General features: G+C 46.8%; 7 protein-coding genes and 2 long non-coding RNA genes across 10 annotated transcripts; 6 read left to right on the plus strand and 3 right to left on the minus strand.

Moving 5' to 3' along the window:
* The first annotated feature begins 1,306 nt into the window (after positions 1 to 1,306).
* LOC144329035 (uncharacterized) lies at positions 1,307 to 33,356 on the plus strand. The gene is given in 4 exon segments (XM_077935477.1): positions 1,307 to 1,547; positions 1,715 to 2,727; positions 2,729 to 2,892; positions 28,599 to 33,356. Coding segments are annotated over 4 exon segments (2,649 nt in total). The 5' UTR covers positions 1,307 to 1,433; the 3' UTR covers positions 29,957 to 33,356.
* On the minus strand, positions 8,778 to 19,536 carry LOC114604845 (uncharacterized). Its single transcript, XM_077935458.1, is given in 5 exon segments — positions 8,778 to 12,236; positions 12,239 to 13,042; positions 17,485 to 17,571; positions 18,597 to 18,678; positions 18,880 to 19,536. Coding segments are annotated over 5 exon segments (1,608 nt in total). The 5' UTR covers positions 19,045 to 19,536; the 3' UTR covers positions 8,778 to 11,766.
* A 1,985-nt stretch (positions 33,357 to 35,341) lies between the features above and the next one.
* On the plus strand, positions 35,342 to 70,076 carry LOC144329040 (uncharacterized). 2 transcript variants are annotated; one of them, XR_013394477.1, is made up of 4 exons: positions 35,342 to 35,610; positions 36,568 to 36,740; positions 48,061 to 48,205; positions 70,055 to 70,076. It is a non-coding gene; the product is annotated as an uncharacterized LOC144329040 (long non-coding RNA). The 2 variants fall into 2 exon arrangements; XR_013394478.1 differs by lacking the exon at positions 70,055 to 70,076 and having other exon boundaries at positions 35,349 to 35,610; positions 48,061 to 48,206.
* LOC144329039 (uncharacterized) lies at positions 49,738 to 63,334 on the plus strand. The gene is made up of 3 exons (XM_077935482.1): positions 49,738 to 50,378; positions 54,931 to 54,946; positions 59,908 to 63,334. Exons 1-3 carry the CDS (start codon positions 49,880 to 49,882, stop codon positions 61,958 to 61,960), a joined length of 2,568 nt encoding a protein of 855 aa, XP_077791608.1. The 5' UTR covers positions 49,738 to 49,879; the 3' UTR covers positions 61,961 to 63,334.
* LOC114605973 (uncharacterized) lies at positions 57,233 to 59,797 on the plus strand. The gene is made up of 3 exons (XR_013394481.1): positions 57,233 to 57,532; positions 59,248 to 59,392; positions 59,655 to 59,797. It is a non-coding gene; the product is annotated as an uncharacterized LOC114605973 (long non-coding RNA).
* Positions 70,077 to 82,530: 12,454 nt separating the features above from the next.
* On the plus strand, positions 82,531 to 99,682 carry LOC114605654 (Golgi-associated RAB2 interactor protein 1A-like). Its single transcript, XM_028747119.2, has 7 exons — positions 82,531 to 82,812; positions 85,747 to 88,039; positions 88,577 to 88,755; positions 90,100 to 90,355; positions 92,607 to 92,719; positions 95,620 to 95,678; positions 99,315 to 99,682. The coding sequence occupies exons 2-7, from the start codon at positions 87,899 to 87,901 to the stop codon at positions 99,536 to 99,538; spliced, it is 972 nt and encodes a 323-aa protein (XP_028602952.2). The 5' UTR covers positions 82,531 to 82,812; positions 85,747 to 87,898; the 3' UTR covers positions 99,539 to 99,682.
* Positions 99,683 to 104,161: 4,479 nt separating this feature from the next.
* On the plus strand, positions 104,162 to 115,128 carry LOC114604847 (C-type lectin BpLec-like). Its single transcript, XM_077935616.1, has 6 exons — positions 104,162 to 104,174; positions 108,660 to 108,673; positions 109,170 to 109,418; positions 110,699 to 110,830; positions 113,905 to 114,031; positions 114,946 to 115,128. The coding sequence occupies exons 1-6, from the start codon at positions 104,162 to 104,164 to the stop codon at positions 115,041 to 115,043; spliced, it is 633 nt and encodes a 210-aa protein (XP_077791742.1). The 3' UTR covers positions 115,044 to 115,128.
* Positions 115,129 to 115,634: 506 nt separating this feature from the next.
* On the minus strand, positions 115,635 to 119,598 carry LOC144329022 (uncharacterized). Its single transcript, XM_077935407.1, has 2 exons — positions 119,278 to 119,598; positions 115,635 to 119,071 (listed from the first exon to the last, which is right to left on the minus strand). The coding sequence occupies exons 1-2, from the start codon at positions 119,371 to 119,373 to the stop codon at positions 117,542 to 117,544; spliced, it is 1,626 nt and encodes a 541-aa protein (XP_077791533.1). The 5' UTR covers positions 119,374 to 119,598; the 3' UTR covers positions 115,635 to 117,541.
* Positions 119,599 to 119,799: 201 nt separating this feature from the next.
* Positions 119,800 to 124,264, minus strand: LOC114604848 (acrosin-like). Its single transcript, XM_077935408.1, has 2 exons — positions 122,490 to 124,264; positions 119,800 to 120,764 (listed from the first exon to the last, which is right to left on the minus strand). Exons 1-2 carry the CDS (start codon positions 122,714 to 122,716, stop codon positions 120,425 to 120,427), a joined length of 567 nt encoding a protein of 188 aa, XP_077791534.1. The 5' UTR covers positions 122,717 to 124,264; the 3' UTR covers positions 119,800 to 120,424.
* Between the last annotated feature and the right edge of the window lie 9,960 nt (positions 124,265 to 134,224).

The following is a 134,224-nucleotide window of genomic DNA, read 5'->3' on the forward strand; positions in this document are numbered from 1 at the left end:
TTGAATGAAGAAGGTGTGCAGGACACCATCCAACCATCTTAGAGACTCCACTCTGGATTTGTGTGGGTTTTCCTCCATAGCCTTTTCTTCTCCTGAACATAACTCACAAGGCAGTGAAGGTTTAGGACCAGAGTTTTCCTTCTCGATGGGCTTCCTTCCCCAGTTGACGATCCCATCTGCCCTTCACTTTCCTCTTCCGCACGGGCAGAATCTGCCTTCTAGACTGTGGGATTCACTGTTCTTCTCATCCTCTCCATCCACCAGGGCTTGACTTCAGGTGCAGCAGAATTGCCCAGCCCCCCAAGGATTTGAGACCCGTCAGCTATCCTCACCTGGTTTTGCCAGCCGGTTGAAGCCATTCCTGGGATTGTGGCCCCTGATTCATCCTGACAGCTTCTGGAAGGCACAGGTGAGAGCTGAGTGCAGGGTGGGGACCACCAAAGGTACTACCGCTCCCATGACACCTCATGACATCATATAATAGCTATATTTGAGACAGAAGCGGAATGAATTCATGTCTCTAGAAATAACACAACTTCAGGCCATCAATAATTCAACACTACATATTCAAGGTTGAAGTTTTCACTAGTACAGTTATCCATTTGCCTTTAATATGCAGCTTTTTCAGTGTCACTTTAGGATGGGCTCGAGATCAGGCAGCCCATCATTATTATAAGGAACAGTGGGGGTCTGGGATTCCGATGTGCCAGCTGCTTTCCTTCTGCTTCTCCTGCTGTCACCTTGCAATGTGAGGCATGTAGATGGAGGTCCATCTCCAAGAACAGGAGCTTCCCTGAGCACCCATTCAGCTGACCCCAAGCACCAAGCCTTGTCACTAGTTCTCTGACTGACCCAGACCACAGTCCCTGGAGAAGATGTAGACCTGGGCCTCCCGAAATGGTCCACATGGACCTCTTGTGGCCAATGAGACTGTGCAGGTGATTCATAAAGATCTAGAGGTGGATGCAGGATTATGATGCAGAAGATGGGGAATGTCCAAAGGAAAGATGAACCATGGAAAGAGAGGGCCTGTTCACGGACAGAGAGCAGCTGCCTTTCCTGTGAGGAAACAATTGATTTGAAAAGGCTGTATTCCAAGATCATGCTGCTTTATTAACAATGATTGAGGATTATGAAAGGTTGCTGCTGCATTACTATCATTTGATGACATTGCTTTTTCATTTCCAAAAAATTGGGAACATGGGTAGGAGGCAGGGGAATGTAGGAGATGTTGATATAAGAGAAGGGGCTAATGGCGCTTGATGTGCTCTCTTTCCCTTTGTTCTCTTCCTTGAAACCCAAACAGGATTTCCTTTCCTCCCACTCTGAAGAAGGTGATGGAGAAGACATTCAGAATTCCAAGGAATGGGGCACCTTTCGTTTCATTAGGAATAGAAATTAAAATGTGTGAAATGTGGGATATGCTTCATTGAATGAGGACACATAGCTCACATCAATGACTCCGAGAGGAGAAACCATTTAAAAGTGTGGAGTGTGGGAAAAGTTTTGATGATAGTGGAAAACTTAGAACACATCAGCGGATTTACATGGACAAGAAAGGATTACAATGCAGGGAGTGTGGAAGAACTTCAGTCAGAGAGGATTCCGCAATATACATCAGCGGACTCACACAGGGGAAAAACCATTTAAATGCATGGAGTGCGGGAAAAGCTTCCATCAGAGTGGACACTTAAGTTCACATCTACGGACTCACACAGGGGAGAAACCATATAAATGTATAGAGTGCGGAAAGAGCTTTAGTGATAATAGAGACCTTAGAAAACATCAACGGATTCACACAGGGGAGAAACCATATAAATGTATAGAGTGCGGAAAGAGCTTCAGGCTGAGTGGAGACCTTAGAAATCATCAACGGATTCACACAGGGGAGAAACCATTTCAATGTATGGAGTGTGGAAAAAGCTTCTGTCGGAGTGGACAGTTAAGTTCACACCTACGGATTCACACGGGTGAAAAACCTTTTAAATGCATGGAGTGTGGGAAGAGCTTCAGGCGGAATGCAGAACTTAAATTACACCAGCGAAGTCACACTGGTGAAAAACCATATAAATGTATGGAGTGTGGAAAGAGCTTCATTCAGAGTGGGCAGTGCAATATGCATCAACGGACTCACACAGGGGAGAAACCATATAAATGTATAGAGTGCGGAAAGAGCTTCAGTGATAGTGGAGACCTTAGAAAACATCAACGGATTCACACAGGGGAGAAACCATATAAATGTATAGAGTGCGGAAAGAGCTTCAGTCAGAGTGGAGACCTTAGAAAACATCAACGGATTCACACAGGGGAGAAACCATTTCAATGTATGGAGTGTGGAAAAAGCTTCTGTCGGAGTGGACACTTAAGTTCACATCAACGGACTCACACGGGTGAAAAACCATTTCAATGTATGGAGTGTGGAAAGAGCTTCAGTCGGAGTGGACACCTCAATAAACATCACCAGACTCACACAGGGGAGAAACCATATAAATGTATGGAGTGTGGAAAGAGCTTCCGTCGGAGTGGACACCTCAATAAACATCACCAGACTCACACAGGGGAGAAACCATATAAATGTATGGAGTGTGGAAAGAGCTTCAGTCAGAGTGACAGACTTAGAATACATCAACGGTCTCACATGGGTGAAAAACCATATAAATGTATGGAGTGTGGAAAGAGCTTCAGTCAGATTGGAAACCGCAATATGCATCAACGGACGCATACGGGAGAAACCTTTTAAATGTAGGGAGTGCGGAAAGAGCTTTAGTGATAGTGGAAACCTTAGAAAGCATCAACAGATTCACACAGGGGAGAAACCATATAAATGTATGGAGTGTGGAAAGAGCTTCAGTTTCGATGCAGGCCTTAGATCACATCAACGGACTCACACAGGCAGGGGAAAACCATATGAATGTATGGCATGCGGCAAGAGCTTCAGTCAAAAAGGAGACCTTAAATTACACCAGCAGACTCACAAAGGGGAGAATCCATTTAATGCATGGAATGTGGAAAGAGCTTCCGTTTCAATGCAAGCCTTAGAAGACATCAACTGGCTCACACAGGGGGAAAACCATTTAAATGCCATTGACCATTTGAGTGTGGAAAGAGCTTCATTCAGATTGGAAACCTTAGAAAACATCAACAGACTCATAAAGGGTGAAACCATTTAAATGCATTGAGTGCGGAAAGAGCTTCAGTCGAAGTGGAAACCTTAAAACACATCAACGGATTCACACAGGGGAGAAAACATTTAAATGTATGGAATGTGGAAAGAGCTTCAGTAAGAGTGGACACCGCAATATACATCAACGGACACACACAGGGGAGAAACCATAAGAATGCATGGAATGCGGAAAGAGCTTCAGTTTCTTTTCTTTATATATATATATAATATTTATTAAGATTTTTGAAATATTACCGTAAAAATGAAAAAGAAAAAGAAAAATACAAAATAAAAACAGTTTAAAACACACCTATTTTCTATTACTTATTTTCCTTTAGCTTATTTCCCGGACCTCCTCATACCTCCCTTTTTTGTATTCCGCTTCAATTCATTGGTTCAGCAAATCCTTATCATTAGATTTTAACCCAATTATAACCCTTTTTTCATATTCTCTTAAAGCATTACAGCTGGGAACCCTTAATTGCTATCCAACATCATTCTATCATTCATTAATTTTACAATATTTCTGTAGATAGTCTTTAAATTTCTTCCAATCTCCTTCCACCGACTCTTCTCCCTGGTCTCGGATTCTGCTAGTCATTTCTGCCAGTTCCATATAGTCCATCACCTTCATCTGCCATTCTTCCAAAGTGGGTAGTTCTTGTGTCTTCCAATACTTTGCAATGAGTATTCTTGCTGCTGTTGTAGCGTACATAAAAAAAGTTCTGTCCTTCTTTGACACCAATTGGCTGACAATGCCCAGAAGAAAGGCCTCTGGTTTCTTCAAGAAGGTATATTTAAATACCTTTTTCAGTTCATTATATATCATTTCCCAGAAGGCCTTAATCCTTGGGCACGTCCACCAAAGGTGAAAGAATGTACCTTCAGTTTCTTTACATTTCCAGCATTTATTATCGGGCAAATGATAGATTTTTGCAAGCTTGACTGGGGTCATGTACCACCTGTATATCATTTTCATAATATTCTCTCTTAGGGAATTACATGCCGTAAACGTCATACCTGTGGTCCATAACTGTTCCCAGTCAGCAAACATAATATTATGTCCAACATCTTGTGCCCATTTAATCATAGCAGATTTCACAGTTTCATCCTGAGTATTCCATTTCAACAGCAAGTTATACATCTTTGACAAAATCTTAGTTTTGGGTTCTAACAGTTCTGTTTCTAATTTTGATTTTTCTACCTGGAAGCCAATTTTCTTATCCAAATTATATGCCTCCATTATCTGATAATAACGAAGCCAGTCTCGCACTTTGTTTTTTAATTTCTCAAAACTCTGCAGTTTCAGTCTATCTCCTTCTTGTTCCAAAATTTCCCAATATTTCGGCCATTTGGCCTCCATATTGAGCCTTTTCAGAGCTTTCGCTTCCATCGGTGACAACCACCTTGGGGTTTTATTTTCCAATAAATCCTTGTATCTTATCCAAACATTAAACAATGCTTTCCTGACAATATGATTTTTGAATGCTTTATGTGCTTTGACCTTATCATACCATAAATATGCATGCCATCCAAATACGTTGTTAAAGCCTTCTAGATCCAAAATGTCTGTATTTTCAAGAAGTAGCCATTCTTTCAACCAGCAAAAAGCTGCTGATTCATAGTAAAGTTTAAAGTCTGGCAGGGCAAATCCACCTCTTTCCTTTGCATCAGTTAATATCTTAAATTTTATTCTGGGCTTCTTGCCCTGCCAGACAAATCTAGAGATATCTCTCTGCCACTTCTTGAAACAGTCCATCTTGTCCACAATTTGCAATGTCTGAAACAAAAACAACATTCTAGGCAATACATTCATTTTTATCACAGCAATACGACGCAACAGTGAAAGCTTCAAATTTGACCAAATTTCTAAATCTTTTTTCACTTCTGTCCAACATGTTTCATAATTATCTTTAAATAAGTTCCCATTTTTGGCTGTCATATTAATCCCCAAGTATTTCACTTTCTTAACCACAGTCAGGCCTGTCTCTTTCTGAAACCTCTCTCTTTCAATCGGTGTTAAATTTTTCTCTAAAACCTTAGTTTTTAGCTTGTTCAGTTTAAATCCTGCCACTTGACCAAATTCTTGAATTAATTCTAAAACCCTTTTAGTACTAGATTCTGGCTCCTGTAACGTCAATACTAAGTCATCTGCAAATGCTCTCAGTTTGTACTGTTTGGCTCCGACCTGTATACCTTTAACCAACCGGTCCCTTCTAATCATATTCAGCAGAACCTCCAGGACCGATATGAAAAGCAATGGAGAGATTGGGCACCCCTGTCGTGTCCCTTTTTCTATCTTAAATTCTTCCGTCACCACATTATTTACAATTAATTTAGCCTTTTGTTCTGAGTATATTGCACCTATACCATTTTCAAAACCTTGGCCTACCCCCATCCCCTGTAGGTTCTTCTTCATGACACTCCAAGAGATATTGTCAAAAGCTTTCTCTGCATCCACAAATATCAGAACTGCTTTAGTGTTTATATTCACTTCTAGTTTTTCCAAAATATCAATTATGTTCCTCAAATTATCAGACAAGTGTCTTCCCGGGAGAAAGCCGGCTTGGTCTTTATGAATCTTTTCCATCAATACAAAGAGCTTCAGTTTCAATGCAAGCCTTAGAAGACACCATGTGACTCTCACAGGGGAGAAACCATTGAAATGAATGAAGTGCGGAAAAAGCTTCAGTCAAAGGGGAAACCTTAGAAAACCTCAGCAGACACACAGGGGAGAAACCATTTAAATGTATGGAGTTTGGAAGGAGCTTCAGTCCAAGTGGAACCCTTGATTTACATCAACAAACTCCCACATGAGAGAAACCCTATAAATGTCAAGTAGACAGAGGTTCAGTCCTAGTGGAAGTCCTACATCTACAGACTCATGGACAGGAAGAACTTTAACAGTTGACACCCTACAAACCCATCAACCCTCAAAGAGGAGAAGCTGTTTAAAGGGAAAGATTGCAGAAAGTGCTTTAGTTATAATGGAGTGTTTAAGGAACATCTAAGGACTCAGAGGGGAGAACCCATTTAGATGTATGGAGTGTGGGACATGTTCCTTTCAGAGTCCACTCTTTTGTTCACAGCAATGAACTCAACTCAGCAGGAAATCCATCTTAAAAGCATGTCATGTATTTGAGGTTCTGCTGTTTATATGTAAAATTGTATAGTAATGAAATAATGAAGGTAACGTCTCACTCTAGTGAGTATAATTTTAGATGTAAGGTACCTTTTGATAGTGAGGTGGAGTTGGTGAATCTGGATTTCTGGTGGTGAGTGAGGATTAGGGCTGGGCGATCTATTAATCTCATCCTATACCGGTTTCTAGACCACATTGTGATAACTTTTCAAAAACAATTGATATGGCAACACACCACAGATCACAGTGTGTTTTTCTCGGATGCTCATTTGCCTGGAAGCAGCCGGCAGAAAGCTTTGCTTCATGAAGCCTCTGCAGATGCTGAATTGCTGACTTCCCTCCCAGAAGACAGGAAGCGAAAGACACACCTCCATTGCCCTGTGTCCTTCCAGCCTCTTTCCTCCCTTGCTCCCTTCTGCCGGTTTGTGTGCCTGACTTAGATATCCTGCATGCTGTATTTTTTTACTGCTGAAACTGGATTTGCTCTCAGGAGCTACGTTTTGTGCCTCACTGGGGACCCAGTGAGAACTGTATGCTTTGAAAACTCAGTAAACTATTACTGAAGAACTCCTGCTGCCTCTGTGTGTGTTTTTTACCTCAGTGTGGGACTTGCTCTGCACGTGGCCCCTACCCTGCTACTACTTGGCCCATGCCCTGGAGTTGCTCTACTCAAGCATGCAAGACGGTTTTTGCACCAAACTCTGTCATCCCCCCACCGCATGATCTCCAAGCACTGCTTCTTCACCAGAAATTCATCCCTGCCTCCTAAGCATTCTGAAGAAAACTGATAATCCTGTAAGTTAATGGGTGATTTACCCCCAAGCCTAATTGCAAGAGGGGAACGGAGGGACTGCAGGGACCAGGGAAGTCTCCTGGGGGGCCCATCTTCACTCTTGAACCCCATGGGGCAACCCCAGAGCTCCTCCTTATTCTGGGGTTTGGGGAAGGTAGTATTTTTCCATAGTCCCAGAAGTTTTTATTCAGTCATGCTGCTAGGGAGTTTTCCTACCAGAGGCCCACAGTTTATACTGCTATCATACTGATTTTACTGTTGTTTCTGCTTTTGCTGTCATGGAACAGCTGGGTGTGTGGGGGGAGGCACCAGTTGGGGGACCTACAAGGGAAGAAGGCTTAGATCCTGGGGACTGGTGGGGGGATGGCGATGAGCAGATAGAGGGAGAAAGGGGAGCAGACCGGAAGGGGAGGTGTTGCAAGCTGAGGAGGAAACAGGGTTTGGTGAGCAGGAAGAGGCTGGGGCAGAGAGCAGTTCAGGCTCAGAGGGAGGAGATGAGGGGGCCAGGAGACCCAGAGGAGGCTGGCTGCTGAAGCATCCAGGGAGACTCCCCCTCCTGCGACCAGCTCCCCTCTCCCCTGGTCTCCCAGAGCACACAGAGAAATCCAGTTCAGATCCATGAGCCTGTACATTATATTATTGGGCGTAGGGTTTTTTTGTCCCAACATGCATCACTTTAATCTCATTGACAATGAATTGTATTTTCTGCCCATTCACCCCGTTTGGAGAGGTCCTTTTGGAGCTCCTTGCAATCTCTCTTTGTTTGAACAACCCTGGACAATTTGCTGCCATGAGCAAACTTTGCCCCCTCCCTGCTCCCTCCTAAGTCTAGATCATTTATGAACAAGTTGAAAAGCCACAGGTCCCAATACTGATCTTGAGGGGACTCCACTTTCTGCTCCTCTCCATTCAGAGAACTGACCCTTTATTAATACGTGTTCCCCCCTCCCTCCTTCCTTCTGCGCAGTGAAGGGAACCCTGCAGAAAAGTTCTGGGGTGAATTTTGCTTCCCCACACATCCAACACTGCTCAGCATTCAGGGAAATGGACGAGGAAAGCTGGCCACAATCCAAGAGACTGAGGTCAGCAGAAAGCGAAGCAAAGCCTACTCAAAGGGAAACCTCTTCAGCTTCTAGCCTTTCTGCTCCCACCATGGCTGAAGAATTGCCATTTCAGAACGGCACAGCTGAATGGAATCCCCACAATCGCTCCTGCTGGAGGAATAGGGGCATTGACCCCTATACTCAAAGGGGATGGCCAGTGATAAGGAAAATCCCGGGTTGAGAGGGCCCAGCTCGTCCCCCATGAGTCTGTGAGGTCAGTGAAAGAAGGAAGTTCCAGCCAAGTACAGTGGTACCTCGAATTACAAACAGCTCATGTTACAAACGCTTCAAGTTACAAACTCCGCTAACCTTGAAGAGTTACAGACCTCCAGAACAAATTAAGTTCGTAACTAGAGGTACCACTGTAATCTGGAGCAAACCAGCGATCAGTAGACCACGATCTTTATTGTTGCGCAACAGATTCCCACATAGAGCAAGAACCCCGAGCCTGAGGTGACATCAACCTTTTTAACTCCCCCCCCCCTCACCCAGAATACATTTCAAGTAGCATCTTCACTATGTTAAAGGAAAATTCGAGGGTTCTCTTGGGCAAAGGAAGACACCGACCAGAGCAAGTTAGAGCAAAACAGCAGCCAGTAGGCCCGGTCTTTATTTAGAAAAGACTGTCGCGACAGGACTCCCACCGCCCACAAGGTGAAGCAAAATGGAAGCCCCGAACAATGGGAGACCCCAACTTTTATTAACCACTAATCCCCTTAACTACACCCCCAGAATTACATCATATTTACATCATGATTTTATTAAAGGACAGGAGGAGTCGAGGAGGAGCTACCCAGGTAATCCGAGTATCTTGACACCTGGCAGAGACCTCCTCTCTCCCCCCCACATGAGTCATTTCCAGGAGCAAAAGAAAGGGCAAAGTCTTCCTGCCCCCTGAGGGGAATCCGGTCAGGGTCCTTTGTTAGAGTCTGTATGGAATACACTACCGTATGCAGTTTATTGTTTTTCTGATAGCATTTCGTCTGAGTCCTTCCCGATGGTTATCAAGGTTGCCCCGCCATCCGGAGAAGGGCCGTTGTGTACGTGACCGCGCGGTTCCAGGATTATGGCCGATCAATCCCAGCTCACCCCCCTTTGATAGTCCTTGTAATATGCAGTGTAATAAAAGTGGTCCGGTGAAAAACCATGGTACGGCTGATTTTTGGTGAATTTGTGAAGAATATGGTCACTGAAGTTCAAAGTACTTTCCCTTTTCGGAAGCAACTTGCAACATTTTGATTAGATCAGTCACGGTCCATTGAACTCGGAAATAATGAATTGAGAACTGTCAAAAGGTGAGGGAGCAGGCGCTCGCAGCCTGCAGTACCAGCGTGGCCGCCACAAGGGGCGCTGTTCGACAATGCTGATTGGTTGAGGCGGTCGCCGTTTGACCTAGAGTTTGGTCGTCCGGTCTACTCTTAATAAGGATAGGGCGGCGCGGAGCGCTAAAACAGAGAGCGGTCAAGCCAGCGCTTCCTTATTTACGGAAGGCTTTTAAGAGATGGCCCTCTAAAGGGACATCTCTAGGGTTAGGAAGGGGAGATACGTGTACGTGTGGATGCAGTGCTTGTGCAGTACATGTTACTGAAAGGGGGGGTGATTTCCGGCGACAACTAGTATGTCATAAGTGGGGAGGGGTATCAAAGGGTTACACAAGTTCAGCAGTTCGTCCTTCTATCAGATACATCTCCGGACACCTCTCAAGTACCCACCACCCAGAGAACAATTAAACTATCGACATACATCCTTGCGCTCAGGGCTTCTCCTGAGATGGGCTTTCAGAAGACCTGGCTTGGTCAGCTGCTTCTATGGAAGTCTGTTGTTGCCCCTTGGTCACTCCCTAGGTGGGGCGAAGTGTACGTGCTCTCACGCTCAGGGGATTATGGCAGGAGGCCCTGTTCTCACTGCCTACGTGACTATCCACTTCCAGGGTCATGGAGGAGGGTGAAGCCTAAATTCACCTTAAAATGGCGTTGGAATGGGAAGAATTGGTTAAAGAATGGCTATTATATGAATTTGCAAAGTTAGGTATCTTTCCCTGAGCTGTCAAGCTGAAAGGATACATTCAGACACAATCTTTGTAACATTCTAGCAACTTTAGGCAATCGAAACCAAAATGGATACATTTCATATACGTTGCCCATAGTCTAAGCAGCAAGAGGGTGCTGAGACAACCGCGCAAAGGCTGAGCTGAATGGCTGGTTTGCAGAGAGTTTCAGCTGTCTACGGATTCCCCCATTGGCTAGGTGTCAAAACATAGCACTCTTGATTGGTGAGCTTCAGTTATTCATAAATCCCATTCATAAAACACAGAGTCCATAAATTCCATTCATAAAATGCAGAGACCGTGTTTTCCTGTATTTATACGATGTGTGTGTTGTTCTTGTGCGACTGAGGGGAGAGGGGTTTTGGACCCAGGGGATAATGTCAGATGGTAAACACACGCACCCTTGTAATTTCTGTGACACCAGGACGGAATTCCCCCACTCTGGTCACACGCAGCTGGGCTCACTTGCCAGAGCCACCTGGAGATCTTGATGGCAATAGCCATCATCCCTGACCACTGGTCTTGCTAGCTCAGGGTGATGGGAGCTGTAGTCCAAAAGCAGCTGGAGACCCATGTTTGGGAAACCCTGTTCTCCCTGAAGGACAAAGGGGGTTCACTTGCATCAGAGCGTCAGGTGAGCCCTGCAGGATCAGGCCCAAGGGGCCCCTGTCCTCCCAGGGGCCAAGCAGGGGCCTCTTCTGATACATGTGTACCCAATTTAAAATACAAACACCAAGACATTGCACTGAAACTTTAAGTAAATGCGCATGCATGCACTTTCCAAGAGTCTCATTCGAGTAGAGTGCTTAAGAGTTTTGGACTAGGACCTGGGAGATCTGGGTTCAAATCTCCACTCAGTCATGAAGCTCACTGAGTGATGACTTCACAGCCCAACCTACCTCACAGGGTTGTTGTCAGGATTAAACGATGAGGGGGAGAACGACTTAAGACCACACTGAGCTTCTTGAAGAAACAGGTGGTATATCAAGGCATCCAATAAATTTCACTAAGCAGAAAGGTAAGATTCTGTACTTAGGCAAGAAGAATTTGCTGCAGAAATATAAGATGGGGGATACCGGGCTTGCCAGTAGTACATGTGGAAAAGGGGTCTTAGACTAACATGAGTCAACAGTATGATTCAGCAGCAAAAAAGGCTGTTATTCTAGGCTGCGTCCAAAGAAGTCAAGTGTCCAGATCAAGAGAAGTAACAGCCCCACTTTCTTCTGCCTTCTTCAGACCACACCTGGAGTCCTGTGTCCAGTTCTGGGTGCCCCAATTTAAGAAGGATTTTGACAAGCTGGAAGGTGTGCAGAGGGGGTTGACCAAGACAATTAAGCATTGGGCAACCAAGCCTTCTGAGGAACAGGAAGGGCTGTCAGGTGGAAGGTTGAACAAGCTTGTTTTCACCGGCTCTGGAGGCTGGGACCCAAACCAATGGCTTCAAATTATACACGCCCTTGGAAGGTTGTGGACTCTCCTTACTTGGAGGTTTGTAAGGAGAAGTTTGAAGGCAATGTGTCATGGAAGCTTTAGTTGATACGACCACAGGGTCTCCTGCAGGTCTAAAATTCTATGATTCTCCCCTGTATGAATTCTTTGATGGGCCATGAGCTTGGTCCTCTTACTGAAGCTCTTTTCACATTCCAAGCACTGATATGGTTTCTCACCACTGTGAATTATTTGATGGGAAATGAGACCAGAGCTCACAGTGAAGCTCTTCCCACATTGGGAGCACTGATATGGTTTCTCACCACTGTGAATTCTTGGGTGTGCCATGAGATTGGCATGGTGACTAAAGGTCTTTCCACATTCCAAGCACTGATATGGTTTTCCCCCTGTGTGAATTCTTTGGTGGGAAGTGAGATCGGCTCTCTGGAGGAAACTCTTTCCACAATCCAAGCATTGATAGGATTTCTCCCTGGTATGAATGCTTTGATGGGTAGCGAGATGGGCGCTTTTACAGAAGCTCTTTCCACGTTCCAAGCACTGTGAATTCTTTGGTGGGAAGTGAGATTGGCTCTATGGCAGTAACTCTTTCCACATTCCGAGCACTGATAGGGGTTCTCACCACTGTGAATTCTTTGATGGGAAATGAGACTTGCCTTCTGACTGAAGCTGTTTCCACAATTCACGCATTGATAGGGTTTCTCCCCAGTATGAATTCTTTGGTGGGAAGCGACACCGGAGCTCACAGTGAAACTCTTCCCACATTCTGAGCACTGAAAGGGTTTCTCACCACTGTGAATCCTTTGATGGGCCGTGAGATTCGCCCTGTGATTAAAGCTCTTCCCACATTCCGAGCACTGATAGGGTTTCTCACCTGTATGAATTATTTGATGGGCTGTGAGATGGGTGCTCTGACTGAAGCTCTTTCCACACACTCGGCATTGAAATGGCTTCTCCCCCCTGTGAATTCTCTGTTGTTTATGGAAGGTTGTGCTTGTATTAAAGCTTTCCCTACAATCCAAGCCCTGATAGGGTTTCTCCCTGCTGTGAGTTATTTGATGTGAAATGAGATGTGCACTGTTACTGAAGCTCTTTCCACATTCCAAGTATTTCAGTGGGTCCTCCCCTGTGGGAATTATTTCCTGTGAAGTGAGGCTTTCATTCCAACAGAAAGTTTCCCCCCATTCAGAGAACTGAGAGGGTTTCTTCCCAATAGCATTTCTTTGGTGGGTAGTCGAATGGGAGCTGTGACTGAAGCTCTCTCCACACTCCAAGAGTGGCAATGGCTTCTCCACTGTGTGGATTCTGTCATGGGCGTCCTCGCTCTCAATTTCCAAATCATCACCACCTGCAATGAAGAAAGAAATGGATTAGAGCTGCAGGAAGAAATGGAGTGCCACTGTATTTAATATTGATCTCTAACCCTTGTGATAGAGGAAGAATTCCATGCATCAACATTGCTGACCACACACTAGAGGTGGTCAGTGTTAGAAACAGAGATAGGACAGCTAGGACATAAAGAGGACCTTAAACCTAGGTTATGGGCTCAAAAATTGAATGTCCATATGCACTCTCTTATGACAAAAATACAAAGCCGAAAAGGAATGAACAGCAGCTAAAATAATATGCTCATTTTTCACATGGTCTAGTCCTTCCCCTGCCCACCCCCCTGATTTTTAAAGAAGGTCTCTCCTTCAGTCTTCAAAGAGTAGCTGGAAGTGGAGAGGAAGAAAAAGGTCCTCCTTTCCTTCCACTCTGCAGTTTTAATCCGCAATCTTAGGTTCTGCCAGCAGAGCTCGGAAACTGCTCGTGTCTATGACATTCCCTGTTGCAAAATGTGCCTAGAACCATGCGAGTTTCAGACAGTGGAGGTGGTGGATGATTGTGTCTACCTAAGAAACCAACAACCTGACAAATACCCCTTCCTCTTGGTTCATGTGGGAACCAATGACACTGCAAGCAATAGCCTCCAGAAGATCAAAAGAGATTATGAGGCTCTGGGCAGGAAATTGAAGCAATTAAATGCACAAATTGTCATCTCATCTGTCCTCCCAGTTGAACGACGTGGCCCAGGGAGAGAGGGAAAAATAGTGGAAGTGAACAGCTGGCTTCGCAAATGGTGTAAACAGGAACGGTTTAGATTCTTAGATCACAGACTGCAGTTTCTTGAAGATGGACTTCTGGCAAGCGATGGGCTGCACCTCACAATGGTTGGGAGGAATGTTTTTGCAAAAAATCTCAGAAACCTCATCAGCAGGGCTTTAAACTGACTAATGTGGGGGAGGGAGACAGTGCTCCTGAAGGTAGGAGTCTATCAATTGATGAAGATGATCATCCAAATGTCATAGACCGAATGGAGCAAACAGCACGCAGACCTAGTGGTGGGAGGAAAAAATCCTTAAATAAGAGACACGGGGGAATGATTAATGTACTTCAATGTCTGTACACTAATGCGCAAAGCATGGGAAATAAACAAGATGAGCTTGAGCTCTTGGTACAGCAAACTAAATATGACATAATAGGCATCACTGAAACCTGGTGGGATAAGTCCCATGATTGGAATGTAAAAATGGAGGGATACAATCTATTTCAGAGAAACAGACCAGACAAGAAAGGAGGAGGAGTGGCGTTATATGTCAGGGATGTGTATACCTGTGAAGAGATCCAAGATTTAGAACCTCAAAGCCAAAGTGAGAGCATTTGGGTCAAAATTTAAGGAGAGAAGAATAAAAGGGACCTCATTGTGGGAGTTTACTATAGATCCCCAAGCCAATCGGAGGACATAGATGATGCCTTCCTGGAACAGATGGCCAAGCATGCAAAAGGAAGGGAGATAGTAGTAATGAGGGACTTCAATTACCCAGATATTTGTTGGATGTCAAACTCAGCCAAGAGCATAAGGTCAAACAGATTCCTCACTGGCCTTGCAGTCAACTTCATTGTCCAGAAAGTGGGAGAAGCAACAAGAGGAACAGCCATTTTAGATCTGGTCCTAACCAATGTTGATGACCTGGTTAGTGGGGTAGAAGTGGAAGGATCATTAGGCACGAGTGATCATGCTCTTCTGAAGTTTACTATACAGCGGAAAGGAGCAGCCAAGCATACTAGGACTCAATTTCTTGACTTTAAGAAAGCCGACTTCATAAAACTTAGGGAAGTGCTGGGTGAGATCCCATGGACAGTAATACTAAAAGGAAAGGGAGTTCATGATGGCTGGGAGTTTGTTAAGAGGGAGATAGTAAAAGCACAACTTCAGGCAATACCAATGAGACGGAAACATGGAAGGTGCCTAAAGAAGCCAGGGTGGCTATCTAAAGAACTTTTAACTGAGTTAAGATTAAAAAAGGATGTGTACAAAAAATGGAAAAGGGGGGAAACCACCAAAGAAGAATTCAAACAAATAGCCAGCACGTGTAGACACAAAGTCAGAAAAGCTAAAGCACAGAATGAACTCAGGCTTGCTAGAGAGGTTAAAAGCAACAAAAAAGGCTTTTATGGGTATGTTCGTAGCAAAAGGAAGAACAAAGAAAGAGTGGGGTCACTCAGAGGAGAAGATGGTGAAATGCAAACAGGGGACACAGAAAGGGCTGAACTCCTCAATGCTTTCTTTGCCTCAGTCTTCTCCGATAAAGAAAACAATGCCCGACCTGAAGAATTTGGAGCAAATGATTCAGCAGAGGAAACACAGCCCAGAATAACTAAGGAGATAGTACAAGAATACTTGGCTAGTTTAGATGTATTCAAGTCTCCAGGGCCAGATGAACTGCATCCAAGAGTATTAAAAGAACTGGCAGATGTGATCTCAGAACCACTGGCAGTCATCTTTGAGAATTCCTGGAGAACAGGCGAAGTCCCAGCAGACTGGAGGAGGGCAAATGTTGTACCTATTTTCAAAAAGGGGGAAAGAGAGGACCCAAATAATTATGACCCAGTGAGTCTGACATCAATACCAGGGAAGATTCTGGAGCAGATAATTAAGCAAACAGTCTGTGAGCACCTAGAAAGGAATGCTGTGATCACCAATAGTCAGCATGGATTTCTGAAAAATAAGTCATGTCAGACTAACCTGATCTCATTTTTTGACAGAATTACAAGCCTGGTAGATGAAGGGAACGCAGTGGATGTAGCCTACCTTGATTTCAGCAAGGCATTTGGCAAGGTGCCCCATGATATTCTTGTAAAGAAGCTGGTAAAATGCGGTCTTGACTATGCTACCACTCAGTGGATTTGTAACTGGCTGACTGACCGAACCCAAAGGGTGCTCATCAATGGTTCCTCTTCATCCTGGAGAAGAGTGACTAGTGGGGTGCCACAGGGTTCTGTCTTGGGCCCGGTCTTATTCAACATCTTATCAACGACTTGGATGATGGACTCAAGGGCATCCTGATCAAATTTGCAGATGACACCAAACTGGGGGGTGGGCGGTGGCTAACACCCCAGAGGACAGGATCACACTTCAAAACGACCTTGACAGATTAGAGAACTGGGCCAAAACAAACAAGATGAATTTTAACAGGGAGAAATGTAAAGTATTGCACTTGGGCAAAAAAAAAATGAGAGGCACAAATACAAGATGGGTGACACCTGGCTTGACAGCAGTACATGTGAAAAGGATCTAGGAGTCTTGGTTGACCACAAACTTGACATGAGCCAACAGTGTGACGCGGCAGCTAAAAAAGCCAATGCAATTCTGGGCTGCATCAATAGGAGTACAGCATCTAGATCAAGGGAAGTAATAGTGCCACTGTATTCTGCTCTGGTCAGACCTCACCTGGAGTACTGTGGCCAGTTCTGGGCACCACAGTTCAAGAAGGACACTGACAAACTGGAACGTGTCCAGAGGAGGGCAACCAAAATGGTCAAAGGCCTGGAAACGATGCCTTATGAGGAACGGCTAAGGGAGCTGGGCATGTTTAGCCTGGAGAAGAGGAGGTTAAGGGGTGATATGATAGCCATGTTCAAATATATAAAAGGATGTCACATAGAGGAGGGAGAAAGGTTGTTTTCTGCTGCTCCAGAGAAGCGGACACGGAGCAATGGATCCAAACTACAAGAAAGAAGATTCCACCTAAACATTAGGAAGAACTTCCTGACAGTAAGAGCTGTTCGACAGTGGAATTTGCTGCCAAGGAGTGTGGTGGAGTCTCCTTCTTTGGAGGTCTTTAAGCAGAGGCTTGACAGTCATATGTCAGGAGTGCTCTGATGGTGTTTCCTGCTTGGCAGGGGGTTGGACTCGATGGCCCTTGTGGTCTCTTCCAACTCTATGATTCTATGATTCTAACCTCTTCGTTGATGCTGACCTGGACAAGTGTACTGGTGAGGCAGTTACGGCAATGGCTCACCTCTCCAAAAGAGTATGGGCGAATGGGATGCTAACCGTTCAATACCAAGATGAAGGTCTATCAGGATTGTGTGTTGAGCAAGCTGCTTTGTGAAGTGAGTCATGGACAATTACAACCATCAGAAACAACCCCTCAATGCCTTCCACAAGCTATGTGTCAGGAAGATTTTGGGCAATACAAGGCAGGACAGTGTCAAACAAAGATGTGCTTTCTTAACCTCAAATTCCCAGCATGTTCCCATTCCATTCTCAGCAAGGTCTATGCTGGCTTGATCATGTCCATGGTCAAAACAGTTGATAGCCCTCCATTTAAGGTGAGTTTAAGGGGTATTAGAATCCCAAATGCTGCAAGTGGCCCTGTAGAGCCCCCTCAAAACCAGGGAGGCTTATCACAGAGAGAGATGCATGGAATTTCCAAAGAGAGATTAGGATCCACAAGGGAGCCTTACTGAGAGAGGCCACGATCCCATGATTCTCCTCCATGACTTCCTTATGCAGAGCTCTCTGGTCTGGATCCAGCAACGCCCATTCCTCATCTGTGAAATGAACAGCAACATCTTCAAAGCACACTGGACCCTAAGAGAGAAATGATGAGGTCCTGCTGCACGTTTTAATTGTGGGTGCTGCTTTTAATGTCTTAGTGGAATTCTTTTCTTGTGTGATTTAGTGATGGACATTAATCTCTGTGTAAATGGGTAGAACTCTACATTGTGTTCTGAAAATCCTTCTGTCTGTGCCAGATGGAAGGATCCCCTCTCTGCTCCCCATGTGCTGTTCTTGGGGGGGGGGGAGACCCTTCTGATGCCCTAAAGACAACTTCAAGAAGTGCACTGGGGGAATGGAGGGAGGAGAAGGTGGGGAAACCCCATTGTGCAACTGATGCGACAAGATAGGTGATTCCTGGGAACTATTTTTGAGGCTTGATGAACTGCTTAGAAGCCTATCATAGCATTCAATGATAACTCTAGAAATAAAACGACAATGACTTATGAATGATCTTATTGACCTTCAGAAGGTGAGTTAAGGCAAGGTGGCTGTTCCTTATTCTCAGCACATTAAGCTTCTCGAATGGCATTCCCAGCCTCTTGGCTTCTGTCTAGGCTGCCCTTGACAAAGATGCCTTCAGAGAAGCTTGGACAGAAGCCAAGAGGAGGAGAGACATTCCTTGGGGGCCAGAGGCACCCTGGCTGCCCCACCCCTCAGCCCCCTTCCCCACAGGGCTCCCTCCCTCTACCTGGGCTGCTTCCACAGCCATTTTTTCTCCTTAACCACCAGGAATAGATGGAAGAGGAGGTCTTGCTGGCATCATCTGGTCACCTGCAAGAGACAGAGGTAATTGGGAAACCAGGAGTGCAGCTGCTCCCAAAAAGGTCTCACCTTCTGAGTGCATCTGGACATTTGGACCCATTTTATAATTTATTTGGGTTAAAAAATACATCTCCCTCCTTGGTGCTCTTGGTGTCTTCCTCCCCCCCCCCAAAAAAAATATATATCAAGAACCCATGGATTTGTTTTGATATCCACAGAAAGGGACCAAACGGAGAACGGACTCCTTCCTTACCCAGCAGCCTCTCTCTGGTGTCCAATGGAGTCCTTTTGGTCTCAGAGGAATCTGGGCCCATTTCTGCAAACAGATCCTGTCTCTAAAATAGCAACAAAGATTCAAAACAGAGAATATGAAGAAGAGTTAGAAAAGGAATGACAGAGGCAAAAACTGAAGGGCAATCTGATAATATTCAATGGCTGCTTTCCAAAAAAAGGATGGTATATTAATAGTGATTTTTCAGATATTGTTACTCAAGTTCGGAGCCCCTTTGGAGTATCCATAGGAAAGTCTCTCTCACCTGCTTTCTCTCTGCCTGCTTTCTCTCCTCTGCCTGACTCAGGAGGAAACCTTCGGCCAGCGCCACTGCCTGGGTACTGGTCTCTGCTCCGCATTCCCTCACCCAGTTCTCCATCTCCAGTGGAAGGACAGCCAGGAACTGCTCCAAGATCACCAGGTCCAGCATCTCAGCTTTTGTGTGCCTTTCTGGCTTCAGCCATTGATGGTAAAGGTTGTAGAGTCGGCTGCAAACCTCTCGAGGTCCTTTGGCCTCCTGGAAGCAGAACTACCTGAACTGCTGGCTCTGCACCTCTGAGCAAAGGGTGTCCTCCTCACCCAGGATCTTCTGCACAGTTTTTTCCCAGAATCCCCCACTGCTCCCAGTTCTGATGGCATGGTCTCTTCCTGCTTCAGGGCCAGCTGAGTTTTCCTCATCCATCTGTGCTCTCAGGAAGCCTCCAAGAGAGATGAAGGAATCCCTTGATCTTCTGCCAAGTTCTGTCTGTCGGAATCAGAGGTGCTAGGAAATTCTACAAACCGAATACATCGTTCTGTTACAAAACTGACATATTGCCTGGAAGAGAAAAATGTTCCGTGAGGAAGCATGTATGAGTCTTGAAAGAGCCAGCTCTGGACTGCACCACAACCCAGACTCTTGAGGTTTCTTTAGAAAGGAGAAGGAAAACGTATTTTTCGCTCCATAAAATGCACCTGAGCATAAGGCGCACCTAGTTTTTAGAAGGGGATGCAAGGAAAAAAACATTTTTAAAGGGAGTACTGAGCAGAGCCTGTATGGATCCCAGGCTCTGCTCAGCGCTCCCTTTCACGAGCCGCGTGGAGTGTGTGTGTGGTGCTTGCAGGCTTTTCCCCAGGAGGGAGAAGCCCCCAAGAGCCCCGCACACATGCTCCACGCGGCTAGTGAAAGGGAGTGTGGCTCTTGGGAGCTTCTCCAGGAGGTGGGGGAAGGGACTGAGGGGCAGCCCCTCAGTCCCTTCCCCCACCTCCCACAAAAGCCAGCAAGAGCCGCACGCTCTTTAAAGGGTGCACGGCTCCTGCGGGCTTTTCTACGAGGAGGGAGAAGGGACTGACTGGCCGCGTCAGTTCCTCCTCCCTCCTCTGGGAAAAGCTTGCAAGAGCCGCGCGGAGCGTATGTGCAGCTCTTGGGGGTGTTTTCTGCCTGCCTCCCGCCTGCATTCCCTCCATAAGACGCACACACATTTCCCCTTTTTAGGAGGGAAAAAGTGTGTCTTATGGAGAGACAAATACAGTAAGTCTCCAACCTTCCTAGAGGGAAAGTGACCATGCAAAATGTGCAGGGAACTGCTGGTCTTTCTGAGAGATGAATCAGCCTGGTTGCTCCTGCCTTTCAGAGTTTTCAGTCAAGGAATGAAGTCAGAACTGTGATTGACAAGTGACTCATTTGTACTGAGTGTTATCTGAGCATTGGGTTATAGTGGGGGTCCTAACTCAGGGTTCCTCAAGAGTTGCTCTCCTGCTCAGCCCCATTCAGTGCACATTTATTCCCTTATCTGGCTAACTCCTGAGGGCCAAATGACATGTGGGTGGGGTCAAAGGACAACAACACTCAAAAGCAAATGAAGTGGGACTCGCCTTTCTATGTGTGTAATGTGTTTTCAACTGTTCTTATTGCTGTTTTTTAAATTTTGTAATCTGCTCTTGGAAATTCGGGTGATGGGCAGGGAGCAAGCAATAAGGATGATGATGTTACATTGCTTAACATGCCCCCTCCCCAGTCATGAATACTTGAGGACACTCCTGGGTCCATCATGGTCGCTTGAGGCCCATGTCCAGCTCAGGCTAGTTCCCCACGCCACAGACCTTTTGGGTCAGAGAAGACATGGCCCTGGTCCTCTCTGCACCAGATGGGATGGTGGCAACGCTCTCTGTGTGGAACTGCCTTGAAGGCGACTTGGGAACTGGTCCAAAATGCAGCAGCCAGATGATTGGCTGGGCTGCCTCTCTTTATGAATGGCATTTCTCTCCCACCTCTTTCCCCAAGATCAAGGCGGCATCCATGGGTCTACCCCTCTCCACTGAGTCCCCCCACAACAAACACATTGGATTCCTTTTTTTAAAACAGTTGCACTGGTTGGTTCCTTTCCAGCAGGACCTCTCCTGCTCTCAGTGCCTTGGCTTGTGAGACCTCCAGTGGTGCTTTCATAGAACTATAGAGGTGGAAGGCACCCCAAGGATCATCTAGCTCAACCCCAAGCAATCTCAGAGGACACACTTGCATCTGGAGGAACTAAGCACTGGAGGAGAAAATGAGCCCTGCAGGATCAGGCCATAGGGCTGCCCCATAGAGCAGAGGAACCCCCCCCCCATCGCCCTCTCCTCCTCCTCCACGGATTGGTCTCCTCCTCTTTTAACGCCACCTTGATTGGTGGCCTCCCTGGCTCTTGTGGGAGGCAGTTCCACAGGTTTTACTCTGCCCTGCAAGAGGAAGCGCTTTCTCTTCTCTGCCGCCCTTCCTTCCTTCCTTCCTTCCTTCCTTCCTTCCTTCCTTCCTTCCTTCCTTCCTTGCACAGGTGAGGTTTTAGGGACCAGGGTATATTTCATGTCTGAATGTTTCCATCCGCGGCCAACCTCTGTCATAAAAGGGGACTGATCCATACATCTGAATGGACCCAAGGGGCCAGCAGCGCATCCATGCAAAGGAAGAGCAGAGCTGCCGCCCTCCTGCGACCCTGACTTGCCCCCCTTTCGCCATGCAGCGCTGGGACCCCCCGCTCTCCCCATGGGCCCTATCCTGGGAGAGAGGAGACTCACCGGATCCCAGCAGGCGCCCCCCCCCCCCAGGCAGCCTCTGCAGAGCCGAACCAACGGGACCCCCACACGCCCGACTTCTTGCAGGAAAGGGAGGGGTTGGGCTTTTGCTCTGGAGGACCCTGCCCCCCCCCCCCCGGTCTTACTTTCCTGTCTAGGAATCTAGCTCGTTTCTGTTTAGCCCTTGGCAAGCTGAGCGCACCCAACTCACGACTCTCCCTCTCCCGAGAGCAGGAGCATCGCGTACCAATGGCATCCCGAGAAGGCAGAGTAGGAGAGGTTTATGGATTATTTCCGGCAACGGATACATTCAGTTTTGGACAGCAGCTGAACAGCTGGCCCCAGAACACGGGTCCTAAGAAATCTTCACTGGCTCCCGGTCCATTTCCGAGCACCATTCAAAGTGCTGGCGCTGACCTTGAAAGCCCCAAATGGTCTCAGCCCAGTAGAAGGGGAGGAGCGTCTCCACATCCATCGCTCAGCCCGGACACTGAGGTCCAGCTCCGAGGGTCTTCTGGCAGGTCCCTCATTGCGAGAAGTGAGGTTACAGAGGGCCTTCTCGGTTGTCGTGACTGCCCTGTGGAACACCCTCCCACCAGATGTCAAGGAGACAAACCTCCGTAGATGCCTAAAAGCAGCTCCGTATCGGGAAGCTTTTAATACAGTATTTCATGTTGGGTCATGTTTTCTTCTATTCTTTTGGAAGCTGCCCAGAGACAATGTTCTTGTTCTTGTTGTACATGTTGTTGTCGTTGGACATACAGCTTTTCATAGCCAACAACACAGAGATAAAGGGCTGCTTCGTGTGGGCTTATGGTTCTGGTGCTTGTGGATTTCATGGGATTTACAGTAATGTCATGCCATTATAAATGCATGGGGATAAGTGCATTTACACAGACACATTTCCGCAAAAAGACCCAAACTCCAGCATGTAGCCACAGGTGATACAATAGGAGCCGTTCTGCAAATGGCCTTTGCAACACAACTCACTGGGTGGTAACAAAGTATACACACTTGCCTCTTTACAACGTAGCCCCGTTTCCTCAATGAATCCACCCATTTCTTGATGAAATGTAACTTCTGCCAGGAAAAGCTGAGCTGAAATAGTAAGGAGAGCAAAACAGCAGCCCTGTCTGACCCCCGTCACGTGGCAGGAGATTCTTCCTGAGGGCCCCCCCCCACGTGAGATGGGTATGACATCATGGATGATCCATATGATCCATTGATGATCCCCACTGATACGGAATGGGGGGGCATGTCTTCTTCACCTTCTTCTTCGCTACAATATATCCATTTATTTCCAATTGTCAATGTCAAAAGGGACTAAAATCTATAAAATTCATAGAAAATCAACTTGCCAATTTGCTCAATTTCTCTAGGACTCCATGACACCTCCCCTGTCCTCCATAATCCCTCAAGCAAGGTGTCAAGACCCTAATCCTGTCAAATCACTCTGACAAGCCTTTCCTCCGGGCAATGCCAGTACATGGACCATTGTCTTCTCATCACCAGTACTCAGGATGTGCTTATCTGCGCATATCTCCAGCTCTGCATATTCCCCCCTCCCTCCTCCATATGTTAATCCTGTGTAACCCAACCTCTTCTTAAAGTATTCATGATGTAATCTGTGTAACCCAGCCTCTTCTTAATGTATTCATGATGTAACTGGGATGTATTTTGCACTGTATTCTGGGACATGGAGGGAAATTTCAAAAGTTCATGTCACCCCTTTCTCGCTGTTCAATCTCGCCTTGAACCTGTTGCGCAATAAACTTGGATCTTCTGCAGTTTGCTCCTGTCTCCGGCTGAGCTCATTTTCCTCCGCAGGGACCCGCGGATTTAGTCCGACGAGCTGGGTGGCAGAGCAGCCTCGCACCCAGATTTTACCATAACACCATGATGCAAGCAGACTGGTCCAAAGAGCAGATCTCTATGCCTGAATGAAACGGGTCTGCGGTGATGGATTCTGGAGTCAAGAAATCCGCCCTTTCCAATGATCTCTCAGGCTGGCCAGGGAGCAGGAATCGCCAGGCATCCCGGATGACAGACTTGTCATGTTGCCAAAACACGAACTCGGAGTCTGATCTGATTTCCATGCAGAACTCATTTTGTGACTTCGCTGTTGGATTGTCGGGATCAGCCCCTCCCCCGCTCTCCTGATCCCAGAAGGAAGACGGGGGGGGGGGTTCCTCCCCTCCTTCCCCCCCACCCGCTCAAAACTTTCCCTCCCCTCCCGGCACATCCTCCTCTCACCCCACCCCCACCATCCCAAATCCCTCCCCCAATACATTCCTCCTCCTCCTCCTCCTCCTCCAATCCGGCTTCTGCTCCAGGAATGTGTGTGGGGGGGGGTGAGCCCCCTCCAACTCTGCCTGCTTCTCCCGGAAGTGGAACTTCCACTCCGGATTGCTGCTCTGCCCCGTAGCTCGGGGGGGGGGGCTTTCGGAAAGGGGAGGGAGGAGGCAGGGGACCCCCCCCACCTCATGGATGTTGCAGGAAAGGAGAATCGGGAGCGAGGACAAAGAGGTAAAGGGGTCGGGGGGGGAGGAGAAGGAGAGGGGAGAAGAGGATCGCGGGATGGGGAAGGGGGGAGATAAGGACCCAGAGACCCCTCCAGCTCCCCCAAGCGCCTTCCGTGGGGCCTGGATCCCGGCACGCGTGCTGCGAAGGGGGCTTTCCTCGCAGGGCGGACCCCTCACCCGTTTCCCAAGGCTCCGCGCGGCCCATGAAAAGGTTAAGGGGCGCGAGAGACGCCTGGATAGAGACCCCCCCTGTCCCTCCCTTGCTCCTGTTGGGGGGCCCTGTGGATGGAGAGATGGGGCGCGCACGGCGATGGGTCAGTCGCGCCGGAGTGCAGGGGAAGCTCCGGGAGAGAGGGAGGGGGGAGGGAAGTGCAGCACTTGGGGGGGGGAGAGATAGGAAGACCAGTCTTTGGGGAGAAGTCTCCATCGTGGCGCCCGCTGGGAATATCCGGAGCGCTGGGGGCTCAGCGCAGAGAGAGGTGGGCCACGAAAGGGTTAACGGGCACGAGGGATAGAGACCCCCCTGTCCCTCCCAGGCTCGTCTTGGGGGGCCCCTCCGGCTGGAGAGATGGGGGCGCAGGACGTGGGGGGAGTGGTGCCAAGGAAGCCTCCGGATGCAGGGAGACTCCGGGAGAGAGGGAGGGGGTCGAGGAAGTGGGGGGAGGAGGGAAGGCAGCATTGGCAGGGGGGGGAGATAGGAAGACCACTCTTGGGGGGGGCGTCTCCATCATGCCTTCCTCGGGGAATCTCCGGAGGGGCCGCCTTGGCTTCTCTCTCCCGCCCAGCAATCAACCCCCCCTTCAAGGCGACCAGAGAGGGATCCCTGGAAAGTGGGGGTTCTGTCTCCCCACCCCTTCCTTCCTGCAACCTCCATCCTCCTTCCACCCCATAAGCCCCTGCCCTGTCCAGACACAGCAGTTCTGCCCAGTCCAACCATTGGTCCCCCTGGAGAGGAGAGGAAATCCCGAGACAAGGGGGGAGGGGGGAGGCCTTCTCAGAAGCGGCTCTTGGTTTCCGCAATCCCACCCAGGAAGCAGCCAGAAACCTTTTCCTCTCTCTCAGGCTTCCATCTTTATTGTCTTTTCCGCTGAGGGTGAGGATAATGTACACCTGTCATCAGAAACAGGGGTGCAGAGTCCATGGAATGGCTCTCAGGATTGATACAGAAGTTGCACCTCAAAAGCATTTCTGTTCCCCTTATTCTTTGTAGGCAATGTCAGAGTGACTGACAAGCTGAGATACAATCCTTCAGCATCCGATGACAGTGACTGCCTGAATCTTCCCAGTCAAAGGACCCATTTTCATGCTATACAGTGCCTGGGGCTGGAGGCTCTACACACCGGGTGTGCCTGTGCAGGCCAAAGACTGCCAGTGTTAGCACAGGTGAGGTGTGTGACCCCCCCCCCCCAAATTTCCAGACTGTATGTGAATGGGATTATCTTTTACGGCAACCCTGTGATTTTCTCCACCCATAATATTTCATAAGCTAATATTGCAGTAAAAATTCCAAAATAAATACAAAAAATCACACGATAATAATAATAATAGTACAGTGGTACCTTGGATTAAGAACTGAATTCGTTCTGGAGGTCCGTTCTTAACCTGAAACTGTTCTTAACCTGAAGCACCACTTTAGCTAATGGGGCCTCCTGCTGCCGCCGTGCGATTTCTCTTCTTATCCTGATGCAAAGTTCTTAACCGAAGGTACTATTTCTGGGTTAGCAGAGTCTGTAACCTGAAGCGCCTGTAACCCGAGGTAGCTTACAGTACATATAGGTAAAGGTAAAGGGACCCCTGACCATTAGGTCCAGTCGTAGACGACTCTGGGGTTGCGGGGCTCATCTCGCTTCACTGGCCGGCCCCCCTGCACCCCCCACGCTACGCCACTGGCTCCTCCATAATGATCGATGTATAGTTAGCAGAGTAGGAAAAAACACATGGTCAGGAAAAAAGTAATTCAGCTGAGAAATTTATTACTGAAGACACATAAGCATAACAGGACCCAAAAAATAGCAAAAATGTAACTCACAGTAAAACCCTGACTTAGCATTCCAAAACAGCACTCAAGTAAGAAACAGACAAGCAGAGTAGAGTAATATCAGAATAGGAAGTGGGAGCAGGCGCATTTCAATACTGTAATTCATATATAATTCAACGTCAGAATAACCCTGGGACTAGATAACAAGCCTCCAGGTGGACGTGCCCCACCTGCCCTTCACGTTCCTCTTCCACACAGGCAGAATCTGCCTTCTGGACTGTGGGATTCACGGTTGTTCTCCTCCTCTCCATCCACCAGGGCTTGACTTCAGGTGCAGCAGAAATCCCCAGCCCCCCAAGGATTTGAGACCCATCAGCTTTCCTCACCTGGTTTAGCCGGCTGGTTGAAGCCGTTGCTTGAACCCCTGTTGCATGCTGACAGCTTCTGGAAGCCACAGGTGAGAGCTGAGTGCAGGGTGGGGACCAAGGGTGGAAAAATGACCCCAGAAGGTGCAGGACATGACCACCACCAAAGGAACTGCTGCTCCCCATGACATCTAGATGCAGGTAGTGAGCCTTGTTGGTTTGACGCAGTTGAAATAAAAATTAATCCAGTAGCACCTATGATTTTTCTAGATATAAGCTTTTGTGTGCATGCACACCTCTTCAGATACACTGACACAGATGTCACCAGACCCTTGTATATCGTGGGAGGGTGGGCTGGGGTTTTTCCTCAGAAGGGTACTCCTACTACCATCTACTACTCTTCACTATATGAAGAAGTGTGCATGCACACAAAAGCTTATACCTCGAACAAACTTAGTTGGTCCCTAAGGTGCTGCTGCTGCTGTTGTTGTTGTTAATTCATTTAGTCTTGTCCGACTCTTCATGACCCCCTGGACCAGAGCACGCCAGGCACTCCTGTCTTCCACTTCCTCCCGCAGTTTGTTCAAACTTATGCTGGTAGCTTCGAGAACACTGCCCAACCATCTCATCCTCTGTCTTTCCCTTCTCCTTGTGCCCTCCATCTTTCTCAACACCAGGATCTTTCCTGGGGAGTCTTCTCTTGAGGTGGCCAAAGTCTTGGAGCCTCAGCTTCAGGATCTGTCCTTCCAGTGAGCACTCAGGGCTGATTTCCTTCAGAATCTAGAGGTTTGATCTTCTTGCAGTCCATGGGACTCTCAAGAGTCTTCTCCAGCACCATAATTCAAAAGCATCAATTCTTCGGCGTTCAGCCTTCTTTATGGTCCAGCTCTCACTTCCATACATCACGACTGGAAAAACCATGGCTTTAACTATACGGACCTTTGTTGGCAGAGACCTTAAAATGTCTCTGCATTTTAAGATGCTGTCTAGGTTTGTCATTGCTTTTCTCCCAAGACCCTAAGGTGCTACTGGACTATTTTTGTTAATTTTTTTACTTCAACTGTGTCAGACCAATATGGCTACCTACCATTAAGTACAGTTATCTCCTTGCCTTGAATATCCTGCTTTTCAGTGCCAGATTAGGATAGTCCTCTGTCAGAAGACAAGCACAGGATCAGGCAGCACATCATCATTATAAAGGACCATTGGGGTGGGTGTTTCCGCCTGGGATTCCCATGTGCCAGCTGCTTTCCTTCTGCTTCTCCTGCTCTCTCCATGCAATGTGAGGCATGTAGACAGAGGTCCATCTCCAAGAACAGGAGCTTCCCTGAGCACCCATTCAGCTGACCCCAAGCACCAAGCCTTGTCACTAGTTCTCTGATTGAGCCAGACCACAATCCCTGGAAGAGATGAAGGCCTGGGTCTCCCAAAATAGTCCATATGGACCTCCTGAGGTCAGTGGGACTATGCAGGTGATTCATTAAGTTCTAGATGTGGAAACGGGGGCAACCACTTGATTTGAAAGGCAGTCCCACAGGACAACAGTATTCCAAGATCATGCTGTTATTAAAGCTGATTGAGGATTATGAAAGGTTGCTGATGCATTACTACCATTTGACATCATAGCATTTTCATTTCCTAAAAATTGGGAACATGGGAAGGACATGGGAGAATGTAGGAGATGTTGAAAAAAGAGAAGATGCTAATGGCGGTTGAGGTATCCTTTTTTTTGTGTGTTTTCTTTTTCCTGAAGCCCAAACAGGATTTCCTTTCTGCTCACTCTGAAAAAGGTGATGGAGAAGACAGAATTGCAGGGGACAAGGCACCTTTTGTTTCATTAGGAATAGCCATTAAAATGTGTGAAATGAGTAATATGCTTCAATGAATGAGCACACATAGTTCACATCAACAAACACAAAAAGGAAAGAACCCATTTAAAAGGTATCGAGTGTGGAAACAGCTTCTCTTTCAATGCAAAACTTAGAACACACCAGCGGACTCACAAAGAGAGAAAACATTTTAAGTGCAGGGAGTGTGGGAAGAACTTCAGTCAGACTGGAAACCTTAAATTGCACAAACGGGGACACAGGGGAGAAACCATTTGAATGCATGGAGTGCAGAAAGAGAGTTAGTGAAAAAGGAATACTTAGAAGACATCAACGGACTCACACAGGGGAGAAACCATTTAAATGCATGGAGTGTGGAAAGGACTTCAGTAGAAGTTCACACCTTAGATCACATCAACGGACTCACACAGGGGAGAAACCATTTCAATGTATGGAGTGTGGAAAGAGCTTTAGTGATAATGGAAACCTTAGAACACATCAACGGTTTCACACAGGGGAGAAACCATATAAATGCATGGAGTGTGGAAAGAGCTTTAGTGATAATGGAAACCTTAGAACACATCAACGGACTCACACAGGGAATAAACCATATAAATGTATCGAGTGTGGAAAGAGCTTTAGTAATAGTGGAAACCTTAGAACACATCAACGGATTCACACGGGGGATAAACCATTTAAATGTATCGAGTGTGGAAAGAGCTTCAATCAGAGTGGAAACCTTAGAACACATCAACGGACTCACACAGGGGAGAAACCATTTAAATGCATGGAGTGTGGAAAGAGCTTCAGTCAGAGTGGACAACTTAGACAACATCAACGGACTCACACAGGGGAGAAACCATTTCAATGTATGGAGTGTGAAAAGAGCTTCAGTCAGAGTGGAGACCTTAAAAATCATCAACGGGCTCACACAGGGGAGAAACCATATAAATGTATCGAGTGTGGAAAGAGCTTCAGTCAGAGTGCACACCTTAGACAACATCAACGGTCTCACAAAGGGATGAAACCCTTTAAATGTATGGAGTGTGGAAAGAGCTTCCGTTTTAGTGGAAACCTGAGAAGACATCAACAGGCTCACATCGGTATGAAACGATTTAAATGTATGGATTGTGGAAAGAGCTTCAGTCAGAGTGGAAACCTAAGAAATCATCAACAGACACACACAGGGGAGAAACCATATAAATGTATCGAGTGTGGAAAGAGCTTCAGTCAGAGTGCATACCTTAGACAACATCAACGGACTCACACAGGGTCGAAACCCTTTAAATGTATGGAGTGTGGAAAGAGCTTCCGTTTTAGTGGAAACCTGAGAAGACATCAACAGGCTCACATCGGTATGAAACGATTTAAATGTATGGATTGTGGAAAGAGCTTCAATCGGAGTGGAAACCTTAGAAATCATCAACGGACTCACACAGGGGAGAAACCATTTAAATGTATGGAGTGTGGAAAGAGCTTTAGTGAAAATGGAAGCCTTAGAAAACATCAACGGACTCACTCAGGGGAGAAACCATTTCATTGTATGGAGTACAGTAAATGCTTCGCTCAGAGTGGAAATCTTAGAAAACATCAGCAGACACGTGGGGTAGAAACCATTTAAAGGTATGGACTGAAGAAGGAGCTTCAGTCAGAGTGGAATCCTTGATTTATGTCAACAAACTCACACAAAGGAGAAACCATCTAAATATCAGGAAAGTAGAAAGAGGTTCACTCTTAGTGGAAGTTCAAAATCAACAGACTAATGAACAGGAAGAACTCAGAGTTGAAACCCTTCAAACCATCAACAAACTCAGAGAGGAGAAGCAGTTTAAATCAAAAGACTGCAAAAAGTGCTTTCTTTATAATGGAGTATTTAAGGAACAGGAACGCGGGTGGCGTTGTGGGTTAAACCACAAAGCCTAGGACTTGCCGATCAGAAGGTCAGTGGTTTGAATCCCCGCAACAGGTTGAGCTCCTTTTGCTCGGTCCCTTCTCCTGCCAACCTAGCAGTTCGAAAGCATGTTAAGTGCAAATAGATAAATAGGTACTACTACGGCGGGAAGGTAAACGGCGTTTCTGTGCGCTGCTTTGGTTTGCCAGAAGCGGCTTAGTCATGCTGGCCACAGGACCCAGAAGCTGTACGCCGGCTCCCTCAGCCAAAAAAGTGAGATGAGCGCCACAACCCCAGAGTCGGCCATGACTGGACCTAATGGTCAGAGGTCCCTTTACCTTTACCTTTATTTAAGGAACATCTAGGGACTCTCACATGGGAGAACCCATTTAGATGTATCGAGTGTGGGATGTTGTCCACTCTGAGCAATGAACTCAGCAGGAAATCATTCCTAAAAGCATCAGGTATATGTGAAGTTCTGATGTTTATATGTAAAACTGTATAATAATGAAATAATGAAGGCAGCATCTCACAATGGTGAGTATAATTTTAGATGAAAGTACCTTTGGTTTTTGCACCAAACTCTGTCACCCCCCCCCCACCGCATGATCTCCAAGTACTGCTTCTTCACCAGAATTTCATCGCTGCTTCCTGCCCTGCACGTTCTGAAGAAAACTTGAAATACTGAAATTGAATGGGAGATTCCCCCCCAAGCCTAATTTCAAGAGGGGGAAGGAGGGTCTGCAGGTACCAGGGAAGTCTCCTGGGGGGCCCACCTTCACTCATGAACCCCATGGGGCAACCCCAGAGCTCCTGCTCATTCTGGGGTTTGAGGAAGATAGCATTTTTCCATAGTCCCAGAAGGTTTGCTTCAATCATGCTACTCGGGAGTTTTCCTACCAGAGGACCACAGTGCTGTGGCTGCTGTTGTTGTCATGGACTGGCTGGTGAGGGGCGGGAGGCACAAGCTGGGGGACCCACAAGGGAAGAAGGCTCAGATCCTGTTGACTGATGATGGGATGAGCCGAAAGAGGGAGAAAGGGGAGCAGACCGGAAGGGGAGATATTGAAAGCTGAGGAGGAAACAGGGTTTGGTGAACTGGAAGAGTCTGTGGCAGAGAGCAGTTCAGACTCAGAGGGAGGAGGGGGGGCAGGAGACCCAGAGGAGGCCAACTGCTAAAGCATCCAGGGAAACCCCCCTCCTGCTGCAACCAGCACATTCCTTTGAGTCTGGTGGTTAGAACTCCTAGAATGTGGGGATCCCATTTTTCAACCAGAACAAAAACCCGCTAGCCTTTTCCCAGGTCTTTCCTGACCTGACGGTCGTTCGTCTTCTCTACGAAGAACGCTACAAAGTCCTTCTCCTTCTTTTTCCCATGGGCTCCCAGCAACCTTTTCTGCCTCTAGGGAAAAGAATCCCTTTCCATTGGACGCCTGGCAGCCCAGTGCCAAATCCGGCTGCTCCAGAGAGAACGGAAAGGAGCTGTAAACGCCCTTGCGCTCTGACGCGCACCAGTCACTTCCTCCCGGATCTTGGTGCTGCCGGTGCAGCTGCATTTAGGAGAAAAAGAGAAATTGGAAACCGAGCCCAAGTCCCTTGCTATCCAAACTGGCCACTGGGACCAGCCTTGGGGCGTCTTCCTTGGGAAAAAGGAAAAGTTTCAGATCTCAGGTTCCCCGACAGGGAATGAGAGCTTTGATTGGCGTTCTCCCCTTGCAGTTAATTGCCTCTCTAATTGCAGAACCCCAATTCTCCCCTTCTCCCCTCCCCCTCCTCGCTACCTCTTGTCAGGAAGGCTGGGAGTGAAGACCGTAAGCAAAAGAGACAGCAAAGGATGAGAATCTGGGTTGCTGGGTGTTTCAGAGAATCCTGCCCACAATCTTCTCCATTCTGAGACTCACGTCCACATGCGCTGCTCCTGGCCATCCCGGGGTCTTTTGCTAGATTAATTTATGGCCAGCCTGGGGCTGAAAATAAACTACCAAAAAACTAAATTACTGACAAAAAGCCTCACAATGGAAGAAAAAAAAAAGAACTTCAAGAAAAAACAGGCCTGGAAGTTAAAAATAAGGTTAAATACTTAGGAATCTGCATTTCAAATAAAAGTTTAAATTTATATGAGGATAATTATAGTAAGTATGGAAAGATTTTTTTAAAAAAATATGGAAACCTGAACCAAACTCCATCTCTCACTCTGGGGAAGAGTCTCGGTTGTGAAAATGAATATCCTCCCCAAAATGATTTTCTTATTCCAAACAATACCCATTTTAGGAGGAATGAATTGTTTTAAGGAGTGGAAAAGGGAAATATCTAGATTTATATGGAGTGGAAAGAAACCGAGAATTAAACACCAGTTATTAACAAATCAAAAGGAGAGAGGAGGTTTTGCATTGCCAGATTTGGAATTCTACCATGCGGCGGCAGGATTGGTTTGGATAAAAGACTGGATTACACTAAAAGATACAGACCTATTAGACTTGGAAGGCCACGAGAATCTGTCTGGATGGCACGCTTCTTTAATATACGAAAAAGTGAAGGTCCACAGTGGATTTTTGAGCCATGTGAAATAAAATCTGGAATAAATATAAAGGAATACTTGAGCCCAAAATACCCTTGTGGACATCACCAAGAGAAGCCATATACTCATGTTAGAATATTTACAACTAGCAAAACTGACGGGAAGAGTTAGAGGAGTATTGAACCAGAAAAGATTTGGAGAATGGAGAATATTTGAGGATTATAGAAGATCATATAATCATATAAGACCAACCACACCATATTAGCAGAACTTGAGTGATACTTGTAAACACAACAAATGCTGTTTGTGAAGTATACTGGAACAATATTAAAGAATATAAAACTGTGGGGGGGGGGGGGGGGACAACAATGGCAGTATAAATAGTACCATGAGAATGATTGAAAGACTCATTTTGTCAGAAGTCTTTTTTATTTAATTAGGAAGATTAAATTTTTTATGCACATAAATCTGCTTTTTCTTCTTTCCTTTTTCTGTATTTTCTTTCCTTTTTTCTTCATTGTTTTTTCTTTAATTTTCTTTTTGCAGTATGAGATTCCAAATTCTTTGTATATGTGTGCAGTTTAAATCAATAAAGATTATTTTAAAAATAAATCATTTTGTGGCTGGCCTGATCAAGCGTTGCTTCCTCTGGTTAGCCCCACTGGAACTCCAGTTCTTTCCAGACCCTGGGGTCACTAGAGGACTGGTGGCTCCTCCTGGCAAATGGCCTGGTGCGCGCTGGATCACCGGTCCTTCCTTGCCCCCCCCCCTTGAATCCGGGCAACCGAAGGTCCCAACTGGGGTGCCATCTGTTGTAAACAAAAGCTGCCCTTCTTCCCTTATGGGGGACACAGGAGCCCTTTATAGAGTCCCTTGTAGGTTCTCCATCGGTAGGAGAAAACAACTGAGGCCAACCAGAGAATATTGAGAAGCAAAGCAGCTAGCAAGCTTGATCTTTATTGATCTGCTGCAACAGGGTGCTCCCCTCACACACAGGAAAGGAGGAGGACCCCGAACCAAGGCGTGCCAGCCCTTATATAGACATTTTAAATTCCCTGCCCTGGAGCTCAAGACCACCCCTCCATGCATCATACATGCATCACAGAAAGGGCGTAACCCAAGACCACCCCCCACATACATCATACCTACATCACAGAAAAGGTGGTCTACAACAGAAATTTGAATGTTGTCATTTTTCCTGTCTGCCAGGTTATCTGATAATGGCTTATCTGATTCCCTTTCCTGGTAGTCTGGTCATACCTTTGAGATGGTGATTTCCCAATTCCTGAGACAATGGGAAGGTTCCCTCACCCCCTCCCTCCTTGCAGAGAAAACGTTTGGTCAGTTTGGGAGTCTAAATGGTTTCAGGACGGTCTTCCTGTGCTGCTCCAGACATGTGGTCCACATATCTATGTATGCGCTTGGTTGGTACATTTATGAACATTTATTGTATATATAAGACCTTAATTTTTTTATTACAGGATTCATCCAATCCAGCCTTTCGCATGATGAATTCTGCATATAAGTTAAATAAGCTGGGAGACAATATACAGCCTTGTCAAACTCCTTTCCCAATTTTGAACCAATCAGTTGTTCCATATCCAGTTCTAACTGTAGCTTCTTGTCCCACATAGAGATTTCTCAGGAGACAGATGAGGTGATCAGGCACTCCCATTTCTTTAGGAACTTGCCATAGTTTGCTGTGGTCGACACAGTCAAAGGCTTTTGCATAGTCAATGAAGCAGAAGTAGATGTCTTTCTAGAACTCTCTGGCTTTCTCCATAATCCAGCGCATGTTTGCAATTTGGTCTCTGGTTCCTCTCCCTCTTCGAAATCCAGCTTGCACTTCTGGGAGTTCTCGGTCCACATACTGCTTAAGCCTGCCTTGTAGCATTTTAAGCATAACCTTGCTAGCATGTGAAATGAGCGCAATTGTGCGGTAGTTGGAGCATTCTTTGGCACTGCCCTTCTTTGGGATTGGGATTCATGTGTTGCAGGAAACCCCCCCCCCAAATCATTCAATTTGTACAAAAACGACGACACACACGTGACATACGCAATGCTTCTGTTTTAAATTCATAAGAAATCAGCCATACATCGGATCTGCACCGTTCCACTTTTATTTTACACCATGAGGGAAGGACTATCAAAGGGGGGAGACTTGACACAAGGCAGCCATACTCCCCCAAGCGTACAAACACGTCCGCAACGTCCGCAGATTTCTCCCTTGACACATGGAATCCGCTTCTGGCTCCAATTGTATCGGCTGCTTTTCTGAGCCTCTTGGCTGTTGTGCCTGGACGGGGCCTGTGTCCACGGTCCTTGTCCTGGCCTGAGTCAGAGGCTGGGGTGGGGAGCTGGGATTTGGGGGGAGTCGTTTAGCTGCCCCCCGTTCCTGGTTTGAAGAGCACCAAGACCTAAAAGACGGAGGGATCTAAGCTCGTGGGGTGGGGGCGGGGAGGGGAGGGTGTTGCAATGCAAACCTTGTAGGCGAGACGGGACCAACTTGGCAGCTGGATCTCCGGGATCAGCCCCTCCCCAACTTTCTCCTCCCTCCTCCTCTATACCTCCCCTCCCCTCCCGGCACATCCTCCTCTCACCCCGCCCCCACCATCCCAAATCCCTCCCCCAATACATTGCTCCTCCTCCTCCTCCTCCAATCCGGCTTCGCTCCGGGAATGGGGGGTGTGAGCCCCCCCCCAACTGCCTGCTTCTCCCGGAAGTGGAGCTTCCACTCCGGATTGCTGCTCCGCCCCGTGGCTCTAGGGGGGGGGGCGCTTTCGGAAAGGGGAGGGAGGAGGCAGGGGACCCCCCTCCCGTGGATGCTGCAGGAAAGGAAAGGAGAATCGGGAGCGAGGAGAAAAAGGTAAAGGGTTCGGGGGGGGAGAGGGGAGAAAAGGACCCAGAGACCCCTCCAGCTCCCCCAAGCGCCTTCCGTGGGGCCTGGATCCCTGCACGCCTGCAGCGAAGGGGGCTTTCCTTGGCAGGGGAGGACGTGGGGCGCCCACCCACGGGGTCCCAGGAGGACTCCCCGGCCCCGTTTCCCCCTCGCAGGCATCCCTGGGGCGCGGAGAAGCGGGCCAGGAAAGGGTTAATGGGTGCGGGAGACGCCTGGATAGAGACCCCCCCTGTCCCTCCCCATCTCATCTTGGGGACCCCTCCGGAGGGAGAGATGGGTGAGGGGTGAGCCGCGCCAAGGCCTCTGGGTGCAGAGGAGACTCCGGGAGAGAGGGAGGGGGTAAAGGGTGGGGGGAGGAGGGAGGGGAGCATCCCTGGGGAAGGAAGCGCAGCATTGGCGGGGTGGGTGGGGAGATAGGAAGACCAGTCTTTCGGGAGACGTCTCCATCGAGGGGTTTCTTTGGCTTCTTTGGCTGCCTTGGCTTCTCCCTCCCGCCCAGGAATCGGCCACCCCTTCAAGGCGACCAGGGAGGGATCCCTGGAAAGTGGGGGTCCAGTTCCCCCACTCCTTCCTTCCTGCAATCTCCATCCTCCTTCCACCCCATATTCCCCTGCCCTGTCCAGACACAGGGCTTCTGCCCAGTCCAACCACTGGTCCCCTGGAGAGGAGAGGAAATCCGGAGAGGAAGAGGGGAGGGGAGAGGTCTTCTCAGAAGCGGCTCTTGGTTTCCGCAATCCCACCCAGAAAGCAGCCAGAAACCTTTTCCTCTCTTTCAGGCTTCCATCTTTAATGTCTTTTCAGCTGAGGGTGATGATAATGTACACCTGTCATCAGAAACAGGGGTGCAGAGTCCATGGAATGGCTCTCTGGGCTGATATAGAAGTTGCACCTCAAAAGCATTTCTGTTCCTCTTATTCTTTTTAGGTAGTGTCAGAGTGACTGACAAGCTGAGATACAATCCTTCATCATCCGATGACAGTGACTGCATGAATCTTCCCAGTCAAAGGAGACATTTTCATGATAGACAGTGCCTGGGGCTGGAGGCTCTACACACCGGGTGTGCCTGTGCAGGCCAAAGACTGCCAGTATTAGCACAGGTGAGGTCTGTGACATTCCCAAATTTACGGACTGTATGTGAATGAGAGTTTGTGGATGGGATTATCGTTTACGGCAACCCTGTGATTTTCTCCACCCATAACATTTCATAAACTGATATTGTAGTACAAATTCCAAAATAACTAGAAAAAATCACAATGTAATAAGAATGATTGTAGTATTTACATCCTGTCCATCTGGTTTGGTTTCCCCAGCCACTCTGGGCAGCTTCCAGTACAGTGGTACCTCAGATTATGTACTTAATTTGTTCTGGAGGTCCGTACTTAACCTGAAACTGTTCTTAACCTGAAGCACCGCTTTAGCTAATGGGGCCTCCTGCTGCTGCCGCAGCGCCGGAGCCTGATTTCTATTCTCATCCTGAAGCAAAGTTCTTAACCTGAAGCACTATTTCTGGTTTAGCGAAGTCTGTAACCTGAAGTGTATGTAATCTGAGGTACCACTGTACACATAAAAGACAGTAAAACATCAAACATTAAAAACCTCCAGATACAGGTCTACCTTCTGCTGTCTTCTAAATGTCAGATAGTTGTTCATTTCCTTGACCTCTGAAGGGACGGCGTTCCACAGGGTGGGCGCCACCACCGAGAAGGCCCTCTGCCTGCTTCCCTGTACCCTCACTTCCTGCAGGGAGGGAACCAGCAGAAGACCCTCAGAGGAGGACCTCAGTGTTCAGAGGGAAGGATGGGGGTGGAGACGCTCCTTCAGGTCTACAGGGCCAAGGCGGTTGAGGGCTTTAGGTCGCAGATCTTGCTCCTCCATAATGATCTCCAAGACTGACATATAGTTAGCAGAGTAGAAAAAAACACTCAGAGGCAGCAAAAAATCCATTCAGCAGAGAAATTTAGTACTGAAGGCAAAGAAGCATAAGAATCCAAAAACTGAATTTACAGTAAAACCCTAACATAGCATAGCGAAACAGCACTCAAGTAAGAAAGACACAAGCAGAGTAGAGAATAGCAGAATAGGAAGTGGGACCAGGCGCCTTTCAATACTGTGATTTATAAACAATTCAATGTCAGAGTAACCTTGGGACTGGATAACAAGCTTGGCTCACTCCAGTTTAAACCAGCTTCTTCTCACTTCCGGGTTGGCGCCAGCGCCGAATGGCGGATTCCCTCCGAGCTCCGGAGGGAATCTGCTCGACAGGCGTCGGGTCCTGCCGCGCCGGCGACACGGGGACCCTCAAAAACCACGGGCTCAGAAGCCCGTGGACCTGGTGACTCGGCGGGCACCGTTTGCGCCCTCCCGACCTGCGAAGGAGACTTTTTAAAGGCTACGGAGTGGGGAACGGGGAGCGGCGCGGTGCTGTGAGTCTTCTGCTTCCCCTGCCGAGCGAAGCCGCATGCCATTCGATGGAGAGCGCTGACTTCTTCTTCTGAAAATCTAGACTAAAAACTATAAACAACAACCCGTGAGTAATTTGGAAATTTGATTAAAAGAAAATTTCTGGATTCGGCGCGAGCGGGGGTGGTGTAAAGAGGAAGTCCGCCTCCCCCCCATTGTAAACAATTCAAAACAAGGATTTGACAACTAAGGTCGAGAGAAGAGCTTTTTTTTTTTTTTTTTGGATAAAAGTTATTAATTGCACGGATTGACAATATAAGTAATTGCGCTGGAGGATAAGAGTTAATATTTTTGATTAAAGTACCATCCCTCCCGGGACTGGGAGTGATCCGCGAGAGGAGCCTGCTGAGGAGACACAGAAGATTTTGACAGCTGTCAAACTAGCTGTCAAAGTTGGAAAAATAGAGAACCTTATTTCTGACGTTCTTGCTGGTTACATTGGATACAATATAGTTACAAGTTGTTGAAAATAAATAAGGACTGAAACAAATTAACTTGACTTTTGGGTTGGAAGTGAAAGGAATACTGAATAACCAGAATCCCTCTAGAGGGGGTTCAGGGACATTACAAGAATGGAAATAGGCCGGAAAATACTAGCTGACCTGGATGAGGTTGCTTTTCTCATGGGAAAGTTGCGAAGGATGTATGAGCAAGGTCATGTTTGGTCTACAAGTGCCATAACTCTCAAGTCAACAGTAAATGTATCTACTGAGTTGGAAAAGGACTTGATGTACAAAACCCAGGCAGCTGAACAAGAAATGGAACGAGAGAAAATTGAAGAAGTGGAAGAAGAGATATACGCTGAACAGAAGGAGCAGAAAGGATGGGCTGCTATGCTGCAGAAGGCAAAGGAGAGCCGGAGGCCTGTCAAGATGGATATAAAAGAAAATAAGGACTGGAGGAGGAAAATTTGGTTTGAACTTAAAAAAGAGGAATGGAAAGATCTCCTTTTGTGGGGATCTGAAGATCTATGGACTATAAATTCGATTAAGGTGGAAGCTGGAGCTTTTGGGACATTTGGACTTAATCCTTTGAGCTCCACCTTTAAACATGGAGGTCTGGCTGGAAGGAACATGGACATTATAGGGATAGTGCCCCTCCGAGACTTGGTGTTAAACATAAAGGACTTTCAAAGAAACCGGCAGAGAGGGACTGAGAGAGATTTAAGGGCCTCAGACGTGAGGTTGCCAGGCTGATAGCAGATGGACTAATGGACAATGGTTCTGGGATCGAAACCGGTGAAGGAAGGGTGGGGTTTGGAAATCCAAAGGGTGTTTGATTTTTTTTTATTCTTTTTTAAATTTTGTGTTGTAATTAGTATAAAAATGGGGAATTCGTGGAAGGGAAACTGGGTTGACCTTAGAAAAAGTTTTTAAGCATAAATGATTGAGGTATACAAGCTAAAAGTTGATACACAAATTGAATTTAATATAATGACAAAATAAGGTTAAAAATACAATATAATAAATATAATAACAAATTAAGGTTAAAAATTTAGGATAAGAACTTGTTGGATAAATATCTGGACATGGAATACAAGAAGGGGAGGTGAGGGGAAGTTCTGGAAAAAAAGTTATTGAAAATTTGGATTGCAAAGGGGGAATTTTTTTTCTTGTTCTTTTTTCTTTTTACTTTTTGTACCATATGAAACTTTAATAAATATTACTTTAAAAAAAATATATAAACCAGCTTCTTCTGGTTCCCAAAACAAAGAAGGTTCAGCATAACCTCATTACAACTTATTCCACCCCCTGCTCTCAGCAGAAAGGAAACTTCCTGATCAGCTAAAATATTCCAGCTAGAGAAAACATCAGCTTTGACTCACACAGATTAAAACCAACAGAACCTTCTTGAACCAATAGACTAGGAATGATCTCTATACATTAGATCAACAATTTTCTTTTCCTGAAAAATGCAGCCATGACACTTTCAGGTCAACACCAACAGTTTGAATTGCGCTTGGAAATGCACTGGGAGCCAGGGAAGATCCTTTAGGACCAGTGATATGTGGTCTAGGCAGCTGCTCCCAGTTACTAGTCCAGCTGTCACATTCTGAATTAGTTGCTGTTTCTGTTTCACCTTCAAAGGTAGCTCCATGTAGAGCGCATTGCAGTAGACCAAGCAGGAGGTAACCAGAGCATTGACCACTCTAGTGACACAGTCTGCAGGCTGGTAGGGTCTGCCTGCCACCTGTCCCCCAGGGACAGTGCTTCTGTCTTGTCAGGATTCAACCTCAATCTGTTAGCCGCCATTTATCCGCAAACCACCAAGGCCACCAACACAGGCCATTCACTATCTTCACTGGTTCCAATTTAAAATATAGGAAGAGCTGGGTATCACCCACATGCCTCTGAACACCCAGCCAAAAACCCCTGATGATCTCTCCCAGCGGCTTCATATAGATCTTTTTTTTTTTTTTGCAACATAGTTTTTATTGATTCAACATAAATAAAATTAAGCAAACAATTTCATGTAGTTCTACAAATTCATTCTTAAGACTTCCTTCGACCTCTCCGCAAATCTTTCGTTGTCTATCTTACACATACTTTCGCATCTCCTATCTATTGACATTATTTCATTCCTTTCCACCGTTTTCCTTTTGATAATAATCTTGCTATTCTCACAGAGTTCTTTTAAACCCTACTAGCGTTATTTGTCCCTCACTTAATTTGTCCAGATATTCCACAAATTTTCCCCAGTCTTCTATAAACCTTTGATCTTTTAGATATCTAACTTTCCCCGTCAATCTGTCTAGTTCCGCATAGTTTAGTAGTTTCTCTCTCCACTCCTCAATTGTCGGTATCTTCTGTTGTTTCCAGTTTTGGGCAAGTAAGACTCTTGCTGCAGTTGTAGCATATTGGAAGAATTTGCAATCTTTGCTCTTAATCTCTTTTCCTGACAAACCTAGTAGAAAGGCCTCTGGTTTTTTCCCAAAAGTACATTTTAAAATTCTTTTCATTTCCATGTATACCTCTTCCCAGAAACCCTTGACCTTTTTACAATCCCACCACATGTGGTAGAAGGTTCCCTCTTCTTCCCTGCATTTCCAGCATTTATTACATGTTTTATACATTTTTGCTAGTTTCGCAGGGGTGATATACCAACGATATAACATCTTCATTAAATTTTCCTTCAATGTTACACATGCAGTGAATTTAAGATTTTTTTTCCATAATTTCTCCCATTCTTCATAATAAATGTTGTAGCCGAAGTCCCTTGCCCAGTGTATCATTACCGACTTTACTTCCTCATCTATTAGGTTCCACTCTAGTAACTGATTGTACATTTTTGATAAGATTTTATGGTCATTATTTATTATCTCAATCTGGAATTTTGATTCTTTTTCTACATATCCTCTGTCTTTAATATCTTTCCTAACCACTTCGTTAATTTGGAGATAATGAAACCAATCAAACACCTTTTCCTTAACCTGATCATAGGGTTTTAATTTCCACTTCCCCCCTTCTTTAGTTAACAGTTGTTCATAAGTAATCCATTTATCACTCATATTAATTTTTTTGACACTCGTGGCTTCTAGTGGGGACATCCAATGCGGAACCTTAGGTTCCAATAAGAATCCATTCCTCTCCCAAACTTCTATTAGAGGGCCTTTAAATATGTGACTTCCAAATCCCTTGTGTACCTTCTTCTTCTCATAACATAGATACGCGTGCCACCCAAATCTGTTATCGTGGCCCTCCAGATCCAAGAGTTCTTTATTTTCTAGTTTTATCCATGGTTTTATCCAGCACAGGCACGATGCCTCATAGTATAGTTTCAAATCTGGGAGTGCAAATCCCCCCCTTTCTTTTGCCTCTGTCAATAATTTAAACTGGATCCTTGGTTTCTTACCCTGCCATACGTACTTCGAGATCTCTCTTTGCCACTCTTTAAATATCCCTATGCCTTTGATTACCGGAATATTCTGAAATAAAAACAACATTCTCGGTAATACATTCATCTTGATTATGGCTATCCTGCCCCAAAAAGATAATTTCAACTTTCCCCACGTCATCAAATCCCTTTTAATCTCCTTCCATATCACTTCATAGTTATTCTTGAATAATTCTATATTTTTGGGGGTTATCCATATTCCTAAATATTTCACCTTTCTAGCCACCTCTATCTCTGTTTGTTGTTGTAATTCTTCAATTGTACTTAGATCTATATTCTTTGTCATTAATTTAGTCTTACTTTTGTTTAGCTTAAAACCCGCCACCGTGCCAAATTGTTCTAATTCTTCCAATACCTCTTTTATTGAGTTTATCGGATCCTCTAATGTTATTAACAGATCATCCGCGAATGCTTTAACTTTATATTCATTTCGTCTAATTGTTATCCCTCTTATCTTCTTATTTTGTCTTAATGAATTTAATAACACTTCCAAAACAGTTATAAACAGCAGTGGGGATAACGGGCAACCCTGCCTTGTTCCCTTCTCTATCTTTATTTCTTCTGATACCACATTGTTTATAATCAATTTCGCTTTTTGCTCCGTATAGATTGCTTTTATTCTGTTGAAAAACTCTGTGCCTACCTCCATATATTCTAGTTGTTTTAATAAGAAATCCCAGTTTGTGTTATCGAACGCTTTCTCTGCATCCACAAACACCAATATAGCTTGTTTGTCACTTTTGGCCGACAGATATTCTATAATATTTATTATATTTCTTATGTTGTCCTTCATCTGCCTCCCCAGCAAAAAACCTGATTGATCTCCATGAATATAGTCTAGCAATATAGTCTTCATTCTGTTTGCCAGTATTCCTGTAAAAATTTTATAATCTATGTTTAACAATGAAATCGGCCTGTAGTTTTTAACTTGTGATAAATCTACATCTTGCTTTGGAATTAATGTTATGAATGCCTCCTTCCATGTTTCTGGTATTTCTCTTTCTTTTAAGATGTTATTTATCACTTCTTTTAATGGGAGTAGTAATACATCTTTCATTTCCTTATAGTAGCTAGCCGTGAATCCGTCCGGACCTGGTGCTTTCCCTCTTTTTAGTTCTTTTATTACTTTTTCTATTTCCTCTGTCTCTATTGGAGTATTCAATTGTTCTTTTTTCTCTACTGGTATCTTTTGAACCTTTTTATCCTTTAAGAATCTTTCTATTTTCCTCAAGTTAAATCTCTCTCTGTTTTTGTATAAACCACTGTAGTAGTCTACAAATGCTTTCCTTACTTCCTTAGGATTGGTTTTCTCTTCTCCATCTACTATTATTTTATTTATTGTACTCTGTTCCTTCCTCTTTTTTATCTGCCATGCCAGCAGTTTTCCCGATTTATTTGAGAATTCAAAACTTTTCAGCCTCAATTTTTTGATGTTCCACTCCACTTCTCTATTTATTAGCATCGCAAATTGAGACTGCAATGCTTTAATATTCTCTTTCACTCTCTGGTTATTTGGTTTTTGAATTAACTTTTGTTCATTATCCATTATCTGTTTTAATATCTCTTTTTTCCATTTTTCTCTTCCTTTGTTTTTGATCACACTTTGCTGGATGAAGAAACCCCTCATCACTGCCTTGCTTGCATCCCATACCACCTTTGTTTTAGTACCTTTATTCATATTATCCTTAAAATATTCTGTTAGCCTTTTCTGAGCTTTTTCAATCATTTCTTGGTCATCCAACAGGTAGTCTTTTAGTCTCCACCTAAAAGTTCTTTCTTCCTGGTCCTTCAGCTCTAATTTTATTGGATTGTGATCGGATAAAGTTTTAGCTTGGATTTCCACCTTTAGAATTCTTGGAGTTAACTCATTTGAGGTCCAAATCTGGTCGATTTGGGACAACGACTGGTTAGGTTCAGAATAATACGTAAACTGTTTTACCAACGGGTGTCTAAGTCTCCAACTGTCAATCAAATTACAGTTTTTGACTCATGAGAAGAAAGTTCTAGGTAACTTTCCATCCTTACCACTTCCCTCTCTAAGTCTATCCATTTCTAAGGAGACCACCCCGTTCATATCCCCCAGTATTATCATTTTCTGGTCTACGTATTCTAATAATTTTTCTTCCAGTTTTTTAAAGAAATCGGACTTGTTGCCATTTGGAGCATATATCCCGATAATAATTAGATTTTCTCCTTGCCACTTTATTTGAACCACCATTATCCTTCCCTCTTCATCCTTAAAAATTTGTTGTGCTTCAATTTGCCTTTTAATATATATAACCACTCCTCTCTTTTTATCTTTATCTGAGGAGATAAACTCGTTTCCCAATCTTTTGTTTGTCAATACTCTTTTATGTCTTCTTGCTATGTGTGTTTCTTGTAGACAAATGATATCTGAGTTTTCTTTTTTTAGTATTTGTTCAATTTTATTTCGTTTTTTCTTGTCATTCATCCCATTAATATTCCAGCTAGTAATTTTTAATGCCATGATGAATAGATTTAATCCTGTTTATTTCCTTTTTATGCTTTAACTATTTCTTATGCTTCCTGTTCTTCTTCTTCTCCTCCTCTACTTTCTACTTCTTCCTCAGACTCTGTACCTCCCGCTGCTTCTTCCCCTTTTTCTTCTTCTTTTTCTAGTCTCAATTCTTTATATTTTCTCAAGAATTTCCCCGTTTCCTCTGGGCTTGTCAACCTGTGCCTTTTGCTCCTATAGGTAAATGAGATCCCTTCCGGGAATTCCCATTTAAACTCTATGTTGTTTTTCTTTAACGTTTGCACAAGTGCCTTGTAAGATTCTCTTCGTTTCAGTATTCTAATTGGTATGTCTTTGAAAATTATTATGTAATTTCCATTAATACACAATCTTTTTTCTCTGTTTTTTTGCAAAATCATATTTCTCATTTCCTTATCTCTGAATGTAATCAGGCAATCTCCCACAATTTTTTTAACCCTAGTTGTTTAAACTTTTAGTCTAAAAGCGGATTGTATCGTTCTCGCTACCTCCTCTGTTGGTAATTCCATCCATTGTGCCAGTTCTACTATCAATTTCTCCTTAATATTTTCTCCTTGTGTTTCTGGTACTGCCCTGAGTCTCAGATTATTCTCCCTCTGTCTCAATTCATGCATAGCTATTGTATCTTTCATCTCTTCTTGTGCTTTGTTCAATTCTAACACCTCTATTTTCAGTTTGTCCTCTTCCCGCCTTACCTCTCTTATTTCTAATTTCGTTTTTTTCAAACCTTCTTCTACAGCTTGTGTTCTCCTAAAAACTTCCTTTATTTGTCCTTTTAGTTCATTAACTGTTTCATCTATTTTTTTGTCCATTTTCCCTATCTTACTGTCTACTTGTTCTAATTTCTCTTCTAGATTTTTCTCACTTTGTCTAATTTCTGCAAACATTCTTAATATATCTGTTCTGAAGTCTGCTTCCTGTTTGGATCCCTTTCTTTCTATTGGAGTCCCTCCCTCAGCTCTTTTTGCTGTGTTCGACATTGTTTCTATCAAATTCCAAAATCCCTACTCTTCAATTTTATAATTATCAATTGTCACTTATATATTATCAATGTACACCTTGCTCCCTCCCTGGTCCGAAATGTTAAATATAAGCAACTGTTTTTACACAATCCTCGATATAATCACCAGGTTTTACCCAATTACCAATATCCTCAACCCCAGATTTTAACCACTAAGTTTTACACTCAATAATAATGTTCACTTTAGTACGTCCAAAGGGGAATTATCAACGTTCCTGCATTCCGACCATTCTTTCGTTCTTCTTCTTGCCTCTACTCCAATTAGTCCGAATATTTACTTTGGGGCCCTTTTCTTTTACTTTAATATTACCAGACTTCAGTTTGCCAGACACAAATTATTCTCAAATTTAAGATCCTGTGTGCCAATATTATGAGAGGATTTTTCAACCCAAGTGAAGGTGGTCAGGGTGCTATTCTATCCGCCAATGTCTTTGTCAGTCAGTAGTCACACTAGTCTCTGTTTCAATTAGTTAATTAGGACCTGTTAAGATTTAGGTTAAGAAATGGAAAAATTAAATAGCGCAGGAGAGGGTCCTCAAATCTGTACAATCCTTCATTAAAGATGTGACAATGCGAGCATATCTCCAAAAACCAATTGTTTTATCTTATTTTGTCCACTAGGTGTCCTTCTTTGTCTTTATCAAGCAAACGCCTTCTTTTCTAAGGTAACTTCCTGGAAGTGAGAGAGTAGTTTCCAAAAACTCATTAGATATCCGTTAACTCTCACAACATCCCAGTTCCCAGAGTCCTTAAATGTCCCATCCGATACTGCCAACCGAGAATAATGCAGTCTCTATTAGTTATAATTTCCAGTTATACTCCGTTTAACTTCTCTCAGCACCTCCAATCCTGTTTCTTCTGTTTTCTTATCCCTTGCTTTCTCGCTGCTGGAACACTGCTAAAAAACACTGCTAAGATGGAGGACGGGTCTTCTCTCCTCTTCTAATCTACACGCCAGCTCATTAGGGATTTACAGCTCTCAAATAATACTTTCTGTTCCCTGTTAAAGTTCAGCCGGCTTTTGATACTAAGTATCCTCTCTCTGCCAGCTATTTTTAAAGTTGCAACTTTTCAGGGAAACGGATGTAATACGCTAATACATTTCACTCTCTCTCGCCACTCTGGAGATTACCTTGCGCCTTGTAGATTCCGAACAACGGCCGAACTCTGCTTATTTCTTAAACTCCCGAGATTTTTTTTTATTCAAAACGTTTACCAAGTATAGTTTAGTCCCAGGTTTCGTCTAGTTTGAGGGCGTCGCGCTTCTCTCGGCGAGACCGGGGCTTCGCTGCTTGGAGGTAGGTAATGGCTTCCCTTTGACCTGCCGCTCCACCCGCCGTTCTCTTCACTTCATTTATTTTGAAGCTACCTGACGGTCGAGCGAGCCGCTGATGGTCTTGCAGGGTTCCTAGCCCTCTTGACACCTTTCAAGAGGTATTTGGGGGGGGGGCTTCCGCGCCCTTCAGCACCCCCTTTCCCCCAAAGTAGCTCGGGATTTTCCCAGCGGCAAAATCCCCTCCCGCAACGAGAATGCACTCCACCGGAAGTCCCGGCTTCATATAGATCTTAAAAAGCATGGGGAGAGGACAGAGCCCCGAGGCACCCCACAAGTGAAAGCCCAGGGGTCTGAACACTCATCCCCCAACACCATTTTCTGGACATGGCCCAGGAGAAAGGAGGGGAACCACTGCATAGCAGGGTCCCCAGCACCCCAGAGGGTCCAGAAGGATACAATGGTCAAAGGTCTCCAAAGCCACTGAGAGATCCAGCAGAACCAGGAAACAGCTTTCCCCTCAGACTCTAGCCCATCAGAGATCATCACGCAGCACAACCAGGACAGTTTCTGTTGCATGATGAGGCCTGAATCCCAACTGGAAGGATCATGGTGGCAGAAGCTTTCCTGGTCCTGCACCCCCAAAAGCTCCAGGCACAGGACTTTCATTAGCTTTGAAGGGGCCATCAGATACTTGGTGATCTTTTCTTCAAAAGACAAATATTCTGAATACTTTTTAATTGATGTATGATATAAACAGCACTTCTGTTTTACATATTCCACATTGGAGAGATTTTGATACACAGGTCTGAGTTCATCGCTCCCCCTGAAACTGCTGTGTTAGCAGTCCTGCCAGCCTGGACAGTGTGTTTGGGGGTTCAGGGCTGCCTAGACAACAAGACCCCCTTCTCAGCCTGGCTTATATGGTCCCAAGGAAAACAGAGCAGTATGTTAGGCACCAGCTTGGCTGCAGGAGTGAGTGGAAGGAGGTGTGCAGGACACCATCCAACCATCTTAGAGAGTCCACTCTGGATTTGTGTGAGTTTTCCTCCATAGCTTTTTCTTCTCCTGAAGATAACTCACGAGGAAGCGAAGGAGTGCACCAAAGTATTACGACCAGAGTTTTCCTTCTCAAAGTGTTCCCTTCCCAGGTTGACGAGCCCCATCTACCCTTCACTTTCCTCTGCAGAATGGGCAGAATCTGCCTTCTTGACTGTGGGATTCACTGTTGTTCTCATCCTCTCCATCCACCAGGGCCTGCCTTCACCTCAACAGAATTCCCTCATACACCAAGGATTTGAGACCCATCAGCTATCCTCACCTGGTTTAGCCACCCAGTTTAAGCCGTTCCTGGGATTGTGGGCCCCTATTCCATCCTGACAGCTTCTGGAAGAAACAGGTGAGAGCTGAGTGCAGGCTGGGGACCAATGGTGGATACATTACCCCATAAGGTGCATGACATTTCCCCTACCAAAGGTACTACCGCTCCCCTAACACCCCATGACATCGTATGATTATGATCTTTAAGACAGAACAGGAATAAATTCATGTCCCCAGAAATAACACAACTTCAGGCCATTAGTGAATCAATACTACATTTCCAAGGTACTACATATTCCACTAAGTACAGTTTATCATTTTCCCTAGAATATCCTGCTTTTCAGTGTCATTTTAGGATAGTCCTGTGTCAAAAGACGGGCACGAGATCAGATAGCACATCGTTCTTTAAAAAATCAAGCTGCTTTATGAACATTGGTTGAGGATTAGGAAAGGTTGCTGGTGCATTACTATCATTTGACATGGCAATTTCATTTCCTGAAAGCTGGGAACATGGGTAGGAGGTGAGGGAATGTAGGAGACGTGGAAATAGGAGAAGGTGCTAATGGAGCTTGATGTGTTCTCTTTCCCTTTGTTCACTTCCTTGAAATCAAAACAGGATTCCCTTTCTTCCCACTCTGAAGAAGGAGATGGAGAAGACAGTAAAAACTCTAGAGGATTGGGTACTTGTCCCACCCATTAGGAATAGAAATTAAAATGTGTGAAATGCGGACAATGCATCATTGAATGAGCACACATAGTTCACATCAACGACCTCCAACAGGGGAGAAAACATTTAATGGTATGGAGTGTGGGAAACGTTTCACTGATATTGGAAAACTTAGAACACATCAACGGACTCATACAGGGGAGAAACCATATAAATGTATAGAGTGCGGAAAGAGCTTTAGTGATAATGGAAACCTTAGAAGTCATCAACGGAATCACACAGGGGAGAAACCGTATAAATGTATAGAGTGCGGAAAGAGCTACAGTCATAATGGACACCTTAGAACACATCAACGGACTCATACAGGGGAGAAACCATTTAAATGTATAGAGTGCGGAAAGGGCTTTAGTGATAATGGAAGCCTTAGAAGTCATCAACGGGCTCACACAGGGGAGAAACCATATAAATGTATAGAGTGCGGAAAGAGCTTCAGTCATAATGGACCCCTTAAATTACACCAGCGGATTCACACAGGGGAGAAACCATTTAAATGCCTGGAGTGCGGAAAGAGCTTTAGTGATAATGGAAACCTTAGAAGTCATCAACGGACTCACACAGGGGAGAAACCATATAAATGTATAGAGTGCGGAAAGAGCTTTAGTGATAATGGAAACCTTAGAAGTCATCAACGGACTCACACAGGGGAGAAACCATATAAATGTATAGAGTGCGGAAAGAGCTTCAGTCATAATGGACCCCTTAAATTACACCAGCGGATTCACACAGGGGAGAAACCATTTAAATGCCTGGAGTGCGGAAAGAGCTTTAGTGATAATGGAAACCTTAGAAGTCATCAACGGACTCACACAGGGGAGAAACCATTTAAATGCCTGGAGTGCGGAAAGAGCTTCAGTCGTAATGGACCCCTTAAATTACACCAGTGGATTCACACAGGGGAGAAACCATTTAAATGCCTGGAGTGCGGAAAGAGCTTTAGTGATAATGGAAACCTTAGAAGTCATCAACGGACTCACACAGGGGAGAAACCATATAAATGTATAGAGTGCGGAAAGAGCTTCAGTCAGAATGGACACCTTAGAACACATCAACGGACTCACAGCGGAGAAACCATTTAAATGTATAGAGTGCGGAAAGGGCTTTAGTGATAATGGAAGCCTTAGAAGTCATCAACGGACTCACACAGGGGGGAAACCATATAAATGTATAGAGTGTGGAAAGAGCTTTAGTGATAATGGACACCTTAGAAGGCATCAACGGACTCACACAGGGGAGAAACCATATAAATGTATGGAGTGCGGAAAGAGCTTCAGTCGGAATGGAATCCTTAAATTACACCAGCGGATTCACACAGGGGAGAAACCATATAAATGTATAGAGTGCGGAAAGAGCTTTAGTAATAATGGAAACCTTAGAAGTCATCAACGGACTCACACAGGGGAGAAACCATATAAATGTATAGAGTGCGGAAAGAGCTTCAGTCAGAATGGAGACCTTAGAACACATCAACGGACTCACACAGGGGAGAAACCATTTAAATGCATGGAGTGTGGAAAGAGCTTTAGTGGTAATGGAAATCTTAGGAAATATCAGCAGACACACAGGGCGGAAACTGTTTAAATGTATGGACTGTGGAACGAGCTCATTCAGAGTGGAACCCTTGATTTATGTCAAGAAACTCACACAAAACACAAACCTTATAAATATCAGGAAAGTAGATAGAGGTTCAGTCCTAGTGGAAGTTCTAAATCAACAGACTCATGGACAGGAAGAACTTTAGGAGTTGAAACTCTACAAACCATCAACAAACTCAAAGAGGAGAAGCAGTTTAAATGAAAAGAGTACAAAAAGTGCTTTATTTACAATGGAGTGTTTAAGGAACATCCAGGGACTCTCACATGGAAGAACCCATTTTGATGTCTGGAGTGCGGGACGTCTTCCTCTCGGAGTCCACTCTTTTCTTCACAGAAATGAACTCAGCAGGAAATCAGTCATTAACACATGTTGTGTATGCGAAGTTCTGGAATTTATGTGTAAAACTGTATAGTAATGAAATATTGAAGGCAGTGTCAAACAATGTGATTATAATCTAAGATGTAAAGTACCTTTTGATAGAGAAGGGGTGAGGGTTTATCTGGATTTCTGGTGGTCAGTGAGGATTAGGGCCGGGCGATATATTTTTCCATATTGGTTTCTAGACCACATCATGATAACCTTTCAAAAACAATTGATATGGCAACACCCCACAGATCACAGTGTCTGGGATGCTCATTTGCCTGGAAGCAGCCGGCAGAAAGCTTTGCTTCGTGAAGCCCCAGCAGATGCCAAGTTGCTGACTTCCCTCCAAAACCACATGAAGGGAAACACACCTCCATTGCCCTGTGTCCTTCCAGCCTCTTTCCTCCCTTGCTCTCTTCTGCCGGTTTGTGTGCCTGACTTAGATATACTGTGTGCTGTATTTCTTTACAGCTGAAACTGGATTTGCTCTCAGAAGCAAAGTTTTGTGTATCACTGGGGGCCCAGGGAGAACTGTATGCTTTGAAAACTCAGTAAACTATTACTGAAGAACTCCTACTGCCTCTGTGTGTGTTTTTGAGCTCAGCGTGGGAATTGCTCTACACATGGCCCCTACCCTGCCAATACTTGGCTCATGCCCTGCAGTTGCTGTACTCAAGAATGCAAGATGGGTGCATCTGTGTGTGACTTGCTTTTGCACCAAACTCTCTCACCACCACCACCACATGATCTCTGAATACTGCTTCTTCACTAGAACTTCCTCCTACGTGTTCTGAAGAAAACTTAAAATGCTGTAATTTAATGGGAGATTTTCCCCAAGCCTTATTGCAAGAGGGGGAAGGTGGGGCTGCAGGTACCACGGAAGTCTCCTGACGGGCCCATCTTCCCTCATGAACCCCATGGGGCAACCCCAGAGCTCCTGCTTATTCTGGGGTTTGGGGAAGATAGTATTGTTTATGTTTTGTTGATGATCTTCTGATGTTTTGGAAGAATCAGGCTTTGTACCAAAGCACCCTAGCTCAGCTGAAAGAGCACTTTGACATGAAGGATCTTGGTGAGGTATCCAACTATCTTTCTCTGCAGGTGGAGAGGGACCAAGCAGGTAATTTTCTGGTACAGCAAACACAGAAAATTGCTGATGTATTAACCAGGTTGAATTTGGTTGATGCAAACCCAGCAGACACACCGATGGTGACAGGTTACCAGGTAGATAGTACTGCTGAAGCGTTTTCTGACACTACGCTGTACAGATGCATTCTAGGCAAGTTGAATTTTATGGCTAGATGCTCAAGACCTGACATAGCTGTAAGCACTAACCTGCCTAGCAGACATGCCAACAATCCTACTGTTCAGGATTGGAAAGCTCTGAAGCGCATAGCCCGCTATTTGAAAGGGACTATGCACTACAGGCTGAGGTTCACCAGTCAGAAGACTGGAGGTCTTGAAATCTTTGCAGATGCTAGTCTTGGAAGTGACACCACGGATGGTACAAGCACTTCTGGAGTATGCTACAAGTATAACCACTGTCTGTTTGACTGGCTGTGCAAGAAGCAGACGACAGTAAGCCTAAGTTCCTGTCAAGCAGAACTCAATGCTCTGTCATTTTCACTCATGGATTGTGAATGGTTGATGCAACTGTTTAAGGACATCAGAGTTTCTGTGAAATGTCCTATACAAGTGTATCAAGACAATAGATCCTGTTTGGCTTTGCTGAACTCAGAGAGTTGCAAGCAAAGAACCAAGTACTTGCAGATTAAGTTACATCATGCAAGAGAGTGTATTCAGAAAGGACTCATTCAGGGAGAAATGTAAAGTATTGCACTTGGGCAAAAAAAATGAGAGGCAGAAATACAAGATGGGTGACACCTGGCTTGAGAGCAGTACATGTGAAAAGGATCTAGGAGTCTTGGTTGACCACAAACAGTTGGTTGAGCCAACAGTGTGACGTGTCAGCTAAAAAAGCCAATGCAATTCTGGGCTGCATCAATAGGAGTATAGCATCTAGATCAAGGGAAGTAATAGTGCCATTGTATTCTGTTTTTTTAATATAAATTTTTTATTAACGTTTCAAAAGTTTTTATCACAGCAAAGACAAAACAAAAACAATAACATAAACAAAAAACAATATAAAAAGAAAAAACCCATATAATTTCAACCCTTAATTTCTTATAACTTACTTTCCCGACTTCCTCATACCTCCCCTTTCTGTATCCCAATTTCTGACTAAATTTTTCAGCAAATCCTTCCCTTACTTTTAACTTGATTTTAATGTTACTTATTTTCTTTAACTTGACCGTTACCGCTAATAACCACATATTTTCTAATCCAACATCATTTTAACATTCATTAATTTTACAATATTTCTTTAAATAGTCCTTAAATTTTTTCCAATCTTCTTCCGCTGTTTCTCTTCCCTGGTTTCGGATTCTGCTCGTCATCTCTGCCAGACCCATATAGTCTATCACCTTCATCTGCCATTCTTCCAAGGTGGGTAGATCTTGTGTCTTCCAATACTTTGCGATGAGTATTCTTGCTGCTGTTGTAGCATACATAAAAAATGTTCTGTCCTTCTTTAACACCTCTTGGCCGACAATACCCAAGAGAAAGGCCTCTGGTTTCTTCAGGAACGTATATTTAAATACTTTTTTCAATTTATTGTAGATCATTTCCCAGAACGCCTTAATCTTTGGGCACGTCCACCAAAGGTGAAAGAATGTGCCTTCATTTTCTTTACATTTCCAACATTTATTATCAGGCAAATGATAAATTTTTGCAAGCTTGACTGGGGTCACGTACCACCTATAAATCATTTTCATAATATTTTCTCTTAAGGCATTACATGCCGTAAATTTCATCCCGGTGGTCCACAACTTTTCCCAGTCAGCAAACATAATGTTATGACCAATATCCTGTGCCCACTTAATCATTGCAGATTTAACCATTTCATCTTGTATATTCCATTTCAACAGCAAGTTATACATTCTTGACAGGTTCTTAGTACTGGATTCTAACAGTTCAGTCTCCAATTTTGATTTTTCCACCTGGAAGCCAATTTTCCTGTCCATCTTAAAAACCTCCATTATTTGATAGTAATGAAGCCAATCTCTCACTTTTCCTTTTAATTTCTCAAAACTTTGCAATTTCAATCTGTCCCCTTCTTGTTCCAAAATTTCCCAATATCTCAGCCATTTAGCCTCCATATTAAGTTTTTTAACAGCTTTTGCCTCCATTGGTGACAACCACCTTGGAGTTTTACTTTCCGACAAGTCTTTGTATCTAATCCAGACATTATATAGTGCTTTCCTGACAATATGGTTTTTAAAACCCTTATGAGCTTTGGCCTTGTCGTACCACAGATATGCATGCCACCCAAAAATATTGTTAAAACCTTCTAAGTCCAAAATGTCAGTGTTCTCAAGAAGTAGCCAGTCTTTCAACCAGCAGAAAGCTGCTGATTCATAGTAAAGTTTAAGGTCTGGCAGGGCAAATCCGCCCCTTTCCTTTGTATCAGTTAATATCTTAAATTTTATTCTGGGCTTCTTGCCCTGCCAGACAAATTTAGAAATATCTTTCTGCCACTTCTTGAAACAATCCATCTTGTCCAATATTTGCAATGTTTGAAACAAAAACAACATTCTAGGCAATACATTCATCTTTATAACCGCAATTCGACCCAACAAGGAAAGCATCATATTTGACCAAATTTCTAGATCTTTTTTCACTTCTGTCCAAGATTTCTCATAGTTGTCTTTAAATAAGTTCAAATTTTTGCTGTCATATTTATCCCCAAATATTTCACTTTCTTAACCACAGTTAACCCTGTCTCATTCTGAAACCTTTCTTTTTCAAATGATGTTAAATTTTTCTCCAATACCTTCATTTTAGACTTATTCAATTTAAATCCTGCTACTTGACCAAACTCTTGAATTAGTTCCAAAACCCTTTTTGTACTAGATTCAGGCTCTTGTAAAGTAAGTACCAAATCATCTACAAATGCTCTCAGTTTGTACTGTTTGGCTCTGACCTGCACTCCTTTAACCAACTGGTCCCTTCTAATCATGTTCAGCAAAACCTCCAGGACTGATATAAAAAGTAGTGGAGAGATTGGGCATCCCTGACGTGTCCCTTTTTCTATCTTAAATTCTTCCGTAACCACATTATTTACAATAAGTTTTGCTTCTTGTTCAGAGTATATCGCACCTATACCGTTTTCAAACCCTTGGCCTACCCCCATCCCCCGGAGATTCTTCATCATAAAACTCCAAGAAATATTGTCAAAGGCTTTCTCAGCATCCACAAATATCAAAATTGCTTTAGTGTTTATGTTCACTTCCAGCTTTTCCAAAATATCAACTATATTCCTTACATTATCTGATAAATGTCTTCTCGGGAGAAAGCCTGCTTGGTCTCTGTGAATCTCCTCCATCAAAACTATTTTCAGCCTTTTTGCTAAAATGTCAGCAAAAATTTTGTAATCCACATTTAATAACGAAATAGGGCGGTAGTTTTTAAGTTGAGTCTTTTCCGTCTCTGTGTTCGGTATAAGTGTGATGTAGGCCTCTTTCCGCGTAGTGACATTGTATTCTGCTCTGGTCAGACCTCACCTGGAGTACTGTGTCCAGTTCTGGGCACCACAGTTCAAGAAGGACACTGACAAACTGGAACGTGTCCAGAGGAGGGCAACCAAAATGGTCAAAGGCCTGGAAACGATGCCTTATGAGGAACGGCTAAGGGAGCTGGGCATGTTTCGCCTGGAGAAGAGGAGGTTAAGGGGTGATATGATAGCCATGTTCAAATATATAAAGGGTTGTCACATAGAGGAGGGAGAAAGGTTGTTTTCTGCTGCTCCAGAGAAGCGGACATGGAGCAATGGATCCAAACTGCAAGAAAGAAGATTCCACCTAAACATTAGGAAGAACTTCCTGACAGTAAGAGCTGTTTGACAGTGGAATTTGCTGCCAAGGAGTGTGGTGGAGTCTCCTTCTTTGGAGGTCTTTAAGCAGAGGCTTGACAACCATATGTCAGGAGTGCTCTGATGGTGTTTCCTGCTTGGCAGGGGGTTGGACTCGATGGCCCTTGTGGTCTCCTCCAACTCTATGATTCTATGATTTTATGATTCTATAGGTGTCCTACATGGCAGGAAATGAAATTCCTGCTGATCTGTTGTCTAAGGTTGTTAACAGAGAACAACGTAAGGTTTACGTACAGAGGTTGCAATTGGGTTGAACCACAGGTACTAAAGGTTACACGGAAAGGGGGAGGATGTTAGGATATTTCCGTTCCACCTTAAAAGGGAGCAGGCTTTGTGAGTCACAGAGTCTGCGTATTTCCTGTTCACAGGATGTTTCTGTTTTGATAGAGCTGTTCTCTCTCTCTCTCTCTATGCCTGAACACGCAAGCAGGCAGTCATGTTTTTCCCTTTGTTCTGACCAACGCTGAATAAACTTCTAAATAATGCTCTCCTGCGTGCATCTTTCGCTGTGCGGATTTCTGCTGATAGAGCGTGCATCAGCTCTGGAATGTGGCAAGCTATTTTCTGGAGCTCGTGTCGCTAATTGCTGATACTGTATCTACGGGAGATCCATGGATCGTCCGGAGGCGACGTGGGGGCCATGATGGGCTTTTTCTCCCTGGCAGTATCCCAACAGTTATATCTTTAAAGTTTAATATTACAAATATTATGCCTGAATGTATCCTTTCAACTTGACAGCTCAGGGAAGTTACCTAGCTTTAAAAATAATATAAAATCATCTCCTTTCCCAGTTTCCTCCATTCCAAAGCTATTTTCCCCTTGAAAAAGGACTCCAGGACGTTCCCAGAGGTGACAATTGCTGGGCTCATTGTTAGCCAAAGGAAGCCAAATCTCATCACCTGACTCGCCTCAGGCTCCAGACATGCAAAGGAACTTCTATTGTACTTTTGGGTGGTGGTACTTAAGAAGAAGAAAAAGAAGAAGAGTTTGGACTTGATATCCCGCCTTTCACTCCCTTCAGGAGTCTCCAAGCGGCTAACATTCTCCTTTCCCTTCCTCCCCCACAACAAACACTCTGTGAGGTGAGTGGGGCTGAGAGACTTCAAAGAAGTGTGACTGGCCCAAGGTCACCCAGCAGCTGCATGTGGAGGAGTGGGGAAGTGAACCCGGTTCCCCAGATTGCGAGACTACCGCTCTTAACCACTACACCACACTGGCTCTCTATATCATAGACATATTTATCTATGCTAATCTTATACCTGAGTCTTGCCCTGCCATGTCTGCTTATGCTAATCTTCTACCAAGGACTTGTCTGGACATGTTTGCCAAGGTTAACCCCTCCCCTTTTGTGACATGTCAGTGATGTAGCAATGATGCTGTACGAACTGTATTCTGGCATATGGTGGGAAAGTTTTAAAAGTCTTTGTCAAGGGAGCACCTAGGGGTCAGAACACTCCTCTCCCAAGACCACTTTCTGAACAAGGCCCAGGAGGAAGGAGGGGAACCACTGCAGAGCAGGGCCCCCAGCTCCCCTAGAGGGTCCAGAAGGATACCATGGTCGATGGTCTCCAAAGCCGCTTAGAGATCCAGCAGAACCAGGAAACAGTTTTCCCCTCGGACTCTAGCACATCGGAGATCATCATCCAGTGCAACCAGTGCTGTTTTAGTCCCATGATGAGGCCTGAATCCCACTTGGAAGGATAATGGTGGAAGAAGCTTTCCTGCTGTTCCAGGTACCCCCCTCCCCAGTCATTCAGTTTGTACTTACACGACACACACAACATACACAACGTTTTTCTTATAAATTTATAGTAAATCAACTGTACATCAGATTTACCGTATTTTCCCCTCTATAACACGCAGATTTTTTCTCCTAAAAAGTAAGTGGAAATGTCCATGCGTGTTATTGAGCGAATGTGTGGTCCCTGGAGCCGACTGGCCCGAGTGCATCACACATTTTCTTTGAGGGTCATCTTCGTTGTGGTCAGCAGAAGCCAGGGAAGTGCTTGCTAGGAGGTTTGGCCACTCTGCAGCGCGACTGTGTGTTTGCTAGTGTGTGTGCTTTGTGAGTGTGTGGTTGCCTGTGTTTGTTCGCTAGCGTGGGTGCTTGGAGGGAGTGAGAGAGTGACGGACTGCTGCATCTTCTCCTGCAATTTGCCTTTTAAAAAATTGGAAGCAGCGGGGCAGTAAAAACCCCTCCCCTCCAGGCAAGCAGAGGGGAAAGCAGAGCGTCCTTCCTTCTAATTCCTCTCCGTGCTGTGCTCTGGTGCTGCTGCTGCGTCTAGGGACTCGCAGGCAACATGCAGGTGGGGGGGGGGAGAGAGAAAGAGCGAGCTGGCTGGCTTGGGTGGGTGGGTGGGGGGGGAACTTTTGCCTTCCTTTCCTCCCTCTGGTAAAACCCCTCTCCTGCATTCTTAGCCAGCTGTTTCTCCGCACACCCCTCTCAGTCCTCCTTGCCCCTTCTATGTTTTTCCTTCCCTCCCCACTTAAAACATGGTTACAAAGCACGGATCCTCAGGATCTTTGCATTGGGTCACCCCAAATTCACCATCAGATCACATAGCAATAATCTGATGCAAAAACAGGGCTGCAATGGTGCAAAAACGTGGTTACAAAGCACGGATCCACATGGATCCTCAGGATCTTTGCATTGGGTCACCCCAAATTCACCATCAGATCACATAGCATATCCATGGCTACAGCCTGCACCAAAAAAAATCACGCACCCACTGTTGCCTGGGGCTGCAATGGTGCAAAAACTTGGTTACAAAGCACAGATCCACATGGATTAACAGGATTTTTGCATTGGGCTTCATTAACACTGGTCCTGCACCCCCAAAAGCTCCAGGCACAAGACTTTCATTAGCATTGAAGGGGCCATCGGATACTTGGTGATCTTTTCTTCAAAAGACAAATATTCTGAATAATTTTTAATTGATGTATGATATAAACAGCACTTCTGTTTTACATATTCCACATTGGAGAGATTTTGATAAACAGGTCTGAGTTCATCGCTCCCCCCGAAACTGCTGTGTTAGCAGTCCTGCCAGCCTGGACAGTGTGTTTGGGGGTCCTGGGCTGCCTAGACAACAAGACCCCCTTCTCAGCCTGGCTTATATGGTCCCAAGGAAAGCAGAGCAGTACGTTAGGCACCAGCTTGGCTGCAGGAGTTGAATGAAGAAGATGTGCAGGACACCATCCAACTGTCTTAGAGAGTCCACTCTGGATTTGTGTAATTTCTCCTCCATAGCCTTTTCTTCTCCTGAAGATAACTCACGAGGAAGCGAAGGAGTGCACCAAAGTATTACGACCAAAGTTTTCCTTCTCGAGGAGCTCCCTTCCCAGGTTGATGAGCCCCATCTGCCCTTCACTTTCCTCTGCAGAATGGGCAGAATCTGCCTTCTTGACTGTGGGATTCACTGTTGTTCTCATCCTCTCCATCCACCAGGGCCTTTCTTCACCTGCAGCAGAATTCCCCAACCCACCAAGAATTTGAGACCCATCAGATATCCTCACCTGGTTTAGCCGGTCGGTTGAAGCTGTTCCTGGGATTGTGGCCCGTATTGCATCCTGAAAGCTTCTGGAAGCCAGAGGTGAGAGCTGAGTGCAGGGTGGGGACCAATGGTGGATAAATTACCCCAGAAGGTGCATGACATTTCCCCCACCAAAGGTACTACCGCTCCCCTAACACCCCATGACATCGTATGATTATGATCTTTAAGACAGAACAGGAATAAATTCATGTCCCCTTCAAGCCATTAATGAATCAATACTACATTTTCAAGATACTACACATTCCACTAAGTACAGTTTATCTATTTGCCTTGAATATGCTGCTTTTTGGTGTCGTTTTAGGATAGTCCTGCATCAGAAGACGGGCACAAGATCAGACAGCACATCGTTCTTTAAAATATCAAGCTGCTTTATTAACATTGATTGAAGATTTTGAAGGAGATGGAGAAGACAGTCAGAACTCCAGGGGAAGCATACCAGCACATCCACAGTATCAACATGGACACTTAAGATTACATCAACGGACTCACACAAGGGAAAAAACTTTTAAATGTCTGGATTGTGGAAAGAGCTTCTATCGGAGTGATAAACTTAGGAGACATCAACGGATTCACACGGGGGAGAAACCATTTAAATGCATGGAGTGTGGAAAGCGCTTCAGTCAGAATGGAAACCTTAGAACACATCAACGGACTCACACAGGGGAGAAACCATTTAAATGCATGGAGTGCGGAAAGAGCTTCTATCGGAGTGATAAACTTAGAACACATCAACGGACTCACACAGGGGAGAAACCATATTATTGTATGGAGTGTGGAAAGGGCTTTACTGATAATGGAACCCTTAGAACACATCAACAGACTCACACAGGGGAGAAACCATTTAAATGCATGGAGTGCAGAAAGAGCTTCAGTCAGAGTGGACACCTCAATATACATCTACAGACTCACACAGGGGAGAAACCATATAAATGTATGGAGTGCGGAAAGAGCTTTAAGGATAATGGAAGACTTAGAAGACATCAACAGACTCACACGGGGGAGAAACCATTTAAATGCATGGAGTGTGGAAAGTGCTTCAGTCAGAGTGGACACTTCAATTTACATCTACAGACTCACACAGGGGAGAAACCATATAAATGTAGGGAGTGTGAAAAGAGCTTTAGTGATAATGGAAACCTTAGAAGACATCAACGGACTCACACAGGGGAGAAACCATTTAAATGCCTGGAGTGCAGAAAGAGCTTTAGTGATAATGGAAACCTTAGAAGACATCAACGGACTCACACAAGGGAGAAACCATTTAAATGTTTGGATTGTGGAAAGAGCTTCAGTCGGAATGGAGAACTTAAATTGCACCAGAAGATTCACACAGGGGAGAAACCATTTAAATGTTTGGAGTGCAGAAAGATCTTTAGTGATAATGGAAACCTTAGAAGACATCAACGGACTCACACAGGAGAGAAACCATTTAAATGCCTGGAGTGCGGAAAGAGCTTTTCTTATAATGAAAACCTTAGAAGACATCAACGGACTCACACAGGAGAGAAACCATTTAAATGTCTGGAGTGCGGAAAGAGCTTTTCTGATAATGAACACCTTAGAAGACATCAATGGACTCACACAGGAGAGAAACCATTTAAATGCCTGGAGTGCAGAAAGAGCTTTTCTGATAATGAACACCTTAGAAGACATCAACAGACTCACACAGGGGAGAAACCATATAAATGTATAGAGTGCGGAAAGAGGTTTAGTGATAATGGAACCCTTAGAAGACATCAACGGACTCATACAGGGGAGAAACCATATAAATGTATAGAGTGCAGAAAGAGCTTTAGTGATAAGGTAAGCCTTAGAACACATCAACGGACTCACACAGGGGAGAAACCATATAAATGTATGGAGTGTGAGAAGAGTTTTAGTATTAGTGGAAGCCTTAGAAGACATCAACGGACTCACACAGGGGAGAAACCATTTAAATGCTTGGAGTGCGGAAAGAGCTTCAGTCAGAATGCAACCCTTAGAAGACATCAACGGACTCACACAGGGGAGAAACCTTTTAATGGCATGGAGTGCGGAAAGAGCTTCAGTCAGATTGGACACCTCAATATACATCTACAGACTCACACAGGGGAGAAACCATATAAATGTCTGGAGTGCGGAAAGAGCTTTTCTGATAATGAACACTTTAGAAGACATCAACGGACTCACACAGGAGAGAAACCATTTAAATGCCTGGAGTGCGGAAAGAGCTTTACTGATAATGAACACCTTAGAACACATCAACGGACTCACACAGGGGAGAAACCATTTAAATGCATGGAGTGCGGAAAGAGCTTCAGTCAGAGTGGACACCTCAATATACATCTACAGACTCACACAGGGGAGAAACGATTTAAATGCATGGAGTGCGGAAAGAGCTTCAGTCAGAGTGGACACCTCAATATACATCTACAGACTCACACAGGGGAGAAACCATATAAATGCATGGAGTGCGGAAAGAGCTTCAGTCAGAATGCAACCCTTAGAAGACATCAACGGACTCACACAGGGGAGAAACCTTTTAATTGCATTGAGTGTGGAAAGAGCTTCAGTCAGAATGGAATCCTTAGAAAACATCAGCAGACACACAGGGGAGAAACTGTTTAAATGTATGGCCTGTGGAAGGAGCTTCAGTCAGACTGGAACCCTTGATTTATGTCAACAAACTCACACAAAACACAAACCTTATAAATATCAGGAAAGTAGATAGAGGTTCAGTCCTAGTACAAGATCTAAATCAACAGATTCACAGACAGGAAGAACTTTAGGAGTTGAAGCTATACAAACAATCAACAAACTCAAAGAGGAGAAGCAGTTTAAATGAAAAGATTGCAAAAGTGCTTTATTTACATACACTTCAGGTTACAGACTCTGCTAACCCAGAAATAGTACCTTGAGTTATGTACTTTGCTTCAGCATGAGAACAGAAATGGTGCTCCAGTGGCGTGGCTGCTGCAGGTTGCCCCATTAGCTAAAGTGGTGATTCAGGTTAAGAACAGTTTCAGGCTAAGAACGGACAAATTAAGTACTTAACCCGAGGTATCACTGTATGGTTGTAAACCAAGGTTCCACTGTATACCCCCAAAGGCTATAAAAACTCCTAGGTCTGGCCAATAAACTCAGGAGCCAGGAGGAGATAAGAGTCCGACAATTTTATTACAGGCCATCAGTATTGGGAATGGGAAAGGACCTTTCAACTTTTTAAAGAAAATTATGGGATGAGAGACTACTCAACAGCCCAGCTTGCCAGGGTACAAGTCCCCTGTGGGTCCATGCGGTCAGTAAATGAAGGAAATTCCAGCCAAGCAATTTGGAGCAAAGAGCAGTCAGTAGACTGAGATCCTTTATTGTTGTGCAACAGGTTCAAACAGCAGTGAGGGAACTCTGACCCTGGGGCAACACTGACTTTTTAAACTTTCCCACCAAATCCCAGGATACAGTTCGCACAGCATCATCAATGCATCATTGCTACATCACTAAAACGTCAGAAAGGGGAGGATTACACAAGATTAGCATAGACAGATATGTCAGGGCAACACCCAAGTACAATATTAGGCAAACATGTCTCAAGTACCCACCACCCAAAAGGACAACAGAACTTCCTTTAATGTCTGCAGCCTGGTGAGATTTGGCTGGTGATGAGATTTGGCTTCCCTTGGCTAACAGTGAGCCCAGCAATTGTCACCTCTGGGCATTTCCTGGGGTAGGAGGTGTGTCTACACATCTTCACCCTTGGGGAGGTGGTGCTGGTTTCTGTGTGTTGCCACTGTGCCGTGCTCTTGGAGTCACAAGACTCTGTTTTGCATTCCAGAGACATTCCAGACTGTTGGAAGTCTCACGGAAGACAGGAGATGGATGTGATGTTATTGTTTCCTGTTCCCTTGTTTTTCAGTTGCTCTCTGCTTTCACAGAGAGAGCATGTATATTTCTTTTCTATCTGCGTAGTTATAAATAAAACTCTTTAGCAATGTAGCAAATAAACTTCTCGTCCTTCCCTGCATGCTGGATACTCTGCTGAATCGGGAGGGTGCTTGGAGCCTCATCAAAGGCTCGGGTCATTAATCATCATCGGAGGAGCTCGGTCGAACCCATGTCCGACAGGTGGCAGGAAAAAAGAGTCCTTTTTCCAAGGGCAAAATAGCTTTGGAATGGAGGAAACTGGCAAAGGAGTTGATTTTATATGATTTTTTAAAGCTAGGTATCTTCCCTGAGCTGTTAAGCCAAAAGGATACATTCAGGCATAATATTTGTAACATTTAACAACTTTAAGGATGTGCCCCACCCCGCCTTGTAATTTCTGTAACAAATACTTTCCTGAGATTTTTTCTTTTGGGGTGTGTGTCACAGTTCAGCTTCATTCAGAAGAAAACATTGCTAAAGGAGGGGAAATATAAAATGCACATTGAAAACAGCATAATCAATAAGAGAATAAAATATTATCATAATCCTAGAACACAGACTATATCTTGCTTTTCACCACTTCTGGGTCTTAAATCAGCTTCTGGGCTCCTCATGCCTGAGAATTTAACTCCCTGTGTCCTCTTATTTGTCACTCCCCTCCTTCTATAGCACAAAAGTGTCACATTCAAGAAATGTAGCAAATGGTATGTGCAGAAGATAAAGATAAACTCACAGTCTCATTCTTAAATGCCATGAAGCCTTCATTATTATTATTATTATTATTATTATTATTATTATTATTATTATTATTTATACCCAACCCATCTGGCTGAGTCTCCCAGCCACTCTGGGCGGCTCCCAATCGAGTGTTAAAAACAGTACAGCATTAAATATTAAAAACTTCCCTAAACAGGGCTGCCTCCAGATGTCTTTTAAAGATAGGATGGCTGCTTATTTCCTTCACATCTGATGGGAGGGCATTCCACAGGGCGGGCGCCACCACCGAGAAGGTCCTTTGCCTGGTTCCCTGTTACCTCACTTCTCGCAATGAGGGAACCGCCAGAAGGCCCTCATGAGCAAGGGTCAAGGAGACAGGTGGTTGGTTTCACTTGTCCAAGCAGCCCGTCCACATCCTCGGAGGTAACAGATTGGAATTGATCCCATGTAACAGGATTAGACAGAACTCTAATAATAATAATAATAATTTAATAATAATTTATTATTTGTACCCCGCCCATCTGGCTGGGTTTCCCCAGCCACTCTGGGCGGCTTCCAACAAAGATGAAAAATACACAAAAATGTCACATATTAGAAACTTCCCTGAACAGGGCTGCCTTCAGATGTCTTCTGAATGTCAGGTAGTTGTTTATCGCTTTGACATCTGATGGGAGGGCATTCCACAGGGCGGGTGCCACTACCAAGAAGGCCCTCTGCCTGGTTCCCTGTAACTTGGCCTCTCACAGTGAGGGAACCACCAGAAGGCCCTTGGAACTGGACCTCAGTGTCTGGGCTGAACGATGGGGGTGGAGACGCTCCTTCAAGTATACTGGACCGAGGCCGTTTAGGGCTTTAAAGGTCAGCACCAGCACTTTGAATTGTGCTCGGAAACGTACTGGGAGCCAATGTAGGTCTTTCAAGACCGGTGTTACCATATTTTCCCCTCTATAACACGCACATTTTTTCTCCTAAAAAGGAAGGGGAAATGTCTGTGCGTGTTATGGAGCGAATGTGTGGTCCCTGGAGCCAAAAAATCAGACAAAAATCAAATCGCGAGTCTCAGAGAAGGGAAACCTGAAAAGAGGAAGTGGCTGCTTTCCTGCATTCTGCCTCAGGGTCTTACTGCCCACCCTCCTCTGTTTCGTTGCTGTGTTTGCTCAAACGGAACAAAGAGCAGGGAAAGCCCCTCCCCTCCAGGCAAGTAGAGGGGAAAGCAGAGTGTCTCTAATTCCTCTCTGTGCTCCGGTGCTGCTGGGAGGGAGGGACGGAGGGAGGGGGAGAGAGAGAGAGAGCTGGCTGGCTGGCTGGCTTGGGTGCTGGGAAACTTTTGCCTTTCTTTCCTCCCTCCCATTAAATCCCTCTCCTGCATTCTTAGCCAGCTGCTTCTCTGCACACCCCTCTCATGTCCCTTCTTTGTTTTTCCTTCACTCCCCACTTAAAATGTGGTTAAAAAGCATGGATCCACATGGATCCTCAGAATCTTTGCATTGGGTCACCCCAAATTCATCATCAGATCACATAGCATGTCCATGGCTACAGCCTGCCCCCCAAAAATCACGCACCCACTGTTGCCTGGGGCTGCAATGGTGCAAAAACGTGGTTAAAAAGCATGGATCCACATGGATCCTCAGGATCTTTGCATTGGGTCACCCCAAATTCATCATCAGATCACATAGCATGTCCATGGCTACAGCCTGCCCCCCCAAAATCACGCACCCACTGTTGCCTGGGGCTGCAATGGTGCAAAAACATGGTTACAAAGCATGGATCCACAGGAATTCTCAGGATTTTTGCATTGGGTCACCCCAAATTCACCATCAGATCACATGTCTGTGGCCACAGCATGAAGCACAAAAATGATACATCCACTGTTTCATTCAGAATGTTTTTTCCCTTGTTTTCCTCCTCTAAAAACGATGTGCGTGTTATGGTCAGGTGCGTGTTATAGAGCGAAAAATACGGTATATGGTCTCAGCGGCCACTCCCAGTCCCCAGTCTAGCTGCCGCATTCTGGATTAGTTGTTGTTTCTGGGTCACCTTCAATGGTAGCCCCACGTAGAGCGCATTGCAGTAGTCCAAGCGGGAGATAACCAGAGCATGCACCACTCTGGCGAGACAGTCTGCAGGCAGATAGGGTCTCAGCCTACGTACCAGATGGTACTGGTAAACAGCTGCCCTGGATACAGATTTGACCTGTGCCTCCATGGACAGCTGTGAGTCCTGGAGTTGTTCAGCAACCACTCGCTCAATCACCTTGCCCAAGAATGGAAGATTTGAGACTGGGCGATAATTGGCCATCGTGGCCGCATCTAAAGATGGTTTTTTAAGAAGCGGTCTAATAACCGCCTCTTTCAGCGGGTCTGGGAAGGCTCCCTCACGGAGGGAAGCATTCACCACCCCACGAAGCTCATCGCCCAGTCCTTTCCGGCTAGCTTTTATAAGCCAGGATGGGCAAGGATCCAGGAGACAGGTGGTTGGCTTCACTCATCCAAGCAGCCTGTCCACATCCTCAGAGGTAACAGATTGGAATTGATCCCACACAACTTGACTAGACAGGACTCTAGCACTCTCCCGCCCTGGCCCTGCTCCCACGGTGGAGTCTACCTCCTTTCAAAAAGCTTGTGTGCTCAGCCCAGGAAAATTCTTTGCGGAAAAGGCACACCAAAACATCTCCAGCCATGTTCTTGCTGCCACCTTGAAAAAGTTGATGGATCAACTTTTTTCATCTTAGCTTGTTTATTATGGTTGTTGGAGTTGTTCTCCTCTTCTTCCTCATCGTCTGGTTTCCCAACAATGTTGGCATGGCTGCTGCTCACAAAAAAATAAATCTGATTTTTTTCATTTTGCCACAGTTATTGTGACAAAGGAATCTTCCAGTTTTCCTGGGTGCACAGTTGAAAGAAGGAGAGAGGGGTAGGTAGCTGCAAGCGTGGAGGGAAATAGTGTGAGTGCTGTGAAGGTGGATCTTTTGGGAAAAGGACCGGCCCCTCCCACCCATCCATTCCCTTTCGCAATATGGCATTTTTACAAAAGATTCTGTTTTCTCCTCCTGCCACTGCAAATCCCCCCCCCCTTTCCAAACTGCTGTGTACAATAGCCCCAAATCACTCACTTCCTTGAAGAAGGTAGCTCAGCAACATTCTACCCCAGGCAGCATAGGTTTCCCAGTGATGGGAATTGTAGTACAGAACACCTGGCAAGCACAAGGTTGGGAAAGAGAGGGTAGTATAGCATAGTAGTCAAATGAATCAGGAAACTGCTCTTAAACCAGGGGGAAGAAAGTCAAGAAATTTCCCTTTTTACAAGGGTGACTGGTGCTGCTGTGGTGCAAGTGTCAACTCCGGCCACCGCAACCTTACTCTAGAGTCGCGTGGGGCAGTATTTCTGCTCCTGCCACAGACAAATGCACAGCACTTCAATCTTGAGTCTCAATCGCCGTATAGAATGAGTCATGGCAGGAATAAGTCATGAAATTGCTCGCCACGAGACTACCTGGCACGAAACAAGAGGAGCTTTTGAATTTTTCCAGGTCTGCCCTTTTTAACTGAGGCTGGTTGAGCATGATGCCTGCATTGTGGGGAGTTGGGCTAGATGACCTTTGGGGTCCCACCCATTTTGTGACTGCAAGGAAGGAAGCTGTGCCCGACTGAGTTAAACCACCTAACTCAGCACTGCAGGCACTGACAGGCAGCGGCTGCCCAGGGATTCAAACGGGGGCATTTCCCAGCAATACCTGGGCATGTGGTGCAGGTGTTGTGTAGTCGATCTCTGGAAAATTCACTCTATGTTTGGGGTGGTGCTGGGGGCTGCTGCCTGCTTCCCACCCCCTCTCCTCCCAAGGCTATAGGGACAAAAGTAGAGGAGGCCAAAGGGGCTCATCTAGTCCAGCATCCTGTTCTCACAAGGTGAGCCAAAGCAGTGCCACACCTGTGCTTTCTGTGCTTGGCCACCAGGGGGCAGGCTGGGACATGCAGGTCAATGTAGCTGCTTTTTGCTGGAGTCTTTTCTTTTTAAAGATTTTTTTTAAGGTTTATAGAGAAAAATACAAAATTTAAAACCTTTTTCCTTTTTGACAAGACTTTTATTTAGATACAGTAAAAACACAAAGGGGGGAGCAGTGAGAAATAGAGAGAGGATAAATAAATAAATAAATAAATAAATAAATAAATAAATAAATAAATAAATAAATAAATAGGAGTAGAAAGCAGGTGAAAAGGGAATGATAGAAAAATAAGATTCAGAAAATAAAGAACATCTGTCTGCTCTGTAAAAACAATACTCACTTTGTCCAATCCAATACAACCCACAAAACCACTTCCTATAAACAAACATTATCTTCCATCCTCAAATCCAGATGTCTATTTCTTTTTCTTCTTCACACAAATAGTCTGCAAGAGGTTTCCAAACTTTAACAAATATGAACAATGACTTTTCTCTGATTAAACACGCCCATTTTGCAATCTCATCACACAGCTAAGCCCATTACTTTTCAGAGCCATTCTTCCCTGGTTGGTAAGGATGAGTCCTTCCATCTTTCTGCAGATAAAAGTCTTGCCGCTGTGGTCATATATTGAAACAAAGACGGATTATAGAAAGTGTTGCAGGAATTTATGTATAGGTTGGGGGGGTTGCCCCCTCCAGCAGATATCATGCACATGCAGCCCACTACCAGAATCAGCACCATCACTTTGGTGACTTTTATGATTTGTCCCCACAAAACACTTCATCACAGTTTCTTCCTATCTATTCAAAGGGCCTCTGCTGCACAATACCAAATGTAAGAATTCAGTGATAAATGTCTCTATGTACTGGCTCACTGGGGTAACTTCAGAAATTCATATAGATAGGTGAGCTCAGCTCCTCAGCAGCCCCTCTGCCTGAGTGATCATCCCTGGCATCCTGATACCTGAGTGCCAGACAGGTAGCCATTCCAGAAATAACAAACCCAGATGAAGACAAAAGGGTGTGATTAACTTGGCTAGGAAACAAGGAAATGTAAAGATCTCTTTTGTGACACTTGATAGGTGTTTGGTGGGGGGCAAGGGGGACCATGGGGCAGGGTCCAGGATGCTCAGATTCCTGCCACCAGACCTCCCCTTTCATGATGTAACCGTGATGTATGAGTGATGTAGTTTGGGGGGGGGGCTGTAACATGGGGATTAGCAGCTAATAAAAGTTTGGGGGCTCTTTTGTTTGGGGCTTCCATCTTGCTCCACCTGGTGGCAGGTGGGAGTCCTGTCGCGACAGTCTTCAATAAAGACCAAGCCTACTGGCTGCTGTTCTGCTCTGGTTTTCCTGGCTGGTGTCCTTGTTTTTTGTCCAAGGGAGCCCTCAGATTTCTCCGTTAACAAAGGGCAAGCAGGAAGGCTGCCCCCACCCCTGTCACTGAATGCCAAGGAGACACAGCTCATCCACCCAACACCCCTGCCCTGCTTGGCAAGAGAAGGCCGTGGCAGCACCCGAAAGGCACCCCCATTGTCTGGGCCAAAAGGCATCATCGCTTCCGCTCTTGGCAGGGGACCCAAGCCTTACCCAACTTCCCATCTGCCAAGAAAGATGTTGGCAGCAGTAAAAGCAGCCACACACAGCCCTGGCACAGGGGGCAAAGCCTGCCCTCTGCCCGCCTGCTCGGGAGTGAAATAAAGAATTAATTGCCTCCCCAAGGGGTCCCTGCCTCAGAAGGAGGACCGGGACCTTGGAAGGAGCGCAGGTCGGGAAAGGTCGGGAAAATACAGACCACACCAGGATTTTTGGAAAAAAACAAAGCCTGATCATTAATGAAAGAACAGAAAAACAAATAACTGTTGCAACAGGGTCTCCACTCACGCAATGACAGGGAGTGAGAGACCCCGAACAAAAGGACTGCCTTGACTCTTATACCTTTCCATACAGGTCAATAGCAGCAGAAGTGGCGGGGAGGTGGGAAGCGACATAAATGGTGTGAAGAGTGGATTAAGAGAAGGAAGTTGAAAGACTTTCAGGAGGTGTCGATTTGCTGGAGGGCTCCTGTAATATGTGGCGATCTTCGATCTTCATCCTATTTAATTCTGGATCTGCTTTAAATGGCTTTTCCTTTATCTGCAGGAAAATACCTCCGCAACTGCTGATAGTCAGCATGCAGATCGTGACAGTGGCGTAGCGTGGGTTGTCAGCACCCGGGGCAAGGCAAGTAATTTGCACCCCCTAACCCGTGGATTTTAGCATTCAAGTGCGAGCGCGCCCCCCCAGATGTTGCGCCAGGCCCCCCCTGCACCCCCACGCTACGCCACTGGGGCTGGGGGCGAGCGAAGGAGCCAATGACCCCCCCAAAGGCTCAGCAGGAATTTATTAAATTTATTATTTGCGGAGCCCCTGCGGGCCGAGGCAGCCGAAGCCCCCCCCCCCCCCCCCGCGGCTGAGACTTGCGCTGAGAGCCGGAGCCAGCGGTGCCCCCTTCCGCCGGGAGACCTTCGCCCGCCCGCCGGCTTCCTCTCGGAAGGTTTTGGGGAGCACAGGGCGTGGCGAGGCCCCTCGGAGCTTCCTCCCTCCCAGTCGGCAGAAGCAGCCGCCGCCTGTGGCTGGGCCGAGGGGATGGCGTCGGCGTCGGGGTGCGGAGGCTGCCCGTGCCCGGCCAGGCGTCGGTGGCGGCATTGGTGCTGCTGCAGCGGCTGCTCCTCCTGCGAGCAGTGAGTGGAGCGCAGCCGCAGCGGCGGTGGGGCGCGCACGCGCGCTAGGGCGCAAGGCTGGTGGTGGCGGCAGGGAGCCCGGCGGAGGAAGGAACATGTCCCTTCCCTCTGGACTCGCACCCCCCCAGATGTTGCGCCCTGTGCGGCCGGCACCCCTGGCACCCCCCCACGCTACGCCACTGGATCGTGAGGCTGGATGTTCGGGAAATGGCTTAAATGTTAATGTGAGATCCTATTCTGCATTGCTATCAATTCGGGTGTGGTAGCCTGATGTTTGCATACTTATTGGAAAATAAAACTACTTTATTTTGAGCTGATATATTTGTGTATTCATGGTATCGTTTGCAGACCCAGTAGATGGCAGTGTGGTGGAGAGTTTTGGCAGCCTTTTGGATACAATTTTGAGTCAAGTACATACAGTTGAAATATTTTGATTGTTACATTCTTCATAACTACATTTTGGATACATTCAGAAAAGTACAGCATAATGCAGCATTTCAGTAAAGATACATTCACAAATACATTTTGCAAGGGAAACACCTTTTAAAAAAGATATCTTCATGGAGAAATAGGTACACTTCTTAGAGAAAAAGATACATTTCAATATCAGTGAAACAGGAATAGCAAAAGGCCCATTAAATCACATTCAACGATACATGAAAAGACACAGCAAAAGGACATATTCTTCAAGGCACAGTTTATTATTCTTGTGGGGCTTTTGGGTAGAATGATATCTGATATCAGTAGGGTCATTTTTTCTTTATTCCCCTCTCTGGCCCTGATTCTCTATCATGCACATGCAGCCCGGCTTCGGCTGGGGAGGGCGGGATATAAATAAATTATTATTTTTACTACTACTACTACTACTGGGGAGGGGCCACCACTAAGCAGCTCAGCAACCACTTTTCATGCAGATGGTCTGGGGTTCAAAGCATCTCCAGGTGGGCTAAAGAAGGATCACCCTTCTTTTTCTTGAGATCCTGGAGATCCACAGAAGGAAGGTTGCAGTGTTTGGGACATTTTAGGGCCGTAAATCACAGTCTCCTGGCAGCGGCAATGATGCAACATCATGAATCTTTAGCCAAGGACCTTGGCAATCTCCTTTGTTGACTCATACGCAGGAGATGGTCAGAGTGTGTGATATCAGCCTTGGTCCCAGATAGCCAGAATAAAAGAGGAAGAGCCCCAAGGCTTAAGCTGCTTAAACTGATCAGCCCCACAAGAAGTGTGAAAAACACCCTGTCTCCAGACAGGAGAACTTGGATTATTCCTGCCCAAGACCCTTCGCTTTATCTTTGCTACCGATTCCTCCCCACCCCACACCTTCTTCTCTCCATTCCCAAGAGGCCCCCTTTATCATTTCTGAGCAGAAAAGGCATCCTTACAGAGAAATATATGCCTAATTCTATTGATGTATTTTTTTAAAAGTAGCAATAGCCTCAAGAGAAGGTGGTTTTAAGCAGAGGAGTTGCGTTGGGTGAATAGGGGCTCTAAACTTTTCCTTGCTGTCCGTTTTTCGGCTTGAAATCAATACCCAAGTTGGTTTTCAGAGAATTGCAGAGTTGGGACCCAGGGGGTCATCCAGTCCAACCCCCTGCAATGCAGAAGTTGCCACCAAAGCATCCATAACAGATGTCCATGTGGCCATCGATTAAAACCTCCCCAGTAAAAGGGAGTCTTTGGAAAAGGAGTTGAGAGGCAGGAGTTTTGGGGTGGGGAAATGGCAGCAGAAAACAGGTTCAGTCCCTTCACCTCCTAAGGCTGTTTTTTGTTTTTTAAAATCCTGACCTTTCAGAGGTCAACACAGGAGGGAAATTTCTCCATTTCTGGTGGGAATGCCCTCAGGTTTCATTAGTCTGGCCTCAAGTATATTTAACAATAGATAAAGCAATCACCTGTTCAGGCTTCACCACAACTGCAGCTAAGATTTCCCAGGATTGGAAATCCTTGAAGAATCTACATTTGCCTTCATTTGCCATAAGGATTTACGGACTTTGGCTATTGCAGGAAAAAACCAAACCAAACAAAGCACATAAACTGCATGTTTCCAGGAGGATACAGAATGCTCGCCTGTCATCCGGTGCGATTTTATTTCCCATGCTTTGGACTTAAGATGCTCAACATCCAGCATTCATGCCAGCATGAAAAATACGAGTGCCTTTTAAAAAATGGGTGTGTTGCCACCTCTCGTTTCATTTATGGTTCATTTGCTTTGTTCATGGTACTGTGCAATAACCTGCACTGTCCTCAACAACTGGAGGCAACCATGCTTATGAATCCCTGTTGCTGGAAACCACAGGAGCAGGGAGAGCTCTTGAGTTCGAATCCTGATCGCTGGTTTCCCACTGTTTAGTCACTGTGAGAGCAGGATGCTGGTTCTCAATAATGGGTGTTGTCTGCTCCCAAGTCTTGGGGGGGGGGGCAGGAATGCCACTAGGTGCAGAAGCCAGGTGGCAATGGAAAATGCGTGCCCCAGTGTGGCTGACTCCTGCCAGCTGGGCTTGTTTTCCTCTTGTGCCCCTGAATCATCCCACACAGCTGCAAACGCCTCTCTCTCTCTTGCATTCTTGCATCTTCTCCAGGACGTTTTGTCCTGTCTGAGTCTCTTTCTGTTCTGCAGACTATCCCTGCTAACAGTCCTGGGCTTCCTCTTGCATCAGCCTGGCCTGGAAGAGGAGGAGAGGAGAGAGGAGGAGGGTGCAGCATGACGAGGAATCACCAGCTCCACCTCGGATGATTCAGAAGCACGTCCTCAGAGCCGAGGCCGCGGGAGGCCACATTGCGCTCTGAACTCCCCTGTGGGAGACCCACAACCTGCATTGTGAGAACACAAAAAGAGCCTGCTGGATCATGCCAGTGACCCATCGAGTCCATCCTCCTGTTGTCATGGGGGCCAACCAGATGTGAAGCCCTCGAGCAGGATCTGAGCACAAGAGCCCTGTCCTCCCCTTTGGTCATTTCCACAACTGGTGCTCAGAAACATCTATCGCCTCAAATAGTGGAGGCAGAGAAGAGCAATCCTGGCTAGGAGCCACAGACAGACTTCTTCTCCATGAATTTGGCTAACTGCAGGCAAAAGACCTTCTCCGTAGTGGCGCCCACTCTGTGGAATGCCTTCCCATCAGATGTCAAAGAGATAAATAATTATATGGCCTTCCATAGGCATCTGAAGGCATCCCCATACCAGGAAGCTTTTATAGCTCAGTTTGTAGAGCATGTTCTGTTGCCTTTTTCTATATTCTGTTGGAAGCCGCTGTGACAGGAATTTTGAGGTCTTATATATATGTTAAATGTTCATAAGTGTACCACCAAGCACGCACATAGATCAGCACAGGAAGACCGACCTGGAACTGTTTTGATTCCCAAACTGAGCAAATGTTTTCTCTGCAAGGTCAAAGGAAAATGGAAAAGCCTCCCCATTGTCTTTTTCCTTCATAAATCTTGTCTTAATGGCACATTTAAGATATGAACAGGGTGTGAGCCTGTGACCTGGCTCAGGAACTAAGTATTTATCATTACAAAAGACTGGCCAGGCTCCCCAGGGTATCCAATCAAGTAAGCAGGGTATCCAAAACCAATCAAGTAACCTGCCAGACAGGAGATAAACAAAGACAGGAGAAAAACAACATTCAAATTTCTGTTTTAGACCGCCTGTTCTGTGATGTACGTATGATGTATCTGGGGGGTGGTCTTAGGTTACACCCCTTGTGTGATGTATGTATGATGTTTCGGGGGGTGGTCTTGGACTGCAGGGTGGCACTTTCAAAAGTCTTTATAAGCCCTTGCACAGCATTTTTGTGGGTCCTCCTCCTTTCCTGCGAGTGAGGGGAGCACTCTGTTGCAACAGATCAGTAAAGATCAGGCTTACTAGCTGCTTTGCTTCTCAATATTCTCTGGTTGGCCTCTGTTATTTTCTCCTACCAATAGGGAACCCACAAAAGGACTCTATATGGGCTCTTGGATACACCATAAGGGGAAAAGGGCAGATTTTTGTTTACAACAGATGGCTACGCTAGAAGGGATGTTTGGTTACCCGGATTCTGGGAGTGAGAAAGGACTGGTGATCCAGCGCGCACCAGGCAGTTTGCCAGAAGGAATAACCAGTCAGATGGGCAGTGTGCAAAAATATATTATTATTATTATTAGAAAGCCATCTAGGTTGCTGGCGACAACCGACTCCAGATTTTAGCTTTGCTTTCTCCCTGAGCACAAGTCATTTTGTGTGTTGCAGAACAGCATCCCACAGGCTCAATCTGCCACCTGCCCCAGCCAGACCCAAGTTCACCTCCACAGTGTGAATGAGGCCACGGCTGCCACCTGCTCACAATGTCTCTCCCATGGCTGGTACATTCAGTGCTGCCAGCAAAAGCTTGTTCCAGACTTGTCACCCTGATTTCGAAATCAAGGAGAAGAGGCTGGTCTGGTGTGGAACTGCAAGCCCTGGACTCAGTTGGCCCTCGGCCCTTGCCTAGATTTGCTTGCTGAGTGGATCAGAGCCCAGGGACAACATTGGCCACAGCATCAGCCATGTGGTTGGGTTCCACAGTGCAGAAACTGCCTGACACCCCACAACCTCAGGTCTTGCTTGAATCCTGATATTATGAGGCTTGTAAGACAATCTCTAGGGACGCGGGTGGCGCTGTGGGTTAAACCACAGAGCTTAGGAAGGTCGGCGGTTCGAATCCCCGCAACGGAGTGAGCTCCCGTTGCTCAGTCCCTGCTCGTGCCAACCTAGCAGTTCGAAAGCACGCCAAAGTGCAAGTAGATAAATAGGTACCACTCCGGCGGGAAGGTAAACGGTGTTTCCGTGCGCTGCTCTGGTTCGCCAGAAGCGGCTTAGTCATGCTGGCCACATGACCCGGAAGCTGTATGCCGGCTCCCTCGGCCAGTAAAGCGAGATGAGTGCCACAACCCCAGAGTCAGCCACAACTGGACCTAAGGGTCAGGGATCCCTTTACCTTTACCTTTAAGACAATCTCTCTCTCACACACACAGTCATAGAATCGTAGTTGGGACCCTCGAGGGTCATCTAGTCCAACCCCCCTGCAATGCAGAAATCTCAGCTCAATAATTCTTTTTTAAATTGTTACTAGAAATTTTATTTACAACATAACATAACCCCCCCACCCCCGTAATACAGAAATCCACCCTCATTAAACATGAACATAAGAATAGCTTATAAGAAGTAAATAAGGAGGCCAGATGCAGGATAAAGGAAGTCTTTTATTTGGTTGTTTGTATTGTTGTATGTTATGCTTATTGCATGTTATGTTCAGCTCAAGAATTCATGACCGATGGCCACCCAACCTCTGCTTAAAAACCTCCAAGGAAGGGGAGTCCACCACCTCCCAAGGGAGGCCGTTCCACTGTTGAACAGCTCTTACCATCAGAAAGTTCTTCCGTATGTTGAGTCGGAATCTCCTTTCTTGTACCTTGAAGCCACTGGTTCTTGAGTCCTGCCCTCCGGAACAGGAGAAAACAAGCTTGCTCCCTCTTCCATGGCACAACCCTAACTGTGTTTCAATCAGGAGTAATTGCCTCCTGAATTTTGACACCGGGGGAACTCTGCCAGAGGTTGGAAAGCAGCAAGTCTGGGTGTGAAAACACAGGGAAGACGCCTGCCTGATATCAATAGGGAGGGAGTTCCAAAGTGTTGCCAGAAAATCGAGTTCTTCCAAATGTGCCCAGGGCCATTTTGCTCTTTGCAGGCTCCCCGCTGCCCCATTCTTCCCAGGCACAAAGCAAGCTGGCAGCCGCTTGCTATGTCTGCCCCAAGCCCAAAGGAATGCTGGATGCCCTGAACCTGTTTTCTGGGTGAAAGGTGACAGAAAGCCTCAGGTTCTTTCTCTGCCTTTGCTCAGGTCAGCCCAGAGAATGCAGAGGGTTGTTGTCTTGCCAGTTGGAAATATGAGGAACCAGGAGGCCTCGCCAGTGGCTATGTTTACAAATGCGCAGGAGCTTAAGCCCTTTGTACCAAGACAGATATTTTGTGCGATTCCTGGCTGCGGCAAGCAAGTTGTTCCCAGCCACAGATTATTCAGCCATTTGTGATCAAATGCAAGGGCCTAAGGACATAAGAGGACGTGGGTGGCGCTGTGGTCTAAACTACAGAGCCTCTTGGGCTTGCCGATCAGAAGGCCGGTTCGAATCCCTGCAACAGGGTGAGCTCCCATTGCTTGGTCCCAGCTCCTGCCAACCTAGAAGTTTGAAAGCACATCAAAGTACAAGTAGATAAATAGGTACCACTCTGGCAGGAAGGTAAATGGCATTTCTGTGCACTGCTCTGGTTTCGTTATGCTGGCCACATGACCTGGAAAAACTGTCTGCGGACAAGGGCCAGCTCCCTCAGCCAATAAAGCGAGATGAGCGCCGCAACCCCAGAGTCATTCGCGACAGGACATAACTGTCAGGGGTCCTTTACCTTTTTAAGGGCATAAGAAGAGCCTGCCGGATTCGGCCCAAGGGGATCCATCTAGTCACAGTGGTCAGCCAGATGCCCACCAGCAAGACCCGAGTGCGAAACCACCCCCACCAACGTTCTCCCCACGTGCGATTCTCTGGGCAATTGGCATGATTCAGAGGTGAGATTATCCCAACAGTGGAGGGATGGCCTAGCCATTGTGGCCAGTATTATTGGTTATTATTTATCTTTTGCATGCCTATGCCTCCTTTCAGTGGCGTAGCGTGGGGGGTGCAGGGGGGGCCAGCCGCACCGGGCGCAACATCTGGGGTTAGGGCAAATCCATTAGTTAGGGGGTGCAAATCCACGGGTTAGGGGGCGCAAATCCACGGGTTAGGGGGGGCAAATTACTTGCCTTGCCCCGGGTGCTGACAACCCACGCTACGCCACTGCCTCCTTTTCCTCTAGGGAACTTGAGGGACGCAGGTGGCGCTGTGGGTTAAAGCCTCAGCACCTAGGACTTGCCGATCGAAAGGTCGGCGGTTTGAATCCCTGCGGCGGGGTGCACTCCCGTTGTTCGGTCCCAGCGCCTGCCAACCTAGCAGTTCGAAAGCACCTTTGGGTGCAAGTAGATAAATAGGGACCGCTTACTAGCGGGAAGGTAAACGGTGTTTCCGTGTGCGGCTCTGGCTCGCCAGAGCAGCGATGTCACGCTGGCCACGTGACCCAGAAGTGTCTGCGGACAGCACTGGCTCCTGGCCTATAGAGTGAGATGAGTGCACAACCCTAGAGTCTGGCAAGACTGGCCCGTACGGGCAGGGGTACCTTTACCTTTACTTGCTTCCCCATTGTCGCTCCTCATTTAATCCAAACAACAACCCTGTGAGGTAGGTTAGGCTGAGGGGAAGTGACCGGCCCTCAAGGTCACCCAGCGAGCTTTTTTGGCTTGAACCACCATTGGCAGGACTGGCAACAAAAGCAGCAGAGATGTTTTATACTTAAAACCATATTTAGTCTCTTGCTAATTATGCAGTTTCACATTTTATATTTGACTTCCTTTAGCAATGCTTTGTTTTTAAATGTTTAAGAGAAGGTTTTTCATCGTTAAATTAGCTGCGTTCTGTAGTTGGCCTCCTTTGTAATGTTTTATGTTCAAACCTTTTAAGACAACATTTTAGTTTCCTGTTAGCTATGTTGCTTTAAATCAGGCGTAGGCAAAAGCCGGCCCTCCAGATGTTTTGGGACTACAACTCCCATCATCCCTAGCTAACAGGACCAGTGGTCAGGGATGATGGTGTAACGGAAAAATCTAGGCGTGAGGCTGCTCAGTCACCCAGCTCATTGGGCAGAGCCCTCAGGTCCCTGCAGAAGAAAGGAAGGAGTCCAACCACCAGCTGGAGCAAATAGCTGTAGACCAAAGTTTACTGCACAACAGGTTCAAAAGACGATTGAACCCCGAGGATGGGGTGACAAGGACTTTTAAAACTTTCCCACCATATACCAGAATACAGTTCGTACAGCATCATTGCTACATCAATGTGGTGTTGTGGTGGTAACCTGAGTGTCCTGTCACCTGGCTGGTTCCCTTCTCCCCCTCCCCATGAGTCATTTTCAGAAGACAAAAGGTAGTCGCAGTTTCCTGCCCCCTGTGGGAAGATCTGATCATTGTCCTTTGTTCCAGTCCATGCTGAATCCACTCCCATTTGGAAGTTCTTTGTGATCTTGATGGTCTTCTGTCTAGGACCATCAGGGTTGGCATAGCAACTGGGCAGGGCTCCTGTGGATGTGCTGGGATGGTGAAGGGATTATGGCTGGCCTGTATCAAACCTTCCCCATTTTGTAGTCCTTCCTTCATGGAGTCAAATAAAAGTGGAACAGTGCAAATCCGATGTATGGTTGATTTTCTATGAATTTATAACAGAAGCGCAGCGTATGTAGTGTGTGAGTGTTTGTGAAGTTTGTACAAACTGAATGATGGGGTGGGGGGTCTCCTGCTACATAAGAGAAAACTGCTCCTTTATCCCTTATGGGGTACCCAAGAGCCCGTATAGGGTCCTTATGTATGTTGTCTATCAGTAGGAGAAAATAACAGGCCAAAGAGAGAATATTGAGAAGCAAAGCGGCTAGTAAGTCTGATCTTTATTATGTTACGGAAAAATCTGGGTGCAGGGCTATTCTGCCACCCAGCTCGTCGGACTAAGTAAGTCCGCGGGTCCTTGCGGAAGAAAATGAGCTCAGCCGGACAGGAGCAAACTGCAGGAGATCCAAGTTTATTGCGCAACAGGTTCAAGACAAGATTGAACCCCGAGAATGGGGCGACATAAACTTTTAAAAGTTCCCTCCAAGTCCCAGATTACAGTGCAAGAAACGTCATGAATACATAATGAGAAGGTTGGGTTTCACGGATTGCATCGTGAATATATTACACACGTCATGAATATGTTTACAGAGAGGTGGGGTTACACTGATTAACATTTAAGACAAGGGAGGGGGGAATGTGCAGAGTGAGGGATATACATAAATAAACATTTCTTGAGTACCGGTGGTGGCAGGACAATGGGACAGTGATATGCATCGTCTGCCACCTGGTATTGCCCGGAGGAAGGGTTAGGCAGGACGATCTGACAGGATTAAGAAGTTCCTGTGTACGTGACTTGTCGTCTCGAAGATTATGGAGGTAGGGGTAGCAACATGGAGTCCAGAGGCAACTGAGTTGAATGTCACCCAGATGGAGAAAATCGGAGTTGTGGTTGAATGAGGCGTGCAAGAGCTCCCTGAGCTAGCTCCTGCAGGACGAATGCACGGCTGTGATTGGCTAAAGCGTGGCTCGTTTTATGAATGGGGGATACAATATGATACGGTCGACTCACGTTAGGAATAGGGCGAGAGAAAGGCATAGGAAAGATGGGGCTTATTCCGCCCGCGTGAAGACAGGAAAGAGAGCCTTTTATTTACAAGGCAGGGGTACAGTGTGGTGCCTATGCAATGGTGCGGGGGCTGAGGGTTCGAGGCCGGCTGGGCACTGCAGGGGCCATCGCCTCGGACCCCTTCAGGGAGCGGTGGGGAAGGATGGGTACCCCCCCGTTCCTTCCATATCAATTAAACTGTTGCAACAGGGTCCCCCGCTCACCCCACGCAGGAAGGGAAAGGAGGAATCCAGAACATTGGTGTGCAAGCTCCTGTGTAGACTTTCAAAGTTGCCTCCCCTGTAGCTCAAGACCACTCCCTGAAACATCATACATGCATCACAGAAAGAGGTGGTCCCCAGCAGAAATTTGAGTGTTGCTTCTCTCCTGTCTGCCAGGATACCTGATAATGCCTTATTATCTGATTGCCTTTTCTGGGTAGCCATTCCTTTGAGATCGTAAATACTTAGTTCCAGAATCTCTTACGCACATTGAGAGTGTGCTCAGCTTAACAGATACTTGCCAGACTGTATTTGAAAAGGGAGGTGTAAGCAGCCCCTACAGTCCAAAGACAATTGGAAAGCTTTTCCCATGTCCTTCCTCCTTGCAGAGAAATCTTTGAGGTCAATTTGGAAGAGTCAAAATGGCTTCAGGCTTGCTCTCCTGTACTATTTCAGAGACATGGTTTATAAATTTATGTACGTGTTTGCCTTGTACATTTATGAAGATATATATATATATATATGACCTTGGAATTCCTATAACATAGAAATGAAATAGTAGTAATAATAATAATAATAAAATTAATAATAATAATAATAATAATAATAATAATAATAATAATAATAATAATAATAATAATATAAATAAAAAAAACCTCCAGTGAAGGAGACTCCTCCTTGGAAGGTGCTGGCCTCTCCTTCCTTAGGGACTTTTTAAGTACAGTAGAGGTTGGATGGACATCTGTCAGGGTTTTCTTAGTTGCAATTCCTGCTTTGCTGGACTAGAGGACCTTTGGGGGTCCCTTGCAACCCTACCATTCTCTGATTCTATGAGGAATGAAGGAGACTGGTACCAGTGCCAAGTGCTGCCCATGGGGAACCTGGCCCCGACACGAATTTGGCTGGGGATTTAAATCATCCCCGCCCTTCCGCAGTGTGTGCCTTGGGGCGCATGCTCACTCTTCAGAAGGATGAGTGGGGTCTAAGTAGGTGAAAGGGCAACTGGACGCCCAGGAAGGAAGAGGGAGGGGATGAGGTGATGCAACCAGGGGGCGTCTTGCGAGGAGGGGCACAAGGCCAAGGGGCCAGAGGACTGAGTCTTTCCTGCTTGTTGGTTGAAAGAAGAGGAAGCTGGGGGACGGGGCTGGGGAAAGCACAGGAGGAGAGCTCACACAGGTTCCTAAACAGCCTCAGCCCAGTATCCCTGAAGGAGTGTCTCCACCCCCATCGTTCAGCCTGGATGCTGAGGTCCAGCTCCGAGGGCCTTCTGACAGTTCCCTCCTTGCGAGAAGTCAACTTACAGGGAACCAGGCAGAGAGCCTTCTCAGTGGTGGCGCCTGCCCTGTGAAACTCCCTCCCACCAGATGCCAAAGAGAAAAACAACTACAAGACTTTTAGAAGACATCTGAAGGCTGCCCTGTTTAGGGAAGCTTTGAATGTTTGATGCATTACGGTATTTTAATATTGTGATGGGCGGGGTATAAATACTAAATAATAATAATAATAATAATAATAATAATAATAATAATAATAATTAGGCACCTGGTTGGCCACTGTGAGAATGCAACACTGGATTCTCTCCCTGCGCTATCCAGCAGGGCATTCAGACGCACTGCTGCCTCTGACTGCACAGCCACCCTGCCCAGGCGCCACCCAAACCTCTCTCCTCCTCCAGGAATTTCTCCAATCTTCTTTTAAAGCCATCCAGGTTGGTGGCCGTCCCTGCCTCCTGTGGCAGGGAGTTCCGCAGGTTCACTCTGCGCCAGGCGAAGACGGACTGTCCTCCCCGAGAGAGGGAGAAAAGCTCTCCTACATCCGCTTTCTCCATGCCAGACACACTTTTCATAAACTTTTATCAATATCCGGATATGAGGCGAGGCCAGAACTTTACGCAGCCTTCCAAATCTGGGCGCACCGAACATTCATAGAGTGGCCTTAGGAAACACAGGGTCGTTGAGTCGGGAGGTACCCCGGGGTCATTTAGTCCAGCCCCCTTCGACGCAGGACGATAATGGCCGTTCTGTTTCCAGTCCCTTCCCTAAGGATCCCGCTAGGGGGTTTGTCTTTTCCACGGCCGCTGCCCCTCCCCATCAAAACTGGGTGCTTGAGCGCGGGGTCCAATTGGGGGGTAGCGCGCCTCCCTTCGGAGGGAGAGCCAAAAAGCCGAGCAAGCGGTGCAGAAGTCGAGGCATGAGGGATCTTCGGAGATGGCGGGAGGCGCGTGCGGGGGGGGGGAGGCGGCGTGTCCGACGGGGCTAGCCCCCCCTTCTCTGGCCAAGAGCCCAGTGGGTGAGAGGTCACTGCAGGGGCTGGGGGGGAGAGGGCGGCTTCTGCACAGCCCGGGCGTGTGGCACGTGCAAGGCGTGTACAGCCGTCGAGGGGGGAGGGGAGTCGTGCAAAGGCAGCAGGGAGCCCCTCCCCACGCTCCCTCCCCGCCCCCTTTCAGGAGGGGTGGAGCCGGGCGATGCGCTCCGAGACCCTGGATCGGCCCCGCGACGCCAGTTCCCACGGCCGCCCCGTCCAACAAACCTTCCCTTCCGGGCGGGGCGGGGTCAGCGCCGCCCCGTCGGAGGAGCCATAAGAGGAGGACGCGTGGCCGGCGGACGGGCTGCACGTCGCCGCTGTCGGGAGAGGAAGAGGAGGAGATCCGGTAAGTTGTTCCCCCACCCTCCGTCCCGTCCATTGATTGGGGTCGTTCGGGGAAGACGGGTCGGGGCTGCACTGAGCCTCGAGGGCTCCTCGCCTCTTCCCCCCACTGGGAAGAAAGGACGCCATGGGTCGGGGGTAGGGGAGCCTCTGCCCGTCGAAGGGTCCCGGGCCCATCGCTAATGGGATGGGCTGGGAATGGCGCCCCGCGCACCTGGGAGACCCTGCAGGCTCGTCCGCGCCCACCCAGACGGAGCCCGGGTCGGAGAAGACAGTCGTCCCCCGCCCTCGCCCCCCCCCCCACGACACACACACGGCTAACCACCCGCGGTCCGACGGGATCCGGGGCGAACCGTCAGCCCAGAGGGACTCTGCACGTGCTCCGGGGTAGCCTGGTTTAGAAACATAGGTTGTTTTTCGGTCCAGGCAGGGACGTTCGCCTTCCAGTTCCTGCTTGCCTACTTCAACATTTTGGGGTCTGTATGGGCTGAAATCTGCTCCTCCTGCTCCGCTTTAATTGCTATATCTGGGAGACTTCCTAGTTGAAGCGCTTGCAACAGGAGTCATGTGTTCCGGAGCGCGTGCAGAGCGCCTCCCGTTCCTTCGGGCCCTTCAAATTCATTTTATTTATTGGTCTTCTATCCCACCCTTTCCTCCGAGGAGCTCAAGGTACGGCTTACATGGTCCGCCCCTCAAGTCTCCTTTAATCCCCAAGAACTCATAACCAACATCTCTATTCTTTCTCTACTTTGCAATGCTTCATACATTTCCCCTTACAAAACTTCTTGTAGTCCTACTAGGGTAATTTGTTGATTACAGTTGCTCTTCAAATAGTCCGTATATTTCTTCCAATCTTCAGTAAACCTCTGGTCCCGCAGGTTTTGAATCCTTCCTGTCATTTTATTCTGCATGGTCCATTAATTTTGTCTGCCATTCTTCTTTCTTTGGAATTTCTTCTTGCTTCCATTTCTGGGCTAAGTAGCCATTGTCAGCATCTAAGACCTGAGCTCAGAGTTTACTTGTGAGATGGTCTCTCCCCCCCCCCCCCCGCGACCCCAAAACTGCTTCAGCCTGGACCTTCCCCAGGAGCCACATCACCCCCCCTTCCACATTGGTGAGGACTCAGTCACTGTGCATGTACCCTTTGGAACTCCCTGCCTTGGGATATCTAGCAGGCACATTCGCCGGATTATTACCAGCGCCTGCTGAAAGCCTTCTTCCTTAGAGATGCTGATCCGAATTTTAACCGGGTGTAGTGTTTTGTTTTTTTGCACGTTTTAACACATTGTAATCTTTCCCCTTTGTTTTCCTTATCTTTCTGCAAACCTCACCAAGGCTTCCTTGTTTTTACAGTGAAGCGGTTTATAAATTCTGTGAAACAAATAAAATAAATGCATTTGATTTTGAGAAGGCTGAATGATTAATCTGAGAGGCCTGCAAATGGTGTGTTGGGGTTGAATCTAAAGCTTCCTCTGAGAGCCAGTGAGTTATATAGTTTAACTATGAAATATAAAATTTCCTTGTTATTATTTGCATCAGATGTCAAACAGATAAACAGCTATCTGACTTTTAGAAGACATCTGAAGGCAGCTCTTTATAGGGAAGGTTTTTTTTTAATGTTGGATGATTTATGGCATTTTATATTTTTATATTGTGCTGGAAGCCTCATAGAGTGTCTGCCTCATAGAGAGGCAGGCTGCATATTATTCTTCTTCTTCTTCTTCTTCTTATTATTATTATTATTAGGGACTGCCTCTCCTGGTATGCCCTGTGGAGGACCTTAAGGTCCACAAATTACAACATTTTGGAGGTCCCAAGTCGCAAGGTGGTTAGATTGGTCTCAACTAGGGCCAGGGCCTTTTCAGTACTGGCCCCGACTTGGTGGAACGCTCTGACACAAGAGACCAGGGCCCTGCGGGACTTGACATCTTTCCGCAGGGCCTGCAAGACAGAGCTGTTCCGCCTGGCCTTTGGTCTGGACTCAGTCTGACCCTTATGTTGCCCTCCCCTTATGGTTTTGATCTACTTTTAAAAGCTACTTTTAAAACGAGGCTGCATTTTAAATTGCATTTTAATCTGTATTTTAAATTGAGTCCCCCCCCACCCCCCATTATGTTTTTACTGTAATTTTACTGATGTTAGCAGCTCTGGGCCTGGCTCTGGCTGGCGAGGGCGGGGTATAAATTATTATTATTATTATTATTATTATTATTATTATTATTATATCAGGTACGTGGGAGAGAGCAGGCTTCAAATGCCACCCCCATTGCCAAAGATGTTGTTTCTATTTCAAGCCATACCAATTATTGATAATGTTAAGTGTTTAAAAGAATGGCAGAAAGCATTGTCTAAATTTATCTGGCAGGGAAAAAACCCCAGAATTAAATATAAGTTACTAATGGACACTAAAGAATTAGGGAGATTCTCCCTGCCAGACCTGAAGATATATTTTGAAGCTGGAGCTTTCTGCTGGATAAAAGAATGGATTCAATTAGACAATGTTGATGTGCTGGATTTGGAGGGATTTGACAACGTATTTGGTTGGCATGCATACTTGTGGTACGACAAGATAAAGGCTCACAAAGGTTTTAAAAACCATATAATTAGAAAATCTCTATATAATGTTTGGACAAGATATAAAGATCTCTTAGGAAGAAAAACACCCAGGTGGCTTTCACCAATGGAAGCCAAGGGTATGAGAAGCTCTTTTGGTGACCTTGGGGGGGGGGTGTCATCCACTGCCCTCTCTCAGCCTGACCCTACCTCACAGGGTTGTTGTAGGGCTTCAGGGAGGAGAACCATGTAAGGTACCTTGAGTTTGGAGGAAAAGTTGAGATTTAAGTGCAGGGAATAGATAATAGGGGGAGGGTGGGGCCTCTGTGGCCAAAATCAGAGGTGTGAGTTGCAGCCACTCAGGGGTCTGTTCTCTTCTTCTCAGGAGCAAGTCCCGGATCTGTGCTCGCCATCACCATGCAGTGGGTGGTGAAGATCTACCTCCTGGGCCTGGTACTGTCTCTTCTGTCTCTGCTCTTCGGGCTGATGGGCTTCCTGGGAGACCTGATGCCCTCCCAGGGGCTGGACCCCTGCCTCCCTGGCCGCTGGGCGGAATCAGAGGGCGGAAGCCTTGCGGACGGAGCCCCCCCAGGCCTCTCGGGGGACAACAAGCTCAGGACAAGCAAAGAGATTGGCCCCTACGCATGAGCCGAGGGGCTTCGCTGGCGGCAAACCAAAATGGCACAGATTATGTGGGGTTTTTTGAGGGATGGGGTTAACGTGGATGGGGCTGGGTTTGTATGTGCCTTTGCCAACCTGCCCTGGTGAAAGAGGGGGCTGGCAGCAGAAGCCCAGCTGGCCTGGGGGAGGAAGATGCCCCCACTTGGGGAAGCCTCTGCACCCTGTTAATTTGGAGATTTGTGGGGGCAGGTGTTGGAACCCCTGTGGATCGATATGGAGACATTGCCCTCAGCCCCACAGCAAGCCCAGACTCTGCAAAAGGGACACCTATTGATCTTCTGCTGCGGGACATGGAGAAGAACACTGAGGACTAGTGACTTGGGGCCAAGAATATGGCTGAGTCACGCTCACTGAGCTCTAGACTCTTGGCTACACAGACGGAAAAGGTGTGCCCAGTGGCCGAGCCTGGCTGTTGGACGGACCTGCATTTGGCGAAATTGGGGCGCAGGATTGGGCACCCTGAGCAAAATTCTGGGCTCCCTTCATAGAAACATTTCCCCCTGTTCTTCGGCGCAATAATGGATCTGTGTTCTCATCCTGTGAAAGTCTGCTAGGAATCTGTCTGCATACCCCAAGGTTTAGCCATGCTGTTGCCAGCCCACCTGCAAGCAGCAGTTGGTGGAAGAGGCCTGCTGGACTGTGGATCATTATTATATTGCGGGAGGGGGTCCCTAACTCGTCCCCTGCAAGGGAGGGCAGCTGTGGGCAAGGCAACCCCAGGGGCTGGGTGGGGGGGGGCGTGAGAAGAGAAAGAGACCTGCCCCTGGTGTTGCCAGGCTGCCCTGCCCTCCTTGAGGTGCTTCAAACAAAATCCCTGTGCTTTTAATATCTGTAGTTTACGAAGACACCCCAAAAAGGATGCTATTTGGTCTGGAAGGAGCAAAGGCAGCTGCAAAGGAAGGGCTCTCGCATGCCCCCTGGTGGCAGCTGCTAAGAGTTTCAATGGAAACAGCTAAAAGTATTTTTAAGGACAGACTTGGGGAAATTCTAGCCTTGGGGTGAGTGGTTCAGGGGTGCCTTTTTTGTGGTGCAAACCACCTCCTGGATCTTCTGATCTTGCTGGAAAAGCAGAAAGCTGTATCCTAAATTCTTCGCTGCGCCCCCCTCTCCGAAGAAAGAAGGATGGACATTTTAAGCCTGTTGAGCTGGCCTCTCCTGAAAGGGAACGTTCGTGATTCCTTCAATAAATGGCAACTCTTTTTAAATAAATATATATAAAACTCAAAATATGAGCTCTTTATTTGTGGGGAGGGAATTTTTTTGGGAGCAGGGAAATGGGGTGCTTGAAAAAGCTCCCCCTGTCACCCCCTACTTCATAGCTGTCAACTTTTCCCTTTTCTTGTGAGGAATCCTATTTGGAATAAGGGAATTTCCCTTAAAAAAAGGAAAACATTGACAGCTATGCCCCACTTGCTGGAAAGGGCTTTTGGTTTTGTGAAGGAAGGGTGACTGATTTCAAAAGATGCCTTAAGAAGAAATCAGCTGAGGTGCTCCTACTCCCCAGGTATGGAAAACTCCCGTGAATGTTTATGATTGAAGAAGCATTCTGTGCTACCCAGAAGCTTACTTCCAGAAGGGCGAAAAGGAACAGAAATTCACATACACAACACCCCAGCTGTGTTGCTGATGCCTCTGCTGGGCAGCAACTGCCCCCTCCCAGGAACAGCCCCCCCCAGCTGGCCAGTGTGACATCACAGCTTCAGCCAGGTAGCCCCACCCCTCTGCAGGGTGTCATTGCTGATGCTGCGGCAGCAGAGGAGCCCGGCTGCTGCTGGCTGGCTTGGCTGGCTGGGCCAGGGAGGGCCGAGAGTGGCAACGGAGGCCCCCCCGAGGCATGCTCACCCCCTTGAGTGCCCATGTCTAGAGGGGCCTTGGCTCGCAAGCACAGTGCTGGGGAGGAGCTGGGCCTGGAAGGGGGCTTGCTGTGCCAGCTGGTCCGCTCCCCGGATTACAACCTGTTCCCCAACTCAGCGGTCTTTGAGAGCAACTTCATCCAGGTAGCTCCCCTTTCCCCCCAGGTGGCTTTTCATTTTTTTTTTTTCAAACAAATTTTTATTCAATATTTTCAACATACATAGAAAAAAACCAGAGCCAGAAAGAACAAACAAAGAAAAAAGAACATACAAAAAAGACAAAAAAAAAAGAAATATAACATCATAAGTCAGATCTTACTTTCATAGCTATTTGGACTTCCTCACATCTTTCGCTCCTGCTGTTCAAGTTTAGAATATTCTAGTCAGCAATTTATCCCCTTGTTTCAGGTTCTTATTTATATTTTCCAGTTATTATGTTTCCCATTTTCAGATTACCTCTCAAACAAACTTCCAATCTTAATTTAAACATAACAGGATTCAAAAATTACCTTTAACTCAAACCCCCCAGGTGGTTTTTCAGTTCAGATGGCCACCTGCCAGGGATGCTTCAGCTGAGATTCCTGCATTGCAGGGGGTTGGACTAGATGGCCCCTGGTGGTCCCCTTCCAACTTGTGATTTTAGCCTGGTTTGGGCCGGGGGTGCTTGCTTTTAATCGACAGGTGACCAAGAAGGGGAAATGGGTGGACATCACGAATTCGCCCACCATCGTGACCATGGGAGTGACTTCCTCGGACCCCTGCTTGCCGCTCCCCAACGTCTTGCTGATGGGGCGCCACAGGGTCCCGATCCGGAGGAGCCACAGCAAGGCTTTAAGGCGCCCCCCTCTAGAGCTGACCAGGTAAAGTGCAGAAAAGGGATCTGTTGGTATACAGTGGTACCTCGGGTTACATACGCTTCAGGTTACAGACGCTTCAGGTTACAGACTCCACTAACCCAGAAATAGTACCTCAGGTTAAGAACTTTGCTTCAGGATGAGAACAGAAATCGTGCTCCGGTGGTGCAGCAGCAGCGGGGGGCTCCATTAGCTAAAGTGGTGCTTCAGGTTGAGAACAGTTTCAGGTTAAGAACGGACCTCCGGAACGGATTAATTACTTAACCCGAGGTACCACTGTAGTCCAGGGGTAGGCAACCTAAGGCCCAGGGCCAGATGCAGCCTAATCACTTTCTCAATCTGGCCTGTGGACGGTCCGGGAATCAGCGTGTTTTTACATGAGTAGAATGTACCCTTTTATTTAACACGCATCTCTGGGTTATTTGTGGGTCCTGCCTTTAACATGAGTAGAATGTGTGCTTTTGTTTAAAATGCATCTCTGGGTTATTTGTGGGGCATAGGAATTCGTTCATTATCCCCCCCTTCAAAATATAGTCTGGCCCACTGCATGGTCTGAGGGATGGCTGAAAAAGGTTGCATTTATTGCATTCCATAACACTCAATAGTGAGGTAGCTTAGGCAGAGAGGCAGAGTCTGGCCTGAGGTGAGCTCCACAACTAAGGGGGGATTCGAAACCGGGTCTCTCCCGTGTTCTCGGGGCCGGATTTAGGTTTGATGAGCCCCTAAGCTCCTGAAGGTAATGGGGCCCTTGATATGTCCAACTGTCCTCTGTCAACAACAAATGGGCACTGTTTTTTGTTGTTGAATATATGCTATATGGTAATTTATGGACCTTATAGGTATCTCAAGCCATTTTGCACATGTCTCCATGCAACCAGTCCATGTGGAATGTAGGCACCCTATATATAGAAAGGAGCAAACCTGTGATATTTTAGGAAATAGCTGTCAACACTTCCCTTTTTTAAAGGGAAATTCCCTTATTCCAAATAGAATTTCTCGCAAGAAAAGGGAAAAGTTGACAGCTATGTTTTAGGGAGCAGGTGAGCAGGCAGGGCCCATGACATATATCACAGGAGCCTACATAGCACAAAACAATGTTGCTGTATGTAGGTTTTATTTTATTAGCTTTTTATCTTCTATTTTCGAAATGTACACCCAGGGTTTTTTCCCTTTAATTTTTTTGGGGCCCCCCAAGCAGAGTTGGGCCCTAAGCTAGAGCTTGTTTAGCTTATACATAAATCCGGCACTTCATGTCCTAATTCAACACTCTAACCACTGCACCACACTGTTTCTGAGCCTCCCCCACCCAGCAGCGCCCATATCCTGACCGCCTCCGCCACTTTGCCCCAGGCTGCTCCCCCTGCGCTACGTCCGCCTGTCCGTCCACGATGAAGCCCAGCGCATCCTGCGCGTTCAGACTGTGACGGGGAAGGTCTACTACCTGCAGCTGCACCAGGAGCACCCCCACGCCGTCTTCGCCCTGTGGAGCCGCCTGGCCGAGATCCTGCAGAAGGGCCTCTCCATCACCACCAAAGACCCCAACATTCGCATCCGCCACAGCTTGGTCCCCAGCGGCAGCAGCCCCTCCAGCAGCTCCTCCGGTGAGGTAAGGGGGCTGCTCTTCTCGCAAACTCCGGCACAGGGAGGGACGCGGACCGAGGTCTTGGCAGAGACAGTTCTTGTGGGATGTGATCCATGAGAGGCAGTCAAGTACAGTGGTACCTTGGGTTACATACGCTTCAGGTTACATACACTTCAGGTTACAGACTCCGCTGACCCAGAAATAGTACCTTGGGTTAAGAACTTTGCTTCAGGATGAGAACTGAAATCGTGCTCCAGCGGCGCAGCAGCAGCAGGAAGCCCCATTAGCTAAAGTGGTCTTCAGGTTAAGAACAGTTTCAGGTTAAGAATGCACCTCCGGAACGAATTAAGTACTTAACCTGAGGTATCACTGTACAACAGTCCTTGTAATGCTAGAGAAGACATACGAGGGGATGTTTGGTCCAGCCAGTCAAAACTTCCTGTACACCAGTGTGGTGTAGTGGTTAAGAGCGGTAGTCTCGTAATCTGGGGAACCGGGTTCGCGTCTCCGCTCCTCCACATGCAGCTGCTGGGTGACCTTGGGCCAGTCACACTTCTTTGAAGTCTCTCAGCCCCACTCACCTCACAGAGTGTTTGTTGTGGGGGAGGAAGGGAAAGGAGAATGTTAGCCCCTTTGAGACTCCTTAAAAGGGAGTGAAAGGCAGGATATCAAATCCAAACTACTACTACTACTACTACTCCTCTTCTTCTTCTTCTTCCTGGCTGGAGCATCCTTCCTTTTGCATGTGATAGATGGTGGGCATGGCCTTACCTGTCCAGGTAACAAAAGGATGAGTCACGCAGCACCCCCCTCTCTCTTTTTTGACTTTGTCCTTCATTTGACCAGCTTTTAGCTAGGACTGCTCTGCTGGCTCTTAGCTAGCAGAAGCACTGGGATTATTCCCCCATATGGGGTAGATCCACAAGTACATATTTGTAACTAAGCCTGCCTTCAGGAATCCAACTGTGAACTGATGTGAGTAAACTTCTTTTATTGACTTTGAATAAGATTGTGGCATCTTTATTCTTTTAAGAGGGATTCAAGGGAACTTACCAGGAACGTACAATTCAATCTGAGACAGACTGAACTGTATAATAGTGATAGGCTCACACGAGCCTGCAACCAGTTATCTGCTGTGCATGTAAAAATGGGGAATGTAACTCTGCTAAGGAAAGGAACTTGCTAGTGCAAGTTAGGAAGGATATTAATAAACAATATTCTCTAAGGAGCTCTGAGGAGAAACACCTCAAAGCAGGTTATAAAAAGATAAACCCGGAAGAATTTACGACGATACTTTAAAACATACCAAAAGTTAAAATACAGGCAAACCCCCATTTATGTGGGATTGAATTGTTCGTTCCTGGTAAGTTCCCTTGAATCCCTCTTAAAATGCATTCAGATGCATTTAAATGAAAGTGTATATTTGAAATGCCATTGAAAAAACCTGCAAACTCCCTGTTCTGCCACTGGCCCATTTGGCCCCTTTTTGTGACATTTTTGGGTCGCTTCAGCATGATGTGTGTGTGGGCAGTCATGCTCATATAGGCTAGAATTCACGTCGACCTTCTTGGCATCTGGGCAGGTTGGTCTAAACAGAAGCTGATTTTAGTGGGCGCTGGAAAGAGTGCATTGAAGGTGCCTGCTTGCTATCAAGAGGCAGGGAGTTCCAAAGTTGCCACACTAAAAAAACCCAGGTTCTTGCAAATGCAGAACAGATATTACATGGTTTCCCTGCTTCTCATTTAATCCCAACAAGAACCCTGTGAGGGTTTGGCTGAGAGGCAGCGACTGTGCCAGTGAGCCTCTTCTCCAAGTGGAGATGATAGTAGTAGTAATAATAATAATAATAATAATAATATAGACCCCAGCTTCCAACACATAAAAACCTAATAAAGCACAAAACATTAACAATCTGATCCAGTATGAAAAGTCACAATATATTTTAAAATAATATTATTTATTTTAAACCACTTATATTAAACAAAGCAATATTCAACAATCCATTCGAATCTAATACTGTAAAATTAAACGCCCGCAAATAATAATTTGAAGGATGGCTAATTGGTGCTTGTTTGTAACTTTGGCAGGGTTTTGCGTTATGATTGCTGCAAATGGCTTTGATATGCATTTTTATGACAGAGCGGCATACAGATATTTGTTATAAATAAATGAACTGGGGGGGGGGGCAGCCAGGGGGGAACGGGGGGTGCCTTGGATTCACAGCAGCCTCTCTGGTTCTCTCTCTCTCTCCCCCCCCCCCCCATTATGGCCTCAGTACGTGGACAGGGCGACCCGGGGAAGGAGCGCAATGAAGAAAGCCGGCAAGAAGGTGACGGGTGCCCTCGCCCACATCTCGAAAAGCCCCCCGAAGGACAAAGGCAAGAGGAAGTAAGTGGCCTGGACTTATTTCATGGGGCTCTTTACCAATGGACGTAAAATTTAGAGCTGGGAGGGTCATTTAGCCCAACCCCATAAAATTCAGGATTCGCAGCAGAAATCATCCCAGGCAGGCGGCTGCCCAACCTGAGTTAATCTAAGAACATCAGAACAGCCGTCCGGGTCAGGCCAGTCTGGTCCAGCCTCCTGTTCTCCAAGTGGCCAGGCAGATGCCCATCGTGGGAAAGCAGCAAGCAGGATTTGAACACAAGGGCAACTCTCCAGTGGCGTAGTGTGGGGGGTGCCAGGGGTGCCGGCCGCACCGGCCGCAACATCTGGGGGGGGGCGAGTCCAGAGGGAAGGGACAAGTTCCTTCCTCCGCCAGGCTCCCCACCGCCACCGCCAGCCTTGCGCCCTAGCGCACACGTGCGCCCTGCCGCCGCTGCGGCTGTGCTCCACTCACTGCTCGCAGGAGGAGCAGCCGCTGCAGCAGCGCCAACGCTGCCACCGACGCCTGGCCGGGCACGGGCAGCCTCCGCACCCCGACGCCGACACCACCCTCTCGGCCCAGCCACAGGCGGCGGCTGCTTCTGCCGACTGGGAGGGAGGAGAGCTCCGAGGGGCCTCGCCGCGCCCTGCGCTCCCCAAAACCCTCTGAGAGGAAGCTGGCGGGCGGGCGAGGGTCTCCCGGCGGAAGGGGGCACCGCTGGCTCCGGGTCTCAGCCACGGGGGGGGGGCGGGCGATGACGGAGCGCAGCTGGAAGCCCCCGGACCCGGCCGGGAGGAGGAGAGGCGCTCGCCAAGCCCAGATCTGGAGCGCCTCGGAGCGCGGGCTCCACCTACAGCCCAAGGAGAGGAGGGGGCGGGGAGGCGCCCGAGGGGAGGGGGCTTCGGCTGCCTCGGCCCGCGGGGGCTCCGCAAATAATAAATTTAATAAATTCCTGCTGAGCCTTTTGGGGGGGTCCTTGGCTCCTTCGCTCGCCCCCAGCCCCAGTGGCATAGCGTGGGGGGTGCAGGGGGGGCCGGCCGCAACATCTGGGGGGGGCGCTCGCACTCGAGTGCTAAAATCCACGGGTTAGGGGGCGCAAATTACTTGCCTTGCCCCGGGTGCTGACAACCCACGCTACGCCACTGCAACTCTCCCCTCGGGTCCGGAAGCATTAGATGCAGAGCATAGCCACCGTGACTCCATGAATTTGTCTCGTCCTCTTTAAAAGCCCTTCAAGTTGGTGGCCATCATTTATTTCCTCCTGGGGAGGAGCGTCGTAGTTTAAAGGAGTTTTGAGAAACCTCCAATGAATCATAGAACTGTAGGTTTGGAAGGGATCCCCCAAGGTAATCCAGTCCAATCCCCTGCAACCCAGGAACCACAGTGAAAGGATCCCTGACAGAGGGCCACCCAACCTCTGCATAGGTAAAGGTAAAGGGACCCCTGACCATTAGGTCCAGTCGCGGATGACTCTGGGGTTGCGGCGCTCATCTCGCTTTACTGGCTGAGGGAGCCGGTGCACAGCTTCTGGGTCATGTGGCCAGCATGACTAAGCCGCTTCTGGCAAACCAGAGCAGCGCACGGAAACGCCGTTTACCTTCCTGCCGGAGTGGTACCTGTTTATCTACTTGCACTTTGATGTGCTTTCAAACAGCTAGGTTGGCAGGAGCAGGGACCGAGCAACGGGAGCTCACCCCATTGCGGGGATTTGAACTGCTGACCTTCTGATCAGCAAGGCACTGTGGTTTAACCCTCTGCATAAAAAAGGTAAAGGTACCCCTGCCCGTACGGGCCAGTCTTGACAGACTCTAGGGTTGTGCGCCCATCTCACTCAAGAGGCCGGGGGCCAGCGCTGTCCGCAGACACTTCCGGGTCACGTGGCCAGCGTGACAAAGCCGCATCTGGCGAGCCAGCGCAGCACACGGAACGCCGTTTGCCTTCCCGCTGGTAAGCGGTCCCTATTTATCTACTTGCGCCTGGTGGTGCTTTCGAACTGCTAGGTTGGCAGGCACTGGGACCGAAAGACGGGAGCGCACCCCGCCGCGGGGATTCGAACTGCCGACCTTTCGATCGGCAAGCCCTAGGCGCTGAGGCTTTTACCCACAGCGCCACCCGCGTCCCGCCAACCCTGCATAAAGACCTTCAAAGGAGGAGGAGAGGCCTGTGAACTGGCCTGAGATCTACAGATGAAGGGGGCGGCATGCAAAGTTAATACCATATGTACTCGAGTATAAGCTAACATGAATATAAGCCGAGGCACCTAATTTTAGCACAGAAAACTGGGAACACTTATTGACTCGAGTATAAGCCAGCTCACCACACCACAAACCTGGTGGTGGCGGCAGTGGTGGAGGAAGCACAAGCAGCCCAAAAGAGCTGCTTTTGGGGCTGCTCATTCCTCCTCCTCCGCCTTTGCCGCTGCTGCTGTTGGTGGCGGCGGCGGAGGAGGAATGAGCAGCCCCAAAGGACCCTCACTTGAGTATAAGCCAAGGGGGGCCTTTTCAGCATAAAAAATGTGCTGAAAAAGTTGGCTTATACTCGAGTATATATGGTAAATAATAATGATAATTATAATAATGATAATTTGGATCTGTCGGTTCATGTCCTAACAGGCGCTTCCCAGTGCTCTATGGCACAACAGCTGGAGCGTTTTCTTGCAGGCTCGAGGGCACATTTTTGGCATATCAAAGGGTGCCCTAGGAATGGTTGGCAGGCAATGAGACTGGGCAGGGCTCCTCTTCCTCTGCCTGGGGCTAGCCTGGGGATGGGAGGCAGCTGCTCAGGTCAGTGGGGAGGAAACGGCAGCTCTGGGCTGGAGGGGCAAAGTCCACTTGGTGCTGTGCGATGGCTGTTAAGCTTTGAGGCACATTCCAAATTTCTTAAGCCACATCCTTGTGTTGCATTTTGTCTCCTTCCCTGACAGAGTGTCCTTTCAGGGAGATTACAATGACGAACTCTCGGCTCTGTCCAATGACATTAAAGGTAAGCAATTCCCCCCCTCAAAAAAGTGCTTATTTCTGCCAATAGCCAGCACCCACCTGCCATGAGATGCCACTGAGCCCCTGCAAATTCCAGATGTGCAGAGTCAGAGGGAGGAAGCAGTGAGTGGGACAGACACTCAAGTCTCTGTCTCCAAAGTGGAGCAGGTGTGTGCCATGGCAAAGGCCCTCAGGATCTGCTGGGGATGAGGGTCAAAGTAAATGGCTCTGGGTGCAGAGGAGCCTTTCCCCAACTGGGTGCCCTCCAGCTGTGTTGCGCTATAACTCCCAGCCAGCACAGTGAATGGTAAAGGATGCCAGCAGCTGGAGTCCTGCAACATCTGGAGGGAACAGCTATTATTATTGCTATGAATTTATTTATTGCCAGCACGAGTTATGGCATTAAAGGACAATGTTAAAAACAGATTAAAACAACCTCCAGCTGTAAAATGAAGGCAGGTCCCTAAGGACATGTACCTTGAGTGGCGAAAGCCAGAGCAAAGAGGTGCGTCTCCGCTATGGGATGGAAGCAGAGTAATGAAGGTGTCAGGCAAACCTCTGTGGGGACGGAGGCCCAGAGCTTAGGGGCCGCAACAGAGAAAGCCCTCTCCCCTCTGGGACGCCAACCCCAAGTCTCTGAGGGTGGAGGAAACATCAAGAGCCCCCCCCCCTGACAATCCCAGCACCCAAAAGGGTCTGTAGCGAAGGAGGTGGCCTTTCAGATACAGTGGTACTTAGTTCTCAAACTTAATCCGTTCAAGGAGCCCGTTTGACTTCCGAAACTGTTCAAAAATCAAGGCGCGGAATCCGATTGGCTGCAAGAGCTTCCTGCACTCAATCGGAAGCTGTGCCAGGTGTTTGGCTTCCGAAAAATGTTTGCAAACTGGAACACTCACTTCCGGGTTTTGCAGCATTCGGGAGCTGATTTGTTTGGATGCCAAGCCGTTTGTTTACCAAGGTACCACTGTATTTGCAGCCCGAGTCATTAGGGGCTTTAAACACCAACACAAAGCCCTTGAATTGGGCCTGGAAATGAACCCCCAACCAGTGCAGTTGTTTTAAAATGGGGGTTATATGAGAACCCCAGACAGGAATCTGGCTGCTGCATTTTGGGATGGCTGAAGTTTCCGAGGAGTCTTCAAGGGCAGCCCCACATAAATGATATTGCAGTAGCAAAGCCTGGAAGTTACCGGTGCATGGAGTTCAGAGGCCAAGTTGTCTCTTTCCAAAGGGGGCCACTGGCAGCTACAGGGTAGCGCTTACAGGTTGCGCTGTGGTCTAAACCACTGAGCCTATTGGGCTTGCTGATTGGAAGGTCGGCGGTTCGAACCCCCGCGATGGGGTAAGCTCCTGTTGCTCGGTCCCAGCTCCTGCCAACCTAGCAGTTCAAAAGCACGTAGTGCAAGTAGATAAATAGGTACCACTGTGGCAGGAAGGTAAACAGCATTTCTGTGTGCTCTGGCTTCTGTCACAGTGTTCTGTTGTGCCAGAAGCAGTTTAGTCCTGCTGGCCACATGACCCAGAAAGCTGTCTGTGGACAAACGCCAGCTCCCTCAACATAAAAGCGAGATGAGAGCCGCAACTCCATAGTCGCCTTTGACTGGACTTAACTGTCCAGGGGTCCTTTACCTTTACCTTTTTACTGGTGGCTCACAAACTCCGTAGCCACCACAGCTGAGCCAAGAGGCTCCTTCATTTTTAACGGAGCAGCTGTAGCCGCAGATAGGATGGAGACTCCAGAACAGGCATCCCCAACCTTCTGCCCTCCAGATATTTTGGACTACAATTCCCATCGTCCCTGACCACTGGTCCTGTTAGCTAGGGATCATGGGAGTTGTAGGCCAAAACATCTGGAGGACTGCAGATTGGGGATGCCTGCTCCAGAAGAGGAAATGCTGAGACAGAAAACGGGTGCCGGAATCTTCTGGAGAGGAAGAAGGAATTCCTTTGAATCCCCGCGACGGGGTGAGCTCCCGTTGCTTGGTCCCTGCTCCTGCCAACCTAGCAGTTCAAAAGCATCTTAAAGTGGAAGTAGATAAATAGGTACCACTCTGGCAGGAAGGTAAATGGCGTTTCCATGCGCTACTCTGGTTCGCCAGAAGTGGCTTAGTCCTGCTGGCCACATGACCCAGAAGCTGTACGCCGGCTCCCTCGGCCAGTAAAGCGAGATGAGCACCGCAATCCCAGAGTTGTTCACGACTGGACTTAACTGTCAGGGGTCCTTTACTATTATCTTAATCCAGATTCGTGGTTCTAGATGTGGGATTGTTAACAGAAGGAAGCACTTTGCTGCTTATTTAATTGTTTATTGCATCCATATCCTGCCTTTTCCTCAAAGGACCACAAGAGGGCATATGTGGTTTCCTTCCCCTCCTCTTTTAATCCTCCCCACAATCGTGTAAGGTAGGTTAGACTGAGAGATGGCAGGTACCGCCCTCCAGGGACCCCCCCTCCCCAGTGAGTTTAGGGTCAAGTGGGAATTTGAACCCTGTTCTCTCAGGACCTAGTCCTCATTTCATTCCCACAACAGCCCTGGGAGGTGGTTTAGGCTCACAGGCAGTGACTGGCCCCAGCACACCCAGTGAAAGCTTCAGGGCTGAGGGGGGGTTTGAACCCGAGTCTCTCCCAGGTCCTGGTCTGGCACTCTAACCACTAGTCCACGCTGACTCCCTTGCTCAGACTAAGGCCCGTCAGACCAGATCTTCTGTGACCACCTATAGCCACAATTTTATTAGCCCTCCTCTGTGGGATAAAACCACATTGCTCAGAGGCTGCTAATACATTTTATTTACCTTACAAAATTTACAGCCTGCTTGGTTGTAGAAAACCTCAAAGCGGTTTGCAAAAATAATAAAACAGTCTGATTATTACCGGCAATTTAAATATTCAACAGTGATGAATCTAGCATACATAAAATCAGCAGCTGAGGTTTTTTTTTTTAGGTCAACGTGTGTTTTTTTTTACTTTTATTATTGAAAATTTGGGGAGGTGTTATTGACGAAAGGGTTTTTTGTTTTTTGAGCTGCTTCGCAAGACAATTTTCCCTATGGGCTTGCTTCGCAAGACGGAAACGTCTTGCAAGTTTGTTTCCTTTTTCTTAACACCGTTAATACAGTTGCGACTTGACTTCGAGGAGCAACTCATAGCACGCGGTGTGGTAGCCTTTTTTGAGGTTTTTAAAGACTTTGGTGATTTTTGAAGCTTTTCCAAAACTTTTCCGACACCGTGCTTCGCAAGATGAAAAAAATCGCAAGACAGCAAAACTCTCGGAACGAATTAATTTCGGCTTGCGAGGCACCACTGTATGTTATGTTTTTAGTAGTTTTCTAATCCCCCCCCCCCATTTTTAAGCAATAACTCTAAAATAACTCAACTCGATTTTACTTGGTGCCGAAAAGCGGTGTCAATAGGCAGGGAGTTCCATAGAGTAGCTGCTTGCAAAGGCAGGATGGGGATTATGAGGCACCCATAGCAGTGCCAGTTCCACAGTTTGGAGCGGTGAGGAGGGCATATATATGGGCCCCAGTGTTTGGGGTGGTCTCATGCCTGCCCCCTTAATTCCACCTTGCAGGGGTGCCTTTGCGGTGCGATCTGAGCCCTCCCGGTTCCTTCACCCGCTTCCCTGTCCTCTGCCCCTCAGTGCTGTTCTACGACATGCCCGCCCCCCTGGTTTGCGCCCGGTGCAAAGGGCGCCTCTCCAAGATGTCCCGCCGGCACAGCCGAGAGCTCAGGCCCTCCGAGACGGATTTGGACCTCCTGCCTTGGATGGACAGCAGGAGCTACGGACTCTGGCAGCAAGAGACGCCTACGTGGCTGCAGCCCCTCAACCGGCTGAGCAGCCTGGCTGCCGCAGGCCTGAAGTAGAGAGACGGGCAGAGGCGCTTCGGCTCGGTCTGGGCACCGGAGATGAAGGCTGGGCAGCGAAGCCACTGCGGAAACTGAGGCACTGGCTGGCAGAGACTAGAGAGAGAAACCCAAAGCATAATAAAACTATATGGCTGGCTGTGAGCGGCATGGTGAGCAGCACTTTTTTTGGAGGGGGGGAGGGGGTGTCGCTTGGCGTTTCCGGCTTATGTTCCTGCCCCCTTTCTTGTCCTCAGTTCTCATGCCAGGGAGGACAAAGGGAAAGTGGCCAGAAATGGCCCCCCGCTGCAATTTCTAGCATTCACAGGGCTGGGAGGATGTACAGTGGTACCATGGTTCTCAAACGCCTTGGTACTCAAATGACTTGGAACCCAAACACTGTGAACCCGGAAGTATGTGTTCCGGTTTGCAAACTTTTTTCGGCAGCCGAACATGCTCCGTTTTGAGTGTTACGCTGAGGTCTGTCTGTTTTTACTATTTATTTTGCATGTGGAGGAGCCAGTGTGGTGTAGTGGTTAAGAGCGGTAGTCTCAGTCTGGGGAACCGGGTTCGTGTCTCTGCTCCTCCACCTGCAGCTGCTGGGTGACCTTGGGCCAGTCACACTTCTTTGAAGTCTCTCAGCCCCACTCACCTCACAGAGTGTTTGTTGTGGGGGAGGAAGGGAAGGGAGAATGTTAGCCGCTTTGAGACTCCTTAAAGGGAATGAAAGGCGGGATATCAAATCCAAACTCCTCCTCCTCCTCCTCCTCCTCCTCCAACTCCTCCTCCTCCTCCAACTCCTCCTCCTCCTCCTCCTCCTCCTCCTCCTCCTCCTCCTCCTCCTCCTCTTCTTCTTCTTCTTCTTCTTCTTCTTTCTTCTTCTTCTTCTTCTTCTTCTTCTTCTTGTGGCTCTTTTTTGTTTTGTTTTTGTGACTGTGTGGAACCCAGTTCAGCTCCTGATGAATTGATTGTGTGTCTGCAGTACATTGTTTCTTGCATTCGTTTTATGGATCGATGGTCTCGTTAGATAGTAAAAATTCATGTTAAATTGCTGTTTTAGGGGTGGTTTTTAAAAGTCTGGAACGGATTAATCCGTTTTGCAATTTCTATGGGAAAGCATGCCTTGGTTTTGGAACGCTTTGGTTTTGGAGCTTACTTCCGGAATGGAACAGATCCCCTGCAATGTAGGAATCTCAACTAGATCTTACACGGCAGGTATCCATCCAACCTCTGCTTAAAAATGTTCAGCGAAGGAGAATCCACCGCTCTTCCTGGAATCCTTCCTCTGGGCAGTTTATGACTTATCACTCTAGGTTCCTTTTTGCAAGGAGCATGGAAGAGGCTGGCATAGCTTCCCCCAAAGAATCCTGTGTGTCTCAGTTCAGTTAGAAATCCACAGGATTCCCCAGGATTCCTTGGCACAACGGCTATTAAGCCAGATATAAATCTGGTGTGGATATTTTTCTTAGCCAAAAGGGGTTGGCACAGACAACCCGTTGTGTCTGTTGCCCCCCCGAGATGCCAAACTTGATCCAAAATCCATTTTTGAATGCTCTGCCCTTTTGTGACACAAACAATAACCCGAGTGTCATAGTCCAGTCTTTGCCTTTTCCAACCCATCCAAAATTTCTCATAAAACCTAACCCCGCAAGTGTCTTTCCAGTGTTGAGGAGGCACAACCTCAGCTGGCCAAGCAGAAGACACATTTAACTAAATCAACAATATATCTGCTTCTGGGAAGAGGCCATTTCATCGCTGAAATGAAGCAGAGCGATCAGGAGAGGAGGACAAGGAGATTCCAGCGACTCAGGAGAGCAAATATTTGGGGAAGGTGGCAAGAGGGCTTACTGGCTGGGATCACACCAGGCCTCACCTGCTGGGGCCTGTAGCCTGCAGACCTGCTCAAGGGGAGCAGGTGTGCTTCAATTGAGCAGGTGATAGACTGACACCTCAGGACAGGGTTTACCTAGTTCAGCATCCTGTTTCTGATAGCTTTTGGGGAACAACAGGTGCAAAGGTGTCTGCCTGGAGTGTCATTTCCATGTGCCAGTGCCTCACAGTGCATATGAGGTTTCTTTGTTGCAATGGCCACAATGCCCAGCCCATAATATGCTTTCACTTTATCGGGATTTCCCCTTGCAGCAGAAAAACTGGTAAAATAAAAACAACCTGTTACATATCTGCAGCAGTGCTGGTGGGGACGCTCCACAAATCACAGAAGTAAAGTATTGGGGGGGGGGGTTTGAAGGGATCCCCAAGGGTCATCTAGACCAACCCACTGCAATGCAGGAATCCCTGGCAGGTGGTCCTCCGACCTCTGTTGAGAAACCTCCAATGAATGAGAGACCACCACCTTCCAAGGGCAGGGCTGGATGAACCACAAAGCAAAATGAGCATGGCTTAGGGCATCAAGGGAAGGGGTCACCTCAGAAATTTTCTATTGCTGGATTTACCATGGGCCATATGGCGCAGCTCAGGGGAAAAGGCTCCCACAATAAATGAAAAAATATATACTTGAGGCATCGTTTGGCTGAAACATCAGTTCAGAGCCCCCTTTATTCCACCTCCCTCCATTGTTTAAGCCTGTTTAAGCAGGTGGCGCTTGTCAGCATCGCCCTTGAGCCAGTGCACCAACTGGACTCATGCACCTCAACCCCGACTGGGCTAGGCGAGCTGGGTAGCACCGCCAGAGACCTCCTTTCTCACAGGAACAGGTCACAGTGCTGTGGACTCACAGCTTAGAGCTGAGAGCACCGGATTCACTGTCTCAATAATACAGTCGTTGCGCAGCAGAGTCTTGCAGAGTATAAACCACTCGGAGAGCAGCTCTGTAGAATATCTTCCTTTTATTCTGTAACTACAACTATGATACAAAACTATATACAGAGCTGAATATTCTAAGCATAAATCAATGCTCCACTGAGAGTCTGCAGCTGCACTTAGCAGCAACCTTATCTCTAGGATCTCTAACACTCTCTCTCTCTCTCCGATACACTGACTGACTGACTCTCTCACTCACACAGATGTGGTGCTGGGCAGAATAAGTAGATAGCAGGACACACCTCCTCCTCTCTGGAGAGTCAGCAGAGACCATCAGGAGATCATCAGGAGATTCTTGGGTATGGGAGGGGTGAAATCTCCTCAGCGCTGTGGTCTAAACTACTGAGCCTAGGACTTGCCGATCAGAAGGTTGGCGGTTCAAATCCCCGCAACAGGGTGAGCTCCCGTTGCTCGGTCCCTGCTCCTGCCAACCTAGCAATTCGAAAGCACGTCAAAGTGCAAGTAGATAAATAGGTACCACTCTGGCGGGAAGGTAAACGGCATTTCCGTGCACTGCTCTGGTTCGCCAGAAGCGGCTTAGTCATGCTGGCCACATGACCTGGAAGCTGTACGCCGGCTCTCTTGGCCAATAAAGCGAGATGAGTGCTGCAAACCCAGAGTCGGTCACAACTGGCCCTAATGGTCAGGGGTCCCTTTACCTTTACAGCCCAGGAAGCCCCTTCTCCTGCTAGGTCAATGTTTGCCAGAGTTCCACAACCTGCATCCTAAACTAAGAACAATCAACGGCTTGTTTCTTTGCTCAGGAGACCGTGAGGGTCACATCCAAGCCTTATATTTAAAGCACTCTTATACCACCACACCACCAACTCCACCATCAATAATTTATTTATACTCCACCCATCTGGCTGGGTTTCAAAACTTACCTAAACAGGGCTCCCTTCAGATGTCTTCTAAAAATCAGGTAGTTGTTTATCTCCTTGACATTTGATGGGACAGCGTTTCACAGGGTGGGCGCCACCACCGAGAAGGCCCTCTGCCTGGTTCCCTGTAACCTCACTTCTCGCAGGGAGCGAACCGTCAGAAGGTCCTCAGCACTGGACCTCATGACTTTTGACTCTCTAAGAATCCTGGGAACTACATTTTTCTAAGGATGCTGAGAGTGGTTAGGGGACTGTTATTCGGCTCCTAGAACTACAGTTCTCGGGGTTCACCACGAAGAGGGATTAATGGTTAAAAACCAACTGGGAATCGAAGCTCTGTGAGGGGGACAGGTTTCTGCATGCCCATAGCAAACTACAGTTTCCATGGTGCTTTGGTGATGTTTCTGGCTCAGGGGTTCAGCTCCTTGAGAGCACACACTTTTCTAACGCTGATGCTCTCCTTTCTTTCAAAAGATTATTTTTTAAATTAAATGTTATCCATATAACCTAAATAGCAGAACAGAACTTCCTGAGACAAAACACATGGAATCTAAACAGAGCCGAACCAAGGCTGGCTTGGGATGTTTCATTCACAAGAAGACATGAAAGAGCTGGTTGTCAGGATATTTGCGATCAAGATACATACAGGTCAGGGGAGGTTTCTGCCTTGGGATATGGGAGATTAAGAGTGAGTTGCACATGACTTGCCGGATAAGCAGAAACACAAAACTACAGCAGAAACCACCAGGGACGCAAGGAGCAGCAAAAGCAAAAGGCTCGCTTTTATATCCAGAAAAATTCTCAACCAATTGGATGTTACTTATTCCACATTTACTAAGACACTTGTGGAAGAGACCAGTGCACATTTTCTTTTTTTAATGTTTCCAATAAAATACAATGAAGCGCAGACAAGAGAGGTTCATTCTGTTTTTCTGTTCAAAAAATGGGTGCAGCGGGTAAGTTTTTCATGCAGTGCAGTTTTCCATTCTGAAACCCCACCCTAAGGTGGCATCAATTTTAGACAAGGTTTTCCATCTCCAGGCAATCGACAGACGTGCAGACACAAGAAGAAAATTGCAAACATTTTGATCTATATTTTCATTCCCTCTTTACTTTGCATACAGCTTCTGTAAAGTAAGAAGATATTCTTTATTCTATTCTATTAGATAATTCCCCCCTTTCTTTTAGTTGATTTGTTTTATATTTTTGCATTAATGGATGATGAAGAATGTTTCTTTTGTTTATTTCAATTAAGTATATATTCATTCATCCCTCTTTCAAAAAAAAAATTGTTTATTAAATTTGTTGGCACAAATTGGTTGGCTGTACAGGATCCTTCTGAGACTTTGTTTGCAAGAGGTTTTGAGACATGCCAGGCCCAGGTTAAGTCTCCCCAGCCCCTCCCTCTTGTAAGGGTATATAGCAACCGCTTGGCACCTCAGCCTCACTCTGCACCCAGGGACCAGCGCAAAAAGGGAGCGTTTTAAACACAGAGGTGAGTGACTGGTGAGAAAAAGGCCCCTGTCCTTTGTCTAGTTTCACGAGGGCTGGAGCTGAGGGTTTCTTTGATTTTAAGCAGGCATTCCCTTAGAAGGGAAGAGCTGTAGAGTTGGGAGGTGACCCCGAAGGTTCTCTAGTCTACCCCCCGCAATGCAGGAAACCAAAGCTTCCATGACATATGGCCACCGAACATCTGCTTATATGACAGCAACAACAACAACAACAACAACAACTTATTATTTATACCCCACCCATCTGGCTGGGTTTCCCCAGCCACTCTGGGCGGCTTCCAACTAAATATTAAAAACAATACAGCACCAGACATTAAAAACTTCCCTAAACAGGGCCACCTACAGATGTCTTTTAAAAGTAGAATAGTTGTTTATTGCCTTGACATCTGGTGGGAGGGCATTCCACAGGGTGGGTGCCACCACCGAGAAGGCCTTCTGCCTGGTTCCCTGTAACCTCACTTCTTGCAGGGAGGGAACCGCTAGAAGACCCTCAGAGCTGGACCTCAGTGTTCAGGCAGAACGATGGAGGTGGAGATGCTCCTTCAGGTCTAGTGGGCTGAGGCTGTTTAGGGCTTTAAAGGTCAGCACCAACACTTTGGAATTGTGCTTCGAAATGTACTGGGAGTCAATGAAGATCTTTCAGGACCGGTGTTATGTGGTCTCGGCGGCTGCTCCCAGTCAGCAGTCTAGCTGCTGCATTCTAGATTAATTGCAGTTTCTGGGTTGCCTTCAAAGGTAGCCCCACGTAGAGCGCATTGCAGTAGTCCAAGCGGGAGATAACTAGAGCATGCACCACTCTGGAGAGACAGTCTGCGGGCAGGTAGGGTCTCAGCCTGCGTACCAGATGGAGCTGGGAGACAGCCACCCTAGACACAGAATTGACCTGCGCCTCCATGGACAGCTGTGAGTCCAAAATGACTCCCAGGCTGCACACCTGGTCCTTCAGGGGCACAGTTGCCCCATTCAGGATCAGGGAGTCCCCCACACCAGCCCGCCCCCTGTCCCCCAAAAACAGTACTTCTGTCTTGTCAATATTAGCCGCCATCCGTTAGCTTAAATGCATCCAAGGAAGGAGGGTCCCCAAACTCCCAAGTGCACTGTGGAACAGCTCTTGCTGTCAGAATGTTCTTCCTGATGGCTAATGGGAATTTCCTTTCTTGTAATTGGAAGCCATGGGTTCGAGTCTTCCCCTCTGGAGCTGCAGAAAACAAGCTTGCTCCATCTTCCTTGTGACAACCCTTGTTACCATTCCTAACAATTTCCCAGGAGTTTGAGGGTGGAGCGACTTTCCTCTAAGACCTGCTAGCTCAGGGGTCAGCAAATTTTTTCAGCAGGGGGCTGGTCCACTGTCCCTCAAACCTTATGGGGGGCCGGACTATATTTTGAGAAAAAATATGAATGAATTCCTATGCCCCACAAATAACCCAGTGACGCATTTGAAATAAAAGCACACATTCTTAACAGGGAGAAATGTAAAGTATTGCACTTGGGCAAAAAAAAATGAGAGGCACAAATACAAGATGGGTGACACCTGGCATGAGAGCAGTACATGTGAAAAGGATCTAGGAGTCTTGGTTGACTACAAACTTGACATGAGCCAACAGTGTGATGCGGCAGCTAAAAAAGCCAATGCAATTCTGGGCTGCATCAATAGGAGTATAGCATCTAGATCAAGGGAAGTAATAGTGCCACTGTATTCTGCTCTGTTCAGACCTCACCTAGAGTACTGTGTCCAGTTCTGGGCACCACAGTTCAAGAAGGACACTGACAAACTGGAACGTGTCCAGAGGAGGGCAACCAAAATGGTCAAAGGCCTGGAAACGATGTCTTATGAGGAACGGCTAAGGGAGCTGGGCATGTTTAGCCTGGAGAAGAGGAGGTTAAGGGGTGATATGATGTTGTTGTTGTTGTTGTTGTTTAGTCGTTTAGTCGTGTCCGACTCTTCGTGACCCCATGGACCAGAGCACGCCAGGCACCTCTGTCCTCCACTACCTCCCGCAGTTTGGTCAAACTCATGCTGGTAACCTCGAAAACACTATCCAGCCATCTCGTCCTCTGTCGCCCCCTTCTCCTTGTGCCCTCCATCTTTCCCAGCATCAGGGTCTTCTCCAGGGAGTCTTCTCTTCTCATGAGGTGGCCAAAGTACTGGAGCCTCAGCTTCACGATCTGTCCTTCCAGTGAGCACTCAGGTCTGATTTCCTTAAGAATGGATGCGTTTGATCTTCTTGCAGTCCATGGGACTCTCAAGAGTCTCCTCCAGCACCATAATTCAAAAGCATCAATTCTTCGGCGATCAGCCTTCTTTATGGTCCAGCTCTCACTTCCATACATCACTACTGGGAAAACCATGGCTTTAACTATATGGACCTTTGTTGGCAAGGTGATGTCTCTACTTCTCAAGATGCTGTCTAGGCCTGTCATTGCCCTTCTCCCAAGAAGCAGGCGTCTTTTAATTTCGTGGCTGCTGTCACCATCTGCAGTGATCATGGAGCCCAAGAAAGTAAAATCTCTCACTGCCTCCATTTCTTCCCCTTCTATTTGCCAGGAGGTGATGGGACCAGTGGCCATGATCTTCGTTTTTTTGATGTTGAGCTTCAGACCATATTTTGCGCTCTCCTCTTTCACCCTCATTAAAAGGTTCTTTAATTCCTCCTCACTTTCTGCCATCAAGGTTGTGTCATCTGCATATCTGAGGTTGTTTATATTTCTTCCGGCAATCTTAATTCCAGCTTGGGATTCATCCAGCCCAGCCTTTCGCATGATGTATTCTGCATACAAATTAAATAAGCAGGGAGACAAAATGCAGCCTTGTCGTACTCCTTTCCCAATTTTGAACCAATCAGTTGTTCCATATCCAGTTCTAACTGTAGCTTCTTGTCCCACATAGAGATTTCTCAGGAGACAGATGAGGTGATCAGGCACTCCCATTTCTTTAAGAACTTGCCATAGTTTGCTGTGGTCGACACAGTCAAAGGCTTTTGCATAGTCAATGAAGCAGAAGTAGATGTCTTTCTGGAACTCTCTAGCTTTCTCCATAATCCAGCGCATGTTTGCAATTTGGTCTCTGGTTCCTCTGCCTCTTCTAAATCCAGCTTGCACTTCTGGGAGTTCTTGATCCACATACTGCTTGAGCCTTCCTTGTAGAATTTTAAGCATAACCTTGCTAGCGTGTGAAATGAGTGCAATTGTGCGGTAGTTGGAGCATTCTTTGGCACTTCCCTTCTTTGGGATTGGGATGTAGACTGATCTTCTCCAATCTTCTGGCCACTGCTGAGTTTTCCAGCAGTGTTCAAATATATCATATGTTCAAATATATCAAAGGATGTCATATAGAGGAGGGAGAAAGGTTGTTTTCTGCTGCTCCAGAGAAGCGGACACGGAGCAATGGATCCAAACTACAAGAAAGAAGATTCCACCTAAACATTAGGAAGAACTTCCTGACAGTAAGAGCTGTTCGACAGTGGAATTTGCTGCCAAGGAGTGTGGTGGAGTCTCCTTCTTTGGAGGTCTTTAAGCAGAGGCTTGACAACCATATGTCAGGAGTGCTCTGATGGTGTTTCCTGCTTGGCAGGGGGTTGGACTCGATGGCCCTTGTGGTCTCTTCCAACTCTATGATTCTATCATTCTATCATTCTACTCATATAAAAACACACTGATTCCCGGACCATCCACGGGCCGGATTGAGAAGGCGATTGGGCCAGATCCGGCCCTTGGGCTTTAGTTGGCCTACGCATGTGCTAGCTGGTACCCAAAGCCTTCTGGAGTAGCCAGCCTGGCAGCCCAGCCTTGGGGCTTGTGGGACATCCTTGCCTTTCTCTGCAGTGCTTCCTTCCTCCCTCCATCTCCCTCCAGGCAAGAAAGGATCCAGGCCATGGGGACCGCGGCTTACATCATCATTGCTCTGAGCTTCCTTGGCCATTGGTCTGGCAGCCCCTCTGCAGCAGGTGAGTCGGGGTCCCTCCTCGCTCCTCTGTGCCTTGGAGAATCAGTGGGCAAAGGGCCAAAGGGAAGGACCAGACTGGCATTCAGAGGGGCATGTGGGACAAAAAATCAAAACCCCCTGAGAAAAGGACTTTGAAGCCTTGGATCTGGGCCTAGAAATGGAGTGAGCCCCCAGTCAGCTTCATGGGCAAGTGGGGACATCAACCCTAGTCTCCCAGGTCCCGATCCAACACTCTAACCATTACAGCGCACTGCCTGTTTCCTGCCTGTTCCTCATTTTGTTGACTTGGCTTAATGGGGAATTGAAAGAGCTTGAAGTAAGTAAACTGGCTATCTTGGCTCGTTTCTTCTGTGTTTACCCTGCTATTGTCTATGTGGGAAATATTCTTCTCACAGGAGATGGGGATTAATTTTTGCTGGTAACGCCTGATGGCTGTGCTGATCTTTGCACAAAGTCTTAAGAGACCAGGAAGCCTGCCAGGCCAATGGCCCATCTAGTCACAGAAATGTAGTGTTGGAAGGGATCCCCAAAGGCCATCTAGTCTAACCCCCGGCAGAGCAGTAACCACAGCTAAAGAATCCCAGGATCCTGTATCTCTCTCTCTTTGGTCTTCACCCAACCCTCTTTCAAAAGCAGCTGAAGACTCGATAGAGGGCCCCTCTTCTCCTTGCCCGACGGACTGGCTCTTCTACGAGGGCAGCTGCTATGGATACTTCTCTGACCGGAAGTGTTGGAAAGAGGCCGAGGTGAGTCCTGAGTCATGCCTGGATCATTCACACCAGACCCAACACCCGGCAAGGCTGATTTTCCAAAGAGACACTCTTGAACTGACAGATTTATTTATTTATTTACAAAAATATACATTAAAAAGGAAACAGATAAAGCATACATTAAAAGAAAAGTGGGTAAAAAGATAAAACAATCTTACAATGTTGTTTTTTTTAAAAAAATAATAATCACAAAATTGTCCAGTAGCACCTTAGAGACCAACTGAGTTTGTTCTGGGTATAAGCTTCCGTGTGCATGCACACTTCTTCAGATACTTCTGATTTATTTCGACTGCGTCAGACCGGCTACCTGCCTGAATCTAGAATCTTACAATGGTTATTCTTAGACTGATGTAGATCTTGACTTATATATAATGAAATTATTTACAAATCTAAGATTTATATAGTAATATAGTTATACAATACAGTATCTAAGGAAAGAAAAGAAAAAATGACAATTTAAACAATAAAAATACCTATCTAATGTAAAGTAATACTTAATATAATTCAAACCAATATTAGTGGGGTTTTTTAAAAAATTTCAACCTTCAATTTGGGTTGAATCCCTTTTCAATTTATTATATTGTTGACTTCCTCCTACCTCATTACGGTTTCAGTTCCAGTATTCCTATTTCCCCCCTCTATTTAATTGTTTTTCCTCATCTTGGAATGAAGAAAAATATTTTACTATCTGCAAGATTATTCAAGACACAGCCAAGTCATATTGTTGGAACCTTGTTTTGTTAAGTAATTGTTAAAACATTCCCATTCTTTTTTTACTTTGTATTTTCTTTTCTTTTGCTTTATTGTTCATAATTGCATCCATACAACATAAACTTGAATTCATTGTTACCCACAACTCATAAAACATAAACTTGAATTCATTGTTACCCACAAGTCATAAAAAAGGAATATATATACAAATTTCCTAACAACAGATTTTCTCCATCAACATTTGACTTCCCGTCCTTTCCATCTTCCTTTCTTTTTAATCAACTTGTTGCTTAGCTTAACTATTTATTCAACAAATAGTCTTTTTTTTAACTTTGTCTGTTGATTGATTTCTTATTGCCTCCGTCATTTTTGCGATTCCTCTCCAGACGGTGTAAGTTCACTCTCCCACTATTTGGCTTCTAAAATTCTGGCTGCTGTCACTGCGTAAAGAAAGATTCTTTTGCTTTCATTTGGAATGCTCACTGTTAGGATTCCTAATAAAATCGCCTCTGAACTGACCTCACTCTTGTCCTGCCCCGGCTTAGGAAGAGTGCCAGCAACAAGGCTCTCACCTGGCCTCCATCCTGACCAAGAAAGAGTGCTGCCGCCTCCGCAGGTACCTCTCCAGGTTTCGGCCTGACGGGGACGTCTGGATCGGGCTCCACAATCTTGCCAAGGTTGGTCTCCCCGCCCCATGCGCACCCTCCAACCCCCACCTTAAGCAACCCCCACTCCCCAGAGATTAGCCCCTTCACACGGTTTCATTCTTTATTGCCTGACCTTCACCCCAAGGTCCCAGGGCAGGTTGTAGCAATAAAACACAGCATAAAAAAACCCAGTTAAAAACAACAACAACAACAACAACAACTATTTGTTTTTTTTTTTGTTTGTTTGTTTGTTGATTTATTTATTTATACATACCCCGCCCATCTGGCTGGGTTTCCCCAGCCACGCTGGGCAGCTTCCAACAAAGTATTAAAATACAGTAGTCTGTTAAACATTAAAAGCTTCCCTAAACAGGGCTGCCTTCAGATGTCTTCTAAAAGTCTGGTAGTTGTTTTTCTCTTTGACATCTGACGGGAGGGCGTTCCACAGGGCGGGCGCCACCACCGAGAAGGCCTTCTGCCTGGTTCCCTGTAACCTCACTTCTCACAATGAGGGAACCGCCAGAAGGCCCTCAGAGCTGGACCTCAGTGTCCGGGCAGAACGATGGGGGTGGAGACGCTCCTTCAGGTATACTGGGCCGAGGCCCTGTAACTTGCCATTACAGGGATGAGTTGGGCCCCCAAACCACACATCTCAAGCAGGGACCCACATGCCACCCCCTCAGCCATTTTGCTCTGCAGAATTGGCACTGCTACATACCGTATTGGCCAGAATATAAGCCGCACCTTTAAAATTCAAGGGTGGGGGGAGGAAGAAAAAAGTCAATACCCAAATATAAGCTGCTCTCTTAAAATTCTGCAGACACTCACACCTGTAAATGGCAAAAGTAGAAGAAAATCCTACAGCGATATCGTAAAAGCCAATTTTTGTAAGGTCGTGAATTTAAGCTGCACTTATCATGGTCAGAATTTGGGGGGGAAAGTGCGGTATTCAGGCCAATTCGGTAATGCCCATTGCACATTCATAAAGATAAATTCACAACCATAGTTTAAAAGATACAGGAAGCTGAAACACTAACACAGGTTGGAATTCACAGCAGCCTTCTAAGCTTCTGGGTGTAGGCTTGCCTAAAGTGGAATGTTTTGTAGCAGGCGCTGAAAAGAGCACAGGGAAAGCCCCTTCTTGATCTCAAGAGGCAGGGAGTTCCAGAGGGGAAGGCGTTGCAAAATAATTTGAGTTCCTGAAAATGTGGAATGGGCATTACGTGGCACCTGCAGTTGTGCCCATTCTGCCAATCTGAAGCAGTCAGGTGGGCTTGTGTGGGGTAAGGATATCTCACAGGTAAACGGGTCCCAAGTTATTGAGGACTTTATATACTAATAGTAACGCCTTGAGATTGCCCCAGAAGCAAACTGGAAACCAGTGCAGACTGGCTGCTTGCAGTCTACACTCCTGAAGCACATTCAAAGAGCTGTCTTTCCTGCAAAGAATTCTGGGTGATGTAGTTTGTTAGGGCCTTTCTGGGAATTGTAGCTCTGAGAGGAATTAAGGATGCTTTGAAGGCAAGAAGGTGCATCAAATGTGGTTTAAAGGCCATAGTCTCCTTGTTGCTCTCCGTGACCACATTCTGAGAGAGAGAGAGAGAGAGAGAGAGAGAGAGAGAGAGAGAGAGAGAGAAGTTGACTGTTCCCATCAGTCCAGGAAATGCTCATGTCACCTATTATTATTTGCTAATTGACCGTGAAAAGATGACTATTGTCAACCTGGGTGTGCTCCAAAAGGCTCTTAGCTTCTCCCCAGCCCTTTCTATTTGCTTCGATTAATCTATGCTCTGTGCAAACTCCCTCACCCTAGTGCGCAAACCCACACCTTTTGTTTTAAATGGGGGAGGGGAAAGCAGTGCATGAGTGAGCAACTTGCCCCCCCCCCCGCCCTAGTCTTGCTCTTCCTCTGCCCCAAGGCTGCTCCTTCCCCCTCCTCATCGTTGCTGGGGGGGGCAGGACCAGAGATGGACTGAGTTTACTTGCATGCTGCTTTTATACTACTATGAGATGTGCCCAGATTGGCTTATGGAAAATATAGCAAATGCTCAGAACACCGAAATAACAGAGTCCTGGAAATGCAGACATACAAAATACAGAATGTGTTGGCAAATGACCAAAAAAAATGAGAAAAAATTGACAGTGTGGCAAGAGTAGAATAAATATAATATTACAAAAACAAACAAACAACCCCCCCCCCCCACAAAACATTTAAGTTGAGAAATACTCAAAGCAAAGGAAGGTCTTGCTGCACTCCAAAGAGCCTGGCTTTAATATCAGCTACAAATCCAGCTAACGGTCACCTTGTCCAGCCCTCATTCTGTTCTTCTCTCTGTGAGAAGGGCCTCTGGGATGCATCATGTTCCATTCAGGAAAGAGCTCTCCTTCCCTGGAAGTCTTTAAACAGAGGAACTATTTAGGTGTGGTTCCTTCGCATTGCAGGGGGTTGGACTAGAAGGCCTCTGGTGTCCCCTTCCAACTCTCCAATTCTGTGAGTTGCCGTTTTTGTTAGCCAAAAGCAAGAGTTTGTCACTGGCAGCACGGGAAGCTGCTGCTCTCTTTCGTTGCCCATCTAGCCAAGGGTCCAAGCGTGTTTATCGCAGGTGTGACACTTTTAACTAGGGATGCCGTGGGGCTCTCAGCCCTGAGTCCTTCTGCATGCCAAGCAAGTGCTGTTTTTACTTAGTTATTGCATTTCTATCCCACCCTTTTCTCCAAGAAGCTCAAGGCGGACCTGTAGTTCTCCCTTTCCTCCTTTAATCTCCAAAACAACCCTGTGAGGTAGGTCAGGCTGAGAGAAGACAGGGACCAGCTCCCAAGGCCACAGCCAATGAGCTTCTCGGCCCAGTCCTTCTTAGCTCCTAGTCTGATGCTCTAACCACTACACCAGGCTGCCTCTCACTTAGTTGGGAGCCCTCCCCAGATCGAGCCTGATGCCTGTGGCAGGGAGCTCCACTACCAACCATTACTGGGTGCTTTGGGAGAAGGTGCCCCTGTCTGAACTTTGCTCTTATGAGTCTATGGGAGCCCCTGTCCTCCTCTTCCTTCCACGCACCCCTCGAGGCACAAGGGCCACCCCTTCCTTGTTTTCTGTGCTCCCCCAGACTCCTGGAAGCACATCCTGGCAGTGGAGTGACGGACTCATCGCCGACCACACGCAGTGGAGCACCGGGCAGCCCAATAATCATGGCAAGACTGGCGAGTGGTGCGTGGAGCTGTGGCGAACTACAGGTGAGAAGCCTGCATTGCGCTCTGCGGGCTGGGAATCCCCTTGCTCCCCTTCTTCCTCCCTGACCCTGGCGGAAGGGAGACAGGGTGCGGTGGGTCTTTGTCGCAGATGCTGGTTGTGACCAGGGCTGACTGGCCAGTGCTTATGCTGCCACGAACACCGCCTTCCTCATGACCCAGAACCTCAGGACAGCCTGGCTGCTTCAGATGAATCAGGCCCAAGTGGGGGTGGCGGGGGGGGGGAGTCCACCTAGTCCAGCATCCTTTTGGTAGAGCAGGAGACGCTTCCATCTCAAGGTCGTGGATTCAATCTCCATGTTGGACAAAAAGATTCCTGCTGTTTGACAGTGGAAAGGTCTCCCTCGGAAGGTGATGGCCTCTCCTTCCTTGGAGATTTTTTGGCAGAGGCTGGCTGGCCATCATAGAATAGAATCATAGAGTTGGAATAGACCACAAGGGCCATAGAGTCCAACCCCCTGCCAAGCAGGAAACACCATCAGAGCACTCCTGACATATGGTTGTCAAGCCTCTGCTTAAAGACCTCTAAAGACGGAGACTCCACCACACTCCTTGGCAGCAAATTCCACTGTTGAACAGCTCTTACTGTCAGGAAGTTCTTCCTAATGTTTAGGTGGAATCTTCTTTCTTGTAGTTTGGATCCATTGCTCCGTGTCCGCTTCTCTGGAGCAGCAGAAAACAACCTTTCTCCCTCCTCTATATGACATCCTTTTATATATTTGAGCATGGCTATCATATCACCCCTTAACCTCCTCTTCTCCATCTGTCATGAATGCTTTCATTGAGATTCTTGCATTGAAGCCGGTTGGGCTGGATGCCCTTTGTGGGTGCCTTCCAACCCTACCATTCTGCTTCTGCTCATCCCAAATTTTGGCACTAATTGCTGTCTCACCTCTTAGGTTTCAGAAAATGGAACGACGAGCTCTGCAGCCGTAAGAACAGCTATGTCTGCAAGTACGAGGCTGAGATGTCTGCCGCGGAAAATGGCTGCGAGTGAGCAGCAGAGGCGGGGGCCTCCTCTGTTCTCCGCTGCCCTGGTGGGCTTCCTTCTCTGCTCTTTGGCCTCTCCTGTGCCAGGCAGAAAAAAGCTCTTCCTTTCCCCTCCTTTCCGGCTGCCACAGTGTGGCAGCAATAAAGTCTCTGAAGCAAGCAGCTTTCTCTGTGCCTGTCCTTCCACCGCACCTTGAAAGTGCACTCAAATGATTCAGTGAGTGCGCATTGCTCTGGCACCGAAATTTGTGGGTGCCCAGCCCCTTCAAGGGGAATTTGGTGGGTGCTCTGGCACTTATGCCACACTCTAACAACACTGGCTCTCTTGGATTTGTGACCGATGCTTTTTCATTTCAAAATCCCATCTGAAAGATCTTCACCCCTTTTCTGTCCTCCCCTCCCCAAAACCCACATCCCTCCTCCTTTGCATCTTTAAAGTGGATCACTGCTTAGTGCAGCAGCTGTCCAGATGTGAGCAGAGGATTGCAGTGCCACCCCCCTCGTCCTGCCTTTTGCTGAAACAACCAAACCATGGAATGATTTGTTAGAGGGGTTTTTTCTTCTGGTGGCAGCTGACAGGACCACGAGACCGGTGTAAAACACTCAAACAAAGGTTTTATTACAGCTATACAAAAACAGCAAACACAAAGCACGTGGGTGTTCTCTCTCTGCAGGCAAAATTCAAACTGCAACTTCTTTTCTTTTATACACATCACCAGCTGTGTCTAATCAGCCTAGAAAACCACACCCAGAACTCACAGAAAAGGTTCTTAAAGTTACAATCATCTTTTCTGTTTCTTTGCAGAATGACTCCTAACAAACTGGGGTGTTTAAAACTGCAGAATTTCATCATCAGGAAGCTGCAGTGCAGGCAACAGCAGGAAGGAAAGCGGGATGGTGTATAAATGCCTTGATACCTTTATTTATTGCGTTTCTATCCCATCCCATCCCCCCCCCCATGTTGCTCAAGGTGGTGACAATGGTTCTCCCTTTCCACCCTTAACCCACACAACAGCCGTATGAGGTAGGCTTAAGCTGAGGGGCAGTGACTGGCTCAAGGGACTTCCTTTGCTGCTGTGTTTCAATTGGGGCTTTAAAGCTCTGTGTCCAAGCAGGGTTTTTTGTCCTGGCTCTTTCCTCTGGGGAAACCCTCATTTTACCGCTGAATTGGTGGGAACAGTTGCCTCCAATTCAGTGGTCAAATGCAGATTTTGCCCGGGAAAGAGCTGGGGCAGAAAGAAAACTGTTTGGACCTGGAGCTTTCAAGCATGCACCTGTGGCTGGAAAACAAGGTTTGGCTGCATCTACAGGGTACAGGGACGCGGGTGGCACTGTGGGTAAAACCTCAGTGGCTAGGACTTGCCGATCGCATGGTCGGCGGTTTGAATCCCCGCAGCGGGGTGCGCTCCCGTCGTTCGGTCCCAGCGCCTGCCAACCTAGCAGTTCGAAAGCACCTCTGGGTGCAAGTAGATAAATAGGGACCACTTACCAGCGGGAAGGTAAACGGTGTTCCGTGTGCTGCGCTGGCTCGCCAGATGCAGCTTGTCACGCTGGCCACGTGACCCGGAAGTGTCTGCGGACAGCGCTGGCTCCCAGCCTATAGAGTGAGATGAGCGCACAACCCTAGAATCTGGCAAGACTGGCCCGTATGGGCAGGGGTACCTTTACCTTTACTTACAGGGAGCACCATGGCTTCAGGAATCCCTTTCATGTGGTGCAGGTAGGCCTGCCTTAGCCAATAGAGCATTGCAGCACCCTCGATCTGCAGCTGAAACAACAGAAGCAGATCACAGCAGGCCTGGCTTAGGCAATAGAGCAGGCACTTGCAAAGTCCGGACTAATCTGGTCTGCTGGTCAGTTTAATCCAGCCCCTGTTGCAGTTTATTTCCTGGGGTAAAAGCCCCCAAAAGCACAACAACTTCAATCCTAAAAAAGGGCCAGCAATTTTGGTCAGCCCTCATGCATGTTCACTGCATCAAATCTGGCCCTCTTTGAAGAAAGTTTGCAATAGAGCCTTGCAGCTTCCAGGGAACAGCCTGGATCTGCAGCTGGAATAACAGAAGCAGATCACAGCAAGTGACACAAATAATTCACCTTACAGCCTCCCAAGCATGATTCAGGAGAGCTGTTGCTTTGGGTTGCGAAAAGCAGCACACCAACACACACCTGTTGATCCATTCATTCGTGGTTTTATTCATTTTGAGAACTTTGATTTTTTTATTTTGTTAAAAAGTGTCACCAACAAGCTGTTTGCAGCATTAAGCCCCCATTTGGATGCAACGTCATATTCAGGTTGAGAAACTCCGAGGAAATGGTGGTGAGATGAATTTTGCACATGTGATCCATTATGGGCGATGTTAGAAGAAGAAAATCAAATGGGGAGAAGATGCATTCAGTTTGTCACCAGCAAAGGACGGATCGTGGGCTCTGAGATCTGGCAGGGGCAGCTCACCCACCATGCCCATGGGCACCCCTGGCATTGCCACCCTAGCCTGGCAGTCCTTATCAGCCCTCGGCTGAGCTAGGGACCACTTCCAATATGCTCCCGGGTGGCGCCGGAACTTGCCTTTGCAGCGGCTTCAGCAACCTGGACTCAATCTGTGGTGGGGCTGTGCGAATCGTGACCCACGGCCTGCGAATCGAGACCCACGGCCTGTAAATCTGCCCATGCCAAGCTGGGGCCCTTGTCCTCAGATGCAATCTTCCCAACCGCATGGACGTTAGGCCCCAGATTGGGCCCCGGGAGGGAGTCGAGTTGCCCAGTCCCATGGGCCTTGTTCCAGGAGCCATGTCCGATATAACGGGACTGGGACCCCCTCCTTTGGGCCACCGTGTGGGATGGGAGTTAGCTCTGGGGGTGGACCAAGACATGGGAAGGGTCTGGGGGGTGGTGCTGGGGGGTGGCCAAGGTCTGGTTGTGGGGTAGACCACAGGAGGCGTCTGAGGGGTGGTCTCGGGGGGTGGCAAAGGTCTGGTTGTGTACCAGGATGCTGGAGGAGCCTGGGGGGTGGTGGTGGGGGGTGGCCAAGGTCTGGTGGTGGACCAGACCGCAGGAGGGGTCTGGGGGGTGGTCGTGGGGGGTGGCCAAGGTCTGGTGGTGGGCCAGACCACAGGAGGGGTCTGGGGGGTGGTCGTGGGGGGTGGCCAAGGTCTGGTGGTGGGCCAGACCACAGGAGGGGTCTGGGGGGTAGTGTTGGGGGGTGGCCATGGTCTGGTGGTGGGCCAGACCACAGGAGGGGTCTGGGGGGTGGTCGTGGGGGGTGGCCAAGGTCTGGTGGTGAACCAGACCACAGGAGGGGTCTGGGGAATTGCCTTGGGGGGTGGCCAAGGTCTGGTGGTGGGCCAGACCACAGGAGGGGTCTGGGGGGTAGTGTTGGGGGGTGGCCATGGTCTGGTGGTGGGCCAGACCACAGGAGGGGTCTGTGGGGTGGTCGTGGGGGGTGGCCAAGGTCTGGTGGTGGGCCAGACCACAGGAGGGGTCTGGGGAATGGCCTTGGGGGGTGGCCATGGTCTGGTGGTGGGCCAGACCACAGGAGGGGTCTGGGGGGTAGTGTTGGGGGGTGGCCATGGTCTGGTGGTGGGCCAGACCACAGGAGGGGCCTGGGGAATGGCCTTGGGGGGTGGCCATGGTCTGGTGGTGGACCAGACCACAGGAGGGTTCTGAGGGGTGGCGTTGGGGGGTGGCCAAAGTCTGGTGGTGGGCCAGCCCACAGGAGGGTTCTGAGGGCTGGTGTTGGGGGGTGGCCAAAGCCTGGGATTTGGTACATTCCCATTTTGTCGCATTTGGAGCTGTGGCCTTGGAGGGGGGTGTGGCAGTCTCATAAGCTGGGGCTGTGCCATTGGCGGTGGGTGGTTGGGTAGTGAAAGGTCCTCATTGGTCGTCTTCCTGATCCAGTCGCGGTAGAACTGTGTGGAGGTGTAGACCCCCGGCCTTTTTCCCTGGCCGCAGACAGACGGTCCCCAGCTGGCGATTCCAACCACCCAGTAGCGTTCGGACCTTTGCTCCCGGCACATGAGGGGGCCGCCTCTGTCGCCCTGCAAGTGGGAGAGAAATGGCTCCTGTGAGGATTTGGTCTCTGAGGGGCCTTCTCCTTCTCTCATGGCTGCTGCCTGAGATGCTGGAGGATGAATCACAGAGTAGTTTTGCATGTTCAGAGCAAGGGCTCTGCTGCTCCAGGAGCACCAGAGAGTTTTGCCCCCAAGCCAAACCCGTAGCCTTGATTTTGTTGTAGCTTCACCACCTTGCAAGAAGCTACGCCTCCTTCCAAGGTTCCAGCGCAGATGTTCTCCTCAAGGATCCTATTGGACCACCAGTCTGGGCTGCTGCATGTCGCCATGGGGATGAGGTCAACAGTACCCTCCTGCAGGATGTCGGGCAATTTTCTCGCTGATAGAAGAAAGGGAAAGTGGGGGGAGGGGGAGGCTCAGTTCAGATTTCACTCCCCACCCCACCTGCACCCCCAGGACTAAAGGAGAGAGACATGAAGGCATGTGCAGCAGAATCACCCCCCTAAAACTTAGTTGATGGACTGGGGTGAGATCAGAGACAAGGGTATGCCAGGCTGCAGAGCAGGGTGAATTCCTGGTTTCTGGGGGCCCTTAAAGGTAAAGGAGACCCCTGACCATTAGGTCCAGTCGTAACTGACTAAGCCACTTCTGGCGAACCAGAGCAGTGCACGGAAACGCCGTTTACCTTCCCGCTGGAGCGGTACCTATTTATCTACTTGCACTTTGACGTGCTTTCGAACTGCTAGCTTGGCAGGAGCAGGGACCGAGCAACGGGAGCTCACCCCGTTGCGGGGATTCAAACCGCCGACCTTCTGATCGGCAAGTCCTAGGCTCTGTGGTTTAACCCACAGCACCACCCGTGTCACCTGGGGGCCCTTAGAGACCCCCAAACTCCCCGTTTCCTCCTGAAACCACATCCCTCCCTCCCTATCTCTCCATCTGTCCTAGTATTGCGTACACTGAGCGACAGCAGAGGTAGACAGGAGTTTCCACCAGCCCTATCCAGAGATTGAAACTCAATCTTCTGCGTGCAAAGCCATCATTACTGAGCTGAGTTCTGGGGGCAAGCATCTATCTCTGGAGAAGGTGATCTGCCCAGAAGCCGTGAAGTGGAATGGCTCTCAAAACCAACCATCTCCATCCTTTTCTGCCCTGTGAAACACGCACACACCTGCCTCACCCCTAAGACTCAGGGCTTCTGATGTACACAACCCAAGTGTAACTACCAACTTAGAATCCTAGAGTGGGAAGGGACCCCCAAGGGGCATCCAGCACAACCCCCTACAACGCAGGAGTTGAACTTTCCACCTTGACTACCATTGCTATTATGTTTCTTTGGTGAAATTGATCTGCAGGGAAGGTGTAGTCTGCAAATTTACTTTAGGCACACAGCCAGGCCGCTCCTTCTGGGGGCCTGGTTTCCCTGCAGATCTCACTTTTCGGGTCTATAATTCCAAAACCGCTGACATAGCAGTGCTTGAGCAAGGAAACCACCACGCTGTCATCCGGCAAGCAGGCTGGTTGAATATAGTCCGTGCAGTTGACTGGCTCGTTCAGCTCCACCAAGGAAATGTCGTTGTGCACTTTCCTGTAGGTATCATTCAAGAAGTGCTCAAAGAGTTCGTGGTTCACCAGCCTCTTGATCCAGCGCCTCTGGGCATCGGGGCCAGGGTTGGAGATGCGGTTGGCACCAATTGACAGGCTGATATTTGGTATTTCTCTGCAACAAAGAATATGCACAGAGTGGGGACGGTGTTCCCGGTGGATTTGGAAAACCAGATGCAAACAACTTGCTCATTGGTGGTCCCTCATCAAACTGGGGCGATGTTATTAGTGGAGCGATGAAGAGTTGCTTTGCTGAAGGGGTGGAGGGACTTTGCATGACTTTGCTAAAGGGGTGGAGGGAAATCTTTGGAAATTACATTTGGGGTGTTGGTTTTGGTTCCTATCATGTTTCTAATCTTCTGCGCGTCATTTTTTTTTAAAGTCCTCGTAAAAATTCGTCATCGTTTTAGTGTAAATTGCTCTTAATATACACATTTTTGCAGAGCAATTTGCCCCCAAACCAATTGTTTGTGTACATTGTTTTCATGAAATATTGCATAAATGTTGCATTTTAAAGGGCGCTTTACCCCAATGCATGCATTCTTAAACACATTTCTATTCATTACTCATTGCTCTCCTTTTTTTTAGTGTAATAAATTTGACTTTTCATCTACCTCTGCTGTTTTCGTTAAACTCTGGAGCGGCAAATTCTGGAGCAAAATTTCACAAAAGAACTCCAGAAAGGCTTGTCCAGTTTGCAGATCTGTGGGCCTGCGTGCGAACTGAAAACTTCAGTAACACTACATAGTCGAAAGAACCTATAGGATGAGTCCTGGAAACATGAATGAAACATAAGGGAGCCAGCTTAGTCCCAGTGTCTTTTTTTCAAGTTTTGCAGGAGCACCGCTGGACCAGGCATGTCCAACTTTAAGTAGGTTTTGATCTGCTATCCAGTATCAAAAACTGGCAGTGATCAACCACCCTCCGAAGTCATTTAAGTTTATGAAACAAGCAAGCAAGCAAGCAAACAAAGAAACAAACAAATGGATCTCTATTTCACAAATATAGTAGTTATGTTTTGATATTATCATGACAGACCCAAATAGTTACAGTGGTACCTCGGGTTAAGAACTTAATTCATTCTGGAGGTCCGTTCTTAACCTGAAACTAGTCTTAACCTGAGGTACCACTTTACCTAATGGAGTCTCCCACTGCCGCATGATTTCTGTTCTTATCCTGAAGCAAAGTTCTTAACCCAAGGTACTATTTCTGGGTTAGTGGAGACTGTAACCTGAAGCGTCTGTAATCTGAAGTGTCTGTAACCCAAGGTACCACTGTACTAGATGGACAAGTAACTAAACAAGTGAGAAAAGTCTAACTATATTTTTATATTAGTTTTCAGAGATCTGAGGAGACAGATGGAATGCACAGGGATTCAAGCCCTTTCTCTCTGAGGAGACTATCACAGGGCTTCTCTCTCTCCCTCCCCCAAAGCACAGAGTGGGTGGTGGGGAAGGAAAGCAAGCTGGCTTTGGAGGAAGAAGGCTTGGCTGGAGGAGGAGGAGGAGGACGAGGAGTAGGAGAATCTCAGGCTTGCATGAGACTGGCGGCAGAGAAAAGATTTTCTTTCTCAGCCCACAATTGACCAAGATCAGAACCGCAATTGATGAAGGCTGTTCCTGGGCTTCCGAATCCTAAAAAACTTCAATCCTAAAAAAAGGTCGGCCCTCAAGGCCCTTCACTTCATCAAATCTGGCCCTTTTTGGATACCACTGGAGGCTGGCTCTGAGTTTTGACGCCCTGCGATGCTGACAGCAGCCACCCCTCTGAAGGCAGAAGGTGGGACTCTGCTCCCATGAGATGACCCCGTGACCACACTCCTTGAGAACCCTTTGCTTACTTTGCTTTCTGAAAACAGTGGGCTGCGCTGAGGACCCATCGAGGGCTGATCAAGGAGCCTCCACAGAAACTGAAGTATCCCCTAAAAGTTTTTATCTGGAAGCTGACCATCCAGGGCCATGTTCCGGGGGAAGCGTTGCTGCTGCCCACAACCCGGAGGAGGTTATGGCTGCCTGCCATGGGACGCCTTCCGCAGACTCCGCTGGAAAGCAAGAAACAGATTGCCATCTACAGAGTATCAGAGCCATTGCATATATACCACCTCCCCCCAGTTTGCCCCTCCTCTTGGCCATCTTGGGAAGAGAGGGATGAAACTGGAGGTGTCCAGCTGCACTTCTGGATGCTTCCCAAATGCCCATCACTCCCAGGGAGGAGGGAACTTTTTCTAGGCCAGGGGCCACATTGTCTTCTGAGGGCCACATCTCAGTGGTGGGTGGGGCCAGAGGCAAAAATGGACTGTTCAGCAAATCCAAATTAGTAAGCTATTTTCTACCTCTCTCTCCCTCCATCCCTCTGTCCTCTTTCAAGAAAAGAAATATTTCCTTTTGTCTGTCCCCCTGACTGGTCCCCCATTCCGCTTCCTTGTGTGACCAAGATGGATTCTAGTATTCTGAGAGAGGGAGGAACATGCCCTCTGAGAACAGACTCTGTCTTTACATGCTAGTTTTGACCCACCATAATGAAGTGGAGTGAGAGCAGCCATGGGGTCAGTTGTGCCCCCCTCCTCTTCAAGACCACATCCAGGAGTTTGTGGGTGGGATTCCCTCTCCTGCCTCCTCACCATGTCTGGCCTCTCTCTCCACTTACTCGCAGTTGCTTTCCTTGGCATGGGTTGGGCGGAAAGCAGCGAGGGCCAGAACAGGGAGGAGCCACCACTCCATCCTTCTGCCGGCTCCAGGTGTTGTTGCTTCCTCCATGTTTTCCTGGAATCCATGACATCACAAAATGGAAGATCTGTCAGATCAGCAGGTGGCCATCTGACATCATCACAAGTTCTCTTCTCTTCTCTTCTCTTCTCTTCTCTTCTCTTCTCTTCTCTTCTCTTCTCTTCCTTTGGCACCATGCTCAAAAGCCTATGTTCTGGAGTCAAGTTGTGTGTGGAAAGGGCTCCTTTCTGTTCCATGTGCCCCTTTCTCCCTGCATTACCCATGCACACTCAAACTGTATACAACAGCGGACCCTCCCAGGGACCCTATTTTCCAAGGATAGTCCTGGATTTACGGGATCTGACCCAGGTTCTGATTTGATCCTGGAATGTCCCGCTTTTTCTTAGGATGTCCCTATTTTCATCAGAGAAATGTTGGAAGGTAAGGAGTTATGTGACCCCCCTGGGGCAAGGAGATAAGTAACTACACAACTTTTTGAAGACATATCTCTGATTTTTCCATCATGTGACTCAAGCGAGAGTCAAAATGGGACATCCTGGAATCCAATCAGAAGCTGGAATGAGGTTGAGGGGTACGCGCTGTAAGAACAGGATGCAGGACCAGATGGGCCTCATCCAGCCGCTAAAACAAGTCTGCATTTGGCTCTATTGGCAAACCACAGCTAGACACAGAAGGGGGACTAATCAAGGCTAAATTTCCAGATTAAGAATAAATTTCCAGAAAACTTGGTTGCCATCTGTCACGGATGCTTTAGCTGAGATCCCTGCATTGCAGGGGGTTGGACTAGATGACACCTGGGAATCCCTTCCAATTCTACCGCTCTATGATTCTGTTGCCCAGTGCCAATGTGACTTAGGCCCATTAATTTCAGTAGCTTTCCTCTGAGTAGGACTAGCACTGGGGGGGGGGGAGCAGTCCTTCTTACATTTGTGCTGTATGGGTGTATGGGAACCTTGGTTTCCAGGAAGAGACATGCATAGATGGATGGTTTTCTTAGATCATAGAGTGGGAGATTTAAATGTGACACCCCCTAACTGGGTATAGACGCCAAGGGTTTGCAAAAAAAAGTTGAAAGAGAAACCTCGCTGCAATTGCATCAGATATTTTAAACCGCTCAAAGAAAAGGGACACAAAGAACAAATGGCATAAAATTCAACCTCCAACTTCTGTTTTTAATTTTATTATATCTTAGTTCCATCATTACTGGATTATGGTCTAATATCGATTTCCCCTTCTTTTCCCCTTTTGGCTGAAAGGGGTGGGGTTTCCTTGTCCTAGGAGCTTTGCAGTTCTTTGCAATGTGCCCTTCCTTTTTGCAATTGAAACAAACCACTTTCTTGGGCATCTCTCTGGACTTTGTAAATTGCTTAGATGCAGAATTACTGTCCTTGCTTCTAGCATTTCTTACTGGAGACTCAGCTCTCTCTCTGCATTCCTCCCTGAAATGACTGGTCAGGTCTTTAAAAGTTAGACCTTCTCTGTGGTCCATTATGATAACAAATGAATCGAACTTTGGTCCTAGGGATGATAGCAAAAATGATGTCTTTGTATCTTCATCAAAAGGCTTAGGAATAAGATCAATCCTTTGAATAATCTCAGTAAACTTGTTGATGTGCTCTGTGAGTTCTTCTTTTGAATTCATCCTCAGTCTGGTTAATTTACACATCAAGGTTCTGTAGGAGTTCTTGGTAGATTCTTGATACATGCGCTCAATATTACTTAAGATTTGAGGTGCATCATCTTGACTATTTATTAATAGATGCTCATCACAAAGTCCACTTGAAATTATGTGTCTGGCTTTGCTGTTCTTGTCTTTCCAAGCTCTTATCTTGGCTAAATCTTCCTCAGTTGCTCCTGTAGGCTGAGGGTTCTCTACAGCAGTGTTCCCCAACCTTGGGCCTCCAGCTGTTTTTGGACTACAACTCCCATCATCCCTAGCTAGCAAGACCAGTGGTCAGGGATGATGGGAATTGTAGTTCAAAAACAGCTGGAGGCCCAAGGTTGGGAAACACTGCTCTACAGCATCCAAAACGTATTTTTAATCTAGAAATGCTATTAAGCGCTTCTTCCAGTGCACAAAATTGTATTCATTTCGCACAGGCATTCCTAGTTTTGCATCACTATCAAAAGCTGCTCTAGCCATCTTAGAATTCAAAAATGTGAAAAATATTCAAAAATTTGTCAAAATTTTAAAATCAAAATCTCAAAAATCTCAAAATACAAAACAAATCTTCACTGCCTTGGGTCACTGTGAACTCTGAGGGAGGGGTTGCTTAATCCCCACTGCACAATGGAACAAAGGACCATGTGCTTACCAGGAAGTTCTCTCAGAAAAATATTACTCAACTCAAAATCACAATCCAACACAATCCTTCAAAAATACACAAAAACATGTAATTCCGGGGGCCACTAACCCTTTGTGGGAATGTTCAGGGATGCAGGAGAGGATATATTGTCTGATTATATCCTTATCCAACTTGTGTTAACAAGTTCCACAATTTAGCAGAGTAACATTCCCCTCTTTTAAATTTGCAGCGGATGCGTTTGCTCAGGCTCGCTAAAGCCTCTATAATAACTGTTCTGGTATTTTCCCCTTATTCCCTCATAAAAGATAAGACAGGACACAGCCTTCTATAAAAGTATAAAAAGAGTTTACTCACATTCTGTTCACAGTTGGATCCCAGAAGGCAGACTTAGCTTAATGAAGTAACGTACACTTGGAATCTATCTCATAAGGAGACAGTCCCTTTGTCCTCTCTTGGCTGGAAGCCTAGAGGGCATCTTTGGCTTAGTAGATGTTGTGTCTTCGATGCATGTGGTGAAAGAGAGAGAGTTGGCTGCCCTGCCCTGTGCTTTTGTCGTTACCTGCACAGGTGAGGCCACGCCCACCTCTAGTCACATGCAGAGGAAGTCTGTCCCAGCCCAGAAGGAAACAGGAAGTTGACCTGCTGGCTGGACAAACGTTCCTCCCCATGTGCAAACATGTTCACTCTAGGAATGTTGTACTTGACTGCTCTTGTGTTTTACATCCCACAGAGCTGTGGCGATCCACAGGTGAGAAGCCTGCAGACAGGTGCGCATTGCGCTCTGCTGGCAGGGAATCCACACTCTATGCCACACTCTAACAACACTGGCTCTCTTGGATTTGTGACCAATGCTTTTTTATTTCTTCAAAATCCCATCTGAAAGATCTTCACCCTTTTCCTGTCCTGCCTTCCCCCAAACCCACATCCTTTCTGCTTTGCATCTTTAAACTGGATCACTGCTTAGTGCAGCAGCTGTCCAGAGGTGAGCAGAGGATTGCAATGCCATCTTCCTCCTGCTGCCTTTTGCTGAAACAACCAAAACATGGAATAATTGGGATGTTTAAAACTGCAGAATTTTATCATCAGGAAGCTGCAATGCAGGCACTAGCAGGAAGCAAAGTGGGATGGGGTATAAATGCCTTGATACCTTTATTTATTGTGTTTCCGTTATGTACTGAGTTGAATAGGATCCAAAAGGCAGTAGTCTGATTGGTCCTAGAACAATAGGATTCAGAATGCAGTAGTCTGATTGCTCCTAGAACAATAGGATTCAGAATGCAGTAGTCTGGACTTCCGGTCGGCGCCAGCGTCTAATGGCTGCCTTTGCCTCGAGCTCCGAGGCAGGACTGCTCCGCGGGTTCGGGTCTGACCCGCTACGGCGAGCGGGGGACCCCTAAAATCACAGGCGCTGAAGCCTGTGGACAAGGAGATCCGGCGGGCACCTTTGCACCCCCCGGTATCGCGAAAGAGCCTTTTTAAAGGCTCCGGAGCGGCATCGGGAGTGAGTGCGGTGCTGAGGATCGCTACCCAGCCTGCGGAGTGAAGCCGCGTCGCCATTGACGGAGAGCGCCGATTCCTTCCTGAAACAACTGATTGACTACAAACCCCGTGAGTAAGAACTGAAAAGTAAAGGGGACTTTAAATTTAAGAAGATTTGGCTGAAAACGGGAAAGGCAAAAATAAGGAAGTCTGCCTCCCGGAGCTGCATGATTAACGGAGCAATGAAAAGACTGAGCTGCATTTAAAGGGAAAGTTCTTTTAATTCTGAAAACTTGTTAAACCTGACATCGAAAGGGTCTCCCCCCCGGAGCAGGAGAAGGGGGAGAGAAAAATTGAACTAACCTTGCCTGTAAAAGGATAGAGCTTTGAACGGGGGACCCTCCACTGTCGATAACTCTGGCCAGACTGCCGGAGCAGCGATTACCTAGAGACTGAGCTGTCAAATGAACTGTCAAAAAATACTGGTGGCTACAAAGTAAGATTTACTTGATACAAATTAATGGGACTGTGGTGGATAAGAATTTGGATATTTTAAATTGCTACAAAGTAAGGATTTTGGTTGGATTTTTGCATCTGGGACTCTCTCTGTTTTTTTTTGTTTCCCTGGCACACCGGTTTGGATACAATTTCTCCCTCTAGAGGACTCTAGTAGCATTACGGTGGACAAAAGGGGGATTTTCCACTTGCAGCTTTCCTGTGAGAACGACCTTGAGTTATGAGCAATCCACTGGATGAAATATCAACAAGAAGCAAGACAAAACAGGCTCAAAAGCAAACTCAAAAAAGAGGCTCTTTATCAGGAGCAGCAGCTGCACAGGAAAAGGGAACGACAGCATCAATGGATTCTATGACACAGGCTCTGCTCAGAATAAACCAATCTCTAGAAGTACTCACTAAGCAGTCTGCAGAGCTCACTAAGCAATCTACAGAGAACTCTAAGAAATTAACAGAACTGACAACAAGATTGGACCTCAACACAACGACAATATCATCTAATACAGACTCTATAAATCGATTAATTCAAGAAAGCACAGAGACACGGAAAATTGCGGAGAGCGCGAAGAGCACTGCCGAGGAAACTAGAGGAAAAGTGGCGCCCATTGTCAAGAAAGTACATGAACATGATGCAGCTTTGGCCCTTCTGGAGCTGGAGAGGAAAAATAAGAATTTGAAACTACGACTGGTACCAGAGGAGGAACAGGACAAACTTGGGGAATTCCTCACAGATAAGTTTCAAGAGTTCTGGAATGACGAGTTAGAAGGAGAGGAGGACGAATTTGCAATAATTACTGCCTTCCGGATTGGCAGGAAGCAAGGCAAAAAACCAAGAGATTGTTTAATCACTTTGAGATCAAAGGAAGAAAGAGACAAAATACTAAATTTACATTTCCAGAAGGCTTTGGTTATCAAAAACTCCCAAATACAGATCTTTAAGGACATACCTAAGCACTTTTTGGAGGTGAGAACACAATTTAAAGAATTGGTGGACTTACTTAAAAAGAACAACATCCCATTTAGGTGGGAATTTCCACAAGGGTTGTCCTTCATCTTTAAAGGGAAGAAAATTAAAATTAAAACAAACCAGGACAAAGAACAATTCTTGGACAGAAACTCAGAGGATCTCCATAAAGGAACTGTAGGCGAGAGAGATATACCAGATATACCAGATATTGCAAACCTATCATTCGGATTGAATCCAGGGCCGACTGAAGAGGAGCAGGAGCTTGGTGCAGTTGGTGGTAAAGCTACTCAATAACAAAAATGTCTCTGCAACTTTTGAGTTGGAACTGCAATGGTCTGAACCATCCCCGAAAAAGGGGTCAAGTGTTTCACATATTGAAGAAAGAACAATTAGATATAATTTGTTTACAAGAAACCCACATTGCCAGGACAAACAGGAAGTTTTTAATAAACAGGAGATTAGGACTGGAATTTATTTCCTCAGATAAAGTCAAGAAAAGAGGAGTAGTAATTTATGTTAAGGAGAAATTTGAACCAAAAATGATTTTTAAAGATGAACAAGGAAGATATCTGGCAGTGGAAATTCAAATCCAAGGAGAAAAGATTCTGATTGTAGGAGTATACGCACCTAATGAGGGGAAGGCCGAGTTCTTCAAGAAGTTGCATGAGACTTTAATGGACTTTTTGGACCTGAAAATTATAATGATGGGCGATATGAATGGAGTTGTTTCTACAAACATGGACAAGGCCCAAAGACAAGTAATATCTAAAGATGGGAGATTACCAAAGACTTTCTTTGAATTGACTGATACCTTGGACCTGATCGACATCTGGAGAACTAGGAACCCTCTGGAAAGGGAGGGGACTTTTTTCTCTGAGGCAAAAATGACATGGACTCGAATTGATCAAATATGGATCTCTAGTAATCTGGCATCAAGGACTAAAAAAATAGAAATCTGTCCAAAAACCTGTTCTGACCACAATCCAGTAAAGATGGAAATGAAACTGACAACAGCTGGAACCTTTAGATGGAGAATGAATGACGCTCTATTTGGAGATGAAGCATTTTGTAAAAAGGCCCAAAAGACATTGAAAGATTACTTCGAGATAAACCTGAATTCGGATGTTGAAAAGAGAATAATTTGGGACGCAAGTAAAGCTGTGATGCGTGGCTTCCTAATACAACAAAATTCTATGAAGAAGAAGAAACAGAATGAGAAGAAAGAGAAAATTTGGAACCTAATAAAAGAAGGAGAGAAGAAACTTAGGCTTAAACCTAAGTCCCATGAGATTTTAAGAGAAATAAAGCTCTACCAAACACAATACATGGAACTGATGAATCAAGAGATAGAATGGAAAATAAAACAAATGAGGCAAAAGACGTTCGAATCAGCAGATAAATGTGGGAAGCTACTGTCATGGCAGCTGAAAAAGAGACAAAAGTTGAATACTGTGACATCTCTCGAAGTAGATGGGAAACTTATCAACAAACCAAATGAGATAAGTAATTGCTTTCAAAGTTTTTTCAAGAAGCTGTATGCACAGGGGCCAAAAAATGAACAAGAGATAGAAGAATTTATTAAAAAATATGGGCTGTCAAAAATTTCTGAAAGAAACCAAAGAATTCTAAATGAGGAAATCACAGATCAAGAAATAGAGCGTGCCATTCAGGACAGCCAACTGGGAAAATCACCAGGGCCAGATGGTTTGACTGCAAGATACTACAAAGCATTGAAAGAATGGTTAATACAGCCATTGAAAGAAGTTTGTAACCAAATTTTGGAGGGGAGAAAGGCTCCTGAATCGTGGAAAGAAGCATTCATCTCACTTATACCGAAGACAGAAACTGAGAAACATCAAGTTAAGAACTACCGCCCTATATCACTCTTGAATACGGATTATAAAATTTTTGCAGACATTTTGGCAAAAAGATTTAAGAAAGTTCTATTAGAGGAGATCCATAAGGATCAAACAGGCTTTCTCCCAGGAAGACATATGGCAGACAATGTGAGGAATATTATTGATATTTTGGAACTGTTGGAGACTGATATAAACAGAAAAGCGGTATTGATTTTTGTGGACGCAGAGAAAGCCTTTGATAACATTTGTTGGAGCTTCATGAAGAAAAATCTTCAAGGGATGGGGGTAGGCCGAAACTTTGAAAACGGTATAGGTGCAATATACTTTGAGCAGAAAGCTAAACTAATTGTGAATGGGGTGGTTATGGACGAGATTCCAATTGAGAAAGGAACACGACAGGGATGCCCAATATCCCCCCTATTGTTTATAACAGTACTGGAGGTTTTGCTGAACATGATCAGAAGGGATCAGTTGGTTAAAGGAGTACAGGTTGGAACGAAACATTATAAGTTAAGAGCATTTGCAGACGATCTAGTTTTGACATTGCAAGAACCAGAAGCCAGCACAAAAAGAGTCTTAGAATTAATTGAAATATTTGGTCAAGTAGCAGGTTTCAAACTAAATAAATATAAGACAAAGGTGCTGGAGAAAAATTTGACTATGGGGGAAAAAGACAGGTTTCAAAGGGAAACCGGACTGGAAATAGCAAGAAGGGTGAAATACCTGGGGGTGAACTTAACATCTAAAAATCTGAACCTATTTAAAGACAATTATGAGAAATGTTGGTTGGAGGTGAAGAAAGATCTTGACATATGGTCTAGGCTGAGACTCTCCTTGTTAGGCCGAATTGCTGTTATTAAGATGAATGTACTGCCGAGATTGTTGTTTTTGTTTCAGACATTGCAAATTATAGATAAGACGGAATGTTTCAAGAAGTGGCAGAAAGATATATCTAAATTTGTCTGGCAGGGCAAAAAACCCAGAATAAAATTTAAGATTTTGACTGATGCAAAGGATAGAGGGGGTTTTGCCCTGCCGGACTTCAGACTCTACTATGAAGCAGCAGCTTTTTGCTGGTTGAAACAATGGCTACTTCTTGAGAATACAGATATCTTAGATCTAGAAGGTTACGATAACAACTTCGGTTGGCATGCATATCTATGGTATGACAAGGTAAAGGTTCATAGAAATTTTAAAAACCATATTGTCAGGAGAGCATTGTATAACGTATGGAATCGGTACAAAGATCTGTTGGAAAGTAAAACCCCCAGGTGGTTATCACCAGTGGAAGCTAAGGCGGTAAAAAAACTTAATATGGATTCAGTGTGGCCAAAATATTGTGAAATTATAGAATATGATGGTGAAAAGTTGAAATTACAGACCTTTGAGAAGTTAAAGCCTAAAGTCCGAGATTGGTTACATTACCACCAGATTAATGAGACCTTTAAGCAGGACAGGAAACTAGGATTTCAGAAGGAGAGGTCAAAATTAGAAACAGAACTGCTAGAACCCAATACTAAGAATCTGTCTAGAATGTATAATCTGCTGCTAAAATGGAACACACAGGATGAAACAGTGAAATCAGCTATGATTAAGTGGGCACAAGATATTGGACATGATATTATGTTTGCGGACTGGGAACAGTTATGGACCACAGGCATTAAATTTACGGCATGTAGTGCCTTAAAAGAGAACATAATGAAAATGATCTATAGGTGGTACATGACCCCAGTTAAGCTTGCAAAGATATATCACTTGCCCAATAACAACTGTTGGAAATGTAATGAATGCGAAGGAACCTTTTATCATCTTTGGTGGACCTGCCCGAAGGTTAAGGCTTATTGGGAAATGATCTATAATGAAATTAAGAAAATCCTTAAATGGACATTTGTTAAGAAACCGGAGGCCTTTCTCTTGGGCATGGTCGGCCAAATGATTCCAAAGAGAGATAGAACCTTTTTTATGTATGCAACCACAGCAGCAAGAATTCTTCTGGCAAAGTATTGGAAGACCAAAGAACTACCTACTCTGGAAGAATGGCAGACCAAGGTGATTGAATTCATGGGACTGGCAGAGATGACCGGCAGAATTCGTGACCAGAGGAGAGAGACGGTGGAGGAGGACTGGAAAAAATTTAAAGTTTATCTTAAAAATTGTTGTAAAATTGTGGAATGTTGAGATGTCGAGGGATATGATTTAGAGAATTACAGCTGTTAAAATTGAAATTAAGAAAATTCTTAAAGGGAACTAAATACAAAACTGAATGATGGATTGCAAGAAAAAAAGGATCTTAAAATAAGAATGCAGTGAAGGAGAGGTATGGGGAAGTCGTGTTTTGTCTGTTTGTATTTTGTTTATGTTTATGTTTATGTTGTAAAATCAATAAAAATTATTTAAAAAAAAAACAGAATGCAGTAGTCTGATTGGTCCTAGAACAATAGGTTCCAGAATGCAGCAGTCTGATTGGTCCACAGGAGCCACCCAATCCAGCTCCAGGTGGAAGTGAATCCACAACCTGATTGGCCTACAGGAGAATCCCAGAATTAGCCAATCAGGTGGGGCCCATTGTGTAAATAATGTATATAAAGCAGACATTCTGGGGAACTTCCATTCCTCCTCACTACTATGAGCTGAATAAAGAGCATGAAATCCACTCTTGACTCCGAGTATATTTCAGTTTCTATCCCACTCCCCCCCCCCATGTTGTTCAAGGTGGTGACAATGGTTCTTCCTTTCCACCCTTAACCCACACAACAGCTTTATGAGCTGAGGGGCAGTGACTGGCTCAAGGGACTTCCTTTGCTACTGCGTTTCGGTCAGGGATTTTAAGCTCTGTGTCTAAGCAGGGTTTTGGGGGGGTTTGTCCTGGCTCTTTCCTCCGGGAAAACCCTCATTTTACCATTGAATTGGTGGGAACAATTGCCTCCAATTCAGTGATAAAATGCAGATTTTTCCCGGGAAAGAGCTGGGGCAGAAAGAAGAACAACAACAAAAGAAGAGTTTGGGTTTGATATCCCGCTTTATCGCTACCCGAAGGAGTCTCAAAGCGGCCAACATTCTCCTTTCCCTTCCTCCCCCACAACAAACACTCTGTGAGGTGAGTGGGGCTGAGAGACTTCAAAGAAGTGTGACTAGCCCAGGTCACCCAGCAGCTGCAGGTGGAGGAGTGGAGACGCAAACCCGGTTCACCAGATTACGAGTCTACCACTCTTAACCACTACACCACACTGGCTCAGAAAGAAAACTGTTTGGACCTGGAGCTTTCAAGCATGCACCTGTGACTGGAAAACAAGATTTGGCTGCATCTCCAGGGAGCACCATGGCTTCAGGAATCCCTTTCACGTGGTCAGCCTTCACGCATGTTCACTGCATCAAATTTGGCCCTCTTTGAAGAAAGTTTGCAATAGAGCCTTGCAGCTTCCAGGGAACAGCCTGGATCTGCAGCTGGAATATCAGAAGCAGATCACAGCAGGTGACACAAATAATTCACCTTACAGCCTCCCAAGCATGATTCAGGAGAGCTGTTGCTTTGGGTTGCGAAAAGCAGAACACCAACACTCACCTGTTTATCCATTCATTTGTGGTTTTATTCATTTTGAGAACTTTGATATTTTGATTTTGTTAAAAAGTGTCACCAACAAGCTGTTTGCAGCATTAAGTCCCCATTTGGATGCAACTTCATATTCAAGCCAGGACCAGCAAAGGACGGGTTGTGGGCTCTG

This window comes from Podarcis muralis, chromosome 10 (assembly GCF_964188315.1).
Source record: "Podarcis muralis chromosome 10, rPodMur119.hap1.1, whole genome shotgun sequence".
Classification (NCBI taxonomy): Eukaryota; Metazoa; Chordata; class Lepidosauria; order Squamata; family Lacertidae; genus Podarcis; species Podarcis muralis.

Excerpts from the sequence above, each read along its gene's own strand:
- LOC114604847 (XM_077935616.1), top strand. Across the intron at positions 109,419-110,698 it reads AGTGTTGGAAAGAGGCCGAG|GAAGAGTGCCAGCAACAAGG; the intron begins GTGAGTCCTGAG and ends GCCCCGGCTTAG. Across the intron at positions 114,032-114,945 it reads GGAGCTGTGGCGAACTACAG|GTTTCAGAAAATGGAACGAC; the intron begins GTGAGAAGCCTG and ends CTCACCTCTTAG.
- LOC114605654 (XM_028747119.2), top strand. The coding sequence starts at position 87,899 with ATGTCTAGAGGGGCCTTGGCTCGCAAGCACAGTGCTGGGGAGGAGCTG. Across the intron at positions 88,040-88,576 it reads TTGAGAGCAACTTCATCCAG|GTGACCAAGAAGGGGAAATG; the intron begins GTAGCTCCCCTT and ends TTTAATCGACAG. Across the intron at positions 95,679-99,314 it reads TCTGTCCAATGACATTAAAG|TGCTGTTCTACGACATGCCC; the intron begins GTAAGCAATTCC and ends TCTGCCCCTCAG.
- LOC144329022 (XM_077935407.1), bottom strand. The coding sequence starts at position 119,373 with ATGGCGACATGCAGCAGCCCAGACTGGTGGTCCAATAGGATCCTTGAG. Across the intron at positions 119,072-119,277 it reads GAGGCGTAGCTTCTTGCAAG|GGCGACAGAGGCGGCCCCCT; the intron begins GTGGTGAAGCTA and ends TCCCACTTGCAG.
- LOC144329039 (XM_077935482.1), top strand. The coding sequence starts at position 49,880 with ATGGACACCTTAGAACACATCAACGGACTCACAGCGGAGAAACCATTT.
- LOC114604848 (XM_077935408.1), bottom strand. The coding sequence starts at position 122,716 with ATGGCAATCTGTTTCTTGCTTTCCAGCGGAGTCTGCGGAAGGCGTCCC. Across the intron at positions 120,765-122,489 it reads CACTGTTTTCAGAAAGCAAA|AGAAATACCAAATATCAGCC; the intron begins GTAAGCAAAGGG and ends TCTTTGTTGCAG.